Source organism: Argiope bruennichi, chromosome 11, assembly GCF_947563725.1.
Source record: "Argiope bruennichi chromosome 11, qqArgBrue1.1, whole genome shotgun sequence".
Taxonomy (NCBI): domain Eukaryota; kingdom Metazoa; phylum Arthropoda; class Arachnida; order Araneae; family Araneidae; genus Argiope; species Argiope bruennichi.
In genome coordinates, this window is record NC_079161.1 from 77,980,216 (window position 1) to 78,124,394 (window position 144,179).

Sequence of the window (144,179 nt, forward strand, 5' to 3'; positions counted from 1 at the left end):
TGTGAACCACAAGGTTCCAGGTTCTATCCTCGCTCATCCCAATCTTCCACAAAGCTTTTATTTACCTCAGTATCGATCATAGACATATGCTCCTAGTTACAAAGGTTCATTTAATAAGGTATGATATCTTTTGGTGCTTATGAGAAATAACAGTAAAAAATATATAAAAATTACTTTCTCCACTGAGTAAAAGAGCTAATTAGGTAAATATTTCTCTCACATTCATGCATCAATGTAGACACAAAATTTCACGTGTCCATTACAAAATTTGCAGACATATGTTTATTTTTAAATTTAAGGGGACTTATCACAAATTTATGTGACAAAATTCATTTTAGAAAAGAAGATTTATTCAATGCCGAAAAGCTGTCATATAAAAATATTTTTAAGAAATATATTATCCAATCATCACGACTTGAAAGAAGTGTTCTAAGCGCGCGTAATATTGTTCATTTTGAATGTCGACATTTGCAATTTTTTTTTCATAAAGAAGGAAAGAGAAACTGAGTATTTAAGATATCTATGAAAACTTCTAGAATTCCAACAAGAAGATAAAATATTTTGTTCGCAGTTGTGACATATTTCTCTAATAAAGAATGTTTGAAAATGCTGATGTTCCATGTTGTTTGTAAACATAATTCTTATCTTGTTGTAGAAGAATACAAACATCGTTTTCTGAATTCCCGGTAGTTTTTTAAAAAGTGTTTTTAAACATCGAGTTAACAGTTACGGACTACAGGATTCTTACTTTCTCAGGGAGGGGGAGGCGTTATATATTGAAACAGTTTTTTTTTCACTTTGTCTTTCAACATTGAACATTCCAAAATCGATAGTACCGAGAATATTTCAACGTAATAATTGACATCCGTACGTCTGGATTGTTACAGCAATTAAATGGATAACTGCACTATAGTCTTCTAGAATTTTACAGTTGATCGTTATTGTTGGTAAAATTAAATCCTTCTTCTTTAAAAAATGTAATTTTGGACAGAAGAATGTTTGCTTTAATCGAGATAGACACATAAATATACAAAAAAAAAAAAAAAAAAAAGATCACTTTTGGATCTGTGAAATTCTTTGTACATTAGGTTCCTCATCAGTGGCAATTTTCAATAAATGTGTGATGTGGATTTTAAAAATCTCTTTAGTAGGACGAATTTTTTACAATAACATGCTAAATGGAGAAACATTTATTAAATTAGTTTTGATTGACATTATATCTAAACTAAGCGATGAATTGCCTTCACACTACAAACTTTGTCGAGCCTTTGCAGACAAATTCAAAAATCCTATCTTTATGTCACATATAATGATATCGATTGCATACATGCAAGTACGGTTAAAAGATTGCGACTTTGTATAGATGGCGAAAGTGTTCATTTTGAACAAGTCTGTGCAAGTTTGAGGATCGAACTCGCAACATTAGGGATCATAGCTGCGTCATAGCAATCACTCGCAAACGTTGCCGCGTAACATAACCACTAGACAAAAGCTTACACGCCTTTCCGGAAGTTAGGATCTGACTCATGAAGTTACCAACCACAATACTCCTCCACCAGTGAGTTGGTGGAGTTTATCGCGCCAGTTATGGCGAGCGGTGAACATTGTTATCGCGCCAAATGTTATGGCGAAGGCGAGCCTGTGTGAGTGGCTGCCGGTAAGTGGAGCCACGGCAGCTGAACGAAGGATGCGGTTGTTTAGAACCAGGGACACAATGTGGAAGTTTGAGGTTCGAATTCGTAACGTTAGGGTTCATAGCTGCGTAACATAACCATTAGACAGAAGTATACACTCCTTTCCAGAGGTTGTTATCTGGCTTATGAAGTTTCCACCACAGGTCTTTATGCACTTGCATTATCTGCACAGTTTTTTAAAAACGTTTAATGATAGCGTTTCATTATACTTTTTTTTTTTAAAAAAAATTAATGATAATGTTTTTCAGATTCTATCCTTTTTTTCTGGATATGTATATTATTCCTGACAATTATATCTAAAGACTCGCTCAAACTCCTTTCAGAGATGTAGAAAACTGATCTAAATCAATAAATTTGTATTTTAACATGTCAACCAATTTTTTCAGAGAGAAGCTCGAAACTTTGTACTTTTATGGTGAAACTTATAGATGAGTATAAGAGAAATACTTTACTAATAAATAGTTTTCACTGCTGACACAGTGCAAAAATATATGTTAAACTTTTGTATAAAATCAGTCAAGTATGCATTGACCTCTTCGATGTTTTGACTTCTCATTTAAAGTCATTCAAATATATATTGTCCTTCTGGATTAAACATATACTTATCATATGGATCGATAACATATTGATCTTTTTTATTTTCCCATGTCGTGAAGTATACAGAAAAAATATTGTAATTGTCAAAAATTTGAACTCGATTTTCATGAATATCAACGTTTTATCCCTTAACAACCCTTAGTCCGAAGAAGCAAATTTTTGGCATTGTGACTGTCTCTGAGCACGATAACTCAAAAATGCTTTGAGATAGAAAGATGAAATTTGTATACAGATTTTAAGCCAAATTTGTAGGTTTTTATGCAATTTTGAATTAAATCTATACTGAGACTCTGTCTGGTTTTTCTGGTACAAGTGATTTTGATAACTACAAAGCGAAAGAACTAGATAGATAAAATTTCGTACATAGGTTTAAAATCTAAAATGTATATTATTATCAAACTTTGCATCAAATCTTTCGAGGAATTGGCCGTCTGTTGGTCAACGTTTTCATATACATTTAAACTTGTGGCGGATTGTGATGCGCGAGGATAGAACCTGACACCTTGTGGTTCGCAGCCGAATAACAAGACAAAAGCAATTGCCAGCGTTTCGCAGCTGTTAACTGGCTTATAAGCTCTTCACTACAGTATTCTATCTCCAGTGAGTTGGAGGTGAGACGATCGATATGGCTGTTGAGTGGTGATGTATTTACTTAAGTCAAATGCACCTGTACCCATTTGAGCAGCGCCAAGCGTTATGGCGAGCGTGTGTGGGTGAGTGATTGCTGTTGCGCCAAATGAGTCTGTCGGTGTTGCTGCGTCAAGTGAGTCTGACGACTTCGGATTGCTGTGTGTAGATGGCGCCACAACAGCTGTACGAAGGTTGAAGGTTCATCGTCCGAGGTCACCAATGTAGCGGATTGTAATGCGCGAGGATAGAGCCTGGGACCTTGTGGTTCGCAGCCGAGCAACAAGACCACAAGACAAAAGCAATTGCCTGTGTTTCGTCGCTTTTAACTGGCTTATAAGCTCTTCACTACAAATTCAATAGCTCATAAACGCAATGACTTAAATCAATGAAATTTGGTATGTGCTCTTGTGATTACAAATGCAATTCCGAGTCAAATCTTGGTATTTGGTTTCAAGTAGTCGGTAAAAAGACATCGAAAATAGATAATCACGCAAAAGATTCATTTAAAATATTAGATTCACACTAAAGATCTAAAATCCTTAGCAATTGTTCGTCAACACCCATACAGGGGGGAGTGTTAAGACCTTTATTGGAGAGTATACGAGAAATTTTCGAGGAAACGACCCCCTACGGTTAGCACATGCCATTTTCTTTACTATTTATTCGAATATTCATATTTTGCTTAATTTTTCTGTTGGGAAATTATCTCTCTTTACTTAACCCAACAGATTATTGTTTTGTTCTCTTTTTTTGGGAGGGGGGGGGGGCGGTTTCTTAAAAACCAGATTTTTATAAAGTAGAAAGTAGGAGTGGCAACAAAACATAATTCGTCTGCTAGAAGATGGCTGCTGCCATGAACGGCGACTTAAATGAAAATGTGTGTAATCAAAACAATCTAAATAATTCAATAAATGGTACAAACAATACAATTTTGTCCCATTCCAATTGTAAGGATCCCCAAGATGAATTTATGTCATCCTGGGGTTTCAATGTAGATGAATTATATATATTAGCAGCAACATTTTTGAAAGGTAAGTCTGACCGCTGACATGTAAGTGGTGATGTGGAAGGTAATAAAAATATTAAGAACTTAATATTGAAAATATATTTCTTAAAATAATGAATTTAATGAATAATGCTGTTATTTTCTTTCCTTTGATTGCTTATGCCCACTGATTTCTATAGTTGATGTAAACAAAATAAATATATGTCTAGTATAAGTTTAGATTTTATCTGTCAAATTCCTGCGACAGTTGTGGCCGTATTAAAACTTATTTTATATGTATAGAATTAAATTTTTTTTGTAATTATTTCAGTATCGATCATTGGTTTTAAGTGGTATTTTAATGCTTGTATGTTAATAGTATTTAAAATCCTGAGGTGTTTACTGTGATTGTTCCAAGTACATAGAAAGTACAATAACTATGTGTTTAATTCAAGAAATAATGATAACAAATGCAAAGTAATAATTGATTATAAAAATCTGTATGAAAATCAATTTTTTCTTTGCATTTGCTATCCTTGTTTAATATGCTACACTTATTCTAATTTTATTTTTGAAAACTAAAATATAATTATATTAAAAACCATGAAAGCCATTGGACTAACTTAAAATGCTTTATTTTAAAGAAATAAACTGAGGAAAGTATTATTTTAGTAGTTTCATTCCATAGTTGTAGCAATTTTAAAACGTGGTATTTGTCAAAACTGTTTTTTTTAAACTTTTATAAGTATGTGTTAAGCAAATTTTTGATACCAGAGTAAAGATCCTACTTGTAGTTTCAAATTGTCAAAATGAAGTACAAGTGATAAAAGCATATACATTTATTCATTCCCCATGATTAAATTATTTTTGGCCAATTGCAATAAATCCTTTGAAATTTCCATAGCTTTCATCTAATTTGATAATATATTTAATCAAATACTTGCCATGTTTATTTTAATTGTAGAGCTATATCATGTAAACTTATATAAATATATATATTTATGTTATAGGATTCAATTTTGTTCTTAAAACTCATGATTACAATAGCAAAACATGTTTAGAGCACAATTTGTTGTAGTATTTTTATGCATTTATATAAAAAAAATTTAAGTACAGTATTTGATTACTGAAATCTTACCATTTTAAATGTATAAATGTATTTTCAGAAAAAGAAGGAAAGGCCTTTCACATAACCTATAAGGATAAGCTATCTCTAGTTGCCTTTAGTAAACAAGTGGCACATGGAAAATTTATTGAGGAAAAGTCCCCTCCTGTTGGCTACTTGGATGTGATTGGGAGAGATCGGAGGTAAGCATAGAATTTAATAATTGTTCCAAGATATTTTAAAAAATGTAAATTATTCAAACTTCATTATTTTTTTCACTTTTATTTTGAATGTTTTAAATTTCATTACCTTGTGGTGAATCGCATATAAGCCAGTAACAGCGCTTTTGCCCGAACAGCTGTTTTGGCAAAATCGGATCAGAGAGAAATACTAGAAATTAGCATTTTTTAAACAGTTTAGATTAAAAGTTGTCTGTATATTTTCTTAACATTTTGTGTGATAAATGTTTTTGAAACTAGATTATGGATCAAGACTATGGTTTATTTTAATGGTACTACAATTTACTGAATTATGAAATAGCTTATTTTTAAGATCTTATATTATTCAAACAAAATGATTAATTGCTTGAAATTATAATGTAATCAACAAAGTTCTTCTTCTTCTTTTTTTTTTCCTAATATGTTAATTCTAGTCATCAAAAATGGAAGAGTTTTATTGTATTTTTTTATGGCTGTCACAAGCTGAGTGACAGATAATTATTAATTTTCTACATTATTAATTATTTGCAATTAATTATCTGCATAATTAAAATACTTAAGCAGAATGATCTCAATACATGTATTAGGTGGATGAATAATTTAGGAATTATGAAATTTTTTGTCACTTAAAAATGTCACTTTCATTTAAATTAATTTTGCAGCCTTTCTGTAATTACTATAACAAATAATTCATTTTTTTAAAAATTTTTAAATGTGGGAATAAAGCTAATAAAAATTAATTGTGATTAAATGATGAAAAAATATTCAAATATCCTGTTTATAAGGTATTTATTTTATGATGCTCCTATAACAAATTTATTGTACCTTGACTGTTGTACTGTAGAATATTGATTTTTCAGATATTGATCAACTTTGATCTCTGTTAATGGAGCTGGTACTAGATACTGAATTATGCTTTTCAATTTTTTTTGATGAAATCAGTGAAATTTTCAGAAAATAGTATCAAAGTTGGCAATGGAGCCCATTTTCATGATATGAAGGATTGCAAAGGGTCATGTTAGAAAGTACATTTTTGTGCGTATGATACTCAGGAAATTATTTAGAAGATGTAATAATAAAGAGAAAAAAATATTATCATGAATTCTCCAATTTGAATGTGCTGATGACTATGATATGACAATATGATGCTGTATGATATTCAGGAAATTATTTAGAAGATATAATAATAAAGAGAAAAAAAAAATATTATCATAAATTCTCCAATTTGAATGTGCTGATGACAGGAAAAAATGGCATTATGTATCAGAAAATACTATTCGTACTATTCAATTTTTAAAATTCTTTTTAAAGAAAAACAATTTTTAAAGAAATTTTTGGAAAAATGCAATAGAAGCATGAAGCATAAGGAATCAGTTATAATCATAATTCCTCTTATAAGATGTTTGAGTTATCAAATAAATATATGAGGAATAAAAGAATTTGTAAAAATGTTAATTCTGTTGTTCTTTAATACTTTTAAATTTGCTAGTTATATTATACTTTAAATTAGTTCAATCCAGCTAGCTTACTATTAGATTTGCTAGACTTATTCATTCTACTAATAATAATAATGTATGTGTGCGTATATGTTAACATTCTGCATTTGATCTAGAGAAATTAAAAACATGTTTACTTTAGTGATTGGAAAAATACACTTCAATAGGAGTTTTTTTTAAAAATATAATTAGTTAAAAATTAGTGTAAATTTTGACATTTTTTTTTCATCAAGCTTCCAAAATTATTACAGCACTAAAAATAATTTTTACATCATCTTAAAATTCAAAATTATCCTTTCAATGATACAAATTTTTTAATATATGTTTTTTCTTCTTATTTTTAAATAGTTATTTAAATACTAATAATTAAATTTTAATAATAAATAATAATTTTAACAGTAAATTTTTTAATCTTTTACAATAATATATTTTGTGATTGAATTGGAAATCAAATGATCTTCTTTGTTATTACTATTTCATTTTTGCTATTTTATTCATTATTGATGATCAAGATCTGGAGATTAGCTTTTTCCATGTTGAGTTTCAGTATAAGGCATGTTTTTAATGAAATTTTAAAATTTTCTTGTAATTACAACTAAAATTTAACAATTGTGTATAATTTTTAAAGTGTCTCCATTTTGAAACATAACTGTTTTTTCCTGTGATGTATTTTGATGTATAAAGATACAAATATAAAAATACAAAGAAAGAAAGAGAAACACACATCACAATTTAACAGAATGGTGAAAGGCTTCTTAAATAATATGAGCTATACATCTGTCAAAATTTGAAGTTTAAAAGTATTTTGCTACACAAAATATTTAAATGAAATTTGTTGCAACCATGAACTTTTGTAAACCAATTATCAACGGTTTTAGTTACAAATAAAACACTTAAACTTTAAAAATCTACTTTTGATTTTATATGAGATAAAAGACATAAAGTGCCTTGTAAGATGTTACGACTATGGATTTTAGATGTCACTGATTGTGTTTTTTTCATTTAATTATGCACATCATATAACTTGACTTCATTGGGAAGGTTCATGTAAACAATGAACATAACAGGTGTAAAGCTATGAATACATGAAAGAACTAATTTTCAACAAATCAACATTTAAATCATATTTTATTGACTAATCATACTTTTTTGATAACCATGACTAAGAAGTTATACATCATGATAACCATGACTAAGAAGTTAGTTATTATATGCAACCAATATTTATAGAGATTCAGCTGGTAACCAAACACAGCTAGCACTCAGTAACTCACAGCTGATTAAATATCATCAAATGTCAATACGTTGAAAACATGGAGCACAAACTTGTAAACAAAAGTGCTGATTAACACATTTGATTAATAGCAATAAAAAAAATATAAATAACAAATTGTAATAAGAAATAATAACATATGCTGATTAAAGTAAGAGTTGCAATATGCAGCACAAACATATTTCTGCTTTTCCCTTGTTTAAGGGGAAATAAAAGGAATATTTCTTTATGATTTTTAATAAGAAACACTTCAGCAACTAAAGATATATAGATGAAATTGAACGTTTGGAGAAAATTGATTTAAAGTAAAATGTTTGTATATCAGAAATTGATACAACATGATCTTATTTGTTTTCATAGTTAATTCAACCGTTTTTTATCATATACAGGTGACTATATTATATGAGTTTTAATTTTTACCTTATAGTTAACTAATGGTTTGCCGATGTCCTGGCCTAGGGGTAGCGCGTCTGCCCCGTGGTCTAAGCGTCCCGGGTTTGAGTCCTGGTTAGGGCATGATTGTTCTCTTCCTTGTGTTCTTTCTGTGAGGTGCATGAATGACCCCCCCCCTCACATGTGAAAAGGGGTTGTGCCAGCGAGTGTGTGCACAAACAATATATTTTAGATTTTATGATATGCTCAAATCTGAAAAAATTGAGAAATTCTTGAATTTATTATTTTATATGACGCTTTTCCTTTTTCTTGAAAATTATGTATTTTCTAATGATAACTAATTTCTGCAAAAACAGTGTATGAATAGACCGGAAATCCAGTTTAGTATACGTTTATAGCTTTTCTTATAAGTTTTTGTTAAAATTAAACTTTCGTATGAGTAACAAGTGAAAGTATTTATATTTATTGTCATTAATTAAATTGGTTGCATGAAAAATTATCTCCCATTAATTCCATTCTGATATCTGATTAATTTTTGGGAAAATTGCATCTGATTTATCTGAAAAATCCATTCTGATCTATTATATGAAAGACACTGCAAATATTATTTGAGATATTAATATGTTATATCATTACATTTATTTCTTCTTTCATATGCAAGATGTATTTTAACAGTTTTGTTATTTGAATATTGAAAAAGGGGGGAAATTATTCTAGTTTTGTTGGTATCTTTAATTAGTTTGCTTATTCTTTTATTGACAAGATTTCAAACTTATTTTTTTAAATTGTAATTAGATAAAACAATCAATATATATATATATATATATTTTTATCTTTGAAAATTCAACATTAGATATATTGGCTGTAAAGAATCTTTATTATTTTTAATTGGAATATGCTTTATGTTAAATATAGTTACATTTTTGTTTTATCCTTCTTATTACATTTGTGCATTTATAAGGCATTGCAAATAAATTATTCTAAATTAATCTAATACTGTGTCTAAATTAATCAAATAATATCTTATATTTTTAAATACATTTAGTTTATTTAAATAACTTACAGAAGTAACCATATTTTTGAAAAAAAATTGAAGTAGTCAAATGTTTTTGACATATTTTGATGTATTTTTAATATAATGTTGTTTAATTCTGATATTTGTAAAGTTTTGGAATATCTTTTCTAGGCAAGCATGGCAAACATTAGGGGATATGTCACAAAGAGATGCCAAAGCAGGGTTTATAAATTTATTAAATAACATATGCCCTCTCTTCCGTCCTTTTGTTCTGGCTCACAAGTGCGACTTAGAAGAGAAAGAGAGGAGAAGGTATTAATTTTTCTCCTTTTATTAACCTTTCCAGAAATTTATTTATTTTCTACCAAACTTTTAATTTTTAAATAAATTAAACTCATTAAAAAATAACAAATTTTATAAAAAAAAGAAGTGGGAAGTTAATAATTTTTCCCCCTCCATAGTTTTCACAAGTATTTGCAAGTAATACATTCAATTTCTTGAAATAAATTTGATTGAAAAATATTTTAGAATGTTTAACTATCCAGTGGAATAAGAAAAGTAATATAATACTGGTTTGGTTAATTAATTTGTTCGTTTTATTAATAGTATGATTCCAGTGTCATTTTAAATTAGTCAAAGGAAATGGCTTATAATTTTTTTAAACATATTTATTAAAATTTGTAATACAAATTTATTAATTTAGCCCTTTAAATAGTTAAGATTGCTTTTTCCATTTACAATGAATAATCTCAAAAGCAAAGAATTGATATATATTTGTGTAATACTTTTTCATTACTTGGATTATAATCAGATAACAAAGATTTAATGAAATGCAAAAAATATATTATGTTTTCTCCATTATAAAAGCTGGTTTCTTAGAGCTCATGTTATTAATAATTGACTACTGGTTGTATTAATATTCTTTTTGTTTTTTCATTTTTTTTTCCTCAACTAAGAATGAATTAATTCTGAATGCATCAAATAGACAAAATACCTTAAAAATATCATAAACACTCTAAACAAACAGATACTGTAAATTTATTTAATTTTTGTAAAGCTTACAATTCTAAATCCTTATTTTGTACAATGTATGATTAAATTTTCAGACAAACAGGCACTGCAAATTTATTTCATTATTGTATAGCTTACAGTTCTAAATAATTATTTTATACTATTACTAGTGATTCCCATTAACCCTTTCGCTGCATAATTCTTTTATCAAAATAGGTTCTAAAATTGCAAAATGTTTTCTGTCAGATGTCTTTACGCTTTGAAAAGAACGTGCAAAATGCTGCAAAGCATGCTTGTATATTTCGCAGAATCTTGGACAACTAATGCTATCTGTTAATCTAGATCTGAATGAAACCAGAAAAGCCGAAATGAAACCATGAACGGGAAAAGAGCAGGTTGCACAGGTAAATAAATGGAAAAATGCATCCCCATGGAAATTGCAGGTTGTGCAAATTTTGCTACTTCTACATTGCCTGTGGAAATCGCGGGATATGTAGCAAGAGTTACATATATTATTATTTTTTTTTTATGTCATCGAAAATCCAGGTGTGAATGAAAATATAAATAAGCAGAAGCAACAATGGTGGTTTTATGTCTTCTCCCCCACCTTTTCTTTTTTTTCCCCTTTTGAGATACATTGTTATTTATTGCCAGCATTAGAAATTAAACTTTTTATCAACCATTAAAAAATATTATACTAAGAGAACAATTTTAGTGTACTCTTCTTCGTTAATTAATTGATTTTATATTTAATTTTAAAAATGGGCCAAAATCTTTTGGTACGTCCTGTGTAGTGTATATTCTTTGTAAACTTATTTATGGTTGAAATTTTTTGGCTTCACTGTTAGAAGAATTGGCTAATCTGGTTTTCTAATTTAATATTATTATGTTATTTTTAAATTTCAGGCTAGAAGAAGAAGAAAGGAAAAGACAAGAAGCAGAAGAAGAAGAACAGATGAGGTTAGAAGAAGAACAACAACGATTAGAAGAAGAAAGACGTCTAAAACAAGAAAAAGAAAGGCAGAAACAAAGTCAACAAAAGTGAGCAATTTTTTAATATAGTTGTAATACTTTGCACATACACATTTCTTTAAAAGTAATGAAAACTGAAATTTGATGATGTTTTTCATTTTTTATATTGTTAGAATGTCTTAATACATATCATTTGGATACTGGTATCTTGATCACTAGAGCCACAAAGCTATATCAATTGTTTAAAAAGAATTGTATTTTTGTTTTAAATTTTAATTATTTATTTTGTTTGGCAAGGTTGCCAAACCACCAAGAGAACAGGGAAAAATCTGGAAAATACAGGGAATTTAAAAATGGTCTAAAAATCCTCTAAGTGCAGGGGAATTTGAAAATTTTCATAAAAACAAGGAAAATACAGGGAATTATAAGTTTCCTGGTTATTTTTCCCATCTAAAAAAAAGCCAATCTCTAAAGATTACAGGAATGAGAGATCATAGTCATAACTTCCAAATCGAAACATTTGTGATTGTATAATGCGAAAACTTACCTTTTTTTTTTCTTTCCTGTATGGATCATTCCAGTTTTGATTGCAAGACAATTCTTTTTCCATGAGATTTCCGAATTGAAGCAATGTTAGATTATTGCTTCCTTCCCTTACTTTTTCCACTCCTTATAACTAGCACATGAGTCAGATTTATGCATTTTCTTTTATCTTGAATATATATACAAGGAAAACACCAGGAATTTTTTTTCTAGATTTGAGTGGGAACCTTGGTTGGGCAGCGTGCACTCATAAAATTGTAATAATCAACAAAATTTGGGATTCCCTCTAATGGGGGAAAAATTGAATCAGTAAGTAAAAGAATAGAGCATACAAGGAATAGCTGTAGAAAGCATAAAAATTAACTTGCATAAATTCAACTAAATAAAACATCTTGTGAAAAAAAAAAAAAAAAAAACTTGTTTTGAATTTAGTTTTGTCTGAATTGGATATTTGGCAGCTCTGTTTTGATACTATTTATCCATCTTGTTGACCCCAAGCAAAAATTGTCTTTACTTTATTATTTATGATTCTCTTTCTCTCATTTTGCTTTCATGTTGCCTATTGGAGATATATCTTGTTAAATACAAATTATTTTCTTTAATTAGTAGAATTATTCTTTGGGGAAAGATATATTGTTAATTTTCTAAAATAAACTGAAGTAATTACAATTACAAATTTTGTGGCAAATTTATTAAAATGAAGTTCTTATAAAAATAACTTTGCTGTGAAAGCTTAGTTATTTTTATAAAAATTGCATTTTAAGAGTATTCTCTTGAAAAATATTTTTGTGAAATATTTATTTTAAGAAATATTTAAACTGAACAGCTACCACTAAATTTAAAAGTTACTTACCAGCAGTAATAAAATAATTTTTTTCACTTGGAAATTGTGAATTTCCATTTCAAGTTTATTTTCAAAGAAAGAAAATCCAGAATTAATATTAGTGAAATAAGCTGTAATAGTTTACTTTCTCTTATAAGGATCTGAAAGGAAAATATCTATGAATGTCAACAAGTTTATAATTTATTTAATTTTTTTAATTCTTTAATATTTATAGCCTTAAAAGAATGTCTTTTTTTTTATTTTGCTTTGTAAGGCATTTTCATACATTTTTGTTTTTTAAAGTGTGCTGTTATATCACTTTTGTTGTGTGTGCATTTACACGCACACACGTACGCATGCACAGAGTGTGAGATAGAAACAACAAAAGATATCAACATTATCAGGATATTGGTTTTGTATATTTCGAAATACTTTCATATCTCAGAGTATGAAATTTTATCATGCAACAAAAAGTTGTTATGAGCACTATAAGAACTTCAGCTTAGCTACAATAAATAATATATAAACTAAAACTATTTGCTTTTGCAATTAAAATTTTAGAGGGGGGATACACAGCTGAAGTGTAGTATTATTTAAATAATTTACAAAATATATTCTTTATTGTACTTTACTTCCATAAATGCTTTGATAATCTTTTGAAGTTTATGAAAATGAATTAAAACATTCTTTTAAAATGATAATGATGCTTCATTGCTTGTAATGAAGTATCTTTAAAAACTTTTGCATTATATAAATTGTCTTCTTAGATAGCAGTGTTTCATTATCTATATTGAATGTTTACAGTAAAACGTGTTTCACAAAGTAACTAAGACCATTTTTGATTATGTAAAATTTGATAATTTAATTATTAATATTAAATATTTTCCACTTATGATCTGATTTGGCCTGAAATAAAATTTAATATTTCACTTAGGGCTCAGAAATTTTTACTTTAACTGTATATTTGTATTAACATATAGTATTTTCCATATAGTATTTATTTTCAATTATTTGTAATAATGACATGTGAAACATCACATGCTACAGGACATCTAAAAAAGTATTATTTCACAGATTTTTGCCACCTTAAAAAATTCTTACACATTCTCTTATTGAGATTAGAACCTCACCCACTAGAAGCTCTAATTTAAATGAAATTTTAAAAAAAGAATTTTTATGCTAGAGGAACTAGAGTATAGTAATGAGATTATAGTTCATCAATTATATTTTCAACAATTAAGAATGAAAATATTACATTTAAATTTACTTTAATGGTTGATTGGTTTGGCTTTCTAAATTAAATTAATCTCACTTTCTGACTAGTTTATAGTTCATAATTTTTATTAAATCTTATATTTTTTGCCTAAAAATTTTGTTTTCAAAATCCTTTTCTAAATTCTTTGATGTTAGTTTATATAAATTAATTTTCTTTAAACATTAGTTTTTCACAAATTAACGAATTTGAAAGCATAGCTCATTCAGAGGTTATAGTTTTGAATATGGCGAGCCATATTTATGATGAACTACATTTTTGGTCTCTTTGGTATGAATTCATGTTCATATCTTGCACATCTAATTTACTGTGCCTATGTAATTTTTGAATTTTTATTTTTAATTAATTAATAAAATTATTTCATTTTTAATTTAAAAATTAAGTTAAAAAAAATTAATTAAAACATTTAATGCCTTTAAATTCAAATTTAAATAAACAGTTAACTTGAAAATTACAGCTTTCTCGAATACAAATGCATAAAGAGAAAGACATTGTAATCATTAAAGATACTGAGCTTGAGATTTTGATATTTTTACATTACATTACACATTTCAGATTTCTCCGAGTTCTAAAATCACATTTTACTTTTTTATATATAATGTATACAAAGAGAAAGTATTGTTATGATTAAAAAATTTGACTTTTAGATCAATCCCATTATATATATATATATATATATATATATATATATATATATATAAAATTGATTTAAAAACATGCTTGAAAAATAATCTCCAGATTTTAAACCTTCTTGACTCCCCCCTCCCCCCAAAAGAACCTCTTTATCATAATTATGTCTGTCAATTAAATAATATATTAACTTGAAAAATGGTTTGAACTACATGGATGAAATTTGTTTATGGTCATAACATCAAATTTGTAGATTTCTATCAAATTTTGAACAATTCCATTCAGAAGTCTGTTTGTCCAGCCTGTTTAAATGCATTTTACTGTGATCACTACAAAATGATAAAAGCTAGATGTATAAAATTTGGCATACATTATTTTGCATTTAAAGTGTAGATTTCTATGATGTTTAGAGATAAATCTGTCAAAGGGTTGACTATCAGTCTGTTTGTACTTTTGCATGCTTGTAAACCATGATAATTCAAAAACTTGACAACATAGGTAAAAGAAATTTGATTTAAGCATCTAAAGCATTTATCTCTGTCAAAGTTTGCACCATATGTATCAAAGCAACAACAGTGTCTCTCCCTGTACTTTCCTATTTGAACTTGATAAATCAAATACACTATGACTTAAATGAAATTTGTTATATGATCTTACAACTATAATAGCAGTTCTGTTTCAAGTTTTGGTTGTCTATCAGTAAAAAAGAAAGGAAATTAAAATACACAAGTATCTGGATATTGAATATGTGTTAACTACATCCCCGCAATTAATCACCCTCTCACCAAAGAATGCACGCCAATTGGTTACTTCATAACTGTTTTTTGCCAGTGGTGTGTGGTTAATAATACACAAGTACTGGCTTTCTTTACTGTACGATGAATTATTTTAGTACACTATAATATTAGGTAAAGTTCGGAAGAAATTAACATACCTATTGGAGAATGCATGAGAAAGTTTGGGGGAAACCACTTCACTGGTTTAGAATAATGTGTGTCTGTTATTTTATTACATCGGACTTACTTATTACATCGAACGGTCATTAGTTCTGATTGTTGTTCTCAGCAAATTGTAAATGATAACTGACAGAACAGTCTGTTACACCGATTGCATTCGGCTAATAGATCCCATTAGATCGTATGCCCCGTGCTTCGACGATTTACTCAGTTGTTAACTGTTTGTTAAGAGCGGTATTAAAGTGACATTTCATATGTGGGGCAGTTACATCTGACAATTCATAGTGCTACTGATCGTCCTTTTCTAATAATTTACATTAAATATTGCTATTTGAGATTATGGGTTTCAACTAGTTACTCGATTGCACCGTTGATCGCAGTTGGCTGATACACCGTATTTTAGATCCGGTTTGATTTGTTCGGCTCACCGATTTGATTTGTTGTAGAACCAGTTGCGTACGGCTATTAGAACTTAGTACTATCAATAATAGCATTTGCGTACTAGTTATAGGATTGTGCATGTAAACATTGGCGCTTCGTTAACTCAAGAAGGAGCTCTACTGCGCAAGAAGTTTTCTTAGCGAAATCTTTACACATAATATGTCTAATGTATGTAGCATATAAATCGGTCATATTACTTATCGTCGAATGGCAACAATGAAAGGTAAGCAAATGATCCAATGGACTTAACTTTCAGGTTGCTTCACAGAACGCTTTTGCAGCTGCTCTTAATCCAATCATTCGTTTAACAATTTAATGGAGCTATAAAGAGGTACTGAAAATGCTCCAAAAAAAGGATCGCCGTTTTACCGAAACCTTCAAACCCCTCGGGGGCACCTCGAAATGAGGATGAGATGCTTCTGGCATGGTGGTTGGATCTCGCCACCCTGGTGGGTAAACAAATAGGTGGGGGATCTGATTCCTCCCATCGATGACGGGACGTACTTCCTTCAGGGAGGGTTGTATCGTGGTCGGTGATGGCCCTTAGGACTCAACCACAGTTCCCGCCAGTGTTGCTGTTGCGGCGATCCGGTCATTCAGCCTTATGGTTTAAATCCGTGTGCCTTCGGGCGGATCGGAGAGTCAGTTGGTTGACTTGACTTACCGAAACCTTCATTTAGTCAAGGGAAAGAAATGTAAACGAAATCAAGTTTATGACGTCAAATAAAAAGTTTAATCCAGCGCCTGATGAGGTTAACCAGTCAAAAAGTCCATAAAAGCAAATTTTTTAAGATAATATTAGTGAATACCGCAGATTTACCCTAATGGCGATCCGCCATGGATTGGACTAAAACCTAAACTATACATTTGATGACTGCACGTCTCTAAGACATTGCGTCTTTCTATCTCTTGCCAAATATTCAATGAGTTGCAGAATCGAATTGGCTCGGCATTTAATGTGCGCTGCACGTAGAGTTGAATTGATCCCATCTGCTCGTGGGACCTATATCAGATATTTGCGAAGGATTGTAGTGAAGAGTTTCCTCCATCGAGTGTCTGTCGTGTGTGAGAATTTATTGCACATTATGGTGCTCATTTTCGAACATTTCCTGCTAAGACCGATATTCGATGTGGGAACGGATCAGTATTGGCTTGAAGTGGAATGAAAGATTGGAGCCTGTTCCATTGGGGAAATGAGTACGGAAATGCTGTGAAAAATAGTTAGTGCACAAGTGTGTGTGGAAGGGGAGGCTGTAAAGTGCGTGAGACGTTAACCGATAAAAAAAGACGGGGAGGAGGTCAAGTAAGGGATTGAAGATACCGAAAGTAGAAAGCTTTACTTGACATGGATTAGGACGGAATATTAAATAGATACCCACACAAAGGCTTCGTGGTCTCATGATATATAATTTTTACATGATTTTCAAAATAATTTAATTTTTGTTTTCATTTGATATACAAGTGTTGTATATTCATTCTTATTAAAATTAAATATCGTTTCAATTTTTGAACATTATTCTTTAAATTGTTCAAGTTTTTACAAATTAGTGTGGCCGAACATTTTATTTTTCTTTTTTACAATTCGCTGATTAACTCTGGAAATAAAATTCATATTTTTGTTGCGTGTGCATTGTTTTAGAAATGTTTATCTATTTTGCGGGTTAAATCGAACTCTTGAATTTAATAGACATTTATTGAATTTAATAGACAATAGACATGTTATTTAAGGTTATCATAATATTTGCATATATAATTAAAATTGCTTATTAGAGATTAAATTGGAATCAACAAAAAATATTGTTAGAAATTTGTAATATTGTTTCCCTACGCAGTCACTTTCATTTCAAGGAAGACAGTTTTATTGATAGCTCTAACAGATAGTGAATAGATTCTGGATTAATGGCACCAGGTCTTGGCAACAAAAACGAAAGTTTCTGAAACTGCTGGAATTTTGGCGATATATCAATGAGGAGTGGTTACGATATCTTTCTAGAAGTCTCTTTGCTCGGTCATTGAAACTATGAAAAGTCGACAGAAAAGCTAAGAGTCGATAAGTCGTGTGAAAAGAGTCAGTTGAATGGAGCTCGAACGAATAGTTGAGCGAGTTCCCTCTGAAAGCTTTGTACTGTTACGGTTGTTCGCTACCGATTTTCGGTTATAGTTTACCTCAAGTGCAGTTTTATCTCTTCAAATTCATCTTTTCATATAGATTAAGGCGTCTTTGTTTGTTATTGTGCCTACTGAATTTTTCACCGTTAAACCAAGGACAGATTTTAAAGATTTACCGTAGTAATATAATGTTATGGAAGTCGGATATTGGAAAGCGCATCCAAAAATGTCTTAGCTTATAAGGCTGCTATAGAACTTAATTCAATTCTGGACTTAAAAAGGGAGAAAGAATGTTGAATGATTCGTATAAATGGATGATATGAATAAAGGAATGAAGTGGAATGATCATGAATGATCCACAATAGCTTTCAAACATATTATTTCGTAGAAATGCTTTTTTCCACCGGTTTAAAAGGAAAAAAAAAAAAATCCATTGATTTTCAGTTATAGATTTCATTATTACAATGAAATTCAAACCGTCTTGTTATTTCATCAAACATTTAATCACTTAATTTCTCTTCCTTGTTGAAAGCTAAGGACGAAATATTCTGTTTATTATCTGGACAGTTTCATGAGAAGGGAAAAGAAAAAATTAAAGTGAAAGATTATGTTCTATTTGAAAATAAATTACCCGCATACTTTTAATGGCAGTATGATGTCTTAAGACTTGATTTTATTTGAAGGATTCACCTATGTACTAAACAGAATAGGTGTATATCTATTAAAATAATATGGCTTTTTGTCTATTGCAGTTTCATGCTTAAAAGTATGAAGAACATGATCAAGCTAAGTTGAAAACATTTATTTATTATTAAAAACTAGCGGGAGTGGTCTACCCGAAACTTTCTCGCATAGTCTAATAAACGTGTTATTACATGGCTTTGTTACAGTGGTTAAGAAATATTAAACTTTGGTGTTTTACTGAATCTATCGTGTCATCCTTGGCGAGAATTTGATTGGAATTTGGCGAGACTCAGAATTTGATCAATGTCTACTATGTGTATCGAGTTTTATCTATTTAGCTCTCGTCTTTTATAGTTATCATGTTAACTTATATTCGAACAGCTGGACAGATAGACTTCCTTCAAATGGATATTGTTAAAATTTTGGTAGAAATCTACAAATTTAGTGTACAGATTGTATACCAAATTTCATCCTTCTAGAGCAAAACATTTTTAAGTTATCTTTGTTACAGACAGACGGACATTTTTTTTAAATGTGGTTTTCGAACTCGGGGGGGAGGGATTTAAAAAGCAAAGAATCATCAAAATTTCGACCCCGAATTTTTTGACGATTACAATATTTTATTTATATTACGTATATGAGGAAGTAATTACCAGTATACCAGCCAGAAAGTTCATGTGCGAAACAAACTGCGCAGGTGTAAAATTCTTTATATAATATGCCCCTTTGTCTAGTGCTATTTGATGCTTATTTTGTTAAGGAAGCCATAATCCAATGATGCTTTATAGATTTAATCGAAATGAATCATTATCAGTATTTCTAGCAAATTAACTGGTCCCCAATTATGATTAGTTGTACGTAAAATTTTGATGTTTTGTATTAGACTAACAATGTCCATCTTCCAAAATAGCTAGAAAAATACTACAACCAAATTTTTTATGTAGTTACGATTTTATTTATTTATTACTAGCCGCCTTTGGCGACCAGCCGGTTCGCCAATCTTAATGTCCGTTAAAATTTTAATAATTAAATATTTTATGCAATTCCTACTTTAATAGCTTCTTCATCAAAATATTTTAAAACTTCAAATTTTGACAGTCATATAATTCATTCATAATATTATAAAGGCCTTCAGTCATAACGTGATATGTATCTCTCTAATTTTCTGTTGGCTCCCATAGAATTTATACTTTAAATTAAAGTGGAAAGGATTAATCTGCAATTAATATAATAATATTTTTTACTGAAACAAAGTTTTTTTTTTATAATCTGATTATTGAAAATAGTCACTCAGCGTTTAAACTTTATGGGCACTAAAGAATATCTTTTTTAATTTATTTAATATCTCAAGAATTTGTCAACAAAATTTTCTTAGATTATTATGAGCAGATCGATTCATTAACAATGTTTAATTTTAAATGCATCAAACACTAAGAAAATAAAACGAATCGTTTAAAATGAACGGTTGAAAACAGGTTTTAAAAAAACTACTTAAAAAGCGATGTACTTAAAACTATAAGCATATACAAAAAATATATAACTAACATAAATACATTTTAATTACAAAAGCATACAACGAACCTAAAAATAATTTAAATCCAGTCCGGAACCTTTGATAATAATTGTCAACACAATGCGGAATTCAGAACACAATGCGCATGTGTGAATTTTCAACGCCAGTTACGTAACGCAAATACGTGAATTTTTCTGCGCCAGTTGGGGTAACGCTATGTAGATTATACATTTTTAATTTCCTTTATTCTGTTTTATTTTAATTCAAAAGTACTTCAGAATGAATCTGAAAGATCGATTCATTAACAATGTTTCATTTTAAATGCATCAAACATTAAGAAAACAAACAGAATCGTTTCAAATAATCCACCGAAAAATGTTAACCCTAGCCTCATTTCTGTTGGGAGAAAAAAAAACTGAAGCCTTACTCATTTGGCGGTGGGGAAAATGGAAGATTGTTTTGGCGGGAAAGTTAGTTTTTAATTAATAATTAAAATTCTAATTAAAAATTCGAAAGAAGGAACCCCAGGTGCACATTTCCAACCTCCAAGGTATGCGTGTACCAAATTTGGTAGCTGTAGGTCAAACGGTCTGGCCTGTAGAGCGCCAACACACACACACACACACACACACACACACACACACACACACACACACACACACACACACACACACACACACACACACACACACACACACACATTGAGCTTTATTATAAGTATAGATTATTTACTTTATCGTATACGTAGTATAGAAGAAATATTGTAATCGTGAAAAAATTGGAGCTCAAAATTTTGATGAATCTCTACTTTTTAGACTTCGCTGAGTTAGAAAAACACATTTTTGGAAAATACCCGTTTGGCTATTTGTGTCGGGATAAAATTTCGTATACGATTTTTATATCAAATATGCAGATTTGTTTGAGCAAAATCCATTGAGATGAAGTCTTTTTATCCGGCTGTTCGACTATAAATTAACACAACTACAAAACGAAATGACCAAGATAGCTAAAATTCGGTACATACTATATATTTATATACAGTGTAGACACTTATCAAATTTTGAGCCAAATCCAACTAGGGTATTTTCAAAAACGTATAAAAGTGATAACTCAACAAACTTAAATGTATCAAATTAGTATGGGATTTTGTGACTACAAGTGTAGTTTTGTGCCAATTTTTGTTTCAGTCGGTTGAAGAAGAACTAATTCTATAGCACCCATAATACCCATAAAATTATAGTACCCATAATTTAATTATTTAAAAAATAAATAATAAAAATAGTAAATAAAAATTTGTGGAATAGTATCCACAAATCCTATTTTCGAATACTATTAACTGAATACTAGTGATTAATCGCCTAAAAATTATCGATGATATGATAGATTCAGTAAAAATGCTTAATTTATACCAAAGGTTAATATTTCGAAACTATTGTACGCTATTGCCATGTATGCGGGAATGTTTTGTGGAGACCACCCTTTTGGTTTCAATAGTAGATACTGGTAGATTTATCTTACCCCTCAATTCCTTTTATAGTTTAAAACGCATCACAACGCAATACATTTATCTCACAACAAAACCAGCTCGCTCTGTACCTCTATTCATGACGAAATCGCATCTTTGTTACAACACAAAAGCACCGAAAACGCGAAACTTATTGACCGGTTCTCCCTTGCATTCATTTTCGTCCCGACACAATATGATACACACACCATTTCTTTATTCTCATTATTCGGATAATAGAATTGCCTCTGCACTTATGAATAGTGTCTGGATTTAATAACAATGCTAATCGTATCGATAAATCGATATTTTAATTTAGCAAAAATGTTGCTATTGATAATTTACTTGTTGACGGACAACCTCAATAGCATGGTATGGTGATGAGTTTAAATTTCAAATTATTGCTCGGCTTTTCAAAATATTACTTTTTTTGAAAGTTCTTTTTTGTTAGATATTAAATTTTGAAGGTTGAAAAAAATCAACAAAAGCACATTGTTGTTTTGTTGATCGGAAACTGCGCGTGCGCTGTTGGTCTGAATCAGGTGATCGTAAACATGCTCTTGAGTTGCCTGAGTGTAATTTAAGTGTTTTCTGCGTCAGTGGCAAAGAGTAACTGTTGCTGAACCCCGAGCGGATCAATAACCAATGGATTCACAGAAGTATATCAGTTTTATTTTCTTGTATTATACCTGCATTTTTTTGTGATAATAAGCGTTATTGTTTATAATTTCTTCTTACTCAAGATTTTAATATTCAAATTTAATATTCATTTTGATTCCTCTTTTAATTTATTCATTTTTATATCTTTATTGTTAAGTAATTGAATACTATCGAATGGAAGTCCAGTCCTTATCGCGTTGTTCCGAATTTAAATTGTTTCGGATTATACCAAATTTTACTTACAAGTGAATAACTCATATTAATAAAATTTAATTTGATTACGATATATATAATAATTAATCGCAAATTCGTTGGGATTTGCGATAATTATTTAAGGGAATTGCTGTCTCTTAATATTTAAAGGAATTCTTGCTGTCTGCAGGATTACTTTCATAAACATATTAAAAACGATTCATTACTATTTCTTTCCTGTAATATTAGGGTTATCGCTTCAAGGTCAGATTCTCTGTTAATAGAGATTAAATAGATGTCAATTCAACGATTCGACTTATTTGGCTGCAAAAAAACACGCTCCTGAAAATGCATGATTTTTTGTTTTATCTCTCTTAGAAACTGAGATAAGCAGATTCTTCTAGAAAATGTACACTGTTGGAAAACTATAAAAGGTAAAGTGCTGACACGATGAGCAGTTATGTTTTTAGAATGTTAATAGTAAAATGTGTTTTCCCAGTTGTTTCACGCTGAGCGCTGTTGAAGAGGATAGTTATTTAAATTAGCAATTTATTGTTGTTTCGTGTGTTTTACTGTCTAAGAGTAATATTCATTAAGTACATCTAGACAGTATTTTTTCATTTGTGCATATTTTGCTTATTTTAAATAAATTTAAAGGAGACTATTGCAGGCTTATTATAGTTAGTTACGGAAGGATTTTCTTTTCCAATTTTTACTATGCATAGAATAGGATTTCCTTGATATGACCGATGTAGATGAATCAGTTCGAAAGTAAAATAGTAAAAATAGCTGCTCCATATTTTATTTATGCTTCTTTGACTTTGTGGTGGTAACATTATAAGCCAGATAACAACTTCCGGAGAAGAGAGTACTCTTTTGTCTAGTGGTTATGTTACTCGGCTATGAACCCTAACGTTGCGAGTTCGAACCTCAACCCGCACATTGGTGACCCTGGTTCTGAATAACCACATCCTTCATTCAGCTGTCGTGGCTCCATCTACCAGCAGCAACCACTCACACACGCTCGCCGTCGCCCGCCATAACACTTGGCGCGATATCAACGTTCGTCGCTCGCCATAACGCTTGGCGCGATAATCACGTTCGTCGCTCGCCATAACTGGCGCGATAAACTCTACCGACTCACTGGTAGGGGACTATTGTGGTGGTAACATTATAAGCCAGATAACAACTTCCGGAGAAGAGAGTACTCTTTTGTCTAGTGGTTATGTTACTCGCAACCCGCACAACTCTTTCTACTTTTTTCTCTGATTTTTCAGGAAATTTTTATAAATAATTGGCTTTATTTTGTGACCAACTAATTCGCCGGTTATATTGGTTATAATTAATTTCAGTTAGATTGCGTAGACGTAATTTCATGTCCATGGTTCCTCTAAATTGTCAGACATTAATACCGAGAACAGTGGAATCTCGCTTAACTAACATAATTCACTTTCGAATCTTACACATAATGCGAAAACAAATATTAAGTGAAATTATAATAATTAATAAGTGAAATAATTTTTTTTTCATAGGAATTCATATAAAATAGGAAAATGCGTTCCATTACGCGAGGGAAAAAACCCCCGCTCGAATGAATTTATAATAATATTATTTATAATGCTTGCCTTTTTTACCACAAATTGTCTAAAGACATTTGTCTTTGGCTACATTTCAAACTTTGGCAAAAATGAGATACAGTATTATCGTCAAATGAATTTGTAGCGGCGCGCATAGCTACTGCCTTATCAGGATGATGTTTCTCAATGTAAGGTACAGTAATTTTCTATGATTTATTTCATTGGAAGGTTATTGTCCTGTATTATCTGTATCTATTTTACTATCTGGTTAGTGTATCTATTATTTGTTCCCTGATCCACCTGAAATCTCCACCGCATCTTTTTACTGTAACACAGAATATACCTTCATAAGCTCTTCGATGGTTCTAGCTATGTTCTTCCACTAACTCGTCGATATTGCTGTCCTTTTCTGGTCCATAATCTTGGTCAGAGACACAGTCTTATTTATAAATGCTCCTCAGACGCTTGTTCTAACATCTCGGAGTGGTGTTCGACTCCGCTATCCCGTCAAAATTTCTTTTAATATAAGGATATATAATATAAGGATACTCTTCAAATTAACGTTTTTAATAGGCTGATACAAGCCACTCTATGATGTGACGTCATGGTGTCTCCTCGTCAGTCGATCTGCGAAACATTGCTTGTTAATCGAGTCACTTTATTATAATTTTTTTGCTTTATGCGAATCAGTGGTTATGTGAGGTGCTCTCTAAGCGATGTTTGATTTAAATTTTAATTTCCTGCATGTTATTTGTTTATTGCGTACGTGGACTTTTCTAACGGAGAACAATTCCACAATACCATATTGTTATTAAAAGCATATAAATTATAGATTTTAACGGGATTTTAGGTATTAAAAATTATTGTCAGTAGTTTGTTTTTGATTGATTCAATTCATGTATTTCAGCCTTATTAAATAACAAGGTAAAATTTGTACAAATATATTCAGGATTATTAGTTTCACAACCAGAAAGATGTAGTCTGGATGAATAAGTTGGTCATCAAAGACGGGTAGTTTACATTAAATCTGTTATACATAGCTTGATATTCATAGTCTTTTTGATAAATAATGAGTTTGCTTAATGAATTTGTCTCATTACATCATGTGTCTGTTTAAGTTAAGTATTTGTCTGAAGTAACTGTTTTAAATTGCACGTTGTCTTTTGCAGTAATGTAATTTCACCTTCAGTTTACTCGAGTTAACTGCACAGATAATTAGCTGAACCTTTTTTCTTTTTCGTAGCTTTCAATGGCAGAAAAAAAAAACCCATACGATTAAACATTTGATTTTGCAATCAAAACGGCTTGAACACTATTGCTAAAAACTATATATATATATATATATATATAAAGTAATAAAATATAAGCAATATGAAATTGAAAACTATTTCTGAAACAGTCTATCGAAATCGAGCTAAAAAATAACAAACTAAAAAAAGTAGAAAAAGCATCATTGTATTTAGAGAGCGCAAATGCAGCTACTACTAAAACACAGATGAACCTAGACTAAATAGTAATAAAAAACCTAGTTAAAAGGGGAAAAAACTAGACCTTTAGAAAACTTTTCTAAAAACTAGAAAAAAAAAGACCAAATAAAATAAGAATCCGGCCTGAAGACATTTTAAAGGGTCGCCCTCAGGCAGAGATTCAAAATAAGGGATTTTTTCTGTGAGGAGTCTGACCTCAGTCCTACAGCACTGAACCCTCGTGACCCGAAAATCCCTTGAAATTAAGGCTTAAGAGATACACTATTTTTTACAGAAATGAAACAAAACAAAAATTTACGATCACTAATTAAGCAAAAAATGCAATAACATAAAAACTCTCATAACCAATTATTAAAACAAAAAGGAAAGCAAATACCAGCAGCAGGTAAAAATTTTATAAAAAGTGTCCCATCTTGTTCATTTTGTTTCTGCTTACTTCAAGGTGATAAATAATTGGAGGTTCTTAGCGCCATCTATTGAGTTAGTTAATATGCAACGGAAAGTCTATTTTTATTTTAAGCAAAGGATTAATACCAAATCATCTTTTTTTTAATTAAAAAATCAATATTGCAGTAGTTTCTGGGAAATTCATTATTAGTTAAATTTTTAATGAGATTATTTGTTGCTTCGGTATAGGAAATTTTGTTATTACAAACGGATTCTAACTTTATTTGGTTTCATTTTGATTCTATTTTTTTCCCTTTGAACTTGGTTTTTATTACTAATTAGTATATATATATATTACAATCTGCAAACTGGCAAGAAAAATTTGCAATAATATTTGGGAGTTCTTATCGGAAAACGTGAAAATCTCACTTATTTTTAATTAATTAAAAATAATAATTAAAAAAAAGCATATTGTACGTATCCGAAAATGTCTGGAAGAAATAACAGAGCAACTATTTTAGTATCATTAAAATGATAGCTTTAAAAAAATTAATGTAATTGGGATGTTAAAGCCATTTTTCCTATATAATATTTTTGGAAGTTATTATGGAAAAAACGTAAAAATCATGCTTTAATTTTTCATTAATTAAAATTTTAATCGTTATTTTTAAAAATCGCATCGAGATGCACATTCTGATTTAAATTGTATCTGTTCCATATTAGGTAACAGTAGGTCTGTTCTGTAGAGCACCGACGTACAAGTTCATATTCAAACGCTTTTTTTTTTTTTTTTTTTATAAATATTGATAATTTCATTGTTCTTGATTAAAGAGAGGTAAAAAAGATTAACAAGAAGATAAAGTTTTCCAAAATCTTCTTTCTTTTTCTCCAGTCAGATGTTAGATTGAAGTTTTAAGAATTCGACATTTTATTAGTACTAAAATACACAGTCGAAAAAAAAAAAATGTCCCATTTTTTGTACGGTTTTGTGTAAGATGTTAAAAATCTTTTTTGTCTCACAAATTGTTTTTTTGTTGTTGTTTTTTTTAAGATTAGAACTAATTAAAAAAAATTTAACTTCTCTCTTATTTTCCTATATTCCTAACAACGACATAATCTTTGATTAGCTGACCTAAATGAAGAATGTGTCAGTTAACACATCACTACTTAATGGCATGATGTGAATTTAACGCATCACTACTGAATGGCATGATATGAATTGAACGTATCACTACTGAATGGCATGATATGAATTTAACGCATCACTACTGAATGGCATGATATGAATTTAACGCATCACTACTTAATGACCTAATATGAATTTAACGTATCACTACCGAATGGCATGATGTGAATTTAACGCATCACTACTTAATGGCCTAATATGAATTTAACGTATCACTAATGAATGGCATGATATGAATTTAACGCATCACTACTGAATGGCATGATATGAGTTTAACGCATCACTACTTAATAGTTATGACATGAATTTCTTTAAAAATATAATTTTTTAAAGCATGAAATGCTTATAGATTGGACCGTGTTTATAAATTCCGTGATGCATTAATTGACATTCTGGTGCAAAATGCCAATAGATGCTTCACGGATTTATAGCTACCAAATTTGACACTACTTTCTTTTTTAGATTTAAATGGCCATTAAGAAAGGCGCTTTTAAAATGTAATTAAATTTTTGATTGAAAATCAGCCAAAATGTTAACGTTTCACCTTAATAACTCTGAAGCATATTGTCGGCCAGAAAGCATTTTTATATGACTTTACAATTTACTTTATTGTGATAACAATTTTAAAACCTTACGCATTTTTTTAAATAAATTTTTCAAAATATTTTAAGGTGTTTTTAACAAGAAAGCTTTTTATTGTATTAGTTAATGTATTCTTATTTATCCCTGCAAACATATATAAATACATTTTTTGAGTACATATTATTATTAAGAATCAATTTTCAATGATAAAATAAAGCCTGAAACATTATTATGCGGCGATAAAGATTTTTTTTAAAGACTAAAGACTTAAATTTCAATTATTTAATACTATTTTTACTAGAAGGCCGGGATAGCCTGGTTAGTAGGGTGTTGGATTCGCGTCCCTTGAGTTGCGAGTTCGAACCCCGCCGGCCGAAGACTCCGTGTGTGTGGTGGCTGGCGCACATATAAATCTGTCGTGGTCACAAAGTCCTCCATGTCGAGGGTAATACCACTGGGGGTACCAGGTCAGGGGTGATCGTTCTCTGATTCATGTCTAAATTACGATCTGGTCTAATTTACGATTAGATTGTGTGAATGAAACGTATGAATGAAGTCCGCCCCGTAAAAAGGGTTGTGACGTGTGCGTAGCTAAATCATACTCTTGGCCCTAGATGGCGCTACTGAAAAAACAGGTGACGCACACTTGGCACTGACTTCTAAAGTCAATGGGCTTGTCTATGACAAGTGCCATTAGAAACAGCAACACAACTATTTTTACTTTTTTTATATACGGAGTATAGAGAAAGTATAGTAATCGTCAAAAAATTCGAACTTGAGATTTTGACAAATCTCCACGTTTTATATCTACCTGAGTTCGAAAAACACAATTTTTAGAAAATGTCCGTCGGAATGTCTGAGGCAAAGATAATTCAAACTCGCTTTGATGTAGGCGGATAAAATTTTGGTGTAAGATCTGTATATCAAATTCATAGATTTCTGTCAAATTGTAAGAAAAATACGCTCTGAGGAAGTTTGTCTAGTCTGTCTATATGTCTGTTCGAATATAATGTAGCACGATAACTACAAAATGAAGATAGCTAGGTGGATAGAATCCGATACACAGAATTAGTATCTATAGTCTAGACACCTTTCAGAGTTTGAGTCAAATCCAACTAGGGATTGACCGTTTGTCGATCTGTACTTTGTGGTGGAAAGCTTATAAGCCAGTTAACAGCTACGCTATCCGAGCAATTGCTTTTGTATCGTGGTCATGTTACTGGACGGCGAACCACAAGGTTCCAGGTTCTATTCCCGCTCATACCATTTCGCCACATTGTTGACCTCGGACGATGAACATTCGTATAGCTGTTGTGGCCTGTGATGGAAAGCTTATAAGCCAGTTAACAGCTACGCTACCCGAGCAATTGCTTTTGTATTGTGATCATGTTACTGGACGGCGAACCACAAGGTCCCAGGTTCTATTCCCGCTCATACCAATTCGCCACAACTTTCAGAAAGGTGCAAACGTGGTAACTCGAAGACTCAATGACCTAAATATATCAAATTTAGGTAATTGTGTTTCGTTTGGGATTTTGTGACTGCAAATGTCACTCTGTGTTAAATTTTTGTTTCAATCGGTTGACTCAAAAACGATAGTCAAATTCGATTTTCGTATCTTATTAGCGGCATACCTGGTATTAATCGCCAAATAACTCGCCAAGGATGACACGATAAATTCAGTAAAAATGCCATATTCACGCCAAAGGTTAGTACTTCGTAACTATTGTACACTAATGCCATACAAGACGTTGTCTGTGATAACACCAGTATTAGAGAGCTTGTGAGAAAGTTGTGGGGCGATCACTCACGTTGATTTTTGTCGGAATTTTCAAATCTTTTCTTTTTTTCTTGTTTCCTTGCAATTTTCTAAAGAATGAGGGGGAGGGATGATGTATGATAGAAACTTAAAAAAAGAGCATACTTGCTAAAGACGAATTATTTCAGTAAAAATGCTACGTTCCGCTCTATTTTATAAAAAATTTAAGACAATAAAACAGTAAAATTATGTGCATCATAATTATTCTTGCTTGCATAACGCTAGATTTTGATGACACCGTAATCTGAACTTGGTACCGCTCGCTGCACAAATCATTTCCCTCTGCGAGTGTTCAACTTCCTGTTTTGGGTAACTCAACTTTCAGATAAATTGTTGAACCTATTCTTAGATAATGTGAAACAGGGAAAAATACGCTCAGCGTTTCCTGTCATGATTCTTGGCTTAATAATCTCTTGATCGATATAATTCTTGGATTGTCCCAGCATTTGTGCTTGAAAATACGATATCAAGCATCTGTGGGTTTTTCTCGATTCTATTGGGAAATACTTCCAAAAATTTCTGTTTTGGAAGCATTTCGCAATAGAATCAAGCAGTAGAGGATCGTATATAAAGGACATGAGGATACACAGTGCTGGATATAGGCAGCATTTGCATTGCGAGGTCTTCTCTTTTAATAAATTAGCATATATAGTTCAAAAAAAAATCATCAAAAAAATTTGAACTCAAAATTTTGACGAATCTGCGCGTTTTAGACCTCCTCCTTGAATTTGGAAAACATATTTTTGGAAAATTTCTGTTTGTCAGTCTGTATGAGACAGAAAAAAAAAAAAAACCCCAAAAAACTAAGCTATGTGGTATCCAAGCATAAGCATAAATATCCAAAGCTTAAACATGTTTTTTTTCACTCACGCGTCAAATGCGTGACTCTGAAAATAAGAATCTGAGCACTCTTAGCGTTCAAGGTCTTGTCTATAGTCAATATTTTATGCGTGGAAGGGGATAACACCTTTAATAAGGGGTATAGAGAAAGTTTCGGAGAGACTTCTCCCAAATCCGTGGTTTGTTAACATATTTATTTCTTTGAAATGTAATAATCATTCTTTTAATATATTTATTACATGTGTATTGTATCTGTAGAAAATTGCAACAACAATTGATTGCATATTTGCGTGTTTCTTATATTTTTCAAATTCATGCATTTGTAATCTGTTGCTTTGTCGCATTTAATAGATTTATGATCATTGATCCGAATATTTTAATTTTTTTCATTTTATTGTCTAACTGAAATCAAACTTTTCAGGTTGTTTTTAAAAGTTCTAAATAGAGCTTCTATTTAGAAAATTTTAAATCTACGTCTGATATTTAGTTTTATATTAGTAATGAATCCAGTGTAAATGGATTGTGTCTTTGCGTGTTACTTATTATCGATATATTAATGATACATTGTAGAATATTATTTTGTTGCCTTAAATCGATTCAAATTTTAGAATGTTTAGCAGTGAATATACTAAAATATATTCTTTTTTCTCCATTTTTTAACCATATATTACCAAACTCAAATCAAACTTTTTACATTATTTTTAGCATTCCTCATAGGTGTATTAAATAAAAAATCTTAAAATTAATGTGAAAAATATTTTGATGCTGTGTGTTTGCTAATAATATATTCATTGCATACAGTATTGATATCGATTTGTTTTGCAGTTATAACTTTCAAAGAATTGCCATCATGTCTTTGTAATATTCTTGTATTGAGCCTGGTTTAAAGTTGTAAAATTTTGCCCTGATATAGATAAGTTTTAAGATAGAAATTATATCTTATCTGTTATTAATTTTTATTTAATTTTATTTAAAAATTGAATTCAGAATCGCTTTTTGCAGCTATGCATCCTTAAGTCCTTTTACCCGATTATCAGTTATACAATTCAACTGAAATTGAACAATAATAAAAAATAAAGATTCGGAAAATGCCGGAATAAAATCTGACCCTTTCATATTAGGAATACTTTTTACTTTCTCGTATACAAAATATAGGGTGTTCCAAAAAGATTGAAACAAGATTTAATTCTTTGCCCATTAGAAATATGTAGGCAATATAAATTTCAAAATATAAGATGCAAATTAAAACCATGTTGATAAAAAAAAAAAAAATGAAGTGAGTTTTCCAGAAGTTATACTTTTTTAATTTTTATGCTGCCTCTAGATAAATTTTGTCAGTTAGAAAGCTTTCATTTTATATTCAACAACATCATTATAAGAAACCTCATACTCGTGTCTTTAAAATTAGGTGAGTTATGCTTAATTGAAAATTGAACACGCTGCATAGGGACCATATACCAAAATATAAATAAAATTTGTTATATATTATTAAAATAAAAAAAATTATAATAATATCTGCATTAAAATTGACGGGTATATTTATAGCACCGTCACGCATTCTTAAGTTTTTTTTTTTTTTTTTTGATGTTTAGACTGCCATTTTTAACCGTGAAAATTAAAATGCGAAATAAATACATGCAAGTAATTTATTGTAAAATTTATCATAATTTTTCAAAACGGCATTCTAACAAATTAATGCGCAAACGATTTATTTTCTTTCATTTAACTGTAATTTTTCCGTTTCAAATATTTATGTTAAAATATATATTTTTTAAACTGCATAGAGAAATGCAGACGATTTTCTTCTATCACAAGATCTTTGTACAATATATTTTATAAAATATTTATTTATTTGCATGCATGATATTTTTTTTTATTATATGCGCCCAACTCCGAGACCGCATAAAATGAATTCGAGAGCCGTATGCGTCTCTGTACTCGCACAGTCTAACTACTGTTTATGTACAGTGGCTCAAAAAATTGAGAGTACACCTTACTTTTACTTCATAAATCCGACTTTCAATATAAATAACACATTACCGGGAAGTGCAAACATGATTTTATTTTTACACATAACAAATGGTTTAATTTAGAGTAAAAATAAAGAAAAATCAACGAAAAATTTCTAAATTGAAAATTTTCAGAAGCATTTTAAATAAACATACGCAGAATTTTGCCTCAAAAAATTGAGAGTACACCAATGAAATTTTTCCAATATCACGCATAAAAATAAAGTGTCACTATTAAATTGTATGTCTTTTAGCTCTTATAATGGCCTCTAAACGTCATTTGACCCATTTTTGGTGGTATTTGGAGATATTTTACCCCATTCTTCTTGCACCACTTGTTTTAAATGGGTTTTGTTTCTAATTTTGTGTCTTTGAACCCCTTTTTTTGGGTATGGCCCACGAATATTCAATGGCATTGATGTCGGGGTACTGTGGTGGTGTGTGTAACTGGTATTTACAATGAAAAAGACACCATATTTTGAAGTTACGTGTATTCTGTTTGGGGTCGTTGTCTTACTGGAAAATGAAATTTCCATTTAAACCCAAATTTTTAGCACTTTCCTTTAGATTGCTGCGAAGTATATTCAAGTAAACCGTATCATTTATAATGCCATCTATAAAAATTAAATTTCCTACCCCGAATGAAGCCATGTAACCTCAAATCATCACGGAGTCACCATCATGTTTAACTGTAGGACGTAAATTTTTTGGATACAAAGCAGTATTAGGCTTTCTCCATACAGTAAGATGGTTGTCACTGCCAAAAATGTTGAGGTTTCTTTCATTACTAAATATAGATTTCTTCCAAAGGTTATTGGTCTTCAATTGATGAGTTTTTGCAAACTTCAAACGCTTTTTCTGAATTTGCAAGCTGTTGAACGGTTTCTCTCTAACAATGCTACTTTTATATCCAGCTTGTTTAATGGCATTTAGCACAGTTTCAGCACTTACACTTCTGCCTATGATTTGAAAAGTTTCTGCAAAAAGTTGGATGAACCATATGGTAGCAGCAATCTAAAGGAAAGTGTTAAAAATTTGGGTTTAGATGGAAATTCCATTTTTACACATAACAAATGGTTTAATTTAGAGTAAAAATAAAGAAAAATCAACGAAAAATTTCTAAATTGAAAATTTTCAGAAGCATTTTAAATAAACATGCGTAGAATTTTGCCTCAAAAAATTGAGAGTACACCAATGAAATTTTTCCAATATCACGCATAAAAATAAAGTGTCACTATTAAATTGTATGTCTTTTAGCTCTTATAATGGCCTCTAAACGTCATTTGACCCATTTTTGGTGGTATTTGGAGATATTTTACCCCATTCTTCTTGCACCACTTGTTTTAAATGGGTTTTGTTTCTAATTTTGTGTCTTTGAACCCCTTTTTTTGGGTATGGCCCACGAATATTCAATGGCATTGATGTCGGGGTACTGTGGTGGTGTGTGTAACTGGTATTTACAATGAAAAAGACACCATATTTTGAAGTTACGTGTATTCTGTTTGGGGTCGTTGTCTTACTGGAAAATGAAATTTCCATTTAAACCCAAATTTTTAGCACTTTCCTTTAGATTGCTGCGAAGTATATTCAAGTAAACCGTATCATTTATAATGCCATCTATAAAAATTAAATTTCCTACCCCGAATGAAGCCATGTAACCTCAAATCATCACAGAGTCACCATCATGTTTAACTGTAGGACGTAAATTTTTTGGATACAAAGCAGTATTAGGCTTTCTCCATACAGTAAGATGGTTGTCACTGCCAAAAATGTTGAGGTTTCTTTCATTACTAAATATAGATTTCTTCCAAAGGTTATTGGTCTTCAATTGATGAGTTTTTGCAAACTTCAAACGCTTTTTCTGAATTTGCAAGCTGTTGAACGGTTTCTCTCTAACAATGCTACTTTTATATCCAGCTTGTTTAATGGCATTTAGCACAGTTTCAGCACTTACACTTCTGCCTATGATTTGAAAAGTTTCTGCAAAAAGTTGGATGAACCATATGGTAGCAGCAATCTAAAGGAAAGTGTTAAAAATTTGGGTTTAGATGGAAATTCCATTTTTACACATAACAAATGGTTTAATTTAGAGTAAAAATAAAGAAAAATCAACGAAAAATTTCTAAATTGAAAATTTTCAGAAGCATTTTAAATAAACATGCGTAGAATTTTGCCTCAAAAAATTGAGAGTACACCAATGAAATTTTTCCAATATCACGCATAAAAATAAAGTGTCACTATTAAATTGTATGTCTTTTAGCTCTTATAATGGCCTCTAAACGTCATTTGACCCATTTTTGGTGGTATTTGGAGATATTTTACCCCATTCTTCTTGCACCACTTGTTTTAAATGGGTTTTGTTTCTAATTTTGTGTCTTTGAACCCCTTTTTTTGGGTATGGCCCACGAATATTCAATGGCATTGATGTCGGGGTACTGTGGTGGTGTGTGTAACTGGTATTTACAATGAAAAAGACACCATATTTTGAAGTTACGTGTATTCTGTTTGGGGTCGTTGTCTTACTGGAAAATGAAATTTCCATTTAAACCCAAATTTTTAGCACTTTCCTTTAGATTGCTGCGAAGTATATTCAAGTAAACCGTATCAATTATAATGCCATCTATAAAAATTAAATTTCCTACCCCGAATGAAGCCATGTAACCTCAAATCATCACGGAGTCACCATCATGTTTAACTGTAGGACGTAAATTTTTTGGATACAAAGCAGTATTAGGCTTTCTCCATACAGTAAGATGGTTGTCACTGCCAAAAATGTTGAGGTTTCTTTCATTACTAAATATAGATTTCTTCCAAAGGTTATTGGTCTTCAATTGATGAGTTTTTGCAAACTTCAAACGCTTTTTCTGAATTTGCAAGCTGTTGAACGGTTTCTCTCTAACAATGCTACTTTTATATCCAGCTTGTTTAATGGCATTTAGCACAGTTTCAGCACTTACACTTCTGCCTATGATTTGAAAAGTTTCTGCAAAAAGTTGGATGAACCATATGGTAGCAGCAATCTAAAGGAAAGTGTTAAAAATTTGGGTTTAGATGGAAATTCCATTTTTACACATAACAAATGGTTTAATTTAGAGTAAAAATAAAGAAAAATCAACGAAAAATTTCTAAATTGAAAATTTTCAGAAGCATTTTAAATAAACATACGTAGAATTTTGCCTCAAAAAATTGAGAGTACACCAATGAAATTTTTCCAATATCACGCATAAAAATAAAGTGTCACTATTAAATTGTATGTCTTTTAGCTCTTATAATGGCCTCTAAACGTCATTTGACCCATTTTTGGTGGTATTTGGAGATATTTTACCCCATTCTTCTTGCACCACTTGTTTTAAATGGGTTTTGTTTCTAATTTTGTGTCTTTGAACCCCTTTATTTGGGTATGGCCCACGAATATTCAATGGCATTGATGTCGGGGTACTGTGGTGGTGTGTGTAACTGGTATTTACAATGAAAAAGACACCATATTTTGAAGTTACGTGTATTCTGTTTGGGGTCGTTGTCTTACTGGAAAATGAAATTTCCATTTAAACCCAAATTTTTAGCACTTTCCTTTAGATTGCTGCGAAGTATATTCAAGTAAACCGTATCAATTATAATGCCATCTATAAAAATTAAATTTCCTACCCCGAATGAAGCCATGTAACCTCAAATCATCACGGAGTCACCATCATGTTTAACTGTAGGACGTAAATTTTTTGGATACAAAGCAGTATTAGGCTTTCTCCATACAGTAAGATGGTTGTCACTGCCAAAAATGTTGAGGTTTCTTTCATTACTAAATATAGATTTCTTCCAAAGGTTATTGGTCTTCAATTGATGAGTTTTTGCAAACTTCAAACGCTTTTTCTGAATTTGCAAGCTGTTGAACGGTTTCTCTCTAACAATGCTACTTTTATATCCAGCTTGTTTAATGGCATTTAGCACAGTTTCAGCACTTACACTTCTGCCTATGATTTGAAAAGTTTCTGCAAAAAGTTGGATGAACCATATGGTAGCAGCAATCTAAAGGAAAGTGTTAAAAATTTGGGTTTAGATGGAAATTCCATTTTTACACATAACAAATGGTTTAATTTAGAGTAAAAATAAAGAAAAATCAACGAAAAATTTCTAAATTGAAAATTTTCAGAAGCATTTTAAATAAACATACGTAGAATTTTGCCTCAAAAAATTGAGAGTACACCAATGAAATTTTTCCAATATCACGCATAAAAATAAAGTGTCACTATTAAATTGTATGTCTTTTAGCTCTTATAATGGCCTCTAAACGTCATTTGACCCATTTTTGGTGGTATTTGGAGATATTTTACCCCATTCTTCTTGCACCACTTGTTTTAAATGGGTTTTGTTTCTAATTTTGTGTCTTTGAACCCCTTTATTTGGGTATGGCCCACGAATATTCAATGGCATTGATGTCGGGGTACTGTGGTGGTGTGTGTAACTGGTATTTACAATGAAAAAGACACCATATTTTGAAGTTACGTGTATTCTGTTTGGGGTCGTTGTCTTACTGGAAAATGAAATTTCCATTTAAACCCAAATTTTTAGCACTTTCCTTTAGATTGCTGCGAAGTATATTCAAGTAAACCGTATCAATTATAATGCCATCTATAAAAATTAAATTTCCTACCCCGAATGAAGCCATGTAACCTCAAATCATCACGGAGTCACCATCATGTTTAACTGTAGGACGTAAATTTTTTGGATACAAAGCAGTATTAGGCTTTCTCCATACAGTAAGATGGTTGTCACTGCCAAAAATGTTGAGGTTTCTTTCATTACTAAATATAGATTTCTTCCAAAGGTTATTGGTCTTCAATTGATGAGTTTTTGCAAACTTCAAACGCTTTTTCTGAATTTGCAAGCTGTTGAACGGTTTCTCTCTAACAATGCTACTTTTATATCCAGCTTGTTTAATGGCATTTAGCACAGTTTCAGCACTTACACTTCTGCCTATGATTTGAAAAGTTTCTGCAAAAAGTTGGATGAACCATATGGTAGCAGCAATCTAAAGGAAAGTGTTAAAAATTTGGGTTTAGATGGAAATTCCATTTTTACACATAATAAATGGTTTAATTTAGAGTAAAAATAAAGAAAAATCAACGAAAAATTTCTAAATTGAAAATTTTCAGAAGCATTTTAAATAAACATACGCAGAATTTTGCCTCAAAAAATTGAGAGTACACCAATGAAATTTTTCCAATATCACGCATAAAAATAAAGTGTCACTATTAAATTGTATGTCTTTTAGCTCTTATAATGGCCTCTAAACGTCATTTGACCCATTTTTGGTGGTATTTGAAGATATTTTACCCCATTCTTCTTGCACCACTTGTTTTAAATGGGTTTTGTTTCTAATTTTGTGTCTTTGAACCCCTTTTTTGGGGTATGGCCCACGAATATTCAATGGCATTGATGTCGGGGTACTGTGGTGGTGTGTGTAACTGGTATTTACAATGAAAAAGACACCATATTTTGAAGTTACGTGTATTCTGTTTGGGGTCGTTGTCTTACTGGAAAATGAAATTTCCATTTAAACCCAAATTTTTAGCACTTTCCTTTAGATTGCTGCGAAGTATATTCAAGTAAACCGTATCATTTATAATGCCATCTATAAAAATTAAATTTCCTACCCCGAATGAAGCCATGTAACCTCAAATCATCACGGAGTCACCATCATGTTTAACTGTAGGACGTAAATTTTTTGGATACAAAGCAGTATTAGGCTTTCTCCATACAGTAAGATGGTTGTCACTGCCAAAAATGTTGAGGTTTCTTTCATTACTAAATATAGATTTCTTCCAAAGGTTATTGGTCTTCAATTGATGAGTTTTTGCAAACTTCAAACGCTTTTTCTGAATTTGCAAGCTGTTGAACGGTTTCTCTCTAACAATGCTACTTTTATATCCAGCTTGTTTAATGGCATTTAGCACAGCTTCAGCACTTACACTTCTGCCTATGATTTGAAAAGTTTCTGCAAAAAGTTGGATGAACCATATGGTAGCAGCAATCTAAAGGAAAGTGTTAAAAATTTGGGTTTAGATGGAAATTCCATTTTTACACATAATAAATGGTTTAATTTAGAGTAAAAATAAAGAAAAATCAACGAAAAATTTCTAAATTGAAAATTTTCAGAAGCATTTTAAATAAACATACGCAGAATTTTGCCTCAAAAAATTGAGAGTACACCAATGAAATTTTTCCAATATCACGCATAAAAATAAAGTGTCACTATTAAATTGTATGTCTTTTAGCTCTTATAATGGCCTCTAAACGTCATTTGACCCATTTTTGGTGGTATTTGAAGATATTTTACCCCATTCTTCTTGCACCACTTGTTTTAAATGGGTTTTGTTTCTAATTTTCTGTCTTTGAACCCCTTTTTTTGGGTATGGCCCACGAATATTCAATGGCATTGATGTCGGGGTACTGTGGTGGTGTGTGTAACTGGTATTTACAATGAAAAAGACACCATATTTTGAAGTTACGTGTATTCTGTTTGGGGTCGTTGTCTTACTGGAAAATGAAATTTCCATTTAAACCCAAATTTTTAGCACTTTCCTTTAGATTGCTGCGAAGTATATTCAAGTAAACCGTATCATTTATAATGTCATCTATAAAAATTAAATTTCCTACCCCGAATGAAGCCATGTAACCTCAAATCATCACGGAGTCACCATCATGTTTAACTGTAGGACGTAAATTTTTTGGATACAAAGCAGTATTAGGCTTTCTCCATACAGTAAGATGGTTGTCACTGCCAAAAATGTTGAGGTTTCTTTCATTACTAAATATAGATTTCTTCCAAAGGTTATTGGTCTTCAATTGATGAGTTTTTGCAAACTTCAAACGTTTTTTCTGAATTTGCAAGCTGTTGAACGGTTTCTCTCTAACAATGCTACTTTTATATCCAGCTTGTTTAATGGCATTTAGCACAGCTTCAGCACTTACACTTCTGCCTATGATTTGAAAAGTTTCTGCAAAAAGTTGGATGAACCATATGGTAGCAGCAATCTAAAGGAAAGTGTTAAAAATTTGGGTTTAGATGGAAATTCCATTTTTACACATAATAAATGGTTTAATTTAGAGTAAAAATAAAGAAAAATCAACGAAAAATTTCTAAATTGAAAATTTTCAGAAGCATTTTAAATAAACATACGCAGAATTTTGCCTCAAAAAATTGAGAGTACACCAATGAAATTTTTCCAATATCACGCATAAAAATAAAGTGTCACTATTAAATTGTATGTCTTTTAGCTCTTATAATGGCCTCTAAACGTCATTTGACCCATTTTTGGTGGTATTTGAAGATATTTTACCCCATTCTTCTTGCACCACTTGTTTTAAATGGGTTTTGTTTCTAATTTTGTGTCTTTGAACCCCTTTTTTGGGGTATGGCCCACGAATATTCAATGGCATTGATGTCGGGGTACTGTGGTGGTGTGTGTAACTGGTATTTACAATGAAAAAGACACCATATTTTGAAGTTACGTGTATTCTGTTTGGGGTCGTTGTCTTACTGGAAAATGAAATTTCCATTTAAACCCAAATTTTTAGCACTTTCCTTTAGATTGCTGCGAAGTATATTCAAGTAAACCGTATCATTTATAATGCCATCTATAAAAATTAAATTTCCTACCCCGAATGAAGCCATGTAACCTCAAATCATCACGGAGTCACCATCATGTTTAACTGTAGGACGTAAATTTTTTGGATACAAAGCAGTATTAGGCTTTCTCCATACAGTAAGATGGTTGTCACTGCCAAAAATGTTGAGGTTTCTTTCATTACTAAATATAGATTTCTTCCAAAGGTTATTGGTCTTCAATTGATGAGTTTTTGCAAACTTCAAACGCTTTTTCTGAATTTGCAAGCTGTTGAACGGTTTCTCTCTAACAATGCTACTTTTATATCCAGCTTGTTTAATGGCATTTAGCACAGTTTCAGCACTTACACTTCTGCCTATGATTTGAAAAGTTTCTGCAAAAAGTTGGATGAACCATATGGTAGCAGCAATCTAAAGGAAAGTGTTAAAAATTTGGGTTTAGATGGAAATTCCATTTTTACACATAATAAATGGTTTAATTTAGAGTAAAAATAAAGAAAAATCAACGAAAAATTTCTAAATTGAAAATTTTCAGAAGCATTTTAAATAAACATACGCAGAATTTTGCCTCAAAAAATTGAGAGTACACCAATGAAATTTTTCCAATATCACGCATAAAAATAAAGTGTCACTATTAAATTGTATGTCTTTTAGCTCTTATAATGGCCTCTAAACGTCATTTGACCCATTTTTGGTGGTATTTGAAGATATTTTACCCCATTCTTCTTGCACCACTTGTTTTAAATGGGTTTTGTTTCTAATTTTGTGTCTTTGAACCCCTTTTTTGGGGTATGGCCCACGAATATTCAATGGCATTGATGTCGGGGTACTGTGGTGGTGTGTGTAACTGGTATTTACAATGAAAAAGACACCATATTTTGAAGTTACGTGTATTCTGTTTGGGGTCGTTGTCTTACTGGAAAATGAAATTTCCATTTAAACCCAAATTTTTAGCACTTTCCTTTAGATTGCTGCGAAGTATATTCAAGTAAACCGTATCATTTATAATGCCATCTATAAAAATTAAATTTCCTACCCCGAATGAAGCCATGTAACCTCAAATCATCACGGAGTCACCATCATGTTTAACTGTAGGACGTAAATTTTTTGGATACAAAGCAGTATTAGGCTTTCTCCATACAGTAAGATGGTTGTCACTGCCAAAAATGTTGAGGTTTCTTTCATTACTAAATATAGATTTCTTCCAAAGGTTATTGGTCTTCAATTGATGAGTTTTTGCAAACTTCAAACGCTTTTTCTGAATTTGCAAGCTGTTGAACGGTTTCTCTCTAACAATGCTACTTTTATATCCAGCTTGTTTAATGGCATTTAGCACAGTTTCAGCACTTACACTTCTGCCTATGATTTGAAAAGTTTCTGCAAAAAGTTGGATGAACCATATGGTAGCAGCAATCTAAAGGAAAGTGTTAAAAATTTGGGTTTAGATGGAAATTCCATTTTTACACATAACAAATGGTTTAATTTAGAGTAAAAATAAAGAAAAATCAACGAAAAATTTCTAAATTGAAAATTTTCAGAAGCATTTTAAATAAACATACGCAGAATTTTGCCTCAAAAAATTGAGAGTACACCAATGAAATTTTTCCAATATCACGCATAAAAATAAAGTGTCACTATTAAATTGTATGTCTTTTAGCTCTTATAATGGCCTCTAAACGTCATTTGACCCATTTTTGGTGGTATTTGAAGATATTTTACCCCATTCTTCTTGCACCACTTGTTTTAAATGGGTTTTGTTTCTAATTTTGTGTCTTTGAACCCCTTTTTTTGGGTATGGCCCACGAATATTCAATGGCATTGATGTCGGGGTACTGTGGTGGTGTGTGTAACTGGTATTTACAATGAAAAAGACACCATATTTTGAAGTTACGTGTATTCTGTTTGGGGTCGTTGTCTTACTGGAAAATGAAATTTCCATTTAAACCCAAATTTTTAGCACTTTCCTTTAGATTGCTGCGAAGTATATTCAAGTAAACCGTATCATTTATAATGCCATCTATAAAAATTAAATTTCCTACCCCGAATGAAGTTATGTAACCTCAAATCATCACGGAGTCACCATCATGTTTAACTGTAGGACGTAAATTTTTTGGATACAAAGCAGTATTAGGCTTTCTCCATACAGTAAGATGGTTGTCACTGCCAAAAATGTTGAGGTTTCTTTCATTACTAAATATAGATTTCTTCCAAAGGTTATTGGTCTTCAATTGATGAGTTTTTGCAAACTTCAAACGCTTTTTCTGAATTTGCAAGCTGTTGAACGGTTTCTCTCTAACAATGCTACTTTTATATCCAGCTTGTTTAATGGCATTTAGCACAGTTTCAGCACTTACACTTCTGCCTATGATTTGAAAAGTTTCTGCAAAAAGTTGGATGAACCATATGGTAGCAGCAATCTAAAGGAAAGTGTTAAAAATTTGGGTTTAGATGGAAATTCCATTTTTACACATAATAAATGGTTTAATTTAGAGTAAAAATAAAGAAAAATCAACGAAAAATTTCTAAATTGAAAATTTTCAGAAGCATTTTAAATAAACATACGCAGAATTTTGCCTCAAAAAATTGAGAGTACACCAATGAAATTTTTCCAATATCACGCATAAAAATAAAGTGTCACTATTAAATTGTATGTCTTTTAGCTCTTATAATGGCCTCTAAACGTCATTTGACCCATTTTTGGTGGTATTTGAAGATATTTTACCCCATTCTTCTTGCACCACTTGTTTTAAATGGGTTTTGTTTCTAATTTTGTGTCTTTGAACCCCTTTTTTTGGGTATGGCCCACGAATATTCAATGGCATTGATGTCGGGGTACTGTGGTGGTGTGTGTAACTGGTATTTACAATGAAAAAGACACCATATTTTGAAGTTACGTGTATTCTGTTTGGGGTCGTTGTCTTACTGGAAAATGAAATTTCCATTTAAACCCAAATTTTTAGCACTTTCCTTTAGATTGCTGCGAAGTATATTCAAGTAAACCGTATCATTTATAATGCCATCTATAAAAATTAAATTTCCTACCCCGAATGAAGTTATGTAACCTCAAATCATCACGGAGTCACCATCATGTTTAACTGTAGGACGTAAATTTTTTGGATACAAAGCAGTATTAGGCTTTCTCCATACAGTAAGATGGTTGTCACTGCCAAAAATGTTGAGGTTTCTTTCATTACTAAATATAGATTTCTTCCAAAGGTTATTGGTCTTCAATTGATGAGTTTTTGCAAACTTCAAACGCTTTTTCTGAATTTGCAAGCTGTTGAACGGTTTCTCTCTAACAATGCTACTTTTATATCCAGCTTGTTTAATGGCATTTAGCACAGTTTCAGCACTTACACTTCTGCCTATGATTTGAAAAGTTTCTGCAAAAAGTTGGATGAACCATATGGTAGCAGCAATCTAAAGGAAAGTGTTAAAAATTTGGGTTTAGATGGAAATTCCATTTTTACACATAATAAATGGTTTAATTTAGAGTAAAAATAAAGAAAAATCAACGAAAAATTTCTAAATTGAAAATTTTCAGAAGCATTTTAAATAAACATACGCAGAATTTTGCCTCAAAAAATTGAGAGTACACCAATGAAATTTTTCCAATATCACGCATAAAAATAAAGTGTCACTATTAAATTGTATGTCTTTTAGCTCTTATAATGGCCTCTAAACGTCATTTGACCCATTTTTGGTGGTATTTGAAGATATTTTACCCCATTCTTCTTGCACCACTTGTTTTAAATGGGTTTTGTTTCTAATTTTGTGTCTTTGAACCCCTTTTTTTGGGTATGGCCCACGAATATTCAATGGCATTGATGTCGGGGTACTGTGGTGGTGTGTGTAACTGGTATTTACAATGAAAAAGACACCATATTTTGAAGTTACGTGTATTCTGTTTGGGGTCGTTGTCTTACTGGAAAATGAAATTTCCATTTAAACCCAAATTTTTAGCACTTTCCTTTAGATTGCTGCGAAGTATATTCAAGTAAACCGTATCATTTATAATGCCATCTATAAAAATTAAATTTCCTACCCCGAATGAAGCCATGTAACCTCAAATCATCACGGAGTCACCATCATGTTTAACTGTAGGACGTAAATTTTTTGGATACAAAGCAGTATTAGGCTTTCTCCATACAGTAAGATGGTTGTCACTGCCAAAAATGTTGAGGTTTCTTTCATTACTAAATATAGATTTCTTCCAAAGGTTATTGGTCTTCAATTGATGAGTTTTTGCAAACTTCAAACGCTTTTTCTGAATTTGCAAGCTGTTGAACGGTTTCTCTCTAACAATGCTACTTTTATATCCAGCTTGTTTAATGGCATTTAGCACAGTTTCAGCACTTACACTTCTGCCTATGATTTGAAAAGTTTCTGCAAAAAGTTGGATGAACCATATGGTAGCAGCAATCTAAAGGAAAGTGTTAAAAATTTGGGTTTAGATGGAAATTCCATTTTTACACATAATAAATGGTTTAATTTAGAGTAAAAATAAAGAAAAATCAACGAAAAATTTCTAAATTGAAAATTTTCAGAAGCATTTTAAATAAACATACGCAGAATTTTGCCTCAAAAAATCGAGAATACACCAATGAAATTTTTGCAATATCACGCATAGAAACAAAGTGTCACTATTAAATTGCATGTCTTTTGGCTCTTATAATGGTCTCTAATCGTCATGGTACTGATTCGACCCATTTTTGGTGGTATTTGAAGATATTTTACCCCATTCTTCTTGCACCACTTGTTTTAAATGGGTTTTGTTTCTAATTTTGTATTTTTGAACCAATTTTTCGAGTATCCCCCACGAATATTCAATGGCATTGATGTCAGGGTACTGTGGTGGTGTGTGTAACTGTTGTTTACAATGAAAAAGATGTCATATTTTGACGTTATGTGCACTCTGTTTGGGGTCGTTGTCTTACTGGAAAATGGAATTTCCATCTAAACCCAAATTTTTAACACTTTCCTTTAGATTGCTGCTACCATATGGTTCATTCAACTTGTTGCAGAAACTTTTCAAATCATAGACAGAAGTGTAAGTGCAGAAACTGTGCTAAATGCCATTAAACAAGCTGGATATAAAAGTAGCATTGTTAGAGAGAAACCGTTCACTAGCTTGCAAATTCAGAAAAAGCATTTGAAGTTTGCAAAGACTCATCAATTGAAGACCAATAACCTTTGGAAGAAATCTATATTTAGTAATGAAAGAAACCTCAATATTTTTGGCAGTGACAACCATAGTACTGTATGGAGAAAGCCTAATATTGCTTTGTATCCAAAAAATTTACGTCCTGCAGTTAAACATGATGGTGACTCCGTGATGATTTGAGGTTACATGGCTTCATTCGGGATAGGAAATTTAATTTTTATAGATGGCCTTATAAATGATACGGTTTACTGGGATATACTTCGCAGCAATCTAAAGGAAAGTACTAAAAATTTGTATTTAGATGGAAATTTCATTTTCCAGTAAGACAACGACCCCAAACAGAATACACGTAACTTCAAAATATGGTGTCTTTTTTATTGTAAATACCAGTTACACACACCACCACAATACCCCGACATCAATGCCATTGAATATTCGTAAGCCATACCCAAAAAAGGGGTTCAAACATACAAAACTAGAAACAAAACCCATTTAAAACAAGTGGTGCAAGAAGAATGGGGTAAAATATCTTCAAATACCAAAAAATTGTTCAAATCGGTACCATGACGTTTAGAGGCCATTATAAGAGCCAAAAGACATGCAATTTAATAGTGACACTTTATTTCTATGCGTGATATTGCAAAAATTTCATTGGTGTATTCTCAATTTTTTGAGGCAAAATTCTGCGTATGTTTATTTAAAATGCTTCTGAAAATTTTCAATTTAAAAATTTTTCGTTGATTTTCCTTTATTTTTACTCTAAATTAAACCATTTGTTATGTGTAAAAATAAAATCATGTTTGCACTTCTCGGTAATGTGTTATTTATATTGAAAGTCGGATTCATGAAGTAAAAGTAAGGTGTACTCTCAATTTTTTGAGTCACTGTATATATACAACCGATGAATATATACAGGAAACACACAGCAGCACACTACAACAAACAGTAGCCCACAAGTCGTAATCAGTAGTAATAACATCCACAGTACACAAAGCAGCCAGACAGAATACAGCTTCACTCTGCGGTCTCTCCAAACGGCTGCAATTCTCCACTGTCTCCTCGCATTAACTGTATTCAGCTATCGACACACTACTACACGACTGGCTACTCCTCACAGGACTCGATGCTGCTTCCACAATAAACACAAGGACTCGACATACAGCTCAGTTCAGCAATCGCTTGAGCTGCACACAACGCTGGACTATTCCGCCGTTGCTTTGTTATCCTTTCGACGACTCGTTACTTGTCTTCGACTCCAACTCCGATTCCTTGCAGCTTGAGAGTGCCGGCCTTTTATAGTTCCCGGGAGGCGGCCCGAGAAGGTTCGGGACCATTTAGGAATATCTCAGTTCCTATTGGATGAATCGTTAAAATTCTCGAAGTTTCCAGCAATATCTATTTTGTCGCTAAGTTTGTCACCGAGCACTAAGATTAGTGACACGGCATCCGATCAGCACCCACAGCGCAGATTGTAAAACGATTTTTCCAGTGATTCAACTAACCGTGATGATAAGCAACTTTGCAGGCTTGTAACAATATTTAAAAGGTGTTTTTACTTTTATCACCAAACTGAAATCAAACTTTTTAATGTTGTTTTTTAAATATTCTGGATAGATCTATTTTTTAGAAATTTAGAAATTACATATTGAATATATGCTAGCAAAATATATAATTGGTATTAATTAAAATTTCTTGGGTGACTTATGTTTCAATTTAATAACGAAATATTCCAAGAATGTTATTTTGTGGTCTTAAATTGATTCAAGTGCCATGCTGAATATTCTTTAAAAAAAAAATTCTGTTTCTCCTTTTTTTTACATTTTAGGATACGAAGTATAGAGAAAATATAGTAATGGAATTTTGATTACAGTACTTTCTTATGTCTGATACTCGAGATTTTGAGTATCATTTTGTGCTGATACTCGAGATTTTGAGTATCATTTTGTGCTGATACTCGAGATTTTGACGAATCTTCACGTTTCAATTCTTTCTGAATTAGAAAAATACATTTTTGACATTATGCCTGCCTGTCGATGAACAGGATTATTCAAAAACGCTTTGAGCTGGATTGATGAAATTTGGTATATGGAAATGAACACTATTCTCTTAATTTGTAGATTTCTATCAAATGTTGAAAGCATAAGAAATCTGTCTGTCTATTGTTCGAATACAAGTGAACTTAACAACTATAAAACATAAAGAGTTTGATAGATAAAATTTGGTACACAGATATAACGTTTAAAATGTTGATTGATAGATTTGGTTCAATTTGAAGACAAAGGATTAACTGTCTGTCTGTCTGCACTTCTGCATATAAGTAAACTCGACAACTCTTAAACAAAGTGAATTAAATCAATAGAATTCGGTATGTAATTAATCCATTGACTGCGATTGCTGTTCTGTATCGAATTTTGCCATCAATTGGTCGGAAAAAAGGCGTCTAAATTGAATATTCACACGATAGGTTCATTCATGCTAGATTTACGCCAAAGATTTGTATTTCGTATTCATTATTCGCCAGTGCCATGTGCGGTATTCGCAGCCTTATTTCAGGTTTACAATTTTGTGCAGGAAGTGGGGGATAAGGCCTTTATTGGAGAGAATGCCAAAAAGTTTCGGCAAAACCACTCCTTGTGGTTTTTAATCATGTATCAATAAATTCAAATCAAACTTTCTGCAAGTTTAATGTTTCTTGCTGGTGTATTTTGTAGAAATTTTTAAAACAAATGTGAAGGAAAAAAAAAAAAAAATCAGGTGTTCTATATACCGGCAAAATATGAAACAAAGGCATTCTATAGAATGCTTAGGCATTATATATAATGCCGGGTGCTTTAAGGCAAAGTATGAAATATGAGAATTATTAAATACTTTCCCTAGACAATGTATGTAATACCTACGCATTCTATAGAACGATAAATGCTATTTAGGCAAAGTATGAAAAAAAGTCCTGATACGGCTATTTTATAAATGACGTGCATTCTTCAAAAATACAAATGTTATTCTAAAAAAATAATGAGAGTGCCATTTAAAAATTTTATCCAAAACACATAAAGAAAATTGAAAGTTGTACAAAACAAAATTTATGCCTTTCTTATTAAGGGTGTAATGTCCTGATCCAGACTGATCAAGTAACGAAGCAGAATTTCCAGACAATTCTTTATTTTACAGCCCTATATATACAAAGAACAACTTGATCTAATCTTGGTTAAATAAATAGTTATTTACACCTGTAGTAGGAGAAACAACAGTCAAAATCGAAGGTTTTTCTTGAAACTCAGTTCTTCATCTCGTCAACACGACCATTCCAGGGGTAGTTTCTCAGACTCCGAACTCGTGGGTGTAGTCCAACAGTTCCTGCAATTCGTTTCGTCTCTCCTCTCTTTCTAAAAAAAAAAAAAAAAATCTCCGCTTTTTATTTTGGTGACAATTTCCGCCTCTTAATTTACATTGGTCATTTGAGCTCTCCTTCGGCCAATTGGGGTTTAGCCATATGCTCTCTCCGCGGCGCCAGTGGGTCGTGGGAAGGTCCTTTCACAAAGAGAAACATCTAGCATCCAGATGTTTGGACACCCCTTTCTCTTTAAAGGTACTATCAATACCTCTGGGACGAGGAATTCCATATGTGGTCTTTCATTGTAGTCGCTAATGAACAGATGCAAGACCATAGCGATGACACAATGAATCAGTACAACACAATGTCTTATCAGTACTGGAAAACGGGGAATGTTACTATTGAAACAAAATTTTCATATGAAGAAATAAGAAATTAAAATGAACCTACTTATTGCAACATTGTAGGTTTGAATGACATTTTGAATTACACTTCATTACATTTTTCACGCAAAAACATTTCATATTTTGGCACTTTGTTTTACACATACATTTGACGAATCCCTGCCCGCTTCCACTGGACTAAGCAATTGCAATTGACTGGTGTGTGGTCAGCGCTATCTTCAATTCTAAGCAATTCTTAGGGCATGAAGTGAATTCTGTCTCTCTCTTCTTCTGTCACACTCATTACAACTGCCAATATTTTGCACGAATCACCCTCACCCATTGTCGACGATTTGCCCCCCCCTCTTCTTTTTTCTTGAATTCATTTTCATTTTTTGCTTGTATTTCCAGATTGATTTTAGATTATTTTACCTTCAGTAGCATTTTCAGTTTTGAAACAAAGGACGCACGAAATATCCATTTCATCATCTTTACTAACATGACCACAGAAGATATGATTTTTTTTACGACTCTTTTTGCATGCATGTTATTACTCGTTTCCTTTACACACATACAGCGGGTATCAGAAACGGAAATCTCATCCATATTTTTCGAAACAGGAATCGAAGATGCATTTCATACTTTGCCGATTTCTCATTCGGTATTTTATTGAGTGCCTAGAAAATGTATGAAATATGAATCGTTTCATACATTGCCGGCTAGTTTTAGGCATTAAATACAACGCCTAGACATTCTATAGAATGCCGGATTTCATTCTTTTCCGATAACAGATATACAGGGTGATCAAGAAATAACAGGAGGTGTTCGGAGCCCTGTAGTGTGTTATATACTGGACGAAATGTAATAAAATATGGCCACCATACACATTAAAATATGCATTTTTGATTTAAAAGAAAAAAATAGTACATGAAAACGCTGATAGGGGAAATCCTGACGCTGCAAATCCATAATAAGTGGGAAAAGAATACATAACTGCCAATGGAAACAGTAAGTAGCAACACACCAAATACCAATGCAAAACGTTTATTATAGCAATTTATAAATTTGGCTCAAAGTGACACCAACTGGATGTTCCAAAAATTGCATGATTTACACGAGGTTTTCGACGGTGGCTCGCAGCATATTGGCAGTTATTCGTCTGACATGTAACGTTATTTGATCTTTTAAAGTAGGAATGTCAGGAACATGTCCTTGATACACAACACCTTTCAAGTGATCCAGAAAAGCCTCACAAACAGAAATTGGCAAGATTCAGATTGTGTCATCAATTAATGTGTGTTGTTATCTTATGGATTAAATTTCAGGATCTTACGTAATATCTTCTGCATCATCGAAAACGGGGTATCTGTTTGTCGTGGTATTGAGCGTACACTGTTGGTAACCTGCTTATTAGCTATCGCCTGATCCATAACGGCTGTTGCAACTTCTTCAACTTGTTTCTGCTTGATACCTTTACATCCTCAGCCTGGTTGCACATCTGGAATTCCTGTTGTTTCAAATCTTTCAACCATTCTTCGCAAATTAATTATGGTCATGGGTCCTCTACGTAACTGTTTTAACCGCCGGTATTCACGAAGAGCAGTACTGACATTTTCATTCCTCTGATAAAACAGCTTGACTAATAAGGCGCGTTCACGTAGTGACAACGTAATAGACGGGCGAATTCTTGCAGAATGACACGAATTCCTGCAACCCTTCTGTCGTGGCTGGTTCGTGAGTGCTTTGAAAAAAATTAGGCAAATAGAAAACTTAACAGATTTATTTCAGATTCGTTCGAGTTACTCTGCTCAGTAACTCCTTCTCCACCAAGAGCCAACACTCGAATGACATCACTCTTTGAATTACACTCGCGCTAGTTGCCTAGCGCCATCTATGAACGTTTATTTTCTTAACGCTTCAAAATCCAATCACTACACCTTCCTTTTATTTTCAATGTCATGTCACAAAGTACCCGTATAAGCAAATTATATAATAGAGCTTTCGATCGCAGCGCCAGGAATTCCCCATCGGTGTTTTTTGGTACCATTTTTTTTTTCCTTGATAAATTGAAATTGCATACTTTAATGAGTATGGTGGCCAAGTTTTATTATGTTTTGTCCAGTACATAACATGCTATAGGGCTGCGAACACCTCCTGTTATTTCTTGATCATCCTGTATGTAATATCAGCATTGATTACTTTTTCAAGAGCCTATTAAGAATTACGATCAAGAACATGTATTGTTTTTGCATTGAGACTAATGAAAATTATTGATCGTATTCTTGCGTGATGTGATTTTGAAAGTATGTTATCACATCGAAGGTCATAATCAGTTAATTGAATTTCTTCTATGATGATTTTATAGCTGTGCAATTGATCGAGTTTTTGTAGCGTTTGTTGCTGCTTTCTCTTTCTAGTTTGTTGGAACAGTAAGGGATGGTTTGCTAATGTACGTCTTATACTTTTGTTTTAAATTAGTGATAGGTAATGTGTCCCTTAAAGTTCGTACATTTTTATTTACTTACTTGCTTTGTACTTTCTTGAATTCGAACTATATATTAAAAAAAAGTATTGTAATCTTCAACAAATTTGAACTGGATCTTTTTTGGCGAATCTCCAAGTTTCAAAACTCTGTGAATCCGACAAACATTTTTTTAGAAATTATGTTTGTCTGTCTGTCTCTGGGCTCGATAACTTCTAAACTCTTTGAACTAGATGGATGAAATTTGGCTTGTAGTTTTAACACTAAATTTGTTGATTTTTGTCAAATTTTAAACAAAATCTATTCTGAGGAAGTCCGCCTGCCTCACTGTCTACCCAACTGTCCGGGTATAAATGAAAACTAGAACTAGAAAACGAAATGATCCAGATAAATAAAATTTGATATGCAGAGTAAGCATCTGAAATGCAGATCCAAATGCAAATTTGGATTTAAATCTTCCAAGAGACTGACTGTTAGTCAATATTTCCTTTCGCCTACATGTAAACATAATAATAAATGAAATCATATATGTGATCTTGTGACTCTCTTTGTAGTTTTACATCAAATTTTGATTCCAACTGGACGGAATATGGTATCCAAAATACAATTCGATTTTCTGGTACTTAATCGCATGCGATTAATCGCCGTTGATTGTACGTTAGATTCAAGGCGAAGATTGATATTTCGTAATTAATGATCGCCATTGCTGTGCCCTTAATTCTCAAGTACTGTTTTTGTTATTTTTTATTATACTACAAAGCATACAATTCTCATGTGTGAATCTGAGAATAAAAATCTGAGCAGTTCTGATATTAACTGTTTTATTCAGTGCTCACAGGTTTATGCGGGGCTGGGAAATATTTTTATTAGAGGGACAAAAAAAAAAAAAAAGTTGTGGGAAACCATTTCCGGTGGTTCTCAATAATATTTATAAATAAGGAGGGAGAGTGATGGTAAGTCATATAACATCTGATAAAAGTGAAACTTATGTTTTAAATGTTTTGTATTTTTAAAACATAAGTCTAAACTTAAACTTAAGTTTTTTTTACATTTTTGTATTGAAGAAATTTATTTTTCAATATCAATATCCCTGCCAATCTTATCTCCCTGCCAATAAAATTTAGAAATAAATAATAAGTTTAAAAGATTATTGTATATGAATTTTTTATTTTTTATTTAAATATTTTTTCTTGATGGTTTCTTTTTACAAATGCTAGAAAGTCTGAGAAGAAAGTGCTTATTAAATTTTTGTAATTACAATATTAATTTGTATGATAATATTTAAGGTTGAGAAGAAGAAAGTAGTTTCAAAAATACAATTTCTTAGAAGAGGGAAAAGATAAATAAACATCAAACAGAGCAGTTTTTGCGCCACATGTAGTATTATCCACTCAGAATATAATATAGAAAGTTTTAATGAATGAAAACTCTTAAAGAGCGTCAGTAAATGTATTTACATTGATAAGCACCACAGTACACATGTATATAGATATAATACCATAAACTATAGTATGTGTATTATCTGTAGGCGGTTCAAGGTCACATTTTCTACGACGTGACTGGTACCAGACAACCAAAAACGAGGTAGAAAATGTGACCTTGAACCGTCTACAGAAAATACACAGACTATAATCATTTTTATTTCTTCCACAAATTTATTGTATACTAAGTTTAAGTATTGTAATTGCTGAAATTTTTAATTGGGAATTTTAGGTATAAAAGCTCAATACTCTTAGATATGCCGCAACGGTCCTTGCCCGCTCGCTATCACCCAGCATTTTCGTTTGCACCACTGTATGGAGGGGGGGGGGGGTTAACTTGCGACAAAGTGCTCCAGCCCTGAATACTGTACTGATTTCACCAGTTTCTATTTCAATAGAAGGTTATGATCTCAAGATAAATCAATAATAGTCTTCTGGCCTTTGTCATCCTCTCCCTCCCATTTTCGAGCAATCGCGAAATTACAGTAACTTTAAAACTACAGTTTTTTTTACATAACCTCTACTTTAACGACTGGGTCGAATTCTCTGATTAATTTTTTCACGTTATGCGCATAGCTGATAAATCAGTATGCTCTATGTCTATTGTTTAAAATATTATTCATTTGGTGTGATAAGATTATATTCATCAAAACTGATAAACATTATTAAATTAATGCTATTGATATCGTGGGCGAAAAACTGATCGCCGAAGGCGGCTGGTATGTATTTATTGACATTTAAATTTACTGTAACTTTTTAATTCTTAGTCTCAACTGTTAAAATCTTTATTTACGAGATTAACGGATGCAGCAATTATAGTTGAGAAAATTTTAAAATTCTTAAGAAAATTAATTGAAATTTATGAATTTCGTAATCAAAATTTCTTTTTAAAAATAATAATATATTCATATAAAAGAACTGTTAATTATTGCTTAATAACTAATTATTAAATTAATCAAAATCAATTGAAAAGAACCTACATTAATTATACAAGAATCACTACTTCATATAGAATTGTATGTTACCTCCGAAATTGATTAAAAGTTACCGGAAATTCTATAGTAAAATATACTCTAAAGAGTTCCTTAAATTTTTCTTTCTCTCAATCTGTTAATCCCACCAAGCTAAATAGTTTAATCATTTTGTGGACGACCCCTGCTGGAGGTAAACAGATCCTTAAAAACACCGGAATAGAAAGCAGTCAGTGCGCGCAAGTTCATCGATCCACTTCGCAGCTGGATATCGGCCGGATGGTTGAAAGCTGGAACTCCGCCGGCTGCGAATGGAAATGAATGGATGGAAAAACACTGTCCTTTTGTGTCCTTACAATGAACTAAATGAGCTACAGGCTTCTTTTTGTCCTTTTTTGCGTAATTGCCTCCAACGCGGCGCTCGTGAAAAGCGTAGTAGTCCGTTGACGTGTTTTATTCAGTAGAATCGGTCGGTATTTTTTTCTCCCATGGAATCGTTCGATCATAATCTATGAAGAAAATCTTCAAGGTATTTAAAAATTTTGTTTCATTTCTTTTTAAATAATATTTCTCAATTTTTTTCAAGGATAAATTTATGAGAAATATTGTTTCATAACCAAAGTAGTTCTGCTGTGTTATACATTATCGTTGTTCCAGTCGGTTATGCGATCGGTTTCTAAATGTTGTAATATGTTAGAATTGTAATGTAATCTCAAACTAAAATATGCAAAAGTCGTTTGCTATCGAAACTGAGCAGACGATATTTTTTCTAGTTTGAGTAGGTGTAAATGGGTTTTGAAAACCAAGTGGGGAAATGTGAGGGGATGCATCCAACATGTTCTTGACCTAGTTACGGGGATTTTCATCTAGCCAGGCATTGTCAGAACTTTTTAATCCCTCTCGTGTAAATATTATACCATCCATAATTTCTTATATATTTTAGCAAATTATAAATGGTAAACCAGTATTAATATGATTATATAGTAATGTTTTGTTCTAGATGTGTAAGCATGTTATTTTTTGGAAATAATATAAGAAAATATTAAAAAACGGAAAAGAACATATATTTTATTGTAAAATTTGTTTCTGCTATTCCTGGAGCATGTAAAATAATTTATTATATTTATCATCTATCCGCATTTAACTAGTTTTGTATTTAAATTTAAAAATCTGTTATTATCGGAAATCGATTAAATATTTTAATTTCAAAAATCAATAAGGAAAACAACGATTTCAGAAGAATTTTAAATTGATTAATGAACTTATTTGTAATAATAATCGGTTAGAACATTAAAAAAAAGAAAACACTATTTACATTTGCAGTTTTCTCAATAACGTTTTAAACATTTTTTTGCTATTCCTGCTCGTTTGATTATTTATTTGCTTAATCCTCACTAGCTCCACCTAAATGAAAGGGGTTTTAGGTACATAAAGGACGACAGAGAGGATGAAAAACAGCATATATAATATGAAATTAAAAGACACAATAATAACCAGTATCAGATGTATAGTGAAACAGATATTCCCCCTTTTTTTTTCTTTTAACTCTTGAACATAAACATAATAAAACTTAATCTTAACTAAACATAAGAACTAAACAGAATAGCTAAGCAGTAACTAAATAAACTAAGCAGCTGTTAATGTTAGTTTATCTAATTAACAATCTTAAAAGAATGCTGACTTTATATTTTTTGTCTCTTATTATAAAATAACAAATGCATTAAAATAAACCTGTTTTATAATGTGTGAATTGATAAATTTTTGATTAATTAATTTTTATAGTTCATTTTAATTTTTCTTAAAAAATGGAATGGTTATTTATTGTAAGACATTGATGATTTATGTTTGAAATAAATTCTTTTTTATATATTAGACAATTTTAAATTAATTAAGATTAAATCCAGGATTTAACTAGACTTCATGATGCATTCCTTATCTTTTTCTATATTGTCAACTGGAATCATAACTAACCTCATTATTAAAAATTTTTCATTTATTTTCTATCATAAAACTTTCAAGAGCAATTTGATTTTTTCTTCATTAGTATTTCAAAATTATCCACAGATTTGGAAAATTTATATTTTCTTTGCTGAATGCTAGTTATATTTATGATTTTATCTCAATTCAGATTTGTCTTTGCTAACTGTATAAAATCATTTTGTTTTTGTAATAATTTGATTTAAAAAAATTTATTTATAAATTCTTTGTAATTGATTTTTTAAATTAATTAAAATTTTAAACTTTTTTTTTCTTTAATCAGTGCAAACTTTTTTTTTATTTTCCTATTTGTGAACTGTGTTGATTTATTTTAATAGTTATAATAGTTGAGTTTGAAATCTCTTAATTCATGATTTGTAAACAATAGCATGGTTACTAATTTTTGCTGGAACAATTTAGACACAAATCTTGCTCAGTAGGGAACATTGCTTCATAATACACGTGCATAAAATGTTACATGATTATTTACAAATAAACATATGGTTGCAAAGTTGGATTTTATAATGTCATTTATAAAAGTCATAATCTTGATTATTTATTGTGTTTGTCATTTTTAAAAATCTATTATACATTGTTTAAAGTTATTTATAGCTAAAATTTATTTTCTAGGAGGCTTATACAAGAAGCCTTAAACAGGCAAACATTTCACCAGTTCAAGGCATATGCTGAGAAACAGTTTCCTGGTGATCCAGAACAGGTACCAATTTTGATATTCTGGCATAGAAAAATGACGATAGTTCCTTTTGTGCATTTGAATTTTACATTTAATTGATGTTTGTCATTGGTATAGATTGAATAATTATTCGTTATATTAAAAATTATAATTTACATTTATTTAGAGGGCAATCACTGAAATATTTTGAAATTATTTATTCCCCTTTAAAAGATCAAGGGGGAAAAAGCAAATAAGATTTTTTTTTTCTTTTTGATTTTAAAATTACAGTACTGTCTAACAATTTGAAAGATGTATTCCTGTAGTATCACTTAGAAAAAAAGAAAGAGGATGATATTGCATCTGAATAACAAGCTTCTAAAAACAAGATTTAAAAAAAAAAAAAAAATTCCCATTGAATTTGTAGAAGCCTTGCCATTTTCCTTTTGGACTTTTGATTTTACATATCTTTTCAGAAATTGTTTAAATGATTTTTTTGGAAGTAGTTTGTTTTTTAATTAAATTTCTTGGATTATACAATCATTATTCAATTTTAATGAATAATCTTCTTTATGACCATATGTTGATTGGAATAATAAAGGAAAGATGTGAATAATTTCATCATGAGGCTGTATAATGTTCATCATGCTTACAAATCTTTGCTTAGGGAGAAAAATATTTTACTATTCAGAGAATTCTTGGATTTCTAGAAAATTAGTTTTGTTCCATCTTATCATATAAAATTCCACAACACTAATTAGAGGGTTTGATATATGCCTACTTTTTATTGAAAATGGAGAGAATTGTAGTGTCCACTACAAATATTATTACTGTTTATTGTCCACTAACAATTACACTCTAATTATAATTATTATGTAGTGTCCATTGCACTTATTTCAAAAATTTATCACTTCTCTTATTTTTTTTAATTAATGTTACATATATGATTCATATTCTTTAAAAAATTAAATGATATATTTGAATTTCACTTTAAAAATTTACAATTGATATAACATATAAAAATCTTAAGATTTAAAACTGAAGTTATTTAATTATAAAAGTCCTATGTAATCCAAAGATGTATTGAAACATTTATTAATTACATCAAAGTAGCTACATTTGACAACCAGATTATTGTTTTTTTTTGTTTTTGTTTTTTTTACTGTTAAACTATTAATAAGGATAATGCATTTTTTTAAAAAAAATTTATCTTTCTATTTGATAAGGTTGAAAAACTAGAATTTACTTGAATTATTCTATTACAGGTTACTATGCATGTAAATTAAAAAGTGTATAAATTACAGAATAAAAGCAGATGCAAAAATCCTACTTCAAAACTAATGTTCAAAGAAAGCAATTTTTTAAATCTCATTTTTAACATTGGCAAAAACAGGGTGTTGGATGAATTTGAATTTCATCTGTTAAAGACTGTGCATCAGATTAAATTTATAAAAAATTAGGATAAGAATTGTAGGGAAATGAAATTGATGTCATTAAAAAGATAATTTGTTGAATTTAAAATAATGCAAGAATAATTTTTGTGAGATAATATTGAAGGATTTATGAATATCAATTTCCATAGTCAAGTTGTAATGTTTATCAAACTGATAAGATTTATGCCTTATCTTGTACATTCTCTTTCCCCTTACTGAGTGGAGGTTTTGGTGACATGTTGAGTATTCTTCTGAGCATTTCTAATTATATTTAGCTGTTCCATTAATTAGCTAATTGAAGTATTGAATTAAATGTTGGTATAAAAGAGTTTAATTAAATAATCTCAGCAGTTTGTTCACATTTGACTGTATCATTCAATTAAAAATAATATAAACAATTCTGTGCCCCTTACTTTAGCATTATATATATAGATTGTAACATAGCATTTTGTGACTTTTTTCCTAATCTTACTTTTAACTAACCTTAATCTTAGCTAAAAATGTTGATTTTTTTTTTTATATCTACATATAGCAGGCTGTTCTTATTCGCCAACTGCAAGAGCAACATTATCAACAATACATGCAACAAGTACTTCAAGAACAACTTTCACCTTCTCAGAACCATAAAACAAATTCAATAAAAATGGCGGAACAAGAAAATACTGTGGAACCAGTGAGAGAGAGTACTCCTGAAGTGTCAGAAGAAGAAATATGTGGTAAGGAAAAATGATTCATGTTTAAATCAGCCTATTAATGCAAAGTATCTAAAAAAATTGTATTAATACTTTGAATTCCTCTTATTTTAACTGCCATTGCAATATGAGAGCCTATTTGGTGAAATTTTTATTAATAAGTGATTCTGGAAAATAGATTTATTTTAGTTCCCTCATTCTCACCGGACCTCACTCCACTGGATTTCTTTTTGGGAGTTTTCCTGAAAATATATTTATAACTTAAAATCAATTTCAGTTAACAAATTGAGAACAGTTATTGAATGTGATTATGTTTAAGATAAAATTATATGCTTATTAGTTCAATTATATTAATGTTATCAACATTAATAAAATTCATATTCAGCTAATAGATATAAAATTTCATCACTTACACTAAGGGGTTATAAAATTTTATTTTGTATTGATTTTGTAGTAATTATTCCTGGTGTATATATACTTTTAAGACACCTTGTCCATTAATTAACTGTAAATGCTCTGAAATTTTTGAAATTAATTTTCAAATACTGAAATCATGACAGTTGTCTTATGATAGATTTTTACATCTAAAAATAAAGTTTATACTTGGGCATTGAATCATATATTTGCAATTTAATAGACAATTCTTATCTATATTTAAATCGAATCATATTCACTTGTTATCACTGGATGGGAAAAAGATTGAGAACATGATGATCATTTATAAAAAAAAGAGAACTGACTCATTTGGTTTATTATAGGATTTTCTTTTTATTAGATGTGTTGATTATTTGAAATTCATGGACTTGTACATTTGTTTTAGTTCATAGAAGAGTTAGCTTAGTTGAAAAAAAAAATATTAATATAGAATTACATAAGTGAAGCCCTTAACCCTCCAGCTCCATATTCTGTGGTTTATGCGGGTTAGCAATCAGTCCATTTGCTATTGCATCCCAAGTTTTTTTGTAGTTTAGTGTGTTTATTTTTATGATTACAGAATTTTATTATACCATATTATTATTGTTTAACATATAGTATCTGTTCACTTTGTTTAAAAAATATTTAAACTTATTTGCAACATCGCATCTAAATAGTGATTTTTAAAAAAATATGTAGTCAGAGGGTTAAAAGCTACTGCAGTATAAATTACTATCACAAAATGTTAAGTTTTTTTTTTTTTTTTTTTTTTTTTTACTTAGTTTTGCTGGAATATAAAATTTTCTTTTTTCTTCACAAAATTGCAGTAGCATATTTTTGACTCCTTGAATAGGTTAAATATAGATTTTTGATTCCTAAAATTCCTTGTTATCTGTCATTTGGTAACAGTATCTTGGCTTTGGACCAGACAGATGGAGGTTCGAATCCTGATTCCATTGAAGGTCCACTGTGTAGTCATCGAGCCCATTAAATTTGTGGAAATCCTTATCCTTTTGTCTCATATAGAGTTTGAAGTGTGGTATTCCAATTCAATTGTAATCAAAATATATCTCAAAATTAGAAGATTCATTCCAAAATAGCCATCATTTATTTCAAAATAAGATATGTAATTAAATAAAATATGCCTTCAAATTTTATTATTGATTTATATGAGAGAAATATTGTAGTAGTGTTATAATATGTAAACTGGGTTCTTGAGTTTCCGTTTTTTTGTAGATTAATGCTATTAAATTTATTATTAAAATTTACATCTAAATTTGTGATTAAAATCTTTTATAATTAATTATTATATTCTAAAATTCTTAAATATGGTGATTTTATTCTAAACTATTTAATTTTATTATTGTTAGATCCTCTACCTGTAGCTGCAGCCCACATGTGGACCAGGAAAGACATTGTTGAATTCAAAGAAGCCATTCGGAAGGAAGGGGGAGATGGTATCATTAAAGTAGGTCATGGAGAAACAGTCACAGTCAGAGTTCCTACACACGATGATGGTACTTGTCTCTTTTGGGAATTTGCAACAGATAGTTATGATCTCGGATTTGGAGTTTACTTCGAGTGGACCAGAAGTCCAGATTCTCAAGTGACAGTGCATATAAGTGAAAGTGAGGAAGAAGAGGATGATGATGAAGGTTAGAAAAATCTAAAATTGATTGATTAATAAATTTTTGTACGCATGTGGCTGGCTATCCATGGTTTCTTAAATTTTTATCACTGACGACTGTTTTTTATGAGTAAAAAATTTTTCATGAACTAATTTTGACTCGAGAATGTTTTAAGGATTCTAAGTATATATATTTAAATTTAAAAAAAAAGACAAACTGCAAATGAAAAATAATTTAGTTCTGAAAATTAACTTAATAAATATGCTTATTTTTTATTAAAGTTTTTGTTATAAATAAATAAGCATACACTTTAGCAATAGCAGCTTTCTTAGTTATTTTAATTACCATCAAATATTAAAAACTACTGTTAAATATAGTGTAAAAAATATTTTTAAAAATTGTCAAAATTCCTTAGGAAATAAATTGGTGCCATTAAAACTTTTTTAGAATTTTAAAATGATGTAAAATTATTTTTTGTATTGTAACATTTTAAGAATTTAATATGGGAAAAGTTAAAATGTTCCTTTAATTTTAACTAAATAAAACATGCACACACACAAACACACTTAATTATTAGTGGAGATATATAAATCTGTCATTACTAGTTTGATAGATTATCACCATTTTTTACAGGGTGTGTAGCATCATGGAAAGCACTTAAAAAGTGTTTAAATTTGAAAGTCAGTTTTAAATACCTTAAAAGTGTTTAATTTTGAAATAAGACCCTTAAAAAATGCTTAATTTTCTTGAGAAGCGCAAAGGCAGCATTTTATTCATTTTGTTTCCCTACATGTTGAATAGGATAACTTGAAAGCATAGTCAAAAAGGCTTGTTTATGAGATTAAAACTTGTTATGTGATAAAAGCTTGTTATGAGGTAAAGAAACAAATCCAAGAAAAGTGAAGAATACAAGGAATCCAGAGTGAAATAGCTCCAGGGGTTGCAACACATATTAAAATAATGCTCATGAGCCTTTTTCTTCAACAATGGGCATTGCCATTTATTGAAATATTGGAATAGTTATCCAGGAAGGGCAGTATGAAATATGTATTGTGCCATACTGTGAAAAAATTTTGTCGTTTGAAAAATTAAAAATAAATAAATAAATAAATACAAGCACTGAACAAATTTTTAATGTTTTTGATATTGAAGAATTTATTTAAGTTATACCAGGTACTTTTTATGTGTTGTTCAAGAAGAAAACTCATATTGGTCCGATTAACAGAAAACAAAAATACAAGATGAATTTGGTGCGCCAAAGAGATATATCGAACATTGTAGAAGCTGCTGTAAAAACACTTGCAGTGAAGCCTCTTTAGTACATTACACATTCCATCATTCTATTTCATATGTGGTTTTGGAGCAATTTTTTGAATGACTTATTAGGTTGATTTTAATGTACTATACTGAGATATAATTAATTGCTTTTTGTAACTATGTTAGTCGATCACATAAAATCTAGTATGATTGGATTTGAACTTGAAGGCATAAGTTTTCAGTAATCATTATTTCTTTCATGGAGTACTTTTTAAATAACCCCTGTCCATTTGAAAATTATTATTCGTTGGACCAATCTTGCCAAATTTTAATTGCCGTGATTGGTTGATTTTCTGGCCAAATTTTATTTGGCATGATTGGTTTATTTTCTGACCAAATTTTAGCTGGCATATTGTCTCGTGCTGGCTCAAAAAAAAGAAAAAAAGAAAAGAATACTTCAATTAACATTTTTTTTTTAATTTTCATTTTGCATCTAACTATAGAATTGTCTATTTTTTGACTTTACAAATTTGTTTCTTTATTTATGGAAACAAGAAGTTATTGGAGCATTTTAATTCTTTATAAAGTATATAATCACATTTTTTTTTTTTTTTTTTTTTGCAATTTTTTAAAGCTAAAGTAAATATTTTTTATAGCCTGACTATTTCTTAACACTGCTATTCTTTTCTATTAAAAAAATGATTTAAGAAATTCATTTACAATATAGCATTGTCCTGTTGTCAATTTCATTGCAATTTTGCCAGTCTTATGATGACAACCAACTCAAAATGCTTAGCTCTTATCTTTATGAGACTGCAACTAAGTTTTCTAAATGTAGCGAGTTAGTACAGGAGGAAATTTACTCTTTTCATCCCAGCTATGTCAAGCCTTATTTGTTGTTACATGTATAAAAATCAAATACAAACTGTTTGATCATGTTTGTATATTAATGTTGACATTTTCTGAAATGATGTATCCATCTAAATAAACTGATAGTTTTTAATTTTAAGAAATATTGAAAAAAAATCACACAGTTTTATTGTTAATCTTATAAACATTGACTTAATTTTTTGGTATTGATAGCTTTTCATTTTTATAATAATTATTTTTTTTGTTTTGTTTTTGTCAAAAACCAAAAAGACATAACTTGTTTTACAATAGAAGATGTTGTGCAAATACAGAAATAAATATTAAAATTTAAAAAATACACATTTAAAATAAATTTTTTTTTGAAACAAAATGTCAATAAAAGTATGCATTATTGTAAAATAGAAAATATCATATGCTTAGAAAATACACAAAGTTACATATGTGTACATGTACAAAGGTGCTTAAAAATACTTAATTTTTGCAGCAGTTTTTCACTATGCACCCTGTTTTAAACGATGGATTTGTAATCTTTAAGAATATTCAAAAAGCATTTCAGTTTAAACTAGTTTCAATATAAATAGTTTTTAAAATTTACTTCCATGGTAATAAAAAGTGATAATTTTCCCTGATTGTTTCATTTTGATTTCCTTTTAGATCTCGATACAGGTCGAAATGACATCGAAAAAGGTGTCACACTTTCTGACAAGCCACCACTCAGTGTTGTCATACCAGTTTACAGAAGAGATTGCCATGAAGAAGTTTATGCTGGCAGTCACAATTATCCTGGTCAAGGAGTGTATTTATTGAAATTTGATAATTCGTATTCCCTATGGCGATCAAAAACATTGTATTATAGAGTTTACTATACTCGATGAAAAAGACTTGTGATTAGATAAATATTTTAAGCTTTCGTGGTATACTATGCAATTTTTCACCAGAACTGCTGGGATCTATTGAAGCAATTTAGTGCACATGCAGTGTTATTGTTTTGTTAATCTCATTGTTTTCCATTGTGATATCCTTTTAAAGCCAGTATTCTTGAAATGTATGGTACATGACTAAGTGCTATTTAAACTGTTTCATGCTTATTATCAGCATTTGATTACAGTGTTGTAATAATAAGATCATACACATCAGTTAGTTGAATAAATTATTTGCTCTTTAATGTAAATTGCATTTTCATAGAAAGAATTGAGGGGGGGGGGTGTGAAATAAAAAAAAACATAAATATTAAGGTAAATATTATGCACATTGTAGTATGTATTTTTATGTGTGTATATAAGAGCATTATTCATCATATTCTAGAAGAATTTACTATATTTTTATTTACGATTTCTTTTATAAAAAAATTACAGTCAGTTCTATAATTTTTTTTCTTTGAAATGAAAATAATATGCATCTTGTGCATTATTTTTATGTAAATAAAATAATTACTAATCAAATATATTAGTATTTATAAATTATAAGTCTCTCATTATTAAGAGAAAACTTGTGATTTTATAGGGAATTAGATTCTTACTACACATGGAATATCAGTCATAAAAAAAAAATTAACATTTGTAAATAATATTTTTGGAAGTGAAAAGAAAAAAGAAGTAACTTTAAAAAGTTATCCTTATCAACTCAATTAACTCTTTGTGTATTTAAAATATTTGACGAACAATTAAAAAAAAGATAGATCAATTCAGTCTACTTAATAATTAATATACTATATATGAATCTATGCAATATAAGACATTTTTGTACTTGTTATGAGACATTTTTATACCTGAAAACATGATAATCTTTCGCTCTTTAATAAAATAAATCGGAAACAAACTACGTGAATGATATATGAGCACAAGAAACGACAGCACATTCAAGATTTTTTATAATTAAAAAAACTTGCATTTTAATCGAAATATTTAAAAAACTGCCATTGGATTACAACAATGAATTGTACATAACATTAATAGTTATAACCAGTTATGTATTGTAACTGAATGTCATACTCTTACCATTTTAATTATAATACTTTTTTTTTTTGTATCTGACAAAAATAATCAACTGAAATTTCTCTTTGTTTGGGTAAATGATGTTAATCATATCTTTATGCTTAAAATAGTCTTAATTTTATTGTTGCTACAATGAAACAAAATTATGTAATAATGAAGCCTATTAATTTTAAAGGAAAACATAATAATAAATAATGTGCTATGAAATAATTTAAAAAGACCATTAACATTGCAACTTTTATGATCTTTTATTTAAAAATAATTACATTAATAATTTCAGCTCTTTTTCCAATGTGGCTTAATAAGTGAAACATGCTCTTTGTGATATTGATAACAGAAGTATTTATTTCAATTGTTATTTCATAAATATTGTAATTATGTATAAAATATAATTTATTAAAAAATAATATATATTACACTTTGCAAGGTTAACATAAACTGTAACATGCCTCATAGCTTTAATATTTTGTATGCAACATTTCATATTTATATATATTTCTCTGTTGTATTATTGAAAATAATAAAACCAGTTTGGGACAATTTGATTGGGTGTTCATTTTCATAATGTGAAAATATCAATTTGTTCTAGAGTTCAAATATATTTTTTCATTTAGAATGGAAAAGTTAAGATTTCATTTACAAAGAAGTTTATAGTGGTATAGGAAAAAGAAATGGCATTCAGGATAAAATGCTGTATGGACAGAAATCAGTTGGGCCGCATATTATAATCATATTATGCATGAAATATTTAGTGCAGAGTGATTGTTTAAAGGCCTAATTGTAGCACTGATCCTAATTTTGCAGATGGATAGAGAGATATAGGCTGCAATGGCTCATCAATCTTTCTATATTTTCACTACAGTATTGAAAAAGAGAAATTCTCTGTTTCTTAAAATTCATTCATTTATTCAAGCGCAACAAAATTTCACTGAAAATAGCAGAAAAATGCCCTAAAAAAAACTTACTAATTCTATGCTTAGTTTGATTACTATAAACAAGCATACTAACACATGAAAAGAACTAATTTATAAGTGAGCCAGTTTCAGAGCAAATACATTAAATGTTGGTAAACAAAATAAACATTTAATGTTTCAATATTTTTTAATAATCATCACTCTAATTTTTCTTGTATAATTATACACAATATACCATTCTTTTTTCTAATTTGTACTCTCACAGAATTATTTATTTGTTTGTGACCACTGATTATATATGATTTATTTAACTAAAAAAAAATGCAATTATTTTGTTTCCATCATGACCTTCCATATCCTTTTCTCATTTCATGTCATTATATCACTTGAAATTTTCTATATACATAAAATTAAATTATGATTATTATATTTTTCTCAACAATAACAAATTAATAATTTCTTTCTTATATAATTATACAGGTAATAACTTTTCTTGGTGTAAATGTTTAAAAAAAAATATTTTTTTTCCTTAGTTTTTATAGTTCCTTTTTTTAATGTATTGTTATTTGTTCCTTTTTTTGTAGTGTGATACTTAACACATTTATAATGACTATGTTGCAATCCTTTCTGCTAAAGATAGTTAATCTTTTCCTTAAGATAAATGCTTATTGGCTGCTACAATTGCTGTATCAGCCAATAAGCATAGGTAAGAATTCTGAAATTCATTTCGAATTTTAAAGAAAAGCAAACGATTATGATTTCACTGCCATTCTATTAAAAAAAATGTCTATTCTTGTCACTTTCTTATTCAGTCACCTTACATGTGATAATTAACTGAAAAATACACTTCAGACTACCGGAAAATAATAGAAAATACCTTTATAGTAATCAAAATTCCTATTGCAATAGATTTTTATTATATGCATACTCCAAAATTTAAAGGTTAAGTACTCCTAATTAAAGAGCATTGAATGTGTTAAGCATAATTAATACTTGTGAAGAAATCATGGGAGAATTAACTTCTGATATATTATTTTTTTTAGTCAAGTTATTTGATTTATTGCCTTATGTGTAATTTTTCGAGTTTATTTTAGTTATTTGTATTTTGAAATGTCTATAATGCATGTTTGATAAGAAGTTTTACATTTGATTATAAAATATATGATATGAGGAATAATAACTCACTTTCTACATTTTGACAACATATAAATTTAAAGAAAATAGACAGAACTAATCCCTCTCTATTTGCTTATATATTGAAGGTCATAATATTTTACAAGTACTTGTGTAATTGCAAATAATAATGCCAAGCAATAAAAAAGTGTTAATACATTTCACTATTTTTTTCAAAAAATATTCCTTGGTTATTAGTGAACATAACAATACTTCAGGGATTTTGCATAAAATAAATAATAGATAATGTATAAAAATTCTCTCTAATTCTTAATTACTGAAAAATTCTAAAAACTGTGTTTAAATTTAGATTAGCCTCATATTTGTATATATTAAAATGCTTTCCATAAAACCAGAATCTAATTATTATCTCTTATATTCTTACCATATATTATTTTATATGTAGCATTATTTGATTCTCACAAAGGATATTAATTATTAACATAATTATAGCATACTTATGGAAAGAAAAAAGAAAAAAATGGAAACATTTTTTTATGTGAAGGAGTGTAATGTACAAGAAAATCTTTAATTTTAATATCGGTTCACATATTGAATGTCAGAAATTGCATATGACACAAAATTTCTGAATATTGAGTTGCTGATTGCATTAAATATCTCTTAATTGTTTAGATTGGATTTTAAAAATTCCTTAAATTGTTTACATATTCCTTAAAGATATTTTTTTAATAATCTTAGAAGGCAGAAACAAGTTCACAGAGAAGTCCCAAGATACTTTTAAAGCAATCATGCACTCACATATGTAAAGTAATTTTGCAGAATATTAAGTAATATTTTATAAACCTGAGAAGATGGTTTAGTAATTGAAATTTGTTACTGCACGCTATCATTCAAGTTCAATTAAAGTTATCAATAAAAGTTTTTTTTTTTGAAGATACTGGAAGTTCTATGCATTAATAATTTGTATATAAAGAATAATATTTTAAAAAAATCTAATTTCATTAATTAAATGCAATTTAAACTTGGAAAATGTAAAGAAAAGTTTTATTATTCAACTAACTAAGCCATTCAGTATAATTATTTTTATGCAACAAAATATAAGATATTACAAAAATTATGTTTATTAATATTATGTACCAGTGCAATTTTTTATGATGCTAATGCAACACAATTTTGCAATGAGGAATGAACCCATTTTGTTGAATTAAGAGTCTCTGTTTTAAATGTTATTTAAGATTATGTAATTTGTTTTAAAGAGGAACTTAATTACAAATTCTGTGTTATATACAATTGATAATGCAGTAATTTATTTTGATATAATGCAACATTTGTTTATTTGCATATTATAATTTTTTGTAAATTATGAAAATAATAGTGTTTAAAACAAAGTATAGAAAATGGTAATATTTAAAAATATTTGCATTGCTTCCTCTGTTAGCTAATAAAGCATAACTGTGTTGGCACATATCTCTCTTCTTTCTAACTATACAGTGTTAAACAATGTAATAAAATATACTGTTTAATGACAAAAATAATTTAAGGCACCTTCAGAAAAATTGATGTATTATTATTATTTCATTTTCAAATAAAAATTTCAATTTTCATAAATTTGCAATTAAAATAAAATGTGCCATATTATTTCCTAGTGCAATACTAGTATGAAAAATTCATTGCAGTATTATTGTTACAAGTTCCTCAAGCAGTCTACATTTGGAATTAAATTCATACTGCTTGTAGTAAACAGGAATGTACTGTGTGTAGATAAAAAACATCCTTAAAATATTAAAAGAATATATATATTATATATATCCTTCTAATATTCATAAAAACTTTTTTGTTATTGTTATTAACTGTCTTAAATTTTTTATTAAACATTTAATTTTTTGTTATGAAATGTAACGATATTTCTAAACAGGAATGGAATATGCATAAAAAAATATTTTTCAAATGCACAAACTTTGTGTGATAGCTTGGGAAGATTGTAATTTCTCCTTCTTTTAAATTTATTTTCTTACATCTGCTGTGCAGAATGAGAATGTTAAAGTTATGTATAAGAAAATAAAGATACTTTATATGAACATATATATGACTCCTAATTTGTGTGATTTCTTTTTCTTACTTATTATTTTCTAATTTATATCAGTGAATCTTCTACAAAATATTTGCATTTAAATATTTTTATATAAAATTATATTCTTCAGAATTAAAAAAAGAATCAAATGAAGATACCCTCAATATTCACCTGTTTACCCTAAATTTAACATCTTATCATACAAAATTTAAATATGATTTTATACTATACTTGCACAACAAACAAAGTACATTCTAATTGGTTATATATGCATGCAAAATTGGTCCATTTTTGAGACTGAGGGCTATATCAAGATTTCCATAGAAAATGGAGGGCAGCAAATCTAAATGTCAAATTTTCAAATGAAATAAAGATTAATGAAATCAGTAAAATAATTGGAGCCAGGGGATTTAGTTGCACCCCCACCTCCTACTAAGAATGCATAGAAAGGTAGCATTTTTGAGATTTCTTTCAAAATTAGGAGACAAGCAACTATTTGTAGCATAGCTAGAGGAAACACATACTTTCATCTTATATAAAAATTGGACCAAACAGCTGGGGTTTGATGACTACTTATTTTTTTTTATCACCCAATTATTTTAAATAGATAAAAAAAATGAATTTTCAAAAACTTTATGCCTTATTAAATTTTATTTTCATTATCATAAATTGGAAGAATTGCAATATATTTTGAGACATGTATATTTAAACAATTTAATACATAATTCTATTTTACTAAGAAAATTCACAACTTTAGCATTTAAATGATATTTTGATTAAAACAAAAATCCACATCTGCTTTGTTATATTATTTATGACATTAATTCCAAACTAAATTCAAACCATTTTTTTAAAAAAGAAAACAGAAAAGAATATAACAAAAATAGTTTTAGAGTTTATTGCAAATTTTTCCATTAGCTTTTTTAAAAATTACTACTGAAAAGAATAATCATTATTAAAATGGTATTATTGTGCATTAAAAGTGATTTTATTTTAACTAAAAACTGTTATATTTACTTTCATGCATCAGCTTTATATATGATAAATTTGTATTTACATAATTTTTAATACAATTCTACATTAATTATATATATTCTACACATGTGTAATAGATGCAAAGTCATAGAGATATTAGCAGAAAATATTTTAACTTAAGAACACATCCAGTGTGAATGCAAAAATTTTTGTTAAAGATCCTATTTTAAGGAATGGTTACTGCAAGAATATAAGTGAAACAACAGGAATTACTTGTTATTGAATGATGTTTGTGTCTGTGGTATTAATCAGATTAACATGATTTAAATTTAAACTGGTATTATATATTTTATAAATGAGCTTTTATGTTTTCATTATGATTTATGATATCTATATTTAAAACAATTTCAAAATTTATTGTTATATAACTTTTACATGCAGAAATATTGGTAAATAATAAATACATAAAGATAAGGACATCTCTTTAGATACTAATGTATATCTTCCAAAACAGAAAAATCATTACAAAAAATTTCAAAGTAAATATTTTAAACTGTAACAGTGTAAAACTTCTGTTACATTATCTCCATTTATGTTTTTATATTATGCACACTCTGATATATCTATGTTTGAATGTATTCATTCATTCATTTATACTTATACAATTAACATTTAGAGTCACTTCATTATTTTTTCATCCTTTGTAGTCTTTCTTTAGCATTTAAGCTTGTTTCTTTTTCATTCTTCATGTATTTGAGATTTCTATTTGAATTTCACCTACATATTACTTTTAGTGTTAATTTAATAATATTTATAATATATTATATGTAAATTATAAAATGTATCATGAAAAATATAAGGCAAATTGTTGGCCCCTAGATTTATGAAAATTGGCATGTAACTACTTCATAAACTCACAAATGAAGGTTTTTTGAGATTTTAATAAAATTTTTATTAAATCTTAACCAAAGTTCAATGTTTTTCTTCAAAAACTTTAGACATATAAAAGCCATTTTTAGATTACTTTAAAATTTAAAAAATAAACTTTACAGTGATAGTGATTTTATTTCCATGTAATTCCACAAGAAAAACAATTTAGATTTTTTTTATTTTTAAGTATGGTTATACTTGTGTCAAATTCTCCTTTGTTTTGAATTCTTTAGTCTCCATATAATTTTGTTATGGTGATTATTTAAGAATTAAAAAAAGAAGAGCTTGAATATTATTCTTTTATGCAAATATTGTTTATTCACATGACTTATTTCCATGTGTGAAAACAAACACAGACAACTGGAGTGATCCACTTGTTTCAATGAACAGCATATGGAAATTCATTATCATGAATAACAATGATAATAATATTATAGTCTGTATATTTTCTGCAGGTGGTTCAAGGTCACATTTTCTACCTCGTAACCAGTTGTCTGCCTTGCAATGCTGAGGCAGATAACAGTTTTTTTTCTACACAGCTGTTAAGGTATTCCCGAAATGTACTGGCATGGAAAAACAACAAGCTTTGTCGAAACCATGGCAACAGAGAAGGAGAAAGAGTGAAGAGTAGGGAAAACGAATGTCCTTGAAACGCCTACAGAAATTACACAGACTATAATATAAAAAGGAATGTTTCAACTGTTCATAATACCTACACAAAAAGGAAATGTTTCATGTTAATAAAATGGTGCATTTATTGCAAAATGACTTTTGGAAAATTGCCTTGGAATTTATTCAAATGAGTATATATGACAATGGATGGACTTTACATTTCAAAAAATGGAACTTAATCTCTCACAACAATCGTCTCTACAACACCTGTGCAAGTCACACCATCAAATAGAAGAAAATTGTGAATAGGTTCACCCTTTCGAGAAATTCCCTGTAAAAAAATTAATCATTTTAGGCACTTTAATAGACTTCTTTTCTAAATGCATTCTGTTTAAGACTATGAAGTTTATACACATTAATTGTATAAAAACAATAGAACAAAGACTAGTTGTAGTCATAGAATTTTATGTTAAAAGAAATAACAAATTATGTGTATTACATATGTTTACGAGATTCTATTAAATAGTAAGTAAAGACAAGTAAAATATAAATCAGTGGTACTTAATGTGTTAAATTAAAAAATCTAAGGATTTCAACAAGACGATTCTAAATTTATATAATTAAGATTGCTCATATAAATGGCACCAATGAATACAGAGAACAGATTTGATATTGTTGGAATATTCAATAGTATATAAAAGAATTTTACATATTTGAACTCATGGAACAGAGTAGGAAGATTAGTTCTTTAATTGTAATTACCAAGATAACAAATCCTTTTTATATTATATATATATATATATATATAATGATATTTTAAAATCTTAATTTAATCCAAATTAATTTCCAAAACTTTATCTTAATATAGCCCATAGTAATTTCATTTTCTTATTTCTTGATCCAATTTCACTTTAATTAATTCAACTGAAGCTGTGTAAAAAGTACTGCACAATCAATTCTACGTATCGAGTGAAAGTGATACTTCCATAGCCCTTCTCAAAGGTTAATGCATGTATTCAGTCGGCACGTGGCCAGAAGTCCCATGTTATATAAGACTAGTAACCATTTGTTTCCTTCTTCCCTTTTTTCTTACTTTTACTTTTGTGCTGCTCTGTGCCTTCTTGTTGATAATCATGCCTGCCACCCGGAAGAGAATAAAACGAAATTAAAAATACAATGTCTCTTCATTGCTTCAAACCTATATTCTCCTTCAACCAAAATAACCTTACATATACATATATACTAACTTTTCAAAAACCAAAGTCTTTTTAAGTTATAAATATTACAGATATGCATTATTACAACTCTAAGAGCTTTCAATCCTAATAAGTAGATCAATATATATCCTGCAATCCTACTGATATTTTACTTTAAAAACGTTTTTTCTTATAAGTAGACAATAGAATCTTATAATGAAACTAGCAGAAATTTCATAGAACATTCTTAAAAATTTAGTTTAAAAATCTTTTGAAGATGAAAAAAAATCAAATAAATAAATGGAATCACCATTATCTTATTTTGGAAGAATTATTCATGAATAAGAAAGTTTAATATAAATTACCTAATCGAAGATATCCCTTCAATATGCTGATAATGGCAATAAGAGAATAAGAAATATTAATGGAATTTCTTATTTTCTCTGATGTTTCTAAACATCTTTCATCAATCTTCATTTTTGAAATTAATTTTTTTAAAAATTATTTAAATGCTTATATCACATCTGATACAAAAATAATATACAAAAATAAATTTTACACCATTTTAAAAATTAATAAATTGTATCATTAAATTGTCTTTTTAATGATACCAATTTAAAATTAATGCATATTTTTTTTAAATTTTGGTAATTTAAATTTTTTTTTTAAATTGGATTTTTTTTTGTCTAATTACCAATAATAGATAACATTGTTACACTGAAATTCAAATGATTTTCATTGTTTCATCAAATATTTAAGTTTCATGATTTGTTTCTGTGGTTGCAAGTTAAGAAAGAAGGAGTCTTTTTAACATCTGTGTAATTTACAAGAAAGATAAACAATGGAAATTACAACTCTAAAGATAGATTAACTAGACAATTAGATTTCTTTAAATAGGGCTATGACATTATGAGAGTGACTCTATTAGAAAAGTTCACATATACAATGGACAGGTTTTAATTAAGACCATTTAAATATTATGGCTTTAATATTAAGCAATTTGGTGGAATCATCAACATAAAATTATATTTAAAAGATTTATCTGACTAGAAAAAAAATAAAAATATAACCAATATTTCTAGGATGGGAGAAAAAAAAAAGAATGATCACCTGAGGTGGCTAGTATGAAATAAAGACGGCTATAATAAGAATAACAAATATGATTAAGATTTGTGCCATTTGTTTATAATGATGATATATGATTTCAGATCACGAGCAATGTATATTAATCACAAAATAATACCAATAAAAAAAATAAATTTAAAGGAAAGGTAGTAAAAATACCTTAATGATTTCATTTGCCATGACTCCACCCACTGCTGCACAAACAGGGCTTAGCTCACCAAAAACGGAACTAAATAGAAAGAATGCATTAATAAATAAAAGATAGAATACAAATTTCCCAATTATATGCAACTACATATATTCATATTTAGCATTCTTAAAAGTAACTTCTCCAAAATGCAAGATTTAAAATGTAATATTTTGTGTACTATAAAACAGATTTCATAAATTCATAATTGGACTTTGTATATATGTAAATTAAAAAGAATGCCCACAATAGACAATTTTTTTTCAAGCAATATTTTAACAATATGAACAAGTCACAATCAGTAGGTACTTTGATAAAGAAAAAAAGAATAAATTAAACAATCTAATTAATCAATTTTAAAAAAACATAAGATAAACAGAAATTTCTTCAAATCAAAAGACTGTATGGATTGCCAAAAAAATTACAATCCAATAATTAAAACAGAAAAAAAAATTAAATTTACTTTCTAATAAAACAATATATAGCATTATCTGTATTAAAAATCTGGCTCCAAATAAAAAAATTAAAGATGTATCAATCTTAATACATTTAATACAGATATTACAATTGTATCAATCATATATTTCAACCAGGAAGGTAAGAAAACACAATTTGATTGCCTACCAGTTCATTCATCGTTTTATTAAAAATTCATTTCTTTTTATAAAATTTTTTGTCCACCTTAATTTGTTTTTAATTGTCAGTCTCAGTCATTTTAAAAATGAAATAATTCACAACAGTATTTTCTTATCTATACAATCAGATTTAAGAATTAAAAAATAACTAGAAAAGTCCCATTTTGAAGTTATAAAATGTCCAACCACCAATTTGACACTCCCTATCATGGTAAATATAGTGAAATCATGTTAAGAAACCATAAATAACTTCTGGTAAAGCAATAAAACTTTCACAATAAAAAACAGATAAATAACATAAAAAAATATATTTTGATATTAATTAGAAATTCAGAGATTTAATGAAATGAAGATAAAACAATAAAAATCAAAGACTGCAAGGTGTGAATCAGAGTTATGGCAAATTAGATAGATTTCAAAGCTGAAAAATTGCTGTATTCCAGGGTTTTTTGCATGCACATAAGAATTTTATACCTAAAATCTGCTTAAAAATCTTTGCACGTAATTGAAGGAAACAAGGTTAAAAAAAAAAAAAAAAAAAAAAAAAAAAAATCCAATCTCAATTAAAATTGTATTAATTAATTTTGTGGTTGTAAAACCATAACAGCAAGCAACCCATCAATTTCACATTATAAATAAATAAAAGCAATTCAAAAACCTATATGAATTAAAAATATTTTACCTAAATTTTGCAGAAAATATAACTAAATTTATCATTAAATTATACTTTATGACTTAATTACATGTTACTAATTTACATATCAAATTCATAGAACTATGAAATTATTTTATTTATTTATTTATACATGGAGATTATAGAATATTTTTGTAGTTAAACAAAATTGCAAAAAAAAAAAAAAAAAAAAAAGCCATCAATGTGCTATTTTTGTTTAAATTTTTATTTTACAAAGAGGCTGGCTGGTTGTACTTAATAAAGATACATGCTATGAAACAAACAAAAGTAAATAAATTATGCATTCCAGCATTAAAAGTTTTTAAAAATAAAAACTCACAAACCTCAACATTTCATCACTGACTTTATTATCTTCGCAGCCCAAATTTTGTATGGTGAAAGTCCTAACACTTTTCAACAACTGGAGTTCCGATTCTCGGTTTTCAGGAGCAGGGTAATGATTATGCATTTCCCTGAAATTGTTCATGACTGGAAAAAGAGAAATATTAGTGATAGTACTTTAAAACATCCTTATTTTTCAAAAATCTTATTTTACTACATATAAAGACAAATGCATAACTTGCAATGATCTAACAATTTATTTATATAATGATAAAAAAATGCTGTCTGATTTAAGAAATGATTGTGCATAGTTAACCCCATCCAGTAAGATTTAATAATGAAAAATTGTGCAAGAAATAACCATTTAATTTCTGTTTCTTTAAAAAAGCTTGTTTCATTTTATAATTATTGTCTACTATTAATTAAAACTATATTATGGATATGGATATAATTGCAATTCGTAAATTTTTATTCAACATTTCTTCAAAAACATCTAAGGATTTCGGACTCCAAAGGACTCTAAAACCTTCAAAAACTTAGGATTAGTACCTGATTTTCTTAAAATAAAAGATTAAATCCTACAGACTTCTGTAAATTTCATAATTTTAAACACATTATCTATTTCCTTCCAATTTTCAGATGATGTGACTATGATTCTAGAGCCTTCACTAGAATGACTAATGAACTGCCTAGCAAGTTTTCGTTTTCTTGATAATATTTTACTATTATTAATATCAGTATCAGGTATATGTATGCTTATTTCTTTTGATTCTTCAGAATCCTCCCAATCACTTTGATCATTATTGTCCAAACTATTCTTATCCATTTTGGAGTTTATTTTATAATACATTTTTTTCTTTAATAAAAATATATACGGACTGCATGGATCTTAACATTGAATGCAAGAATGAAATCTCATTGACAAACAGTAATTTGGCCGAGACTTGTATCAAGAAATTTTAAAAGTAAACAATATGTAATATTAATCTATGATATCAATGTAAGTAATAAAAGTGCTGCCAGATTCAGTACACTGAAAATTTTAAATCAAATTTATTATCATATTCAAGAGTAAGTCTAGTCGCCTGATGAATATAGTTCATCATTCTGCTGTATGGCATGAAAAACAAAGGATGAATTATACTTGTCATTTTACAAGAATGGGTTAAAAGATTTTTAATGCAATAAGTATCTTAATTGTAAATATTAAAAACAAATGAGTACATACTATTCAGCAGAATATAGACTTTGTTAATTTTTCTGTTCAAACCAGCTCCAATTTTCACACCTAAAGCTGGCCCCAATGGGCAATAATCTAGAACCTGTAAAAAAAAATTTATCAAAAATTAAAAATGAATAAAATATTGCTTAAAGTTGTATTTAAAAGAAATTTAATTTTTTGGGAGTCAGTAACACAATCACTAAATAAGTAGAACATAAAAACAATATCAAAGATAGATATTTTTAATCAAACAAAAAAATTTATTACTTATCTAAAAATATAAATTTTCAGAAAAATATTGATATGTAAATAATAAACTAATATTAAAACAACAAGCTAATATTAAATAAAATAACAAACTAATATTAAAAAAATTCATAGAATGTCATGTAGACCAAGAATACATTTTAAAAATTTCTAATTGCTCTGATAATATATATATAATTTGGCAAATGATTTATTTCTGGGAAAATTGAAATATTCTCATAGTTTATTTTAACTTAAAGTATAGATTTATCAGAGAAGACTTAAATTTATTATTGCAAACAATAATATTTTTTTTATCTTCTTTATTACCACATAAACAGGTGACAGGATTATAAGAACAGCTGTTAAAAAACTTCTATCTGAATCTCATTCTTGAAAATTTTATTTTAAAGTTTATGAATTCTATAATAATTCTTGCATATAAATTAAAAGACCAATCGAATTGTATTTTTTTCATGGAAAAAAATTCATAATAGATTGGTTTAAGTTGTTTGAATTGTCTATCCAAAATAGACCTCTATGTTAATAAATAAGGGAAATTTGAATACAGGTTTGTCAGGTTTGAAATTAAAAACTATTAATCTCAGAGGGAAAAAAATCAATTAAAATGTTACAGGGATTAAAAATACCTGTACAAGAAACTAAAAAGTGTAATAATAGATTAATTAGACCAAAAGCAAATTTTAAAAAGTGCTAATTTGGGGAAATATTTATTTTTAAAAAAGTGAGAACTCTGGAATTTCTTTAAATTTACATGATATGTAAAAAGGAATAACTGATAAAAATTTCACATTGACATAAAATAAAAACTGTTATTCTAAAAATTTGTTCTACAATTTAAAATAGTCTCATAATCATCAATTAAAAAAAAAAGTGAAAATTAAATCGAAAGTCAGTATTTTCTCTTAATTATCAAACCTGAATACGTTTTCAAAAGTTCACAACATATTTTTGTTTTTTGGAAATTTATGGGGGGAAAAAAAAAAAAAAAAAATTCTTTTTTTTTTCAAACTTAATTTTCAGTTTTTTGTTTGTGAAAACTGACTATTATGATGCCAATTAAAATTATATAGCGGCATTTTTAGAAAAGGTTTTTTTTTTTGTACCTTAATTTTCTGACTGATAAAAAAGGTAATGGGATAATTATAACAATTTTTGAAAAATTTCTTTTATTTTCAAATATATTAGCAGTTTCTTACTTACAACTAGTTTTCTAATAGCTTAATTATTCATTCATAGAATGCATTTAAAAAAAATCAACACCTTTGTTGATTTTAGAACAGTACATTTTTTTTCAAAACTTTTCAACTGTTACAATCTATTCTCACTGTAGCAGGTTGTAACAATAAAAACAACAATATTTAAAATTATTGTTTCGTTAGCATTCCTTTATTAATTAATGTACATATGGTGTTTGGTAAGTACAGTCACTCGGCACAGTTAAAATAAGATTTCAATTTATTATAAGTAATAATTATGATAATTTTAATTAATATTATACTTAAAGTAAAATAAAGATAAAATTACTTAACCAATCAGAAGAAGAATTAGTCTGCATCAGGATTAATGTAAATAAATGATAGATTGTTTCCCACTGTCCATATTTTACACCTACATTTTGTAAATTAAACATTGAACTTATTCTCTTTCATCAGAATTAAGGGCAGTTTGTAAAGGCAGTTCAAATCAGTTTCTAATGTCTTACTTCCTAGAGTCAACTAGGGTTAGTGATCCTAGTTTAAATTCCAATTTTTCCAAAGAACTGAATCACCCCCATTCCTAGAATAACACAAAAGGAAGAGAAAGAGCACCAATTCAGATGTTATCATCAGACTGCTCAAAATCAGAGGGTCTCTCTCCAAATAACCCTAAGGTTGCTTCATAACATGCTATAAGATATTGTCAAAATTGCTATATGCATCTCTGCAAGCTAAAGTAAAACCATTCTTTTTTCAGAATCCGTATGTTAGTCAAAAAACCACTTTCTCACTTTTTATCCCTTTGTTTTCTCTTCCAGCTCCATCTTCCACCACCCCTTCTTTTCCCTCTAATTCTAAAGTTTTCTTTCTTTCTCCTAGATTCTTTTTTTTTTTCTTGTTTTTATTTCTTATTAATTATATCATCATATTCTTTAAAAAGTGAGTGAGTTTTTTTAGCCTATTTTGTTTCTCTTTTTAACTAAGTGAGCTTCTGTTGAGGTGAGGATTCAGAAATGAATCCTTAGAAAGAAATCTGGTTTTTGAAGATGCATATCAATATCTAAAGCAGAAAGATCTAACTTGCCTCATTGCCTAGTCATGAAACTTTGATTTATAAAAAATACTGTTATTAATAATAAAAATAAAGCCATCTTTCAAGTTATTACACAGACAAAGTAAATAACTAAAAATATCGTTAAAAATAAATTAACTTATATTAAATTAAAATTTACGAAATATTCCCCCTCCCATTTATTAACTAAAGTGGAGCACTTGTTCACACTACTCATTTTGGCTGGGCACTGACTGTGGTGATGTAATAGGGAAATGTAAATAAATATAAATAAAAACACAATGAAAATTCTGATTAAAATTTTTAAAAATCACTCTTTACCATGAATATTACAACTAGCCTGTAGCTTCTCTATTTATAAAAATTATTTTTGTAAATTCTGTTTTTTCCAATAATAAGACTAATGTAGATATTGATTTAAAATATTTTGCAGTTATTCTATATAATTTTAATTATAATTCCAGAAATGTCACTAAATGTAAAAAATATGGAAATATTTTATTAAATTATCATGCTTTTAAAATTTCTCGTTATTTAAATTAAGCTATTATGTGTTATATCTCATTATTAAAGTATTTTTAACACATACAACTTTAATTATTAATTAAAATTAATATTTAATTACATAATTTAAAACTCTTACTCTGAGATCACTGGAATTAAATGCAAAAAATCAGTATTAAAACTTCCAATCACTACACCCATAATCCCTTATATGGTAGAATATATGGGTATAAACTTAGATGCTTATTTTGGATAACCAGCTCAACAACTTAAGCCGATAAAATTGTTGTTATATATTTTTTCTGCATTTTGCTATTTTTCATGATAATCTGATTGGACTTAAACTTAAACACAAACAACATCAACTTTTTCAATGAATATTAGTTAATCAACCAAACATACTTTTTGAGATAAATGGAGCAAAAAGTTGAACAACAAAGAGCATATTACGGAATGAAATATAATTAACTAAGCAGTATTATTGCCAACAATTGCTAATAAACTTTTTAAAAAATAGTCAACAAATTAATAAAAAATATATCTAAACAGGGACAGAAACCCTAATTTTCAAAATTATGCAATTTATGTATTTAAATGATTTTGCTTACAGTAATAAAGTTGTAACTTACATCAATAACTGCTTCTTCAGATTCTTTTTTCGAACCCTTGGGTACAACTCTGAAAGGAAAATTTATATAAAAAGATAGCCTAATCAAAGACTTTTATATTAAGTTACAGTGATTCCTTCAATGTTTTCTTCACTATCAGCCTTTAAAGTAGCACTTCTACTTCCTTTCAAAGTCTTACCTTTTAATTAGTCTTTTAATTTCTAGTAAATATTATTGTTATACCCCCCCCCCTCCTCCAATCCATCAAGCTGCACATTTTTAAAATTATGTTAAAAGTTTGGCCTATCTTAAGAATTAAATGTTATGAATTAAATTAGCAAGCTTTCAAAGAATTTTGAGTTTACCTTTTATAAACATTTGAAGAAGATATTGATTATAATGGAATAATGCTAACAAAAATAGAATCGGAATAATGCTTTTGCATTAACTTTATAATGGGAGTTTAAAATTACTTATTATAATAAACAATTATTCAAGTTAGATTTTAAGTGCATTTTAATTTAAAAAGTATTGAAACCAGAAGTTTTGAGATAATTAAGTTTTTTTCCCCTCTTATTCTAAATACCTGAAATAAAAGGAATAAACCAGTGGTTCTAAAGTTAAAGAGAATGTATATTCATACAATATAATATATAGTGGGTGGAACACAACTAATCACATTGACCTACAATGACCCAATTGTCTTTATTAGTGTATTTTTAAGTTTTGAGATAGTTAAGTTTTTTTCCCTCTTCTTCTGAATACCTGAAATAAAAGGAATAAACCAGTGGTTCTAAAGTTAAAGAGCATGTATATTCATACAATATAATATATAGTGGGTGGAACACAACTAATCACATCGATCTACAATGACCCAATTGTCTTTATTAGTGTATTTTTAATAATGCTCATTAAAAAACACAAATAAAGACAATTGTATACTTTTTTCTACCTTTAATGCTGATTACTAAGAATATAATTTTAAAATTTCATCATATAAATTCTACCACAAACCACATATCTAAGTATACAGATGTTGTATATGTAAGAAGAATGTAATACCATTTATATGATGCTTACAAAATACACAAAAAGATTATTTTAAATTCTTTTAATGCTTTACAGTCTGCATATCTCGCAAAAATTTCTTCAGTTGTCACCAACAGTTTTTTTGTGGTTATCAGAAGATTATAAACTGTCAAGTTTTACTTGTTTATAATTACGTACGACACACCTTGGTGACACTGCCTGTTGAGCGATACTTTACGTATGACACCATTGTGGTGTCGATGGACGGCATAGTATTAACATGCTTCATGTTCATTCTATATAAGAAAAACCAATTAATAATTATTAAGGACTTTCTTCTTAACTGGTAAACTATTTATTCAACTGTTATTAACAGTATTTTGTAGTAATAACACTACATGATCTGTTATACTTTTTTTGCTATTAAATATTACAGTACAATTAAACTAAAACTGGATGACTAGCCTGTTGATACATGTTTGTCTCTTCGTCATTCCTATTCTTATAATTTTTCTGACTCCCACATTGATGTTTCTTTTTGGTTCAGTACTATATTATATATATTTATCTACTGAAGATAAAACTAGTTGTTTATTTTAGCATAAAATTAAGGGATCCTAAAAAATAGTACTGGCATGCTAACAATTAATTGCCAACGGTATCATGTTGATTATGCTTGCCAATGATGTGCAATTAAGCCTAAAGTTCGCCAATGCACACGGTTAGTCAAAAGTTTGGTAATGGCATACAATTAATATGCCAATAACCGGGAAACACATGGAAGGTAGGGGGGGGGGGAAGACCTAATATCAACTGATCAAACAAATAGGACATAAAATACCTACTACTTTATAATGGGCAAGCGTATCATTTATTACTCTTATAGATTTTATCCTTACTCTTTATATGCTTCATTATTGGATTAACTGAAGTTTCCTATATAAGATTAACACTCAGATTTTAAGTGATAGAGAATTAGTAAATGCATAATACAAGGAACAGAGTTAAGTGTTACACTTTGAAAAATAGTGCAAGTTATATGCCCATCAAAATTTGAAGCTTAAAGACATTTTGTTGTAGAAATCCTGTCTACTGAACTATGTATTAAAAATTTTGTTGAAATTCTTTTTGCACAGAATAATTATGAAGAACCAAATGGTTACCAAAAGTGGCCAGTAATTAATAATAAAAGAATAAAACAAATCTGAAAATACTTACTTGGCATATGTATGCTTTAAAAGGTCAAGGAAGCAATAGCCATAGAACCCCCAAGTGTCTCCACAGTAAAAATGTACTTTATTCTCATGACACATTTTATTGATCCTAATCAAAACACTGAGAGGGCAATCCGTAGCAAAAACTGCTGTGAACTGTGAGAAGAAACTGGTTGGTTTTGAAGAAATATGTTCTGAGTCAATTTTAATTTCAACATTGGGATTTAACTCTTGGATTGCAGCTTTTGAAGCCTTTGCTCTCTGAAATAAAAAATTATTTAGACATCAATTTTTCCATCTTTCCATTATATATATATATATATATATATATATATATATATATATACAAAAGTATTAGAATCAAGTTAATAGGAAAAACCAAAATCAAATAAAAATTAAACCAAAAAAATTATTAAAAAAATATAAAAAAAGAATCCGGCCTGAAGATTTTATCAAGGGTCACCCTCAGGCAGGGATTCAAAGAAAGGGATTTTTTCTGTGAGGACATACAGACATTGTCTAATAATGATTCCTCGTGACCCGAAAATCCCCTGAAGGGTGACCCTTGAAAAAGTCTTCAGGCCGGATTCTTTTTTTATATTTTTTTAATAATTTTTTTGGTTTAATTTTTATTTGATTTTTGTTTTTCCTATTAACTTGATTCTAATACTTTTGTATCAATACATCTGTGTTTTAGAAGTAGCTGCAATTGCGCTCTCTAAATACTATGAAGTTCTTTTTTGGTTTTAGCTTAAATAGGTAATAAATTTTAGTTGCGATTTCGAAACTGTTTTGTTTTGTTTTCAAACTTATTCTTACTTTAGATTGGTTATATATATATATATATACACTATCTATAGGCAAATATAATTCAAATTATAAGAGACAAAAAAAAAAATTACAAATAGCAGTATCACTGACAAATTACAAAATAGATTCTTTGAAGGATCTTAAAGCTACAGAAACAGCTACATGAAATTAAAAATATTTGATCTGAGCAACAGAAATACAAATAATAACTGTTAGTATTTTTTAAAATCAAAAATTCTTTAAATACATGAGAATTACATTCCAAATAATTTAAAAGCATGTAAATGATATACCAAAATATTTTGTTCATAGTTTGTTCTTTTATAGCCAAGAATGGTCACTGAGAAAACTTACAGAAGAAAGTTATTGCCTAACTTATTAGATATGCAAATCTAAAATGTTGTTAGAAACCTTTAATGCAAATTAACAGCTATAAGTGTAAGCCTAAACTTCTTTCTAAATATTCAAATGCTAACAAGGAAAAGAACATAACATAGAAACTAATAATTTTAAAAAATGGAAATAAAAATTATCGGCTTTCAACTTTTAATTGTAATCTATCTAAAGAGAAAATAGAGTATTATTTAAGGAAGGAAAAAATATCGGTACTTTTCTGTTAGCCGGACGCAAATGTTGCCAACTGTGAACCAAACGCGAATTTGGCGGAATTCTACATTATTTGGCGATTTTTCGCTAGTGCCCAGCTAATGGAAAAGTACCAAAATATCGGCGAATGTTTACTTTTTATAAATTCAGGATTCAGTTTTCAAAATATCATAAGGAAAAGAAAATTGTCACATATTTGCTGAAATTTGAAAAGGGATCAAAAGACTTATAGTTCTGAAGAATATAATTTATTAACAATATAGCATAAGTATTATGAATGAAAAATAGGTTATTTAAAAAACAAAACGAGAAATAAGACTAAAGGTTCCTTCCCCCCCCATTTTAAATTAAAACTTACCATCATGATCAAATAAATATTTTATCATAAAGCTTCAATAATAATAATAATAAATTTCAATTAATTTAAAAAAGAGATTATAAAGATACTTACCCCTTCACCAGGTTCAGAACTGGAAACAAAAAATTGGGCAGAGGTGTCCGCAATACTAACCTATAAGATATATTCATATACATGTAAAATGTACTACTTCAATAAACTTTTAAATTATAAATAAAAATAAGATTTTCTGAAATTTTTTTTCAACAAAAGGGAAAATGAAATCTAAGTTGTAAATAAAATTGATTAATATTAAAATATGACACACAGTAAGCCCTGATTATCCACAGGAATATATGGTATATCAAATGCAGATATTTTGTGGTTAATTCATAAAAGAAAGAGACATAAATCAGCACAAAAATATTCTTTTAAATAAGTTTTATTTATAATAGGAATTTTGTATCAAATATGGTTACAAGCGTTTGCAAATCTTCAAGTTTTGATATCCCCAATAGAAGGATGAGCTGATAGATAGTTTCTTTTACTTAGTAATTTACAGAAACACGACTAAGTTTCAAATTAAAATAAAACAGAACAATTAAAAAAAATCAATATTATAAAAGAATAAAAAAAAAAAATTACGCTTAAAATATCTCCAGAAAAGTATTCTCCTTACTCTCACTACATATCAGCCTTTTGTGGAATAAAATTATCCAAAAGTGACAGGCAAAAATATTTTTAAAACAAACAGTATATATGTTTAATTAGATGTTAGTTGGTTTAGTTTTTGCTAAAATTAGTCAATTGTTTAGTTTTTTTTTTTGTATATTAAAACATTTATTATTTCCCCCCCTACCATTTTTGGTTTAATTACTATGGATATATACTTTTTTTTTTTATGAATGAAAGGATATCTGCAGCCTAAGTATAAGTATTCTCTTCATTAAAATGGTAAAGACTTATTAGTGTTGAGATCAGTTTCCCTTCCTTACCCCAGATGGCAGCACATTCCTGTTGTCTTGAAAGTTATACAGAAAAGATTTCTTGTTTGTTTGGCAGTCAAGAAAAGTAGACATTCACATGGAGTGTGAGTGATCAGTAGTTCGCTATGAAAAGCAGAGTAAATTTATTTTAACGATCATGCAGAAACACAGCCATTTTCTTGCAAAACTAGTAGTTTGTGAAAAAAATAATTTTTATTGTCTTTAAGAAATATTTATAATCGTAATATGGAATTGCTTATCGGAAATTGTATAAAAATAAGTAATGGCTCAATGTGAATGATGATTAGTCAAGAAAACTGTTTCCTGATTTTTCTTGCTCAGAATCTTTTATTTTTTGCAAACAGGAACACAGGGTATGTGCTCATGAATAATGTCAATCTCCAATACCAACAAAATCCTTTCAAAAATACTCAAGATTCTGTTTCTTAAATCTACAAATGTCAAAAGAATCTTTCTGTAAAAACTTCCTGGAAAAATTTACTTCACTTGGCTCTTGTATCAGGATGTGAACAGATGTGTTTTTTTATAAGTACTCTCCCATGTACAAAATATGAATCCCGTATAAGAACCCATGAAATAAACAGAAAATGAAGATTCAAATGAATTGTAGAATAAAAATGAATTATTGGGATAAAATCAAAAATTAATATTTAATAAAAATAATGTCAAATCATTTTCTTCTCATGATGAACAGACTTTTCTATAAGCAATTATAAATTTATAGCTTCATTACACATACAGTGTTACATTAGTATAGTGCATTACACATATATTATTAACTTGCTGTATTACACATATAGTGTTAATACATCTTACAGATAATTTTACTAACTTAAAAGACGTTTTTGTAGAAGAAACATTCATATAGAGTTATCAGAATGATTTGACTTTTAACAGATAACTTTAAATTTATAAAACAAACTGCTTGAAAAAATGAAGGGTTATATAGAACCAAAAACTAGTACGGAGAGAGAAAAAAAAAAAAAAGGAGAGACGTGTCCCCAAATACTAATATATATTTTTTCAGCAAAAGCATAACAAATCAAAAAGTATTGAAGAATCTTCCATTCATCGTTGCTACAAAATAGCAATTGCTTTTTGATAAATGTCATTCATTCTTTAAGTTTCCAAAAGTATTACTTTTGTTTCTATGCAGTACTTCTTACATAAAAAAATATTGACTAATATTTTTTTTATAACTAATGTATTATCAGAATGATTGATTTTAATTGAGGGATATATAAAGCTAAATACCATATAGGCTGCAGAATACATGCATTTAAATACATATACTAACTCTTTTATAATGTTAAGCTATTTTAAGAATATCTTATTTTAAAATAAGATAGTTTTCACAACCATGTTCAATCATTTTTAGTAAGTATTTGGGAATATCTTTGGATGTTGAAGAATATTACAGCAAAATCTTGTTTTGATATAAATGTTCCACTATTCTTGAATTATGTTAGAATCAAAATGTGTTATAAAAATAATATGTTAGGCACTACTTCTAAGGCATATTTGTAAATTTGAATATGCTTCAAATATCAAAGCTTCAATAATCTTAAAAAAAAAAAAAAAATTGCCAGATTTGACACTATAAATTTTATATCTCAAATATTTGTTCTGTCATAATCCCCCCCCCCTCATGTTAAAAATATTAATATATAAAGTGCTTTTCAGTCACATTCACTACTCTTATCTTGATAATGTGAATATCTTTGTTTTCAAAAATTATTCCTCGTATTTTCTCAAAAGGCAGAGCAGAAAGAAAGAAGGAGATATTCATTCTTAAAGTTGCATGTTATTCCATATTAAGACTATTGGAATGTTTATATGGGTGTTAAAATTAATAGAATAATATATGTATATATATATTTTTACTGTTGTATTATTAAAAATTGGCAAACATTTCTTTTGTAATCATTTTAAATTTGACTTATAATCTAGACACTTTTCATTATCACAATACATAATTCATATCAAGTATTATAGTCTGTGTATTTTCTGTAGGTGGATCAAAGTCACATTTTCTACCGCGTTACTTGTACCAGACAACCAATAACAAGGTAGAAAATGCGTCCTTGAACTGCCTACAGAAAATACACAGATTATAGTAACTATGTATGATGGTGATAGTAGACTAGTATGGCCATTTTCATTTTTTTATTTCATGTGTACAAGGACATATAGAGTGTCACCTTATGTTCTGTGCTTATAGCCATTACAATATGCACATTCAAGGAAAAGCATCACAGACACTGAAAGATTATATTAAACAAGGCAACATTCTCATTACCATAGCATTGTACGGTTCTGCTCTATATCTAGGTGGCGCTAATAATTCAAAGTTATAGTTAATATTATATATCAGATATTTATTAAAGAAAATGTAGAAACCTACTGGTGTTTCATCCATAATTGTAATAGACTTCACTCCACTTAAAGCCAGATTCTTGACAACTTCGGCTCCAAGACCATTTAGACCAATTATTAAAATCTTAGATTCTCTTAAACTGCAATTGAAAAAAAAAAAAAAATTAAAAAAGGTATTTACACAAATTTTATAGTATTTTAATTATCCATTAGATGTGATTACAATTTTAAAACTTAGATAAATAACCTGTAATCTAAAAAAAAAAAAACTATTTTAATATTTAATTTAAAACACCTTAATGAATTGATAGAAATGGTATAATGCTTAATTTTATAAAAATGAAGTAAATACATGAAAAAGTTTTAAATCAGCCATAATTACTTTTGTTTTAATTATATTAAAGTAAATAATCATAAAAAAATTGCTAAAAATCTTATGTTAATCTTACAAATATACATAGCAAAAACATGCCATTAACTCAAAAATTTCATCAATCGCATACGTTTAAGCACAAAGTTTGCCAATGGCATGCAATTATCACACCAGTACTTAACCATATTTATGACATTAATATACTATTCTTATTTCGATTAATTTTTACAACAAGTATATATTTCTGGTAAAAGGCATTGAATTATAAAGAGCTGCTTCAAAACAAAGCAAATTTAGAGACTTATTTTGTAACATTTTTATCTGAATTCATTTTCTAGTAACCATTTCTAATATTCTTTCATAAGCATAATTCTAATTTATTTCAAACAAAATTAAAAATTAATAACATCAACAGTAGAATTTAGTTACATAATATTGTAAATTCTAAAAAAAAAAGTATGGTATGTATAAGTTATTTCAATGGGAATTGAATTTGCTTGACAATTTGCTTCAAAATGTACCAACTTTTTCTCTTATCATAACAACCATCAAAATACTTTTATGTATCCTAAATACAGCAGGGTATATAGCAAAATTCATAACAAATCATTCAGTTTCTAATATCAAGTTGTTACAGTTCGTACTCATTTTGTGTGCTTTGGAAATAACAAAGAAGTGTTATATGCATTTCATTCTTTGTGTGTGTGGGTGTGTTTAGATGATTAAAGCAAATATTCTCCTACTTTATGTTAATGGCTAACTGGTGAACTGGTTGGTAAATTCAATACTAAATTTCAAGTGATTTTTATTGCATACTGATTGCCTTTGGCCATATTGCATACTGATTGTCATAAAACTGTATTATTTTAATAGTCTTATGCATGCTTTGTTCATAGTGTGTATAAACCTTTCTAATAGAAAACTTTTCCATTTATATTCATATTTAGCACTACTGTAAATATTTGTCATGTAATCAATATACATATCAAAGAGTACCTTTCTTTAGATTTCAACAATGGAAGAAAATCATGTAATTAAATATTTGGTGAAACAATTAAAATAATTTTTAATTCATTCTTAACAATGAAAATATTGTTAATAAATTATACAACCAAACTATGCTTAACAAGCACCTCACATAATATTAAAAACAAAATATAACAAAAAATACTTGTTAAACAAAGTATCTCGTTTAACAATTTTTTGCAGAACAAGCAGCAAAAAGACACTGTGCATCACATGCAGCATTGGTTTGAATCTTTTTGAAGACAGCCCTTATATCTATATGCAAGAAGTAAGTTTTGACTGAATATCTTTGTGAAATACAATTTCAAGGAAATTGAGTAAATGCCTGTGTAACTTAATCGATGATATATTGTTATGGTAAGATTAAGGTAATAGAAGTGGAAAACAACAACAATGATGAGCTGGTGAAAGAACAAAGCCAGAATGATCAAACAGCTTATGGAACTACATTCTATGTCAAGTAAAAAGATGCAAAGGAAATCTGACCAGGAAGAGAACAAATAATAGGCACAGCAGAGCAATAACCTTCCAATGAAATAAGAGAAAGTTTGGAAACATGGGAAATTATTGCACCATACTTTGAGAAGCATTACCCTGATAGTAGCTACATACACACCAAATTCATTTAATAATAATACTTTGTCTCATAGCCAAAGACAACTTTAAACAATTTTCTTGTAACAAAAACCTGCATTGCAAATAATAATTTACATTATTATAATTTTTCGGATTGAAATCAACTGCCCTATTTTACATAGATTTCCATGAAAAAAAAATTTGTTTAGATTAACAAGTGTTTTTTTTCCATTATAAGTAAAATTTGGGAAAGGATTACACTCATTAAATTGGGTTCCACTATACTTAAAAATATGGTAAAAATTAATTAAATGTTGAATAAAGAATTTTATAGCAACTAAATTGGTATCATTCTAAAGATAATTATGTGGACTTTTTCCTCCTCTTTACGTTAACTGTGGTTGAATACCTACTGCATATAATTTGTTCATTAGAGGCCCTAGCCCAGATGGATTAAGGGGGGTAAAGAGATTTTCTAAGAACACTTAAATGAATAAATATATGATCATACATTTACAAAATAAATAACAGCTATGCAAAGACATTTTTTGTAAGCAATCCCTTAAGAACACAGGCTGCCCTTGTGGTTTTCAAGGGGAAGGGGATTTTTCATATATCTTAAAGAGAAATTCTGGTGTTTCAGCATTTTGAGGTATTTGAAATAAAATTATCTTAGGAATGAGAGGGTTAAAATGGTGTAAAAAATTATTCTTGTATGGAGGATATTTTTGTAAATTACTGCAAATAATAATAAAAAAAAAACTATTTTATTTATTAGCTAATATTTAGGTAATATTTTTAAAATCTAATTTAAACCTTAATTAATTTTCTAATATATTTATCTTAATTTAACCCATATTAACTTAGTTCTAAAATGCTCCCTTATTTCCTGATCCATTCCACCTTTTTTATCTATTTAATGTTGCATGAGTTCTGTAAAGCTGCTGAAATCGGCAAGTTCCCACATTCTGAGTGAAAGGAATTAAAATTTTTCATACTTTGCAAATTCTTTTGAAAGATACTTATAATTCCCTTACTTAAATCGACATGTGTAAAAAAATTACTATCAAAATTTCATTGTAAAAACTATTGAAAGGAAATTTTCTCTCTCTTCTGTTCTTGTATCACTTGTGAACAGATGTCAGTTTCGTCATCACTTCTTGTCCATAAATTATGCCTCCCAGGATGAAATAAAGTGAAATTGAAAAATTCAAAAGAGTCTTCTATTTATTCCACCATGCAACTGCTTCAAAAATATGTTTTTACATGATATATATATATATATATATATATATATATATATATATATGTAAGCACCATTTTTGAAGCAGTGGCCAAAGACAAAGATGACACTGAATTTTTAACTTCATTTTATTCTCTTCCGGGAGAGACATGATTTTTTAACACGCAGAACAGACAAGACATGCTGCAGCACAAAAGCAGAAGAAGGTAAAAGAGAGGGAAAATAGTTTATCACAGTGATTATATATTTTCAAATTTTGATAGGGATTTCTCTACATGTGCCAACCAAGGTAAGGGAAACATAGGGATCTTTTAGAAGAATTTATATAAGTCAGCAATATTTTATCCCTTCACTCGGAGAATGTGAACCACTGACAAAAGCATTTTCACAGAGCTTTTGTTGCATTAATTAAATAAAAAAATTGGAATGGGATCAGGAAATAATAGAATATTTTAGAATGAAGTTAATATGGGTCAATTTAAGACAAAACTTCAGAAATTAATTAGAATTGAAATTAAATATTAAAATATCAATATTATATATATATATATACAAACAGTAAGATCACTAAACAAGCAGTAAGATGCACTGCTTCTTTTCATTTGAGTTATTTCTATTTTATGTAAATTTCATAGCTGTGAAGTAATAGCTAATAAGAATAAGCTACGATATCATGAACAATCAGGTTTAAACATGTTTTTAACAGCTGTGTATAAGTGTATGTAAATTTTTATATACAACAATGGAAGAAGTAGTGGTAGAATAATGAATAGCTATTTTATTATGTTATATTTACTTATTTAAGTTGAAATAAATTCTTTTTTATGGTAAAAGAATTAGTCGTTTTTGCTACAATAGTTAGCAACTACATAACATCCCCCCATAAGTCAAACGGTCTGGCTTGTAGAGTGCCAGCACACACATACATATTCATTGATTTAAGTAGAGATTTTTAAAAAAAATCAACTAAGAATTTTTATCACTTAGTATTAATTGCATACTGATGACAAGTATAATAAAATTTAAGGGTATCATTAATTGCATGCCATTTGCGATACAATCAAATTTTAGTTAATCTGGAAAACTTTATTAGTGCACTATCTTTAGCAATTCTGTTTGACCATTAATTGCTGGCATTTGGTTAATATGTAAGTATCAGATTTTTTTTTTACAATTAGCCAATTAGGATGTTTAACAAAAGATCCAAGAATTATTTTTGAAACTGAATCTTATATTAACAACATCATAACATTCAGTAGTAAAAAAAAAGGAACAACATAAATAAATTAATTTGCACTACTACACCAGTTGATTAGGCAACTAATAACAGAAAAAAAGGTTAAAAAAATTATTTTATCAGAAAAACTCTTTTAGACTTCAATCAAACAGAAATGAAATAAAGTAGACTGGACATGTAACTGATCAAGAATCTGAGAAGTTTGAAAATTTTATAAGTCTATAAACTAGCCAAGTCTTATAGCTGAGATGGTTGAAATGTAGTTTAGTGTTCCCCTGAGTTTGTTGCCAAAACAGTAACACAACAAACTGATCTTATAGCAACCCTAACACTGTTTAGTTTAATACTTTTTACAGTGGTTGAGTTGTACATGAACTACAACTATTTTACGAAAAATGTTAAATTAATAATAATAAAAAATATCAATTAAAGATTTTAATTTAGTTTTGTGTTATAATTAAAAGTTTTTTAATGCTAATAAGATACTATAATGTTATATTTAATATGAATATGAACAGAAAATATTTATTCTTTGCAATACTTAACTGTTGATATGCATTTTAGAAATCGTCTGAATTATTAATTTAAGAAATCGTTTACAATGGAATTCCTTGCACATTTCGTAATTCTCTTTTAATCTGACAGTCTCTTGATAATTTGTTATGTTGCTAATTGTTCAACAACAGATGTGTGGTGAATGGGATGGCAGGAAATAATTTGTACCTGCACAATGGATGAAGAGCGAGTGGAATATATAAATAAATATATAAACATTTTTTACAAGCTGATAAATTTGGGGAAAAGGATGCTTGTTTGAAACTTTAAATGAGGAATGATTTGATTCCTTCTTTCTTTTATTTTGATTATCTACTGTTCCTGTTATTCATACAGTCCTTATGTTCAATGAGCTAGCGAAGCTAATAGGATCTTGTTTCTGCTGCTAGGATGTTTTTTATAAATTAAAAAATTATGCCCGGTGCCTTCCTCAGATGCCAAAGGTCTCGCATGCTCTAAATTTTCCTCTCTATACAACAGACCAGTGCAGTTGGTTTGAAAAACCTTATTTCAAAATAGTTAAGATAAGTAGTAATAATGATTCCAAAAATTAAAAAAATAATAAAATAAAATAAATACATAAATAGAAATTCTCCGACAAAACAATATTTATCAGTAAAGATCATAATTTTAAATAGTAAAAGTTTACAATTAAGTGCTCCTTGATTTTTTTTTTTTTTTGACACTAAGACTGGTCATTTTCGGTCAGTACAGTAACATCAATGAAAAGAAAACATTACAGAAACCAGAAATAGTGCTTCATTGCTATAATTTGTCGTCAACTAAATCTACAATAGAACCAATTTAATGCAGAAAGTGGTAAACATAATTGTTTTGCAGAAGTGTTTGTTTATTTTATCCACCTTCTTTTTTGGCAACTTGGCATAGAAAGAGGCACACTAAACTACATATTTACCAATCAAATGATCTTACTTCAATCAAAGCAAAATTTACAAATTACAAAGAATAATTTTTGTCACAAATATAATTTGTTTATAAACCAGAGTTTAAAAGGCATTTATTTTGTATTTAAAACTGCATTTATTATTTTTAGTTGCTCCAGAAAAATTACAATAAATTGACTCAGTATTTATAACAACACACAAACAGTCAACTATCAGATTATACATTAACCTGAACACCTAAAACTTTTACCACAGCAGGATTTTAAAAAACTTCACTAAAAATGATTTTAATGTAACTAATACCAAAACAAAACATACGTAAAGACATGGATTATCAATCTCAGAAATCATGAACCTTCATTGTTTATTGTATAATCCTGAACGGAAGCTCTCAAAATATGAAGAAAAATGTTTTCTTTTTGAAAACACATGATATTTTATAAAAATTTTCATTACTCATTATTCTGTATAAATTTTTAAATGAATCGAAAATCGTTCACATTCAACTTACCGCTTCTGACAATCCATACCCCATAATCTTATTTGACGATCATACAATGCAGCTTCATCTTCCGTAATATTATCGTTTTCGTTTGACATGCCTGCAGCTTCACGATCTCGCTTCACACCCATTTTATTTTGAAGAAACCTTAAAGTTATTTCCGCAATTCTGACAGATTGTTTCAACAATCACAAAATAGTGCAAACTTTAAAGCGGCTTCTCATCTCAATATTACAGTTAACGACAGCTTGCAGTTAAACTACACAAAACAGTAAAAAAAAAAATAATAAATAAAATGTTTTTATAAAATTGGATTTGGAAAAGTTACAAAAAAACTCATTCAAAAATGTTTCAAAACGCTCAAGAATTTCGAAGACACTGAAAATAAAATATCTTAAGATGAAAATCGTATCAAAAATTAAGTGTGAAGGATATCATACGATCTAATTTCTGAATGTTTGATTGGTGCGTTGAGAATTCAACTGAATTACAGTTTGTCATTAATATTTTTACTTCTTAACTGTTGCTTTAGTATGTTAAAATATCAAAAATTAATAACTTATTTGGTACAAAACTCTGGGAATGCAAAAAAAAAAAAAAAAAAAAAAAAAAAGGCAAGAACTTGCTGAAACAAATGGAAAATATCACATTTTCTTGAAAGAATTAAAATATCATTACTAGTTTCTGACAGGCTAATCAAGTTAATATGTGTTGTTTTTTGATTAAGTTTGAATCATCAACCAGAAAGTGTTAAAAAATTTATTGTTAATTGTAGATGTTTTGCCACTCAATTTATTTGAACAAAAGTGAATGCTTATGAGGTGCAATTTAATCATTTATTTTATTCAGGGATATCAATTCTAAAATATGTATGATTTTCATCAATATTTACATTATTTTTATACTGATTTGTAATGTCAAGTACATGTTGTTAAGCTAACAATAAGCCCATTCAAATTTAAAGAGTTGTTAAATTCATTGTTTACAAAAAGTTTTAGATATGAGGTATAAATGAAAATTGTTATACAAATTTATTGTATGCATATTTATTTTGGTGAAATACCTGTTGGTCTTCAATATTCATATACAATTTTCAATGACTTTTGTTTTTATAATTTGAATCTTCTGATTTGCAGTATACATTCTGACATTTATATCTATAAATTTTTTAACAATTATATATGTAAAAATTTAAAATTTTGATAATTAATAAGCATATTATTCCATATTTGCTTTTCTACAGAAATAAAAGCATAGCACAGAATAAGCATTTTTTACTTTTTTTCTGTTTTAAGAAAAGAAAAAAAAAATGTTATTTTAAAAACTACTGAAGATTTAGACAGCTAATACTTATTTAAATATTGACACCAAAAGTAATATTACTATTTTTTTCAAATATAACATATTGTGGAAATATAATACATATTGCTAAAATAATACATATTGGAAGCTTATACACATTTTGGAAGTTTAAAACTTATTTGTTTACAAATAAATGCTGAAAGTCAAATAAAGAGCAATTTGTAATATACGTTATAAACTTCATACAAACAATTATATGGGATTGTCAGAGATATCACTGCTTTTAATTGCAATTAAAATAGCCTTTGGAAATTTAAATGTTTTGTGTAAATGAAAATAATTTACTAATATGAAAGTCATAATACTTTGTAAGCAAGAATTTATACATTACATTTCCTCCCCCTTTATTATATTAAAAATTCAGGATACTAATCCATTGCTCATTAAAATGCACTCTAACAAAATAAAAACTTTAAACAAAAATGTTATAAACATTTTGTGAAATCCTTGCCAAAGGCAAAAAAGTTGCTGGGTTTTAACAATTTGTATGATTGTAATTCATTACAATATATATTAAAGAACAAGGAAAGATCATAAATAAGAACAAAGATTAATATTATGATTTGCTGGTAATATAATTCAACTAATAAAATTTGGATGTTAACAAATCAAAAAAAAAAAAAGCCATATTTTGTAAAAAATGCTGAGGTCTGAAAAAAAAAATCTACCAAGTTTCAAATTTTTAACTAGTTTATAATTGATAAATAAAGAAAGTTATGCTTTTTTTTTTTTTTTTTTTTTTTTACTTGTTCAAATATTTGTCACATTTCTCAGAAATATAATTTACAATTAAGGATAATTTACTCGAAATTCAAATTTTGTTAAATTCATTGTTTAGAAGAAACTACATTGAATTCCTTACTTTCAAAATCAGTTTGCAGCAGTTTGTTATTTGTATTGTTTATGTATATATTCTATTATTATATATAAAATATTTCCATATGTAAATGAACTCATTTTGGTTAATCTGCATTTCTTTTAGAAATTTAATTTTCAGATAGACCTTTTGTAATAGTTCAATTCATTGGAAAACTTCGAAACGCAGCAAATGTGCATATTCTCAATTCAAAAGACAGCAAATGCTCAAATGTTTAGTTACATAATACAGTGGAAATTTAAAATATGCTTGCTTAATAATGTATAGTCAGAGAAACAATCACACGAAAAGCTTAATAATATAATGTAAGCAAATCGATGAGTTTATCACTAGACAACATCACATTTTTTTTTCGCTTGATCGTCCCACATTTCTTATACACATTTCGGAAAGAAACAAAATAACAATAAAAACATGAAAAAGAGCCAACCATCAGCTGATAATCATGTGATATATCTGGACCAATGAAAAGGCATTTCCGGTTGAAAAAGGCAGAAAAAGCTGCCTTGATGCTTAGTCGTAAAACTAACGTTCTTGAATACCAATGATCATTGGTTGATGATTTGTCGTTGATCATGGGTTGAACGATCCGTTGTTTAGTAACCGGTTTGGTGAATACGGCCGTATATCTCTCTTCAATCATGGAAAAGATAATCTTTATTTTATCGTATACGTAGTATAGAGAAAGTATTGTAATCGTGACGTATTGTAATTTTGACGGATCTCTATGTGTTAGACTTCCCTGAGTCCGCAAAAACACATTTTCGGAAAATGCCTGTCTGTCTGCTTGTCTGTCATTAAGATAACCTAAAAAACACTTTGAGCTAAAGGGATGACATTTGGAAGACGATCTTTAAATCAAATTTGTTAATTTCTGTCAAATTTTGAACCAACTCCGTTCTGAGGAAGTTTGTCTGTCCGAATGTTCAAATCTAAATTAACACGCTAGCTACAAAACGAAAAGAGCTAGATAAATAAAATTTTGTACATAGATTTAATGTGTATAGCGCAAGTACATCAAAATTTGAGCCAAATAGACAAGCGGTTGGCCGCCTGACAGTTTGTATTTTCAGAATCAAATTCAAAAACGGAATGACTTAAATATAGTAGACTTGGTATGACATTTTGTGGCTACAAGTGTAGTTTCATGTCAAATTTTTGTTTCAATCGATTGGGAAAAACACGTCTAAAACACAAATTATTGGATACTATTAACCCTCTCGCTGCGTATCCCGCGATTTCCACGGGCAACGTAGAAGTAGCAAAATTTGCGCAACCCGTGATTCCCGCTGGGTTGCATTTTTCTGTCTGTTTAGCTGTGCAACCCACTCTTTTCCATTCATGGTTTCATTCAGATCTGGGTTAACAGATAGCATTATTTACCCATGGTTCTGCGAAATATACAGGCATTTTTCGCAGCAGTTTGTGGGCTCAATTTCAAAGCTCAAAGATGCCCGACAGGAAACGTTTCGCAATTTTTGAACCTATTTTGATAAAAGAACTACTCAGCGAGAAGCTTAACCACATGCCAGGGATTAACACACCGAAAAAAGTTTCTAATAATGACATGATAGATTAGTAAAAATACTAAAATTAATATTAAGATTACACATATTTTTATTTTATTATTACAAAAATTATATTATATTATATATTTTTTATTTTTGTCACAAAGATTTGTATTTCGTGAATATCTTACTTCAATGCCATACAAGTCATTCTTTGGAATACATCTGTATTAGAGAGTATGCGAGAAAGTTTGAGAGAGACCACTCCCACTGGTTTGATTATTTAGTGTAATTTGAAGTGTATTTTTTAAATAAATACTATGAAGCAGTAGTCCCCAAACTTTCAACAGAAGATCAATTTAATTATTTATTTATTTCATTTTGTATATAATATCTAAATTCATTAACAATCTAAAGTTATTTTCTAGGAAAAATGCTGGGGAAAACAATTTATCCTTTATTAGAGAGGGATAAAGCATCCAGAAGAACTGCCTTTTACAAATTTCCGATATCTTCCATTTACATTGCTAGAAAGGAATAAGGACCTTGTACAAAAGTATTGTAACAAAGACTTTAGAAAAGGCAATAGAATTTTTTCCATCTCCAACAGTTGAATATTTGTAAGAAAATCAAGAATAACGATAAATGATATTTGTTCAGAAAACTGTATTATAAAAGAATTTTCTGAATAAATACGATGTTTTTTGAATAATTTTCTGACATATTTATTTATTTTAATTTTGTATTTCATAATTTTACCTACTTTTCTAATACATTTGCATGAATTTTTATAAAAACGAATAAAGACTGCAAAAGAAATAGTTGCGAAAATTTATTTCGAAGTTCAGATAATATCTGAACAGCAATATTAGCCCAGAATGCTCAACAACATGATCACGATATTATCAGGCATTCAGTTCTGGATAACATCGTGAAGATGTGCGAATAGAGAAACAAAGAAAAACATTTCCTGAATAATTTTTTGATAAGTCTTAACTCCTACAAATATAAAGATTAAAAAAAATTAATTATATTTTTGTATCATATTTTATGTTTACATATTGTTTTGAAACCCTCAGATGTTATATAAGAACTTCTGAAGGTCTCTACATAAAGTTTTGACAGATGATATCTTCCAAATGCATTGAACCATCGTAAATAAAAGTTCCACCTCAAAAACACAGCGGATTATTGCTCCAAAGATGCAACATTAGATATTTGATTTCAAAGTATAAATGGTATCTGAATAGGATTTAAATCACGTTTAATAAATATAATTATTTTGTATTCTTAACTTAATATATTCTTATATGTTAGTTATGACCAGGGGAGTGATTTAAACATTTTTAAATCAGCTTTAAAATGTTAATAAAAGTATTAATTCCTCTAACCTTATGCAAAAAAAAAAAAAAAAAAAAAAAAAGGACTTTGACAAAATTGTGAGCGTTATTAGTGAACAGATTTTTATAATCAGAGTTTTATGCATAAGCTTTTTACTCTTCGTAGTATAATTATGCCGCATGTATTTTGGAAGCCTCTTTTTTCAAATCACAAAACAAAATTTGATATAAAACTGCAGTTTTATTAACAAGACCACATATCAAATTTAGTTTTTCTGTATTAGTGTGTTTTTGAATCATTATATTTGCTTATTAGAGAAAGTAAAAATTATAATACCGTCAACTCTTTGACGAATTTAAAATTGAGGTTTGAAGGCGAGTTAAATGTGAAAAGAATCCATTTCTTTTAGATTTTTAATTTGTATACCAAATTTAATTTATTTATTTAAGGCGTTGTACTTTTCAGCTATCGAGTTTGCATGATAGACAGAGGGTTGACACTGATAAGAACGCGAGTTGGTAAAAATATTCTTCCTTTTAGATGGTAAAATTGAGCACCAATTTTATCCATTTTATTCATTGTGTTTTGTGATTATCGTTTTCATTTTCACTCGGACAATCAGACAAATTGCTTTCTTTCAAAATTTGTCAGAATTTTACAAATTTGTTGGAAAAGTCACATACTAAATTTCATCCATCTAAAGTGCTTTTGAGTTATCATTTCTACGAACAAACAGAAAGACATAATTTGAAATATGTGCCTCTCGGACTCAGGAAAGGTCTAAAATGTGGAGATTCGACAGCATTTTGTGTTTTTTCGCATTCCTTGACAATTATATTATTATTATTTTTTGCATACTTTGTATACGAACAAGTAAAGAAATATGAAAAGCAAAATTTTGTACCATTAAATAATTACATATTTTAATTGATATAGTAAATTGAATTTAACATATTGATTTTCTTTATAGAATAGTTTTTGTATCTTTGGCGGATTGGCGATGTGCGAGGATAGAACTTGGGACCTTATGGTTCGCAGCCGAGTAACATGATCACGATACAAAAGCAATTGCTCTGGTATCGTAGCTGTTAGCTGGCTTATTAGCGATTAACTACAGACTCTGCCTCCAGTAAGTCGGAGGTGAGACGAACGATATGGCTGTTGAGTGGTGATGTATTAGTTGTTGATTCCAATGCGCCTTTACCCATTTGAGTAGCGTCAAGCGTTATGGCGAGTGTGGGTGACTGGTTGCTGATGCTATTGCTGCGTCAAGTGAGTCTGACGACTTTTGTTTGCTCTGGGTAGATGGCGCCACAACAGCTGTACGAAGGTTGAAGGTTCATCGTCCGCGGTCACCAATGTGGCGAATTGGTATGAGCGGGGATAGAACTTGGGACCTTATGGATCGCAGCCGAGTAACATGACCACGATACAAAAGCAATTTCTGGGGTAGCGTAGCTGTTAACTGGCTTTTAAGCTATTCACTACATAACCTTGCACTTCATATTATACATACATGAATTATTTTATATAAAAAAATTGTACTTTTGTTAAAAATTTTCAAAGTAGAAATTTAGAACTTTATGTGCATTTATAAGTGTAAGATAAAATGGCAACGAATTCTCGAAGTAAAAAGATTTGCTTAAAAAATAAATAACTCGAACTGTTTTTATGTTTAAGTTTTTGCATCAGAAAAATATATTTGTTTTCTTGTATATTTCCAATTAATTCCGTTTCATTAAATTAAAAAAATTTATTAAATTCCTTTTTTTCTTCAACAATAAACGTGGATTTTTAATAATTGTGCATTGTACAATAATAGTTTAACGGCCATCAATATTCGGGGTAAATAAGCTTGTTGGTAATAATTATAAGCAATATATTTTATTCTTAAAACAACTGCATGTACAAAAAAGAAATCTTACTTGGAATAACTAAAATATTGCTATTGATATTTTTTCATCAACATAGAATTATTTTTTAAATAAAAAGGGATTCCAAATTTTATTTCACTTTATTCTCACTTTAATTTTAGTGACAAATGAACAATTTACTCAAAATAAGGATTAATTCTTAAATTCTTACAATATTAGCTGCATTTCGAAATATTTTAAAATTATTTTTCTAATTATTGAACTAAATTGTTTATAACTATTGAAATTATTTTTCTAATTATTTTCTAATTTTGTAATGATTTTGTGAAAGGTAGAAGTCCATTTCAGATTATTCATATTTTTTAATCATTTTAAATGCGGTATATTAGGATTCCATTTTAAGAATATTTTGAAGATAGGTTTATTGTTTTAAAAATCAGAATTCATGTTACACTTGTGAGAATGTGTTTGTTTTAAACTAAATAGTAAATCTCGACTTCGCAAGACGGTACATGTTTACCAGTGATAGAAAATTCATTTTTAAATAATATATGCAAAAACACCGTATTCAATATAAATTCAGGGTCCATTGTGCATCTTATAGAAAGAAAAAAAGCTGTATGCCATAGCATAATGTCAAGTTTACACACGACCAATTATAAGATGGCAAGTAGGCAGCGCATGCGTAAAGAGGCTGAAAAATGATGTTCAGTTGTATCTATCCGACGAGATAACTATTGTATTTTTTCTTACTGAGCATGCGTTTGTAGAATTTGGCGGTTTTTTTGGCGTGAAAGAATTGATCAAATATCGAAGATTAATTCCGACATTTTTTGTTCTTTCTGATGCGAGGTTGTGTTTTTTTTCATTTTATTTGCCATTTGTTTTCTTTAGTTTTCCAAATTAAATTTATTTTATCATGTTTCTTTGTGCAAATATCCATCTTTTTAATACGATACACAACGAAAAAGGAAAATTCAGGGACGCCATAACGGCAATTTGTAGCTAAGAATGAATCTATCTCATGAAGTTGTGGCAAACATAAATCAGTCCCTCTCTACGCATGCGCTGCCTATTTGCCGTCTTATAACTGGCCGAGTGTAAACCCGGCATAACATTAGACCATCTCCTGTTTGATGTCAAATGCCAAGCAATTTGTTCTCTTTCTGTAGTTAGCAATTCATTTATATTAGAGTTTCCTGATTTTATGATTTTGATTTTGACCTTCAGTTTTTTGATAAAAATTTTTCCGCCATTTTTATACAATGATGAAAATTTTAAAGACATTTTTTTAAAAATTTATAGCAGAAAAAAGTAAAAAAAAAAAAAAGTTAATTGATTAATAACGTAATCTTGATTTTAATTTTTATTTAAAAAATAACTACCATGGATTAAATTTATTTTTATGCATTGCCGACGTCTTCTTAATTTATTTTGCTTTTTTATGCAGCATCGACATCTTCTTATTTTATATTATTTCATCTTACTTCTTTATTTACTTTCTTTTGTAACTGTCTATGAGAACACGAGATAGATATTTTCGTTTAAACGCTTTTATTAAGTTTGAATTGTTTCATGTTTGTAAAGATGGAATATTGTATTTTTTTTTACTAATATCTTTATATACCTGACAGCTAAAATTTTGTACACTTGAATATTCTCGATGACAATATACTATTTTAATATTTTTCAAAACTTAATTATCAATGAGTTATTAGTTAAATTAAATGCCAATTCCATACCAGTGATCCATCCGGTAGTGAGTTTAAGAAATGACAGATCTTCAAATTAAAAATAAAGTGGAAAATAATTCTGAAAAATTCATGTCATTTAGCAAGTAAATAAAAGAATGTATTTAAAACTATAGTAATTAAGTTTCATGATTTATTTCTGTTCGGAAAAGAAAAAGATGTGACAAATTTTGGCTTTTGTGATAATTTTTAATATTATAAGGAGTTGCTCGTTTTATTGAAAATCAAAGTCACAACAGTTGTAAAATTACACGCGTATGGAGATACTGGTGACTGTCTACTCTCAAACCTGATGACTTCATGATTTACAATTGTTCTAATTTTATTCTTTTGTCTTCCGTACAGGGTTCAAAATTATTTATAAATACATCTAATAGTTAGTATCAGGTAGAAAGCAGTACATTGTATTGAAATAATTACAAAATATAAATTTTCGCAATTACAGAAATTTAAATACCTACTTACTGTTCTTATTAATGCTATTTCAAAAACTGTTTTATTGTTTTCCTTATAATTTAAGTTAATTTCATTTATTGACAAATATAATTTTTTTCAAATATAGTTAATTCTGCTTGTTGATGAAAATCTAATTTATCATTGATTTTATGCATTTAAATTAGCACGCTATTTATATTGTTGAAAGCTGCTTCACAGATTTTACGCCTTGTTTTTAACAAAGCATAAAAAGAATTTTGACGGTAAGAACTATAGTGTACCTTAAAATTCAGAACCTTTTCCATCAACTGAATTAAAAAAAAGTGACATATTTTTTTAAATGTTGTTTACTAATACTAAATAGTTATTTGTTTATTTATTTTTTGTTATTTCAAGAGGATCGAAAATTTTAGTTGAAGGAATATTTAAATTGCAAATATTACAATTGTAAGTAAAACAAAAAAAATTCTTAAAATTTATTTTTATTTTACAAGATGTCTAAAAAATACTGCAAATATAAAAACCAGCACACATTTGGTAGTTATTGAATATAAATTTTTTTTGATGCATCCATAACATTTTTTTTAAATTTCCAGAATTTTCCTTTTAAAGGCAATTTGAAATTCTGGGGTTTTTCCTTCTTTATCTATGCCATATATTTTTTACGAAATCTCCGTCACAGTTAAATTTAATGGCTTCATCATTTTTTTATTTCATTTTTTAAATTATAATATCTGTTGGTGTTTGCATTTAAATTCTTTCATTTGAATTAATTACTTCCTGGACTCAATATATCGGTTAATTTTGCAAAATACGATTAGTTTTGTCAGCTATCTGTACTAATTCGATGTTATCGTTTGCTGTTCTCATTCTTCATTCTGAAAGTATAAAATTAAACATTGTTATGGAAACAAAATGTAGTTAATTGAATTAAAATTGGATTAGAATATGGTTTCTAAACATACACCAAAATAATTTTTTTTAAAAAAATTGCTTAAAATATTTCTTTTTTTTATAAAATAAAAAAAAATGTCAAAGAGAAGGAAATTCTGTAGACATTTTGAAATTTACAGTATATTTTATTTCATTCAATGAGAATATAAATGACTAGACAATGGTACAAATAAACATTTAAAAATACTATACAAGCATAAATCTTCGAAACTTCTATTTACAAAATGAGTACATCTTCTTATAAGTGACATGGCATATAAAATCACTAATCATGTTTATCAAACATTCTTTACAAGATTTCTTTAAGGTTTTATTGTAAATGACATCAAGATATAAATAGATCTATACATTTAAAAAATATTCAGTAACAAAAATAATATAGCTTAAATGTAAATATAAGAATATAAAACTAAATAACAAAGGAACGGTAAGTACTTCAATATGTGTATACAAATATATAAAACATCACCTTAAAGAAATAAAATCATGACTAGAATTATGTTCTCCTCCATGCTCATGGGAATTTGCAATTCAAAATTGATGGCAGTGATACACAGCTGTCACAAAAACATAAAACTTCAATAATAAATTCTAATTGATGAAGTAAATTCATACAATATTACAGTTTTAATGCCGTGTTAGCGCTGTTAGTTCATCTTACACAAATGAACTAACATCTCTGTATTATGATATTACATCCGCCGAAAGATTTTGTTTACCGAAAGACGAAAGATTTTGTTTACAAGCATTAAATTAAAGTAACGTATATGACTTTATCAAAGGTGCATTCCATTATAGCAATAATAGAAGATAAATGTAAAGAATAACCTGCTTATATTCGAATTTTTCTATATACCGAATTTACAGATTCGATATATAGAAAAATGTAACGAATATGTATAGAAATATGTAACGAATTAAATCGACGTATACGTAGAATATTCGTATTAATTCTACGTACCGAATTAAATTCGATACGTAGAAATATCAATAAACAAGGCAGAACATATTGCTAATTTTGTTTATAATTTTCTTTCTAAAACTTACTAATTATTTCAATAACGGTTTTATCAGCCTTAAGAATTTAAATTACTTTCAAAAGATTTAATAATCAAAACATATTTTTTCGAAAGTGATATCGTACTTGTCGAACTTTTGCCCACGTCTTTATTTTTGATCCTGTTTCCTACACCATTTCATTTTTTTAAAGTTGATTTTTTTTCTCTTATACTTGTTCTTTAGAAGTCATATTCGCTAGAGGAAGCTAAACTGAATTCAAAATGAAAATCTCGTCGTTAGATTGGAAATGGATTACTAGAATAAGAATCAAGAACAATATATAAATTCAACTACAAATGCTTATTGCTTTTTCGTAAATGACTTCCAAATTTTTTTTTTTTTTCATTACAGTTAGGATCGATGAGATATTTAAAAAAAAAAAAAATGTAATTTATGTTTCTTCTTATGAATGAAACCTAAAATCATTGCTTGAATTTAATAGATAATTTTATTTTATATCAAAGTTTTTGTTCGATATATAGACATTTTATTCCACTTTAGAAATTCATTTTTGGAATGAAAATTAAAGATTTTTAGAAAAATGATATAAGAGGATTCCACTGTAATTATATCGATTTAAAATTTACAACATATTATGAACGGGTAGCTGAAAATTTCATGTTATTTATAATGAAACAAAAAAAAAACTTTTTCATCAAGAACTTAAGAAATTACATTAAATTAGAAATTAAAGTTATACTAGATCCGCTTGGCATGTGCTTTGGTATTTTATTTGTTAGTTTAGTTTATGGACAGAATATATATTTACAATTGTGCGTCATCATCATCATGAGAGTTTTAATTTAAACGAATCATTATTTAAATCGTCTGCATCAAATGTTTGATCAAAATTTTCTATATAAAAATTTTTCAAGGCAGAATGACAGCTATAAAGTTAATTCTCAATTGAAAAAGTGAACAATGCTTTACAGGCTTATTATTCATTTATTTAAAATCACAGGACGGAAATTTTAGAAATACAAAATATTTAAATATCTAAAATCTATTGAAAGTGAATGATTATTGGACATGATTTGCAATAATCAGAATGCAAATCTTTTTTTTTATTTAATAAATTTCAAATAAATGTAAAGAAAATTTACTGAAGAAAAATATAGATTTACATTAAATAAAATGCCCTTAAGAGTATAAAATTTGTTTAGCAGACTTGAAATAATTTAAACCTTCAACATAAAAAAAAACTATTCACAAAACAATTATTAAATTAGAAATGATTTAGCAATAAAATTATTTCTGTAAAGTTTTTGTTAAATTCTGTATAACAAAATGGGCAATTTGGTGATGACTTCCAATATATGTCCAATGATTATTTTTTAAAAGAGGGTTTGATGTTCAAAATGTCTAATGAACAAAATAAATAATTTTCTTTTAATTAATAAGCATTTAATTAAAATACAATTTAAAAATACTTTTCTGCTTAACCTTTTGTATTCGCAGACCAAGTTTGACTTGAGAGTGTAAAAATTGTTCTGAGAAAATTATTCTGAATTATTATTATCTAAAAAATTCTGAAAAAAAATATCATTCTTTTAAAATATTCTAAAAAATTATTCTTCTAAAAAATTCTAGAAAAAAAAATTATTCTTCTAAAAATTATTCTGAATGTTAAGTCATTTTGACATTTTTGTTAGATAACGATTATTATGAAGACCACATAATGGCAAAAAAAAAAAAAAAAAATGTCAGAATAAATTTTAGTTATTAAGATTAATCAATTAAGCGTTTCAGCTTCCTAAGCAGTAAAACGGAATTATTACATTAACAAGTGAATTATCATGGATTTTATTACTTCTGACAGTGCAAGCGTCTAATTATCTTCTCAATGCTTTAGGGTTTTATGTAATACCTGGAGAACAAAGTATTAAAGGTTATTCCAAAATCGCGTCAAAAAACAAATGCATTATTAAGAGCATGATCATCTGCTATTTAAGAATTTCTCTTACAAAAGAGCAAGAATCTTTCACATCGTCCATGTGTAACAAAAAGAAAAAGAAAAAAAAAACATCCAGATTTAAAATTATTTTTTTCGACAGAAACATAAATAAAGGCCGATTCTTTAGAAAGACTTCTAAAAATAAGCAATGAAATTTGTTTGATAGTGTGTACAGAATTACAACGCTCAATGATTCTGCTAACTATCCACATATTTTTTATAAACATGATTATATTGATTGAAATTTAATCATTTTCCGCCTAAACTTAAGATTAATGTACTGTCGCCAAAGCTGAAATATTTTGAGGCGATTTCTTGCCAAATGTAATCGCCAGAATTTTTTTTATTGTAACCCTAAAATCCATTTATTAGTATTTCTGGTGACCATCCAAGATGACAGGCTTTTGGCGAGATTTTGAAGCATTAGCATGATTTTGACGTGCTTGTTCAAAAACCGTACATTAATCTTAAGTCTTACTCTCTCTCCCATAAAAAAAAAAAATTTAAGTTCAAGTTTTAGGGGACACGAGGGAAATCAGCGGAAAGAATGGGGTAAAACTTATAAAATAATAAAAGTTCAATAAGATAGAATAACTTTATGAAATTAAAAAAGGTATAAAAAAAATAAAAGTATGAAATGTAAAATTAGTTTTCTAGGACAGCCATTAAGATTAAATAATGCATAAAACATTTAACTGAAGGCTATTAAAAATATTTAATTATTTGGCATAAAATATTTAATTTTATCAAAGGCAGTTAGTAGCAGATAAAATAAGATTTGATTTAAAATAGTAAAAAATTAAAAAAAAAAAAAATACTTCATCTCAAAATGATTTTCGATCTATTTTTACTTATTAATGGAAAAGATTTTAAAGATAAATGCATTTTGAAAGATTCTACAAATCCTCCTGCAGTCATAGAACATTATTTAAGAAACTACGTTATAGATTTTTCATTCCTTTTTGTAGAATTCATTTGAGTTTGAGATTACATTGTCTTTTATAAACTCATTACAAAAAACATACAAACTAAATTTTTCACTTGTTTTTTTCATTTGTATTTTTAAAACCAGTTAAAAATGTGTTCACACCATAAATATACTTAAAAATCCATTGGCAAGATTTAAGTCACTATTTACAATCGATTACAGTCACAGTTAACCAGATGTTTTCCATTTTAAATATTTCTGAGTTAATCTCAGTGATGGATTTTCTGGTTTTATTTTTGTCCAGATTTTGATAAACACTCGTTGTATTCATCATGTTAGACAAAGTGCACAATCTGGACACATCCTAATTTTTGTAATCATCTCACATAGGTTAGGCAGTTTTAATGATTCATTTTGATTCCTTCCAGAAAGTCCTTTATATAAAATTTATTCTTCAAGAATGAAACTGATGGCCATTGTACTTTTTCAAGTTCATCCCGTTAAAAACAGCAAAGTCAACTCTCTGTCTGTCATCACGAAGAAGAGATGCTTTTGAACTTTAAGAAAAGGCATGAGAAGCATGTAATGAATTGGACTATCGCTGTCTTGCTGAATATGGTGCAAGTTTGTTCTTCAGCCACTTTGTTCTGAAAAAGAAATGCAAAGAATTAGTTCTGTTTTGAGAAAAATGTATAAAAATATATAGCAAAAACAGTTAGAATAGTCTCTCCAAAAGTATAGTATCTGTTACGATCGCCTTTGGCTAAAAACTAATTTTAACTTTAATCATACTAGAGTTATAACTTGCTTTTACAACTCTAAAATCAGAATTAACTGCGCGCGAAACCAATGTATGTTTTTGTATATGGCAACTAAATATAAATATAGCATGTAAATAGAATTGTAATTGAGAGAGATAATAAAATGGAGTCAGATTAATAACGAGTGGATTATTTCACATTACGATCCCACATCTTTGAATCTTATTAGCGGAGAAACGACTGAATGAAATGAAATTCAGGTAGAGTCTCAACATTGTGGTGACCCGGACGTGATTGCTAAAAATACGGTACGTCTGTTTTTATTTGCAATAAGAATTAAGTAGTGAAATAAAAATGGAGATGTCCGTTAAGAAGCGAATACCTATTAGATCTAACTTTACGAAAACGTATAATGTTTTAATTGAAAGATTAAAGGTTGATGAACCTAAGGAAAAAGAAATTAAATCACTTTTCGGCAATTTGGAACGAATTTATTCGGATTTGGCCAAATTAGATAATGAAATATGTAGTTTTCTTCTGGAAAATTCGGATACCGAAAAGTATGAAGATGAGTATATGAAAATCGAAGAATACAGCACAAAAATGATTGATGCGAAAGTAAATGTGGACATATATTTGACTAAACTTTCTTACGCTGAAAAGGAAAGCGTTGGTTCTGTTTCTCCTAGAATTAAACGAAAACTTAAGTTACCTAAAATAGAACTCGTTAAATTTAACGGTGAAATTAAGAATTGGCTGGCTTTCTGGAGTCAATTTAAGCGTATTCATGATGATGATAAATTAGAAAATGAAGACAAATTTCAATATTTGATCCAATGTGTAAGTGAAGGAACTAGAGCTCGGGAAATTATAGACAGTTATCCTCCAACAAATGCGAATTATTGCAAGGCAATAGAAAGTTTAAAATCGCGTTTCGGAAAGGATGAGTTGCTTATTGAATACTACGTTCGTGAGCTACTAAAATTAGTTATAATAAATGCTTCAGAAGCTAAAAGGAAATTAAGCACGTCGCAAATTTATGATAAATTAGAAACTTACTTAAGAGCTCTAGAATCAATTGGTTTAACATCAGACAAGTATTCAGCAATGCTTTTCCCCCTGGTGGAATCCTGCATACCTGAAGATATTTTCAGGGTATGGCTGCGTAATCCAATTATAATAGCAAATCATGACCCGGAAAGCAATGCTTATTCAGAAAAACTGAAAAACTTATTACTCTTTCTGAAAACAGAAATAGAAGGTGAGGAAAGAATTCGCTTAGCGAAATCAGGATTTGCACCTAAGGTGTGTAAGGAGAGGAATTCTGATTCTGTGGCTACTGCTACAGATTTGTTTTCAGGAGGTACAGAAAAAAGAAAACATAATACCATCTACGTTTTTTGTGGAAAACCTCACGAAAGCAAAGAATGTTACTATGCCAAAAAATTTGATTTTGAAAAGAAACAAAAGATTTTGAAAAATAAAAAATGCTGCTTCACTTGTTTAAAGCCTGGCCATAGGTCAAGAATTTGCAAGTCAAATGTACAGTACCTGCTTTGTAATAAGAGGCATTGGACTTTGATGTGTCCAGATCTGCCAACAAACAAACCAAAAGTCAAAACACCTGAGATGGAAGAGAATCTAAATGTCAATTTATCCAATCAGTGTGCTGCTGAAGAAGTTCTTCTTCAAACATTGCAAGTTAATATTAAAGCAGAAGGAAAAACACGCAGAGTACGAGCTCTTATTGACAGTGGTTCGCAGCGATCATACTTATTAGAGAAAACAATTAAAGAAATGAATCTGAGGCCCATTGAAGTTAAAAATATCATACATTCGGTATTTGGTGGATCTACGTTAGAAAAACAAGATCATGGACTATATGAAATAACCCTTCAGAATTTGAATACGGGATTCACTTACGATATGAAAGTCCTCGATCAACCAATTATATGCGGAAAAATACCTCGGATCCACAAAGGAAATTGGCTAAAGGAGTTGAAGAAAAAGAATATAATACTCTCTGATCAAGGCAAAGATTGTCCGGATATTGAATTGCTGATAGGGGCTGACTTTTGCGGACATTTATTCTCAGGAAATATATATGCTCTGAAATGTGGATTAGTAGCATATGAAACAAAATTAGGCTGGCTGATCATGGGTAAAGTTTTTGGAGGAAAAGAGGAAAATACTTCCGCTCAACTGGTGACTTCAATGCTAATACAAAATAGCTCTATCTCTGATCTTTGGAAATTAGAAACTATAGGTATTATGGATCCAGTTGAAACTAAATCTAAAGAAGAAAAGAAAAGAAACGCAATGGATCATTTTATGAAAACAGTGGATAGAGATGAAAATGGCAGATACATAGTTAAGCTACCTTGGATAGAAGCAAAAGAAATTCTACAAGACAATAGATCCACAGCTGAACAACGTTGTATCCGTACTTCACAAGAGTTAAAAGGTGAAAAGAAATATGCAGAATATGAGGCTGTTTTTGAAGAATGGCTTGAGGAAAATATAATAGAGAAAGTGCCCAAAATGGAGGAAGGAAATCCAAGTTATTATTTGCCGCACCGAGGTGTTTTTAAGGAAAACTCATCAACCAAAGTACGTCCAGTGTTTGACGCTTCTTGTCGAGTTAAGAAAGTTCCGACCTTAAATGACTGTCTGGAAAAGGGAACAAATTTAATAGAGCAAATTCCACCCATTTTAAGAAAATTCAGACAAAATAACATTGGGGTAATTTCTGATATTAAAAAAGCCTTTCTTCAAATCTCAATTGCAAAAGAGGATCAAGATGTTTTGCGATTTCTTTGGTGGAAAGAAAACGACTATGAAACAAAAACTAGAAGTGGAAGAAGAGTGGTTAAACCTTCACGTTTTAACTAACTTTTGAACTTTATTATGTACTTTTCAATTATGTGCATTTTATGTTTTGATTTCTAAATATTTTGAATGCAATATTTTGTTAATTTTGATTTTGTAACCTCCTAATTTAAAAATCAAAAGGTCGGAGGATGTTACGATCGCCTTTGGCTAAAAACTAATTTTAACTTTAATCATACTAGAGCTATAACTTGCTTTTACAACTCTAAAATCAGAATTAACTGCGCACGAAACCAATGTATGTTTTTGTATATGGCAACTAAATATAAATATAGCATGTAAATAGAATTGTAATATAGATAGATAATAAAATGGAGTCAGATTAATAACGAGTGGATTATTTCACATTACGATCCCACATCTTTGAATCTTATTAGCGGAGAAACGACTGAATGAAATGAAATTCAGGTAGTCTCAACAGTATCTATATATAGTATAAAATGAAGTCTCCTGAAAGTGTCTGTATGTTTGAAAGCGAAAAACTCGAAAAATACTTAACTGATACTCGAGATATTTGTACCATTTTGTAAGGCATTTATTGGGTAAGGATTTAGTACATTGAAGTCATATCAAAACGAAAAAAAGGAGTTTTAAAATTGCGATTTCAATTGTTTTCCTACTACGATTTGTACATGCGTAAATACAGTAGTGTCTGTGCTTTGCACTTATCCGCGCATGTGCGGAAATCTTAAACTGCGTATGCGACAATAGCTATAGCTGTGTTATGCATATGCGATAAGTCTGATTTTAAACAGCGATTCAAAATCCATTATGCAAAAAAAAAAAAAAAAAAAAAAAAGGAAATTCAATCTCTGCTGGAGAATATTAAATGTCAAAACGTATCGTTTGTTGTGCGATAATGAAAATGTAGAGGAAATAAACGTTCGGTTAGCGAGTATCAGAGAAAGAATATCCAGACTTAGGGAAGGAGAATCTTCTGTTGAGCAAAGTAACAGTCTCTCTTTAAATCGCACTGCAATTGAATTGCAGAGACAGAATGAATCAGACTTAAGTTTAAAGCCAATTTTTCCTCTTAGCTGTTATATCACGGGCAACGCTGTGCGGGTACTGCTAGTATCTCTCTATATAATAATTTTACTCTTTAGTTGTATACTCTCTAATAAAAGTGCAGATCCCATCAGATTTTGAATTAAATCTGTCAAAGAATTGACCGACTGTCAACCTGCTCTTTTACAATACATTTCGATATGTAATCTTGTGAGAGTGATTGTAATTCCGTCTCAAATTTTGATTTAAGCAACAGGGAAAAAGGGGTTGTGGCGGATTGTGATGCGCAAGGATAGAACCTGGGACTTTGTGGTTCGCAGTCCAGTAACATGACCATTATACAAAAGCAATTGCTCGTGCAGCGTAGTTGTTAACTGGCTTACAAGCTTCACAACAGACTCTCCCTCCAGTGAGTCGGAGGTGGACGAACGATATGGCTGTTGAGTGGTGATGTATTAGCTGTTGATTCTAATGCGCCTGTACCCATTTGAGTAGCGCCAAGCGTTATGGTGAGCGTGTGTGCGTGAGTGGTTGCTGATGTTGTTGCTGCTTCAAGTGAATCTGACGACTTTGCGTTGCAGCGGCCTTTTTGTGTTGCTGCGTCAAATGAGTCTCACGACTTTGCGTTGCAGCGTCAAGTGAATCGGACGACTTTGGTTTGCTGTGGGTAGATGGCGCCACAACAGCTGTACGAAGGTTGAAGGTTCATCGTTCGAGGTCACCAATGTAGTGAATTGGTATGCACGAGGATAGACCCTGGGACCTTGTGGTTCGCAGCCCAGTAACATGACCATGATACAAAAGCAATTGCTTCTGCAGCGTAGTTGTTAACTGGCTTATAAGCTATTCACCATAGAGTCTAATTTCCATATTCGCACGATAGATCTATAAAAATGCTAGATTTACGTCAAAAATCTGTATTTCTCATTTATTGTTCGCCAATGGCATTCGTGGCCTTATTTAAGGTCCAAAATTTTATGCGGAAGGAGAGAGATACAACCTTAACCTTATTAAAGAGCATGCGAGAAAATTTTGGGGAGACTGCTGCCATTAGTTTGAATTTTAATGCTCACAGAGAGACAGACAGAATTGCAGAAACGTGTTTTCAGGATTCAAGAAGGTCTGAAACTTGGAGATTCTTTAAAATCTCGAGTTCGAATTTTTTGACGATTACCATATTTTTTCTTTAGTATTGTGTACTAGAAAGTATAAATAAATAAATCAAGTATACTCAAGTCTATAATCTGTGGTGAAAGCTTATAAGCCAGTTAACAGCTACGCTACCCGAGCAATTTTTTTGTATCGTGGTCATGTTACTGGACTGCAAACCACAAGATCCCTGGTTCTATCCTCGCTCATAATAATTCGCCACATTGGTGACCTCCGACCATGAACCTTCAATCTTCGTACAGCTATTGTGGCGCCATCTACCCGCAACCAAAGTCGTCAGACTCACTTGACGCAGCAACACAAAAAGTCAGCAGCAGTACAAAGCCCTCAGACTCACTAGGCGCAACAGCAACCACACACTCTCGCCATAACGCTTGGCGCTACTCAAATGGGTACAGGCGCATTAGAATCAACAGCTAATACATCACCACACAGCAGCCATATCCTTCGTCTCACCTCCGTCTCACTGGAGGGAGAGTCTGTGGTGAAAGCTTATAAGCCAGTTAACTGCAACGCTACACGAGCAATTGCTTTTGTATCGTGGTCATGTTACTGGGCTGCGAACCAGAAGGTGCCAGGTTCTATCCTTGCTCAATTCAATCCGCTACAAATTCTAGTGATGAATTTTAGACTTGATTCGTTAATACTTATTTTATTTCAACTTTTTACATTTAAAACGAGTAACACACTGATATTTTAACTGTGTACTTTCTCTACTATCTAATTTGATCACTTCCTTTTACTATCTCATATACGTTGTATAAACCGAGTTTAGTAATCGTCAAAAAAATTCGAACTCGTGATTTTGAAGAATTGCCAAGTTTTGGACCTTCCTGAATTCGAAACACATTTTTGGTAAATGCCCGTCTATCTGTCTGTGACAAAGATAATTCAAAAACGCTTTGAACTAGATGGATGAAATTTGGTATATGATCTTTAAACCATGCTGTTCACTTTGACTGGTCAACAATTGCAGCGTCGACATTATAAAGAAGGGGAAAGGAACTAAAGAAATCGAACATTTAAGTTATTTAAGATACGTCAGAGAAGTACTGGAATGCCGAGCAAAGAAATAAAATTCCTTTCTCGAACTTGTGTGCTTTCTAAAGAAAGGTCAAATTCCAATAACAACGAATGTTTGGATATGCTAACGATTTATTTTGTATGTAATCTTAATGTTAGACTTATTGTAAAAGAATGCAATCATTCCTGGTTCTTGGCAGCCTTCTATAAAATGTGTTTATAAGTCAACCAACTGACTCTCCGACCCACCACGAAGGCACACGGATTTAAACCATAAGGCTGAATGACGGGACCGCCGCAACAGAGACACTGGCTAGAACTGTGGTTGAATCCTAAGGATCATCACCGGCCACGGTACAACCCTCCCCGAAGGAAGTACGTCCCGTCATCGATGGGAGGAGTCAGATACCCCACCTATTTGTGTACTCTCCAGGGTGGCGAGATCCAACCGCCATGCCGGAAGCATCTCAACCTCATTTCCAGGTGTCCCCCCAGTGGAAAATGTGTTTATAAAACGGTTTTGAGATTACAAACTATAGGTTTCCTCATTTGTCCTCTGCACTAATTTTCAGAGAGGATGAGGCGTTGTACATATGATACAAAAACAAACATTTTGGATTATTTTTCAACTAACCCTTATGATACTGCTCAGAATTTAACATTAAAGATTGGACAGTGTAAAGAATATTTTAATGCAATAAGTGGCATCCATACAGTATACAATACACCATCGATGTCTAAAATTTTATATTTGGGTCTTGCCTTAAGTAAAACCAAATCCTTCTTGTCTGAGAAATATAATTTGAACAGACGAATGTTGTTTTAATTGAGATAGGAACATTAATTTCTCAATTACCGCTTTTAAAATAGTAAAATTCCATTTTTCGTACAAGAGAAGTATCATGAGTTGCTTGTGAAACGAAACCTAACAGAAATTTGCTTCAAAATATCAGTTGGTTGTCGATATCGTGTGATTGCCGATTTATTATATACCAGAAAAGGAGGCATGTTACACATAAAAGCACATTTAATAACCACGAGCACAAAAGCAATACAACATTGTACGATAACATAAACAAGAATGAATAGAAGAGACATAGAAAGAAAAAAAAACAGTCAGCAGTTACGTCATTTACTACTGCTCTTCTGATTGGAGGAGAAGGAAAGATGCATTTAGCAAGCCTTTCACAACAACTTGCAATTTTCTCTAAACTTTTCATGTGGTATTTTAGAAACTTATTGGTTTGTTCCATTTTGTACAACAGTTATATAAATTATCTGAATATATCTATCACAATTCAATAATGATGATAGATATATCTAGTTAATTTTTATTAACATTTTGTATGATCTAAGAAATGAATTGGTTTTGGTAGTACACGCTTCATAGATATTTGCTGACAAATTCAGAAAGCTCGTATTTAAGTCGCGAGTGATGAATTCTATCCTATACTGGAAAGTATTCAGTTTGAAGAAGTTTTTCAGCATTTATAATAATGTATTTTTTAAAAGTGTAATGGAAATCAATAAATGCTTTATTAATTTCTTCTACCTATTCATTTTCTTGTATACGCACTATAGAGAAAATATAGTAATCATCAAAAAATTTGAACTCGATATTTAAACTAATTTCCACATTTTAAACCTCCCTGAGTTCGAAAAAGGCATTTTTAGAAAATGTCTGTCTGTCTGTGATAAAGGCAACCCAAAACCATTTTGAGATGGACGGTTGAAATTTAGTATATTGTGGCTGGCTTGAGATGCCCGAGAATAGAACCTGGGGCCTTGTGGTTCGCAGCCCAGTAACATGACCACGATACAAAAGCAATTGCTCTGGTAGCGTAGCTGTTAACTGGCTTATAAGCTTTCACCACAGACTCTCCCTCCAGTGAGCCGGAGGTGAGACGAACGATATGGCTGTTGAGTTCTGATGTATTAGCTGTTGATTCTAATGTGCCTGTACCCATTTGAGTAGCGCCAAGCTTTATGGCGAGCGTGTGTGGGTGAGTGGTTGCTGATGCTGTTGCTGCGACACGTGAGTTTGACGACTTTGGGTTGATGCGTCAAGTGAGTCTGACGACTTTGGTTGCGGGTAGATGGCGCCACAACAGCTGTACGAAGGTTGAAAGTTCATCGTCCGAGGTCACCAATGTGGATGATTGCGATGAGCTAGGATAGAACCTGGGACCTTGTGGTTCGCAGCCCAGTAACATGACCACGATACAAAAGCAATTGCTCGGGTAGCGTAGCTGTTAACTAACTGGCTTATAAGCTTTCACCACAATATGGTCTTCACGCATTAGCAGATTTCTGTTAAAGTGTAATTAAAATATGCTCAGAGGAATCCATCTGTACGGCTGTTCGAATGTAAGTTAAAAATATAACTACAAAACCAAGAGAGCTAGATATATAAAATGCGGTACACAGATTTAACATCTATAGTGTAGATACGCCTCAAATATTGAGCTAAATTCCATGAAAGGTTGACTGTTCTATCGGTCTGTGCTTTCAGAAACATGTAAACGCGATAATTCAAAAAGGCAGTGAATTAAATATATCAAATTCGGTATGGGGTTTTATGACTACAAATCTAGTCTTTGTTCAAATCTTTGTTTCAGTCGGATGGGAAAAAACGCATCTAAAACACAAATTCGATTTTCAGATAATATTAATCGTTTTCCAGGAATTAATCGCCAAAAATCTCGCCGAAGAACATATAATAGATTCAATAAAAATGCCAAAGTCGCACTAAAGGTTAATATTTCGTGATTACTGTACGCCAATGAAAGGCGTAATTTATCATGACAAGTTTATTTGAGAGTTATTGAGAATGTGTTGAGCACTATCTCTAGTTAAGGTAAGGGTTTAAAATTCCGAAGTGAATTTGTTATAAAACAACATTACGTATAAACACACAAAAAACGAAAAACTTTCAGTAAAAAAAAAAAAAAAAAGACATTTTCACTAACACAAGTATCAAAAAGGTTAAAACAATCTTTTCGTGATATGCATACAATAAAACCTTATTATCTCAAGAATAGGAAGTAATGGGTAAAATAAATGAATAAAATGAAATAAAAAATAAAAAAATACTATTGATATGGCTAATTCTCACTAATAGTGGGCGCTTACATTATAAAATGGTTAGTATAGAATTAGCGGCGTTTTTATCTGTAAAAAGATTGCACGCTTTAACTGTTTTTTTAGTGATTTGCTCGCATGCGCATGAAAAGGATAGATGTTCGGTAAATATCATAATCTAAATCTGTTAATAGATATTTAGCAGACGATTCCTTTTCAGACATTTTTTAACTGCTGCTATTTTTATTTTGTTAAAATATTATTAAAAAGTAAAAGCAAACGATTTTTTTCTTTGATAAACATGTTTTGTTAATATTATTTCGTTTATTTTTTGTATAATAGCTGATGATCCATTGTAAACCTTCTGGAATCTGGCAATGCTTGTTGTAATATACGCTGTTCAGTTGAAAGAATAAACAAGACGATGGAATTCTAAATTGCTTGGAGTGTTATTTTAGTTTTAAGAATTTAAGATGCTCTGCAAGCTATAGTTTGAAGCTTAAGAAAACGGGTAGTTTTCTAGAAAGCATGCAAAAGATAGGCGGTTCTACAGCCATCGAATGGATTTCTTCGTTCAGCAATATAAATTCCTTCTAAAATGAAGCTCTGTCTGTCAATAATAATAATAATGATAAAATTTTATAATAATATATAATATATTGTAATAATAATAATAATAATTTTATAATAATATATTGTAATAATAATAATAATAATTTTATAATAATATATTGTAATAATAATAATAATAATTTTATAATAATATATTGTAATAATAATAATAATTTTATAATATATAATATAGTAGTAGTAGTAGTAGTAATACTAATAATTTTAGTCTTTCATTTAATTTTCATGGGCTATGCACTCAAACTAGTTCAAGTTAACATAAATTAGAGTTTAAACATTAAAACGCTTTTCTAACATTTCTACCAAAGTATCTTTTAGAAATTTTGTTTTATACTGTTCAGGAATTGTGAGAAAACATGTTATTTTACAATTTAAAGAAGTCCGTACCTATAATAATAATAATAATGAAAAAATTTAAATGATGTTTAATTTTTTGAAAAATTCTTTTGAAATATTAATTTTTTTATGTGAAATAATGAAAGCAGTTCTTTTAGAACAGGATATGTAATTAAACTTTTTTCCAGTATATTAGAATTTGCTACATGAAACTTTTTATATAGAAATTAAAAAAAAATATTTGTTACAGGATGTTAGAGAGGGGAGAAAGAGACTCTCGAAAAACACGAAGAGCTCACTCCGGTTTCTCCGGCCTTTGCAACAATGACCCACTATCTGTTTTTGCACGTTTCATCAAATTGAGTTGTCACTAAGTCAATAATTCAGTCTAAATCACATCCTAGATTGCTATTTTATCGACATTTAATACATTTTATTCGGATGTTGCTTAATAAATAATATGTAGTTCTAAGCTATCGCGTGTGAGTTGTTCGAGAGACATGGCTACCGGTCGAGTGAGAAGTCCTCAGTAAACATCATATTTTATTTACACCGCAACACTCAATATCTTCATTTTCCGCTGACTTCACGAGAATCTTGACTTTATCAACGCCTATTTTTATTGCGCGATTAGTAAGCAACCAAACTTTAAGCAAGATACTCATGACCAATGAGAAAATATCGTGAAATTCCTCTCCTACGAGAAATTTGAGACACACTAAATAAAAATCTCCTCCTCCTACTACCAGTAAATTAATCTCCCTCTTCCCCTGTCTTCCACCCCCTCATCAAACGATATCACTAAACCACTCATTCTGTGGGGGGTGGTCACGCGATGGTGAGTGCAAACCAAGCGCAAAATAGTCACGCTTCCAGCGACTCCGAGCACAAAAGGCGGGAAAAACGTTCTTTGTCAAACCTTGATGAAAGGCCTGTCTTCCACCCTCTATCGGGCACGTTACATGAGATTAGTGTATGTAGCAGTTACAGGTGCAGTGAATGCACTTCAAGACAATGTGAGGTCTGTCAGAAAAGCTAATATTGTCATCAGTACTGGCTTTTAGTGTGTTATTAGTTTCCCCCGTAGTGCAGAACCGGTAGGGAAGTTTGGTACGGCCAATTGAATTATTGATGCGCTCAGATTAAATTTTTGTGTTCCAAGAAGGACCACGAGATATTGGGTTTTTATAACGTGCAAATGCTTTCATGCTTGATTTCCTTCATGTAAAAAATTGCTGCTGGAATATCGTCAATATTCAGTTTTTTATTATTTTATAATATGCCTTGTTTTTGCACTTGTCTTGTAAATTTGGTGAACAAAGAAACGAAATAATTACATTATTAGATAAGAAATTATTTTTTATATGATATATGATACATTTCGTATAATTTATATTGATTAAATAGTCCGTATCTGAATTATAGAACTAACAGGGTTGAATTACTATTTTCTCCACTTAAGCACGCGATTTTCAGATTTATTCGAAAATGGAATTAATTAAATAATAATTCTTTTAGAAAATTCGTGTGAAAAAAATGAACCTAAAGCGAATGCATATACATTAGCTATCGTTTAACGACTTAAGAGTTTTGATAAAATTAATAATAGCTGACGTTTAATATGATCATTTTGGGACTTAAGAACTCTGATAACATTGATTAGAAATACCGAATAAGGTTAAAAGGAACACATTTGTATTATATCAAAGGAAAAAAAAAGATCTACTTATCTCAGAGAGATCTACAATGTATTTCAAAAATAACAATGAAAAAGGTTCTTTAATTGTTGCTTATCAGCAATAATTTCTTAACTGCAATTTATATATTATAATCTATCTATTTTATAAGAAATTTTTAAGTTAACATTGCGTTTTATTCGCTTTGTGATTGAAAGATAGTGAGTCACCTGATCCATGACATTTGAGGTTTGTTTTGCCAGTATTGTTTGAAATATTTAATGAAAATTATTATTACGTTTTAGTAAGTATTTATATTGCACCTGACGGTGGAATAATACCAAAAAGCTTTGAAGCAGATCTTTAATCAACATCAAATGAACAGCAAATGAGTTTAAAACAACCTAATTATTTAATTTTATTTTTAGACACACCGTTAGTGGCAACACTAATGAATAGTTTCCCAGCTTGTTTACCTTATTTGTTAAAAACAGTTTGTTTCCATTTACTTTTATTGTCTGGAGGGAGGGTCAATCCCACAATAAATTCCACTAACCTGAGCGCATGCAAGATTCGAGGACATCGGGGTTAGCCAGCGAAAGCGAGAAGGGGGCTAAGCACCATACTTATTTTTTTTTTAAATTGTTGAACAATGTTTCCCACCGGGATTTAAATTAACAAATACTTGATTCATTTTTGGATTTCCTTCAATGTATTCATCCCCTTTGAAATCCCCAATGTTTATTGCTAAATCTTGCTCCCAAAGAGCTGAGGATTTTTCTACGAAAACTTCTAAGAAACTACGAAATTTTCAACTTTGCTGCAGCTTTTCCTCGACTTATTTTAGGTAGCTTGCGATACTTGTTCAGAATTCTAATTTTGTCTTTAACATGGAAATCAATTCTTTTTTGTCCATTTTGCTTTCATTTTTTTATTTCTATCGCAGACAACTGTGATTTATGGCTATTGAAAAGACTTCAATCCAGACCTGGCAGCGTAGTTCTTTTTTCTTACAATTAGATCATGAAATTCCATGAATGCCAGTTGTTAATAATTGAAATGAAGGATTGATGATTCATATACTTCAAAACTGAATAATAACAAACCACATAGTAATCATATTACTTGAATATTATTCCAGAAATTCTTACTCCACAGTCCGCTAAATTCCATTAAAGTTGAAAGGGTTCGCTGCATTAGGCGTGCGGAGATTGAGATCCCGAGGACAGAACCCGCGACATTAGAGTCCGTAGCCGCGTACTATAACCACTAGACAAAAGTGACCACCCTTGCCCGGAGGCTGTTAACTGGCTTATGAAGCTAAAACCACAGGTGTATGGAGACACAGTTAGCAGGTTTCAGTAACAAATAACGACGGTTATTAAGACATAGATGAAGATACACAGTAGAAGATAGACACGAAGACATAGATGAAGATACACAGCAGAAGATAGACACGAAGACATAGATGAAGATACACATCAGAAGATAGACACGAAGACATAGATGGTAAATACACAGCTGAGACGTACATAAGCACTAAGAATTCAAATATATAGTAATTAGAGCATTACTAAATATATAGTAATTAGAGCAAACAGCAAGTCGCAGGTAGTAATTGGTAGTAACGGCTACAAAAGCACGCTGAGCTGCTCCAACTAATTCATCGATGATTCAACTTTAACTAACTATTTGACTGACTCCGTCTTGGTATGCCAGCCTTTTATAGCTTCCGGAGCGGGACACAGAAGGTCCTCGAAGGATCAATATAATACACCTTCTATTGTTCCTACCGCCAAAATTTCTGAAGATTATAGTATCATCCATTTTGTCGCCAATGTAGCCAAATAGTCGTCGAGTCGGTCACTGAACCGTCATCCAATCAGCATCAAAAAGAGCTGTCCGTAAAACCACTTTTCCTATGATGGGATGAACTGTGCTAGGAAGCAACAGTACATATTCGTAACAATATTTTTTATCTACATTTGAATATGTCAGTTTAGCACCAGAGGATTTCGTTAATGAAAAGTTGAGGATAACTTTAGACATGGTCACAATTAGCAACGGCCTCTTTATATCAAAGAATTTATGATATGAAATTCTACTGCATGATGATATATATCAAGAATTTTTAAAAGAAATTCACGAAGAGAATACCTTTTGTCACGAAAGCATTCGTTAGCACTAAATGTACATGGAATATATTTTACAATCTGAAATGCTTATAGAATGATCAAAAATTAAAAAAATAATAAAGAATTAATTAAAAATGAAACAAACTAATTGATTAATAGCTGCTTTCAGCAATTAACGTTTCGGTTACAATTTTAATATTGTTAATTTAGTTACGGAGTAAACATTGATGGACCCCCTCTTAAAATACCAAATGAAAGAACTATTAAAAATTTCAAATACACAATATACTCTAAACATCCTGATTGGCTGACTCTGTATGCATTATGTGTACCAAAAATAATAAGCGAATAAAATTGTTGGAATCAATCTAATCATGAGCATTTAAAGAAAATAAAGATTGGTGAAATCGATGCATTGGTTGGGGCTGGAAACTTAGTCCTGGTTTGTCTTCCCACAGAGAAAGTACAGTGAAATAGAATTTTTGAGGTCTCTCTAAAGGAAAGGGAGCGGGACAGGCAATTATTCATGGCATATCTAGGGGACGTGAATTTTGATTTGAAATAAAAATTGGGGAAATCGTTACTGTGTTTGTGGCTGGAGGATTCAGCGGGGTTAATTTTTTTCCTATAAAGAATGTACAAAGATGTAGAGTTTTCGAAATTTCTCTCAAAAAGATTGGGGAGAGGTGGTCGTCCATTGTTTGAATATCAATGGGCAGCCCCTCCCCATTTTTACATTGACCCCCCCCCTTGAGCGACCCCTCCCCAATGCATTTTTTTCATATGACATCACATAGCCTTTAGGTTCTAAAAAAATAATTGCAAATCAAACCAATGGAAAGAATTGAGTGAATGATTCTTTAATTTTTCTGCTCATTTTTAATATATAGCAATTAATTATTAAATATATGTTAATTTTATTTATAGAAATTATTAAATATATGAGAATTAAAGAAGATACAGATATCTCAGCAGAGATTTCATCCTTAAAAGTACTATATTCATTCCGGCTTCTCACATGTGAAGGTCAAGCTGACATCAGACTCTGACAACCTAGTTTGTTTCTAATTAATTATGTATCTATATGGCTGTCATTGGTAACATATCGCTAATAATTTTGTGTTTTAATGTCTTTGTGTTTCAATCTGCCAGAGTTGGTGTTTTTCTATATGATTCTGTTAGTACGACGATTAAAAGGAAAATAACCATGGTTTCAACAGGCAAAGTGGTAAGAATAATAAATTGATATCGGTGATCTTAAAAGAGCTTGTTTATGAATGCTCTAAAACCACCGGGAAAAAATGTGCAGAGCAGGAACCCTCACTCTAAGCATATAAAAGTTGTTCACCGAACCATATCTCTAAGAACCAGAGTTTTTTTTTAGCGAAAAATTCAAAAGAAAAAGCGTGACATCATATTCAGAGAAAACAACAACAACAATAAACTTAAAAAAAAAAAAAAGAAATCAGGAACAGCGATGATTACATATGGCATAATATTTGTATAAACAGCTATTCAAATGACCATTGAATAATTCAAGGTATTCGTGCATCGTGTAATGGCTAAATGATGCTAGCCAACATTGTAGTGTTTACAGAAATGGAAGCTGCATGCAAAAGAGCAATAAAGTTGCTCTTTGAAGTAATTAAGATTCGATATACTAATTCTTTTAGATGCCTGTTTCATAGGAAAAAAAAAATCCAAAATGTCAAATTTGGGGAATGTGATGACCACACAACTCGACTCCATAACTTGAAGGTACTTCTATAATTTAAAAGCAAATCGAATGACAATTGTTTCTCTGTACAAGAGACACATGCTTATTGTTCATTTTTTAAAAAGATGGATGGTGATTTTTGGCAAGTTTATGGAATATAATTTCCATTTTTTAAATCTTTTTATATTTAAAAAAAAACTTTATTTTTTATCCTTTTTTTTCCAAATTCGTAAGTTTGAATAAAGCTTATTATTTATAATATTGAATGTGATGCCATATGTGACGTATTTATTTTTCCTCGAAGAGTATACATGGAAGATGCACAGTTCTTCGGACAATTTTAATATACATCGATATGGATATATAGTACTTTCCATAGTTTTAAATCTGCCTTGAGTTACACACTTCCCTACTTTTGCCACTATAGATTTGAAGAGTTAATAGCAATGGCATATTTTTGTCAACGAGTTGTAGCATGCATATATGTAGAGATTTAATTAGTGGCCATTACCGTTCCACTGTCATACCGAACGCATCCAATTCAATTTAGTTTTATTTTATTATAATAGATGGCGGCATGGGTTCTACTAATCCAAAGTGCTAAGTCACATGACCATAAGTTAGAGTAAAAAGTGAGCTGAAGAGAAAGAGAGATGGTTCTTCGTTTCGGTGATAACGATGAGTATTTAATATGCAATGGTGTCACATAGTTTTGCTATGGGCAGACATCTTATTAGGGTTCGCCCTTGGTGCCGTCTAAATATTTTACTTCTAACTTTAACCCTTAACTGGGGTGGTGAAGTTTTGGGACTTAACTGGGGAGGTGCGGTCTACAAGACCGCATTTCATCTACACTCAGATTAATTTTCTAATGAATGTATTAGTGTGAAAAACTGCCAATATATTTTGCAGATATTTTTCTTGATATATAGATATGTTTTAGAAATTTTTCAAAATATAATATCATTGAATAAAGTAAATGCGTTGGAACATACATTTTCTTCTCAAATTACATGTTATAATTAATAATATTCTTGAAAAAACTATTACTTTTTACTTTTTAAATCATATTTATTTTTACAGTATATGAAGGTATATAGAAGACAATATTCAAAAATTATATGAAAAAAATGACAATGGGTAAAATTGGCCCTTTTTTTATCGGCTTGTGTGACTTTCATACCATAGTTTTCTAGGGCATTTTAAACATACAGGGTAAGAACTAGCATAAAAATCAACCTATAAATTCTGCATATATACCTTTTGGTATATTAATATATTTTATAAATTTTTCAAAATTTACTATCACTAGAAAAATTAATTATGTTTGAACATACATATCAGAATCAGTTGAATGCGAACTTTCATCGAAAAATTTATGTACAAATATCCTTATCACTCAAATCACTTTCTGTTTCATTTAAAAGTGTCTGGAGCACTGCTTCATAATAGGATTAGTAAATTGGATGATATTTTCGGGGCCTAAGTTTTAGCACTGTCTGCTAAGCCTTGTTTATCACTGGGACACTAACAGGGGGGTGCAGTGTTAGAGATCGCGCTCAAAGAAATAACTGAATTATTTTAAAAAGCATCCACTAAAATCGGTTGAAAAAATGCACGTGTATTGGTCACAAAACAGGAAGCTACAGGGGCAATCCTTTCAATTAAGCTAAAAATAGAATAGGGGTAACCAAAAATCCATCGCTAGTGGTCTCACAGACCGCATGTTCCCAGTTAAAGGTTAATGTAAATAATCTTTCCCGTCCTAATTGTTAATGTCCTTTTAATTTTGTGTACATTAATTGTCCGTTTAATTTACTGTAAATAAATTATCTGTTTTTCTTTAACTTCTTTTTTAAATCAGTACCCTAGACACTGATCCAAATGGGATTGAATAGGCATTTTGTCGCACCCATTTCCGCATATATTAAAGCTATAAAGTATAAATTAGATGAATGAATTTTAGTATATTATCTCTAAATTAAAACAAAAAGTATTTTTAAATAAAAAATTGTGATTTCTTTTTATCTTTATCTGACATCCTTACTTTTTTAAATGTGTAATAGTCAACTTTAGCTATCATAGGGTCCAACGGGATTATTGGCTATGTTTAATTCCATTTAGACACACATTTTTTATCCTCAAAATCATATTTGTACTAGATTTTGAAGCTCGGCTTTATATCAAAGCATCTAACCTGTGGAATGATAACAGAGAGGCACATATTCCTAGTTATTATTAGTAGATATAACAAGGATGTTACTAGCATCTAAAAAGAAATATTGAACAAAATCTTGAATTCTGCTTTCAATCATGGATGCTTGAGATTTGATTCCATTTGGTGGCACATTCCAAAAGCATTCTTAGTATCATTTCAACTTGTTACGAACTATATTGCCATCTTGATTTTCACATCTTAGGTTCAATATCTCCCCGAAATTACGAACAGTGCCTCCTGAATGCAGCAGTGTATTTTAAATAACAAAAACTTTTTTTTTTAATTTTTTTTCCTTATCTGACATCTTCTCTTTTTGTTTATATTTAACAACCATCTTTAGCGATCATTTGGTCTCATTTAGACACAAGTTTTTATTTTCCAAAGCACACTTACTTGTACTAGTTATGGAAGCTCTATTCCAAACGATCTAACCTGCGGAGTGACAAGAAAGAGGCCCACATTCCACGTTATTATTAATAGATATTACAAAGATATCTGCCGGCGTCCTGGCATAGGGGTAGCGCGTCTTCCCCGTGATCTGGGCGTCCAGGGGTTCGAGTTCCGGTTCGGGCATGGTTGTTCTTACATTGTTCTATCGGTGAGAGGTGTGAATGTGCCCTTCAGTAAAAAGGGTTTGTGCAGGCGAATGAGTGATGCGTGAGTAGCAAAGTCGTACTCTTGGCCTTAGTTGGCGCTACTATAAAAATAAGAGACGCTCCCCCCCCCCTCCGGCTTAAAATCGCTGTCTTCGAACAGCAGGCTTGTCCGTGGCAAGTGCCATAAGAAACAAAGATATCTTAAAAGAATGTTGAAAGTTGTTGTTGTTGAAAATGTTGAATTTTGCTTTCAATTATGGATGTTTGAGGTTTGGTTCCGTTAGATGGCACATTTCAGAGCCATTCTTAGTATCATTTCAAGTTGTCACCAACTACACTGTCATCTCTATCCTGCCTCCCCCCTCACATCTTCAGCTCAATATCTCCCTCAAATTATGAATAGTGCCTCCCGAATGAGCATCTGACACACGTCTTAATGCGACTCGCAACATACCAGACGGGCATAACGCAGTGGGCGAATGGCCCGTGTAATTCGGATGAAAGATGTAACCCGGGGGATAAAAAGATTCTCCCCTAGGCGGGACGACATTAACGGTTTTATTACGGGTCGTATCCATTTTTCCAGGAGGACCGTTAAAAACTATCTCTTGTGGGTGGTGTGGGAAAACTATAAATTACTTGCAGGCTCGTAATAAATGACTGGAACGACTGTGCCACGGAGGAGAGTCTTCGCCTGTCAGTAATGTCTGCTGATCGCCCGTATCTGTCTTGTGTTGAAACTGTAAAGAATTGAGGGATTTTAGTTGGCCATTTTTTTCTTTGGATTCGGTCGGCGAATCATGAGGTTTTTATCACTGGTGATGAGCGGTGAGAGGGATTAGTTTTAGAAGTTGGGAAGTTTTGGAAAAGTAGGCTCGCATTTGAAGAATAATGAAAAAAATCGTTCTGTTTTTGAAGGATAAAATGACCGAAGATACTTGAAGAAAGATGATGATGAAAATTACAAAATCCGAGCTGATCCAGACACAACTTGGAGGGTTTTATTTATTTGTATTTTATGTTTGTAAAGATATAATTTTATAATCCAATGTTTAAGTCAATTTCTAAAGAATTGAGACTCTGAAATATTAATATCTAATAGCTTAATTGTCAGCAATTCGATTATTTTAAATCAATATTTAATTTAGATTCTACTGTGGGTTAATGGTAAGAAGGTCCAATTACCTCGATAATGGAACAGAAACACTTAGTCTACAAGAAAATATGAAATGCAAGTACCAAAATGCAGCAGAAACGTGTTTGATACCTGTTCAGCAAAGACATTATCTTTAGAAAACAACAACTCACATGAAATCCAGTACCACATGGATAGATAGCTCGATCTGCATTCATTACAGAAGGAATTTTCTTAGAATGACTTTAGATTCTCTCTTGATATGTTTTTCCAACAACGAAAAACCTAAAAATATTTCCGAAATAGAGATAAAGATTTAACTATAATTCGTGCATTTTCTGGAACCTTCATTTTTGTCACCAAAGTTGCGAAATTCATCGACAAATCGCCAAGTTTGTCAAGAAATCCGCTTATCATTGACCTGGCATCTATTCTGCATCCATTAAAATAATTGTAAAACTCTCTTTCTTACTGAGATACTAAGTATACAGGAAAGTAATGTCACAGATTCTTAGAAATATGAATTGCATCATTTGGTTGTGAATTTGAGAAAGACACATGATATTTTTGTAATTATAATAATGAGTTATAAAACATGTTAATGACCAAAAGAAACTTTTAAAAGCATTTTTTCAGAGATCTCTAAGGTAGGAAGTCATTTTTAATTAAAATTCAAGGGCAAAAATGTGTATGAGTTGAAAACAATACAAAAAAAAAAATTATGAAACAATGATTTTTTTTCATAAAAAAAAGAATCATATGCATTAAATAAATAAAACAAAAGCTTATTAATGTGACTAACATTTCCAATAATTAATTATGAATATCCTTATCAGATAAACTCATTTTTATGACATTTGCTCTGATTTTTAGATTTTTGTCTTCAAAAATATTTTCTTTTTTTAATACACCACAACAGCGAGTTTTAAAAATCTATTTTTATTATTTGTAATTGCAATTTCGAAGCCCACTTTTCTAAAGAAATTCAAAATGCTGTTCAAGTTTCAAACAGTTTACTTTAATATCTTAATATAAATAGTAAAAACCATTGTGACTATATATGTATGTTCCACAATTCCTAAACAACTGGGCCGACTTCAACCAGTATTTGTACATTTATTCTTTTAGTCAAGAAAAAAGAATGCCGTTAACTTTTCAGAGTGCAATAATCAATCAGATACTCAATTAATTAGCAATAACTGAAAGTTTACCATTTCTTGCAATAACTGGAGAGGAAATCATTCTTTAAGAAATATTTTGAAGTTCTTTTAAAACTTAACATTTTAACTTTTCAGTGATGAAAGATTAATTTTTGTAAAATTTGTTCTTTATTTTTATTATTATTTTTTTAAAAAACTAATGAATTAAATAGAGAGAGAATGAATTGATATGTACTTCAACTCCAAGTGTTCAAAAACCAAGAGCAGTCAATCAAATAATGTAGTTTAGTAAAAAAATTTAAATTTCATTTATTACAATATTTTATACAAAATTCGTTTTTATGCCAAAAATATCGCACATGAATATATTTTAATTTAAGCAATGGCGGGTTTATCGGCCCGTGGAATAAAAAATAATCGAACCATTATTATATCTCTTTATGCAACAAAGAATCAAATTTCAAAAACGTTCCGAGATATAATTTTCTTCTCTAAATATTACTGAATATATTCTGATTCTGCTTTTTTCTCTAAATCTATAATTTCATTCTTAATATTTAATTTGCAATGGATTTGATTTGGTGGAATTTAGCTATTTATAAGACAAATTAGTTTTATTCAGGTGCAAATTTCAACAGAGAACCAGAAATTTGATTAACAATCTACATTCAATTAGAGTAAAATGTAAATTCGTTTGTATAACAAAGGATATTTTTAAAAAATAAAATATAACTGAAAATAAAATAAAAATTACTCTTTGGAATATTTTCGTAAATGATAATATTTATGATGAGTTATTATAATGTTTTAATATCGTTTGCATTTTTATTTTATTAATTATAGCTTTAAGTTTTAGTAGTGGCAACTGGTTGAATAAAAAATTATGTATGCTATATTCAATAAAAAAATGTAATAATTAATTTCCACTCTGAAATATATTTGGTTTAATGAATATTAAGGAGACATTTGTCTCTTCGGTAAGATTTCAGTTAAAATGGGAAATAAAATAACTAGTAAACTTTTTATTTTATTAAAAAAATGAAGAAGAAATTTGAAAGAAAAATTTCATGGTGTTCTAAAATGTAAAGGACAACAATTTTTTAAGCATTACACGTTTATATGAGGAAAATGATAGTATAAGGCGATAAAAATAAAACGGGAATCTACAAAAAGTATCATAAAGAAATTCTTAAACATTCACCATAGAAAAGTACGTTATAAATTTAATTAAAATCTCGATTCATTTAGAGCAGTTCTATTTACATATCATGCTTTTGAAATTATTTTTATCTGCATTATTTTGATAAAAACATTTTATTTTTATTTTTACTCGTCAGCACTCCGTTAAAAGATAATTTTTAAGGATAATTATTTATTCTTATTATTATACGATTAGAGTTTTCTTTTAATCTTTATATGGTATGTCATTTATGTAAGATGAAGTTATTTATGGAATCGAATAATACTAAACCTATGCATATAATTCATTTCGGAATGCTGAATTAAAATCTGATCACTTTTCAAATATCGAATACAATCATGATTAAGATTTCCTCTCTTAATATTTCTTCCGCTACAGTTCCTACATTCACTAGCAAGCTCAAATACATCTCAACAGAAAATTTTAAATGAATAATCAGGATTAGGATATGTCTAATACATGGGGACGCAGCAATAAATAAAATTCGAACAATGCCGGATGCCTTACAAACCCTTATCCTTCACCAAAACGCAGAAGCTCTGAAGAAGACATTGAAAATAAATTTTGCATCATCTGTTTTAGTATCATCGAATTCTAATTTTCCAAACCATTATTCTCAAATCCGACAGACGATTTTAGGACACAGAGCAAGAGGGGAGAGATGATGCGAGGCCGTATACGTCACTGTCCCGACCACCTGCAGAGCATTGTTTGGTCTCTCACCACTTCTAAACTTTATTAATATCCCCACGCGCGTTTTGTGATCCCACTAGGGAGGGGAGAAAAGGACCTTAAACTTGTCACGTGACCACCGCTCGAGTTCGAAAGATGGGCTTATCGTTTGGCGCTTTAAACAATAAGAGACAGGAGGCAATAAATAAGACGAGCAGTTCCCACGAGGCGGGTTTGAGAGACTGTAAAATATAGATCTGAGGAAGGGATGGTAAAGATGATGTTTTTATTTCTCGTCTGCACTTACGGGTGGGTTTAATGGCGGTGAAAGAAACACATAAAGGAGGGGGTGGGCGACCGGTTTCTCACTGCACAGAAAGAGTAATTTTGTATTTAAATCGATTTGGGGTGTTGTAAGATAACTTAATTAGTTTGAGCCGGCTGATCTATTTGGATGGTGGTTGAGAGAATGGATAGTTTCTCTTGTGAGGCCATATACAAAAATGACCATAATTTTTCATCCCAATGTAGAAATAAATTAGAGTGAAACTGGTAAATTGAAGGGAGAAAAGAACTCAAGCTGAAATTTAAATAGTTTTTTCCCCCCTCACCTTACAGCAGTCGCAACTTTTTTAATAGAGCTTTTTTCTTTTCTTTTAAAAGTATGAATGAATTTCAGAGTTTCCTGCCTAAATTACATTTTCATTTATACTTTTAAATACTCTTTACTTTGCCGTATTTTGAGAATATTCAGTGTAATAGTTGATTAAAAATCTTTCAACAGTTTTTGAGACACTTTAAAATGTGGGTATTGTTTTCTTGCCTTTTTTTGCTGAACTTTTTTATGCTTTTTTAATTTGTTTTTGATAGAATTGGAAAGCTTTGTTTTAAATTGTATAAAATGTATTTTTAAGAAGAATGCATATTTTTTTATAAAAAAAATCTTATCAAGTAGAGAAGAGAGAGAGAGGGGAAAAATTATACACACCAAGACAAACTGTACAGCAAGCATTTCTTTAAACCAAGCATGTCACAAGCTATTTCTTTACATATTTAGATTCATTCATGCTTTCATTTGGAATAAATATTGTTCACAAAAATGATATGCTAATTGAAAAATATAAAGAACTGATTTCATATTATTTTTATTCAGTTTCATTTTATTTCAATGCCATGATAAAACAATGTTTTTTTTCTCCTTGGCAAGCTTTTTACTCCAGAATTTATTTTCTTTTTATTTGCCTTAAAAAATTCCTTGGTTTATGGCTACAAGTGACTATCGGAATATTTTTTGCTTTTGTAACAAACTAAGATTTCTGAAAAAAATATTGAAAAATATGACTTCTGGCAAAATGCCATTATTGAAATATTTAAGCAATTTTATGATAAAAAAAAATAGCGACGGATAGCAAGTAATTGATTTGGAAGCAGATGATTCTAGAACAATTCGATGTACAATTCACTCTTTCGAAAAATTAATAAAATTTTAATTATCCTTCTTTTAATTAATAAAATTAAGATGAGTAGAATTATTGGAGCAGATTATTAATGGCAGAAAACATCAACTTTAACTTGTATTAGATAATAAACGTTTACTTCTTTTCTTAGAATTAAGTGATTTTAGCAAGCATCGCTTTCTTGCCAATTAAGCCACTATTTTTCTAATCTATTGAAAAAGATGAAAGCGTAGTGATATAGTAATCGAAAAATAATCTGTTGAAAATAAAGTTTCTCTTTTAGAACTATAATTCCATTCCATTCCAGGAGTTCCATTTTGAAGTCACAAGAAATAACAGGTTTGGGAAGGGACCTCAAAATTTTAAATTACGTTTTGTCATATAACTATATAATGTAACAAATTTTTAATTTTAATGTAAGAAATTTTTAATTTTAATATGAATAGATTTTTTCCGTTAATTACATATTTTGACAAGAGATATATATTGCATTAAAATCCTACTGGAGTCTCAGGAAAAGATATGGCATCATTTGAATTTTAATATTTCATGATTCAGGATATTTATCTAGATCCATCCTACAATATATCCCCGCCGGCGCCTTTTCAGCTTTTTAGCTTTCTTAATGTTGTCCAAAAATGCTTTTCAGATAGGTTGACTCCATCATCCCATTGCACGCCGTGAGGAAGACAAAGATTAAAGCCATTTCGAATTCACACATCGCAGAGAAACGATGTCTATAATTGCTTCGTCAGCAGTTAAAACCCGCTTCGCATCCAAAGTCAGGAACCTAAATCAGCATTAAGATTTCAAAATTAAGTTCCCCTAAACATTTATTGTTGAATACCGCCGTACTAAAAGCCCCTCGATTATTTGGTTGCCAAAAATCTGCATACAAATAGCATTCCCCGTTTTCCCAATACTCTTTGCGGAGAATTAGAGCCTACGATACCAGATTTACTTCAAAGGATTTGGCAACAGGAAGAAAATGTGTTACTTCCTCTACTGGAGAATGGATCCGTTGGAAAATATTTACTTCTTCATTTGCATATTGTCGTGCGAACAAGGATTCATTGGGTAGGTATGAGAAAATTTTATGTGCTTCATAAAATCGCTGTCTTTAGATCTCAGGATCCAAATCTCGCTGCCAGTTCATCAGAGACGCTGACGACATTTATCAGTGATCTTTATCGAATGACTTGGGGGAAGGGGACCATCTTTGTAAGGTTCTGTACTTTTCGACGTAATTCATTTGTACCGAAGGAATGGTAATTTTATATATATTCCTGATAGCAAGATATATGTATCTTAAAAACAAATAATTTTTTCAATATTTGGTCTAAATATAGTCAATGAATTAAAAAAAAAAAAGCTCGACCTTTAAAAACAACAATTTTGCTAAAATAAAGCAGTAAATAAATAAAAATGAAAGATTAGATATATGAATAAATAAATTAAAAAAAAGATTAAAATCGTTTTCTATTTGTAACATTTAATGGAGTTATTTATAGGATTATTTACTACTTTAGGATTATTTATGGAATTACTTATTGCTGTTTATTATTTTGGAATTGTTTATTACTACTTATTACTTTGGGATTATTTATTACTATTTATTACTTTGGGATTATTTACTAGTGAACTCTTAATAATTATTTTACAAAGAATGATCTTATGCTACTATTCTTTAAAATAGCATTATAGAGAATGTTCTTATAATGTTATTCTTCTAGAATAATATTTAAAAAATGTTCTTACAATATTATTCCTTCAAAATAATATCACTAGAAATGCTTTCGCACAATGTCTCTTTTTAATGTATTTGCATGAATATTCTTTTCATTATATTAAGGTATTTGCATTAGAATAATGCTAATAATTGTCTTTTTTTATAATAATATTCTTTTAATTCTTTACCTTAATATAAATTTATAATTAAGAATAATATTCTTTTTTTTTTCTTTTCTCTTTCTCTCCCTCATATAAAGATTTTTTTTTTTGTGTGTGTGTGAAAAAACTAATTTCAATCAGTATGCAATTGACTTAAGATGCACTAATAATTATAAAAGTACCAATAATTTAACAATTCTAAAATTACCATTTCTTTAAAAAAAACAACGACAACATAATTCTATCTTTTCTTTCTTTGTTTTTACTTTCTTGAATAGAGAAAGTATTGTAATCGACAAAAAATTCGAATTTAAAATTTTGACAAAGTGAGATTTTTGTTAAAAAAAACCCAGTTTTTTTGGAAAAAATGCCCGTTTTTGGAAATGCACTCTACAAGTTGCGTGTGTTGTGACAGATATCTATAAGCGATTTAAGCCGAGTGAGAGTCTCGTTTTTTTTTTTTTTTTTTCAGTAGCGCCAACAGAGGCCAAGAGTATGACTTAGCTACTTCATGCGTCACATTCGCTTTCACAACCCCTTTTTACAGGGGGAGGGGGAACATTCACACATCTCACAGATAGAACACGGAAGAGGAGCAACCATGCCCAAATCGGGACTCAAACCCGGGACTCCCAAATCTCGGGGAAGACGCGCTACTCCTATCCCAGGACGCCGGCAGGTCTACAAATACATTCTTGCACTTTCTATACAGCCCCTTAGTGCAGCCTCTAACAGAATGATAATATCCGGCTTTCTTGGCAGGAAAAGAACAAGAGGCTGTTTATGATTACTCTCCTCCAAGAAGGTGGAGGCGAAAAATTCGCAACGCCAATAACAGAAAGCGGAAAAAGAGGCGCATTTAAAGCGGGAGAGAGAGAGCGGGACAAAAGAAATGTAACTCGTTTTCGAGCTTACGCACGGATTACCCCACGCTCCATAAAACGCAGCAGAGATCCATAAAAACTTTCTCCATCCACAGTAAATGCAAATGCCCTCCCCTTCCCCCTTGTTGGAAGAAGCTCGATTTGGTTTTCCTGGTTTTGATTTGGGAAGCTCAATTATATGGTTCGAGCTTGGAGTAATCAAGATGGTTGAAGTTTTGTGCAAGTTTGAGGGTTAAAAAGTAGAACTTTCTTTTAACAATGTTTTCTAGATTGAGTTTTATTATCAATGGAATCATTATAATTCTGAAATGCATTATTTGTTTTAGAGTCATCCTAGATATCTAACCTAGTGGATGTTTAACTTACAAGTGTTTTAAAGCTAAAGATTTGTTACTTGTATATTTTGTCATGTCTGCTTAATTTCTAACATCAAATAAAAGAAAAAATGAGTGGGAGCGGTTTCTCCAAAACTTTCTCGCATACTCTCTAATAAACTTGTCACACCGGAGAACGTCTTACATGACCCTGGCGAATAATAGCTACGAAATATTAACTTTTGGGGTGAATTTACCATTTTTACTGAATCTATCGTGTCTTCCTTGGCAAGTTATTTGGCGATTAATCTCTGGCATGTTGTTAATAACATCCAAAAATCGAATTTGTATTTTAAACACGTTTTTTTTCAACCGATTGGAACAAAAATTTGACACAAAACTGCACTTGTAGTCACAAAATTTCATATCAAATTTGATATATTTAAGTCATTATTTTTTTTAATCATCGCGTTTACATGTTTTCGTACAGACTGACAGACAGTCACCCCGTAGTTGGATTTGGCTCAAAATTTGACAGTTGTCTAGAATATGGATGTTAAATCTGTGTGCAAAATTTTGTCTATCTACATCTCTTCATTTCGTAATTACTGTATTAACTTATATTCGAACGGTCGGACAGATGGACTTCCTTTGAACATATTTTTCTCAAACTCTTGCATCTCTAAGGTTATCAGAAGAAGAGATAGTAACAGGTGTTTTACAGAGGCGTGTCAGGTTAAGTAATGTCTTTAGAATGATGTGATTTTTTTTCGTTCCAAAGAATTATCAAGTACTAAACAAGTGTAAATAGCGTCCTGGTAACAACATTATAATCTCAGCCCTTCGTCACATTCTGTTTTAAAAAGTGACATCTCACTTTTTTATATGCAAGACAGCCCAGAGACAGACACCAGTGAAACCTTTTCTTTCTCAACCCCTCCCCCCGCCCCGCGCAGACACACCCTTCTTGATTTATATGTCACAGGTGCTCCACAGAATAAGTAATAAATAGTCAAAAACTCAACATCATAGCATTACATAAGCTGTAGCATTCGCATTCAAATTGTCAACATAATACCAAATGAAGTTGTTTAAGCTAAAAGGCATATTAAACTAAACGAAATCGATGTTTTGTCTGTTAATAACTCTGTTAAATAAGTGCCACGGAAGATAGGCCGGTGGTAAAAATGCAGTATACCAGACATAGTTGGTTCAGTATTTTGAAGAGGTTTACTTTGTTCATCGGTACTTGGTGGCCGAATTCAGGATGAATTTTATTCTCTACTTTATTTTAAGATAATCTTTATTAACTTAATGACACATCGCTGGAAATAATCTGGAACAGAATATCTTGGTTTTGTATAAATTTTAATTTTTTTGTGTGTATTTTGAATAATACAATTATGTTTATAAGGCCACTCCCGCAATTTATTTTTCAAAAATCAGACATCTTGCGTAAATCAATTTATCATGATATGTCAAACTCAAACTAATTTTTAATCTCTGAATCGAAAAATAAATTCAAGTATCAGATAATAAATATTTCATTTTATCAGAAAATATAGCGAAGCAAGTAGGATACAAATTAGCATTTTTTAAAGCAAATTTATTTTAAACAGACATTTTATCGCTATTGTCCTAAACATGTTTAATTTCAAGCAATAATTTATCGAGAATATTTATTGCCTATTTGCAAAGTTCCTATTCAATCTTAGAAATGAAGATAAAACTTCCAATTGAATAAAGGAAACATCCAACAATCAGAAGTGCTCTTTGTATTTCATTTCTTTTCTCTAATTTCTTCTTTCAAATGAAAACGCAGTTAATAAACCGCAATAAAACAAGATTCTCCATCTTTATTTGAATAAAATCTCCATTTAGAACAATTCAGAACTATCACGGGGAAAGGAAAAAGTGAGCACGTCAATATGCAAAATCTCCATTATCAGCAACAACCGTGTTTCAATTTCCTTTGTCTCCCTACATCGCCAACACTTCTAAAACAGAAATAAATTTCTCGCCAAACACTATACCATCATACATAAAGATAGCAGAAATCTTTTCTTATTCAATTAAAATGAAAACAAAATTAATTGCCGATCCATATTGATGAAGTTAGGGGTTGGAACTCTAAGTAAAATCCTTCATTCTCAATTCCGCTAATGCACAGAACAAAGGCCTAGGGGGGTGGTTGAAGGTTCTGAACAAGGAATAGACAATAGGTTGCAGCAGCCAGCAGGTTTCAAAGCTTATTAATCTGTTTACGGTACATAATCGGTTCTGAGTTCACTAAATTGCTCCTGATGAAATTATGTACTCTAAATTCTGCCTGGTGGAAGTGGCATTGAAGAGTAGATGGAGGGGGGTGGGATATGGCACTGAAAATTGAAGCATATATGAGGGGACCGTGCATGACATTTGCATATCGGTATTCCACGGGCGACAGCTGAGATATTTGTCACTTTCTGTGTCAACAGGATGGCTCTAAGACTGGAGGATTAGAACAATAAGGATGGGTTGTGGACTTTAAGGATTTTCAAGATTAGAATTTGGGATGGCGTGGAACAATATGTATTAATTTTAGTTCCATTTGCTGTATAATTGAAAAAAGGATTAGAAAGCTTTGCATACTAAAATTTTACAGAAATTCCTCATTGATAAATGCTAGCACTCTATACAAATGGAGAACGAAAGACGATTAGTATTCTTCTTAATGGTCCAACTGGGAGGATGGGTTTAAGATAATTGCTAAGCTTTCATTAAAATATTTCAGTGTCATCGTTGAAGAAAGGAAAATATTTTAATTTCGGTTTTCTAATGAATTGAATGAGTGGTAGGAATAACATGAATTTCTTATGTTCAAATAGGGCTCCTTAAAAATATATCTCTTCAAACGTTGAAAGAATATATTGAATCATTTAAAAATATTAGTTAAGAAAATTTATTCCTATTTCTTATAATATAAGAAATAGTCTATTTTTAAGGAATTTTCAATTTTCAAAATATGTATAGAATTCAGAAATTTTTTCTTTCCTTCTTTTTTTTTAAATAAAATATATTATATTCTTTTTTTTTTTTTTTGCTAATAATATATGTAAGCATTATTTTATGTGAAGCAGAATGCAGTTTCGAAGACAGTGAAGAAACTTTCAATTTCGTGACGTCGTTTTATTTGATCTTGGAGAAGCACGCAGTATTTACAGCACAAGCGATGAGCAACACACAACACAGAACGACACAGAAAGGAATGAGGAAAAATCCCTTGAACATTTTATCCCTGGTCTTATATAACCTCAGATTTTGATAGGGAAAACATTTCTTTACAGTGCTAATATATTATTAAGATTTTGATAGGGATTTTTGCTACACGCGTCGAAGAAGTAAGGGAAAACACAGAGATCTTTTAAAAAGAATGTGCTTACAGGACACTTTTCTATCCTTTCTCGCGGAGCGTGGGAATGCGTCGGCGTTTAGCCGATTCAGCAATTTTATAAAGCTTCTCTTGAATTAATAAAGTAGGGAAAGTGATATTGGATCAAGAAATAAGAGAATGAACTTACTGTGGGCTAAATTAAGATAAAACTTTGTAAATTAATTAAATTGAAATTAGTGTTAAAATATAATTACATACATATATTATATAAATATTATAAATTAAAGATTAAAATCTTCTCTGTTTAAAAACTTTGAATTGTATTCAAGTATTTGAAAATTACGGCAACAAAATGAGATTTAAAACAAAAATAAAATAAAAGTATTTTACTAATGTATGTAGCTACTAAATCTCTCTATATAAAAATGAATGTGTTTGTTGGTTTTTTTATACAAATCTTTTACAATTTTTCTCTAATTTTACTAAGTTTTTAAAATTGAATTTTATATCTAAACTATAACATTTCTAAGATTGTCAAGTAATTTAAACTAATTTCATTTCATCAAGACGCTTAATAGTGTCCGTTTGGCGTAATATAAAATTAAAATCGCTTTTATTTTGTAGTATATACAGTTTTCAAAATTACGCGTGCAGCCCTTTACAGTCGACTGAATCTTTTAAATTCATATCTTTCAATCTTATAACGGTAAAAAGATGAATATATAGATAAATAAATATTATATTTAAAGTTTAACAACCAAGATAAACAATATTCTAAGCGAACAATCTGGTCGCCAGATATGATTAGTAATATATAAACGAGAAATTTTAAGTTACATGTAATACTATAAATAATACTTAAATATAAACAAAACAAGTGAATCCGGTTTAATAGTTGCTATGACATCATATGCCTTCAGTGTATATGTTAGCATACATTTATTCGGACCAATTGTTTCACCAATCAGAAGCTTCCAGGAAACCACTCCCTCTTGTTTGAAAATATAAATGAAATAAAAATGTAGCATTCATCCAGCATGGACAATATCCTTTGGATATTGTCACTTAATGTCAGGTGAAGAGTAAGATGTGTAGTTGTTTTTTTAGGATTCACTTTTAGAAAGACTGTTTCTCTTATGATTATCTTATGTATGTAAATAATTTTTAAAGACATCCTAGGGCCTTTTGAGACACAATCTGGACTTTCCACTGAATTTTTCTTAATCCAAATTCTCAAAATGTTTCAATTCTTCTGACTGATATTCGTTTTTACAGGAATTTTGACTTTGACAAAAGCTTTCTTTTGTTTCATGTATTATTTATGGTTAGTTAATTTTGTTTGCTGTTTTTGAGATTAATTTTTATCAGTATTATTAATTTAGTATCTGTTTTAAATTTGAGTTTGTTTCGAATTAAGACTTGTGCTTAGACTCGATACATTATAATGAAAAATTTGAATACGGTTTTGAGTTTCTTTGTATTCTGCTTCGAATTCTATTGTTGAAACTATTTCTAAAAACTATTTCTAACTCCTTTTCAAATGGACAAAGTTTCCTCCTATTTTTAACTATCCCCACTTATGGGATCATTGCGATTTTAAATATAGGGCTTAGGTGCTTAGTGACATAGCCGGCTGGGAGGAAAGGAGGATGTAGATGTCCCCTACGTCTTTGCGTGTATTTTGCTATTTTTAAATGGCATATTAATGCATTTATACCACTTTCCAAATGACGAATTAATGCATTTATGCCATTTTTTAAAAGCTAAAGTAGTGCATTTATGTTATCTTTAAAAGCTATATTAGTATATTTATGCTATTTTTAGAAGCCAAATTAATGCATTTATACTATGTTTAGAAACCAAATTAGTACATTTATGCAATTTTTTAAAAGCGAAATTAGTACATTTATACTATTTTTAAAAGTCAAAATAGTATACATTTATACTAATTTTTAAAAGCCAAATTAGTGCATTTATGCCATTTTTAAAAAATGAAATATGATGTAAGAGAAAATACCAGTATCATACATTGGCGTCGTTTACGTTTTCTAAACAACCAATGATGGCAAGAAGCGAAAATTTCATGCTATACTGCGGGACCCAATAAATATCGTTACATCACGTTTGTTAAAATGGCCAGAGAGCAGCATACCACACGGGGAAAGATAGTAAAATGAAAGAGAGAGGCCAGTTAAGTCGCCACATTGTTCAGCAGAGAAAAGCCTCTTGTTAAAATATGTTTACCTAAATATTATAAATATTGGAATCAATAATTTACTCAAGATTTTATAAGACAAAAAAATGACAGGAAAAATTCATTTCATTATTGTCTATAATAAATAAAATTTATGTTCAAAGCCATTATGTCGCATTAGAAAAGTAGTTTATTTCCAATTTTTGTAACATGCAAATTAATCCTAATAATCCCGTTTAGTCCCAAAATAGATTAAAAGTTGTTGCTTAGGATAGTTTGAAAAATAAATTATATTTATAAATTTAAAGCGTCGAAAAAAAAAAGAATTTTAGATTATTTTGGGAAATATAAAGAATTCATTGATGGTAACGCGATGAGTCACTTAAGCATATACATGCGGGCATAGTTTCATTTGATTTACACTGAATTACAACCGATTTTGATTTTAATAATTTGTAAAAAAAAAAAAGAATGCTACATTAAAAGAATACAGGCACTTGTCGGTCGTAACAGCAACCAAAAAGCGCCCCCCCCCCTAATTTGGCGATTTGGCGATTTCAATCGTCAAGTATGTGATTCGCATGTTCAAAATTTTTCATAATAAATAATAATGCACTGGGGTATATTTTTATAATTTGGCGAAATATTTTCTTGGCGCTTTTTGATAGCCGTTAAAACCGAATTGCACTAGAATACAAGATATTAATGCATAATGAAACATTTAAAATATTTCTAATGATATGAAAACATTTTTACAATTTTTTCTAGATTTTTTTTTTGTAAAATTCTATATACAGTCAAAAAAATATTGGTGCATTTGGCATGCATATATATATATATATTTACTATTTTAGAATTACAAACTTATCTACTCTTTTAAATACAAATGAAACGCAAACATTTGCCATAAAAGGTGTTGGGACAATTTTGAAAACGAGAAATTTAAAATATATATATATAAATCTTATCAATAAAATTTAATTAAATGACACTTTTTTTAAACTGTAATTTTAGTAATATAACTTAAATTGTAGCATAAAATATTAGAATGAAACAATTGGCAATGGAAAAATGGCTAGAAACAAAGATATATCGGTTGATGCGCAAAATCTAGCAATCAGTGAATGGAAAATCGGTTCGTTGTATCGGGCAAATCTTGAAACTCAGTAAGCCCACTGTTTGTAATATTATTCGCAAGTTCAAAGAAACAATGCTCAAAGCAAACAAAGATTAGCCCGACAAAAAACATTTAATGAATGCCTTTTGGCACCCTATAGCGTATTTTGGCGTCCTATGGCATCTTTTGGCGTCCTATGGCGTCTTTTGGCGCAAGAATTAGCTTCATAAAATTGACTCTGAGATGTAAAAGCAGGTTTCGGAAGCTAGTAAATCCTAAAATTGTCAAAAATGTGTTTTTTAAACGTAAATATCACAACAGAGTACCTCGAAGAATGTCTAACCTCAGCAAAATCAATCGAAAAGTTAGACTGGCATTTGTTTAAATGTGTGTAAAACAGCCAATACAATTTTGGGAAAATATCATTTTTTTGAACGAAAGCAAATACAACATTTGATGTGAGCAAAAGTGAAGTGCACATCAAATACAGCATTGCATATCAAAAATTTGGGGCTTACTGTAAAATATTGAGATGGTAGTGGTAATGGTCAGTTAGTATGCAGATGGAGTCTAAGTTGCATTACAAGTTCTGCTATGGGGAATTCAGACTTTATAGATGGTACAGTGAATAAACGCCTACTTTGACATTCTTAAGTGAAATTCACAGCAAATTGGTAATCTCATTTCATACTGTGCCAGAATAACGACTTGAAACATACTATTAATATTTGCATGTTATGGGTCCTGTGCCACTATCTTGCTGTGATTAAGAGTCGTGTCGAGAGTCCAGATCTTAATCTTGTTGTACATGAGTGGGATTATTTGCAACAAAAAAGGCCAATAAACACAATATTTCTGACAAGCAGGAGTTAAGAAAATATTTGGCCAAATTCAATGAATCATTTTGCGCAAAAATGATCAAATTTATGGAGGAGCGACTGCAAGGGGTCATAAAGCGCAAATGTGGTCCAACAGGATTTTAATTGTTACGGCCATATTTTTTTTTCTTATTAGCTGGATACCGTCCCAAAATTTTTTGACTGATTTTTTTGACTTTCT

General features: G+C 29.8%; 2 protein-coding genes across 3 annotated transcripts; one reads left to right on the forward strand and one right to left on the reverse strand.

Annotated features, from left to right (window-relative positions):
* Nucleotides 1–3,751: 3,751 nt before the first annotated feature.
* On the forward strand, nt 3,752–69,108 carry LOC129957063 (Golgi resident protein GCP60-like). 2 transcript variants are annotated; one of them, XM_056069199.1, is made up of 8 exons: nt 3,752–3,952; nt 5,073–5,214; nt 9,578–9,718; nt 11,324–11,458; nt 56,648–56,735; nt 58,656–58,839; nt 60,600–60,884; nt 63,639–69,108. In XM_056069199.1, the coding sequence occupies exons 1-8, from the start codon at nt 3,763–3,765 to the stop codon at nt 63,857–63,859; spliced, it is 1,386 nt and encodes a 461-aa protein (XP_055925174.1). In that variant the 5' UTR covers nt 3,752–3,762; the 3' UTR covers nt 63,860–69,108. The 2 variants fall into 2 exon arrangements, with proteins under 2 accessions (XP_055925174.1, XP_055925175.1); XM_056069200.1 differs by having other exon boundaries at nt 58,659–58,839.
* A 2,659-nt stretch (nt 69,109–71,767) lies between these two features.
* Nucleotides 71,768–94,691, reverse strand: LOC129957112 (SUMO-activating enzyme subunit 1-like). Its single transcript, XM_056069263.1, has 9 exons — nt 94,450–94,691; nt 88,052–88,163; nt 84,755–84,814; nt 82,892–83,148; nt 80,666–80,714; nt 77,001–77,094; nt 75,775–75,919; nt 74,095–74,164; nt 71,768–71,945 (listed from the first exon to the last, which is right to left on the reverse strand). Exons 1-9 carry the CDS (start codon nt 94,569–94,571, stop codon nt 71,850–71,852), a joined length of 1,005 nt encoding a protein of 334 aa, XP_055925238.1. The 5' UTR covers nt 94,572–94,691; the 3' UTR covers nt 71,768–71,849.
* Nucleotides 94,692–144,179: the final 49,488 nt, after the last annotated feature.

What these genes read in the sequence shown, in the direction of transcription:
- LOC129957063 (XM_056069199.1), top strand. Translation starts at nt 3,763, where the DNA reads ATGGCTGCTGCCATGAACGGCGACTTAAATGAAAATGTGTGTAATCAA. An exon ending in GTGATTGGGAGAGATCGGAG is followed by an intron (nt 5,215 to 9,577) that starts GTAAGCATAGAA and finishes TATCTTTTCTAG; the next exon opens with GCAAGCATGGCAAACATTAG. An exon ending in AGAAGAGGATGATGATGAAG is followed by an intron (nt 60,885 to 63,638) that starts GTTAGAAAAATC and finishes ATTTCCTTTTAG; the next exon opens with ATCTCGATACAGGTCGAAAT.
- LOC129957112 (XM_056069263.1), bottom strand. Translation starts at nt 94,571, where the DNA reads ATGGGTGTGAAGCGAGATCGTGAAGCTGCAGGCATGTCAAACGAAAAC. An exon ending in CTGAAGAAGCAGTTATTGAT is followed by an intron (nt 77,095 to 80,665) that starts GTAAGTTACAAC and finishes TTTTTTTTACAG; the next exon opens with GTTCTAGATTATTGCCCATT. An exon ending in TGGCAAATGAAATCATTAAG is followed by an intron (nt 71,946 to 74,094) that starts GTATTTTTACTA and finishes ATTTTTTTACAG; the next exon opens with GGAATTTCTCGAAAGGGTGA.